We start from the raw sequence: 129,122 nt of genomic DNA, 5'->3' as shown, positions 1-129,122 counted from the left end.
ATAACACATGTCACACTGTAGTCTTTAACATAATGTTGTGGATCCTATCATGTGAATGGTGCTGCAAAGATAGACCAATTCTTTTTATGAGTACCATAAAACATCCATTCGGCAACCCATGCCTCCTTTACGTGCAACATACAGAGAGGGCTATGCCTGTTGCACAATCCATATTGAGAAATTAACTATCTTAATAAAATTATCGATATCATTTAATAAAAAAAAAGAAGAGAATGATGTGTAGAAAAAGTTTGATCCAGTCATTTTATTTGATATTTGTTGTTTTCTTGCAATGTCTGTGTAGTTTGTTTTATCCGCAGGTTTGTCTTTATTTTTACAGGACAGGAAATCAACTTCATGAAATTCAAACAGTTGGACGAATTGGGTCAATCTTATGATTACGGATCTCTTATGCACTACCCTGCCCATGCTTACGCCATTGATAAAAGTAAGCCTACCATTATACCAAAACAAAAAGGGGTTATTATTGGTCAACGAACTCATCTCAGCCCGATCGATATCAAAGAAATTCAGATTTTGTATGGCTGTATACCAAGACCACACTGATTTCCAGAAAAAAACAGAAGTAACCACCCGTAAAATAAAAAATATCCAAAAAATTGCATTCATAATTATTTGCACGATAAATTCCCCTGAACACATGAAATGGAATGAGGTAACGTCCTACTTTTCTGCACCGAAAGAGCTAATGCAGACGGGCATACGCTATGCAGTGTGATATGCGGGAAATTTGTCACGAACAGCGGCGCTACGGTTTACTCTTATATATAATTCCAACTGTTAAGGGTTCTTTTACGTGCAAGTCAACGTGTAAACAGGACTTTGGCTTGTTGTGCAAGACACTCTCTTGTACAACTGCCAATAGGAAACCACACTGGAAAACCCCACGGAACTTTCTCGATCAACACAAACACAAATCCCCGCTCTCCTGGTTAGTGAGCCACCGCCTTACCCACTGAGCCACTGCGGCCCCAATCCTCATATATTAAAATGACATTGTCAGCAATACAAGGATCCAAGATAAGAGCAACACGCCGTGAAAAGTACACCATGCGCATGAACAAAGAAAATCGGTCACTACAGATTAAAAAACCCCAGTGACCTATTTGATGAGTGTGGACACACCAATCTGTAAAGTCTAAGAATGATAAAGCATTTATTACAAAAGATAAAAAAATCGTTGGCGCACGATTGTATTACATTTAAATAAGACCAATTGATGTATAGGGTGACACGCAATTGTCCTTTTTAAATTTGTCTAAGGTTACGTGAGCGTCCCAAACGGCTGTCGTCTTCAGAATTTCACATTTTGGATGGAATGTTCTGGGTGACTGCAAACCTTTCAGATCCAGTAATTGGTGGCCTTCAACATCGAGTTCGAAGGTATAGAAGACTGAAGCTGGACGACGACTTAACGCTTAACGCATGCACTTTGGATCAAAAGGGCTGATATGATTAAAGTGCCGTGGTTTCGATCCAAAGCTTGTACGTAACAAGGAGCAGGATCACCCTTCTCCGGGTCCTCCGGTTTCTTCACACTACTAAAGACCCCTACGCGCTAGCGAATTATTGGAATACATGTAAAAGTGAACCATATGTTAGTCCCGAAATGACCTAGTTTGTGTCGAGTGGAAGTTAAACCCCATTACTCTCTCTCTCTATCATTTCATTCCATTTCCATATCTGCAAGGCAAAGTAGAGTAACAAATGGAGGGTCCACAAAAAGGCATCCACAATACCTTTATTGCTTGTATTTTGGAATTTAAGTCTCCTTGAGATGATACTGAACAATACAAAATGGATGAAAATTAAAAATAATGACGTTCGAATTTATAACTTTGGAAAATATGGAGCAATTGTATCATTTAGTACGAGCAGCTACATGGTAAATAACACAACATGGGAAATCACAAAGTCTTACAGAGATGCCTGAATATTAAAAGATGTACCTTCTGATTCGTCGACAATTGTGATAGAATAAGTAAAAAAATATACTGCATCTTTATTTACTTTTTTGTGTCGCTTTACCGCTTCACAGAAAACGTACAGCAATAAGTGCATAAATGATTTATTTTATAATATTATCAAATCGCGTAAATGGCACATCATTTGGATTCTGATGTGAATTAATCTAATTCCGTAGTTGTTCAAAATAAATATTTAAAAATCCGTATTTAAAATTAACACTTTACGCATTGATATAAGCGTGAATTAATCTAATTCCGTAGTTGTTCAAATTAAATATTTAAAAATCCGTATTTAAAATTAACACTTTACGCATTGATATAAGCGTAAGGTCAAGGGCGTATAAAATTAGGAATAAGACGCGTTCAAGAAAAATATGTTTACGTTCATAAAAAGGCGAAATATTTTAATACTAAACGGAATATGACATAATTGTGTGTATGGTGATGCAAATATCGATATAAATATTCTAGTAAGCGTTGTCAGTTTAACGATTATTCGCATCGCTCGTCTAAAGACATGAAAGTTCAATTTCAAGTTTGAAAAAAATGGCGGAGCCCAAGCACATGGTACCAAGCCCGCGGATATCACCCACTACATGAATGGCAAATTGAAAATCTGAGACTCGACTACTGTACTACATAGACCAGAGTGCCAACTGAGAGATAACAGTTGTACTCAATTTTTATCGTTTTATCTGTAGATGTACGATTTAAAGTGTTATTGGCAGCGAAAAAGTGTATTATAAGGAGTATATATTATTTCGGACTTTTGTATCCAAGGTGTTTGAAAATAATATGTTCAGCCTTGTTGGTGTCGAGACTAGTTTGCAACAAGATGGTGTCACTTTATCTTGTCCTTGACACATGTTCAGAAGATAAGTAATAAACGTGACGTGGCTGCTAAAGTTATATATTGTTATCTATCATTGCCCAATACAATAAAACACATCTGGTTTTGACAGATAGAATGCAATGGGGTTTAGCTTCCTGCTTTTCTACATCGACTGGGCTATTGAAAATGGGCGCACGCCATACAGTGTGCTATGAGGGAAATTTTGCCAGGACAGCGACACTAGGGCTTAGCCTCTTTAATCGAATTCCAGCTCAAGGGTTATTTGCCGTGCTCTGCAATGTATACACGGGACCTTGGTTTTTCCTTCTTTTCGAACGACTAGATGGTTTCCTTGCTCGACTTTCCATCCTGCACTAGTGTCACAGATATCTTCAATATTTTTAAAAGTGTGTATTTGAACAATTCCAGTATAGAAGGGGAGATGGGGTTCAATATACACGCGACAAAAACTATGTCTTTTCGGGACTAACACATTGTTCAGTTTTATTTCAATAACTCCCTTGAGCGTAGGAATCTTTAGATTTGAGGGGAAACCAGAGGAGCTAGAGAAAACCCACGAGGTTGGACTGGTCACTCTACTCATTTTAACGTACAAGCGTGGAATCGAAGCCACGCCACGTGACTCGAAGACAGACCGTGTGATCTAAAGCAGACTAATTAAAGGCTGTGATATTAAAGGACGCGTTAAACCACCCCCACCCCGCCCTATTGAAGAGGGGATCACGTGGCTAAGTGGTAAGACGCTGGCTCGCTAGCCTGGGGTTCGGGTGTTCGATCCCTGCATTGGCCGAGAAAGTTCATCCAGATTTTCCGGCGTGGTTTCCCCTTGTCAGTGGTGCAGGACGGAGGACCTCACAAGGACTGCTGTCTAGTCGTTCGGATGGGACGAAAAACCGAGGCCCCGTGTGCAAATTGACGTGCACGTAAAAGATCCCTTGGCAGTTGGAATTCGATATAAGAGTAGGCCGTAGCGCCGCTGCCCAGCAAAATTTCTCTCATAGCACACTGTATGACGTATGCTCGTCTTCATTAGCCCAGCTTAGGAGCAAAACAGTAGGACGTTAAACCCCATTTCATTTCATTTCATTTCCCTTTTAAAGAAGGCGATACAAACCTACTTATTTCAAAATTGAAATTAGAAAATAATATAAAAGCTGCCCACACCATCAAAAATGGACAAAGATGATTATGATTTATAAAATATATTAATAATTATTAAATGAAAGAAAGATAATAAAAAAGGGATGGTCAGACAGTTGGTAAAATTTAGAATCTAGATGTAGGTAGGGTACAATAGATAAGCTAAGTGGAATCATTATTTGTCGATTATAACGACGATGACAAACATGAAGACATCTTGTTTTTTTCTTTGTCTTCTTGGTTTCGCGTTTTCTGTTCCAGTGGAAAAAATCGAGGTAAGTTCTATTATGTAAAAATTAACAAGGCAACTAACGGGAATCTAATTGAAATGAAAATGGACTCATTTTTCGTGCCATCCGAACGACTATGCGTTGTCCCTAACCAGACTCTCCGTCCCGCGTCAAGGGGAACAAGTGGAAAGATTCCGATGAACCTCTTGGCCAATATGGTCGCCTGTCCAATCTCGTGGGTTTTCCCCGGGTCCTCCGGTTTCCTCCCACTGCTAAGACCCTCTCTCTCTCTAAGACGTTCTTCGGAACAAAAGCCTAAGGCACAGGTCTACCTAAAAGTTATCTTGCTCTGGCACATACAAATTATCTCAGTCGCTCTGCATTTAGTCACAATGAGCGTTTGCTTCTCTAAATCGTTTAAACCTTTGCTAGTTTTTTTGTTTTAATACTATTAATTTTTTGTTTTCAGTCTTTTTATTATGGTCCAAATGGTAAGATATGTTATTCACCTCTTTATTGGTTTGACGGGAATTACACGGAGTCTTTCATTCATGCAATGCTATGCCGGTGATCGTTGGATTAATTAACATTAAATATTAACCATTTAAAAGTGTAAAGATTCGAGTACGCCTTTGTAACAAATATTAAAAACAAAGAAGAAAACTTGTCTTTCCCATACTGTATAATTTTGGCTTTTAAAAACCTTACAATATTGGTCAACTTTCACTCTTTAGTATAATTATTTTAAATCAACCAATTAGCTTCAAATGTTATATAAATTATTATTTAGACATTTATTCACATGACAAGTCCATAATCAACTCTCTAGACAATCGGATGGCCATGATATTTAATGGATTAGAAAAACGCGCGCCATTAATTTAGCGATAGAATGAATAAACGAGACATGTTATTTTTCATTATCTATTTTTGAACTAATAAAGCAAGAACAGTCAGTCCTGTATTTATATCTTAGTTAATGCATATTGAACTAATATTTATTGAACCAAACTTTTGTTTCATTGGCATTTGTCGTAATATGGGAGGGTATTACAATATTTCAACGTAGAAAATTGATTATGTCTACAATATGGCGATCTAAATGTTTTTCTACCAATTTCTATACATTTTAGAATTTAATGAAGATTTCCCTGAAGAAAATCCAGGTGAGTTAATTGGTTTTCTTTAAAAAGAAAATACAAAAAAAAACCCAACAACAAATCAACCAAAATCGTCGTGTCTTGTATCAGCATAGGCGCCTGTAACGTGAAAAATCTCTTTCAAGACCGGCGGTTTAAATTTTAAAGATGTCAGCAAGCAGTTGCAATGCTCACCAATTCTCACTAGTTAGACCGGCGGTTTAAACTTTAAAGATGTCTGCAACCAGTCGCAATGCTCACCAATCCTCACTAGTTAGACTGGCGGTTAAACTTTAAAGATGTTTGAGCGACGCTCTTCAAGATTTTAACTCTTTTGATATGCCACCTACATACTCATAAATATAACGAGATAAAATACTGTTTTATATCTTTTTCAGGACTTTTTGAAGGAGATATTGAATTAAGAGAAGATGAAAACCCACTGGTAATTATTTAAAATCTCACCTTAATTTCATTAAAGCCCCAACCCAGTACAATGAACAGGAATTTCATTTGAAAAAATTCTGGTGAAAATCGATCAACTGTTATTTTAATGATGGCCATTTTAAAAGTATACCGGTTTAACGCCGCCATCTTTATGTATCATAGACAGATTCAGTAATAATGTTTCTGCCATCATTTTTGTACAAGCCAGCCCTTTTGAAGGGCTTTCGTTTTGTAACTGCTGTAATAATAACAGTTTGTACATTATAATGATACATATGTTCGACCTTTGATGGTTTTGTTTTAAAAAAAATGAAACAAGGGGAAATAAATCTGCGATCATTGCCAGACTACGAGTGTGAAGGTAACAATATTATAGGCCTATACTAAAATGAAAACACAAACTTACATGACATAGACGAGAAATTGATACTAGCAACAATTTTACATCTTTTAAGACAAAGAATACCGTTTATGTGAAGTGAAATGATAGAGGTGGGCTCAAGAAAGTGTACTAAGAGCAATAGTTCTCTCACCCCTTTCCCGGCCGCGTTGGATCACCGAAGAACTGCAGTTGCCTATCACGTTCTGCATTCATGCTTACCTTTGGACTTCATGCGCTTGAATTTTATTTTTCATTTCTCCCTCCCACATTGTTATCCATCCATTCCCCAAGGGAATCCATTCCCCCACCATGTACACGGATACAGACCACTCTATGGCCAGCGACTTTTAACACCATACAACCGATAACACCAAGTTTATTTTCGTGTGTGACCGAAAATGACAGGTGTCGACATTTATACTTCTTTTTCTCATACATTTTAAAACACATTGGGCGTTTCTGTACATAATCAGCTTAGATAATATTGTATATTATGCTTATTCTCTTTGAACCTTGGGGCAGTTCCTATTGTTATAGTCGTGCGGATGAGTACATGTAGTCGTACACATTGGCGTGCATATAAAAGAACCCTGTGCGGGCAAAATGTTTCACATAGTACATTGCATGGCGTATGCCCGTCTTCATTAACCCAGTCGGTACAGAAAAGTAGGACGTTAAACCCCATTTAATTTAATTTCAATGCTTCATTAATATACAATAATATTACCCAACTTTCTTGTCGTTGTAGTACGCGGCAGCACATACTTACTTTTTTGGGATAGGGCTTACTCCTTATAAATGTCGGATTTATCTTTAAGCCTCGAAGGCTGAAGGACAGCGCATCAATATTTAGTCGGGGGGAGGGGGGCGGGGGGCTCCGGCCAAAGTGTATAATATTTTTGACAATATCATTGATCAATTTTAAAATACACGTCCATCTTCCTCGTTTGGGTGGGGGTGAGTGAAGTAGTCTAAGTCCCCTCTGCATCTAAATCCGGATTCTACTTTTCCACAGTAACGCCGTAAGATTGATAATCCATTTTACTAATTTGGTGATTTTTGCAGGATAGAAACTCTATAACAGATAAGAGAAGATTATGGCCTAATGGTGTTTTACCTTATCTTATTTCATCTGGTTATTGTAAGTCACCCGTTCTTAGTTTTATTTCTTATAACACGTCTTGGCAAATAATTAAAGATGCATTGTGTAAGAGCTAAATCTGCTTATTGCAGGTGTTTCATTTGGCTTAAAATGTTATATTTATTTAGACATTTATTCACAAGGCAAACCCATAATCTCTCTCGAGATCATCGGGTGGCCAAGATTTCAATGGATTTGAACAAACACAAGATTTAAAAATTTAACGATAAAATGGATACTCAAGACTTTGCCTCGGTTGTCAGTACCGATAATGAACGATCTACGCTACATCCCCCAAACTGTCATAATTTCACTCAGATTTTAAAAAAATTAATGAAATTTTAATGTTCAATACAGTATTTTTTTATTATCTATTTATCCTTTTCAAGTGTTCTTTTATTATATTATTTGCTATAGAACCACAACCCTTATGAATTAAAATCTGACTTTCTGTAATTTTAATTAAACTTAGCTTCTTCTGATCAAGCGTCTATCAGGAATGCTATGAAGACTATAGAAGAGAAAACACGTGTTAATGGGAAAGCTTGTATAACATTTACACCCCGCACCTCTCAACGTCAATATATACAGTTTGTTTCCGGTTCCGGGTAAATACACTTAATTTTACTATTTATTTATCGGACATTTTGTCTTTGATTATCTGATATGATATATTGCGAAAACTACTTGTATTATTGTTACAAAATATTAGGGGTCAGGGGACCAACACCCACGACTGACAAAAACGAAAATGACATAGTTTTTTTTTCAAATAAATAAAATTCATCTTCGCATCCACTGAAAAATATAATGGCCTAAATTCGAGGAGAAAAATGATCCATGAAGGGGTGTGAATAAAGCAAGTTTCATTTTCTCGTCATCTCACGTATTCTTCATCAGGGGATCACGTGGCTAAGTGGGTAAGACGCTGGCTCGCTAGCCTGGAGGTCGGGTGTTTGATCCCTGCATTGGCCGAGAAAGTTCATTAAGATTTTCCGTCTTGGTTTCCCCTTGCCAGTGATGCAGGATGAAAAACCGAGGTCCCGTGTACACATTGGCGTGCACGTAAAAGATCCCTTGGCAGTTGGAATTCGATATAAGAGTAGGCCGTAGCGCCGCTTCCCGGGCAAGATTTCCCTCATAGCACACTGTATGGCGTATGCCCGTCTTCATTAGCCCAGGTTAGGAGCAGAACAGTAGGACGTTAAACCCCATTTCATTCCATTATTCTTCATCACGATGGTGGTCCACGAAAATGTCTTGTAATCAAAGTATTTGTATCACGGTTATTATAATCAATGACTTGAGACCATATGGCAAAATGATTTAATTTAGTTATCCATGTTTCCTCTCTGCGTGAGTTCTTTTTTTGTGTATCTTATATTCCCACTTGTTCAAAATGACTGAGTGGAATAAATTATTCAAAAAGCAAAAATTAGACTAATTAATTGAAACGAATATTAGTGTTTCTGGTAGTCAGCCGAACATAAGCTAACTGTCTGAACGAGATAACATTTATTTATTATATTATTTACAGCGTTATTCATTGTTTACCAATAACGATTACCTATTAGATACACAATTATGACAGGTAGCGGGGGACGGGGGGAGGGGGTACATAGGCTAAGCCTGTTCACAAAACCGATTCAAATATAATATTCTGAATAAAACTACTGTATATACTAGTGGTTGACCCGGCGTAGCACGGGTATAGCCATGGACCGGAAGTAGTATAATTCCAAAACCGGAAGTGGTAGACCATCGCTACCAGGCCTGTGTTTACTTCTCGGGCTGAGCTACTCATATACACCAAATTTTAGCCTCGGGACAGCCCTAGTTTAGCCACCAACACTGAACAGAGAGACAAACATACAAACGACAGTCACAAATATTAGTATAGATAAAATATCATATAGGATTACTCTAACCCAAATCCATATTTAAACCCTCTCCTAAATTATTAAACTAACCCTATCCTACACTTATCCTAACCCACTGTAACCCACCCCTAACCCTACTGTAACCATAATCTCATTGTGCTTAAGATCAACCTATGATATGATATTATATTTGAAGATGTCATACACCAGTTGGTATGGGTTACGGGTCATCATCTGTAACATTGGGAAGAGGTTGTCTTAGAATTGGTACCATCATGCACGAGATTAACCACGCACTTGGAACCTGGCATGAACAGAGTCGACACGACCGTGACAATTATGTTACTATTGATTTTTCTAATATTCAATCAGGTAAGTTGAATATTTTGTTTGCATATAGTGAGAAACACTAAATTTGACATGGCTGAAAAGCGCTGGGTAGATGCACTTGAAGGGATTAAAATAAAAATGCTTGCTACTGCTTGACTAGTATTACTAATAACACAAAGTGTATCACCCGCCATATTGTTTTGACCAGTTAAAGATATTTCGTCTGCTATCATCTCACTAGTTTTAACACTTCCTGTCGTTTTTATTGCAAACGAGGTTTTATTTGATGCGCTAAGCATAATATACTCTTCAAAAAAAAGTAGGGGATATTCAGAAACAATACAAAACTGCGGAAATGCACTGTTGTTTTTATTAGAGGTAACCAGTGTATGTTAATAACAGGCCAATTGGCTACACATTAACATAAACAGTTCATATGGGCGGCTTATCTGACGGCCCCATTTCACTCGCAAAGAGATACACTCTCAAAAGTGAAAATGGACGTTTTTGATTTTTGTCTAAATAATGAGAAATTGCTCCACCAATTTACAGACATTCAGCAATTCGTCGTGGCATACTCCTTATCAACCGTTCAATCACGATTTGGGGCAAACTGACCGGCTCCTCTTGCATTGCCACGGCCAATTCTTTGACGTCGACGAACATGTCTCCTGATTAAAGTAAACGTAACACACTAAAGCAAAGATACGCTAAAGAGTAAATCTTGTGGAAGAACCGATAGGATAGGATAACCCAGCAAGCGGCAGTTTTCATCAACCCTTCCTTAAAGTGTCAAATTTGACAATGAACCCCTCCGACGTGTGTGGCGCTATTGCGTGCCGCACATGCAGCTCATTGCTGCTGTTGGGGTGATAAGTTCTTCATCTGTGAACATACTCTCAAAGCATGTTAAGTGTCCATGACTATTTTATCATTTCACAACCTGCATAGGTATTTGCATTTCAATATCCCCTACTTTGTTTGAAGGGTATAAAATATGACATCTCGTCTGCGATATCACCATCGGTGGAAGCGGGCGCTAGACACTAATAGAAGAAGCTGCCCGTTTCGTTGTGCTACCAAATCAGAGGTGAATGCGAATACCCACTTGTAACACAATAACAAATATTTATAATATAGTATAGGGTAGTATAGTATACGTGTCAATTAGCACAGTGCCCTGGGTAGGTATATTTATGCATCATTAAAGGTTGCTGGGCCTTTTGTCGATCATGTCGCCATGTTTGGTTTGGGGTAAATGCCTTGTTTAAAGTATCAATGGTGTTATTAATTTATTAAAACCGACCACGCCCAGTATTATTATGGTCATCTACAAAATACGTTTCTCAAATACAAAGTTTGAAATCATTTATTCTTAAATTGTTGGAAAATGAAATGAAATGGGTTTAACGTCCTACTGTTATGCTAAATTGGTTAGCTACAAAAAGTGGCGTTATACAAAGATAAACATTTGACATTGTTCAAATATATTGCCAATACCGGGACTTGCTCTGATAGTTTGTCTAAATTAATATGCATATTCAACAATTAGACTGTCTAGAATACAAGTATTGTCCCTTTAAAACAATTAAAAGTGTAACAAATCGTTTCAATTAATTGTTTCAGGACGTGAACACAATTTTGTTAAATACAGCCTGGGAACAATTGATGAATTGGGTGAACCCTACGACTACGAGTCTGTGATGCACTACAGTGCCTATGCTTTTGCCAATAATCGACAAAAGCCTACCATCATTCCTAAACAGAGAGGAGCTGTCATTGGTCAACGTACACATCTTAGTCCTATTGATATCCAGGAAATGCAGATTTTATATGGATGCATACCAAGACCAACTTCTACTGGAGGTATATAATGTCTTATTATTTCTAATCTGTTGTTTAACTACTAGTTTGTCTTATGTCATTTAAGTAATGTTGCGTCATTAGCATTTTCCGTTAAAATATGAAATTCATCATGGCTTAATCCACGCTGATATGCATCAAGATTCATTATTTTATATCCAATTGAGAAAACAAAATCAAAATACCAACGCTAGATAATCTCCAGACATGGATTCAATCTGATTTAAAACTGGTCAATAATTAATGACGGACAACAAAATGGCGACGGGTTTATTATATCGGGAGCACCACGGATCGATGGTATTTCAATTCAAGATATCTTTATAAATATTGAATGGAATTGTCCCATTTTTTGACCGATATTTCTCTACAATATTCAAGCAATTGTCATTCTTCTGTAGTTAATTATGAAAACACCATAGCCATAATTTAGATTTAAATAGACTTTCTAACTCCCTAAAGAACAAATAATCATTATAAACTAATATGCACGTATTTTAATATTTTACTTCAGGTGTTGTAACACAAGCGCCATGTGAGTACTTAAAATCAAATTATATTTCACTAATGAAATCCGAAGCCATTTGTAATTCTAACGGATGACATTTCTTTCCAATGATCTTTGTGGGGTTAGGGTTACATTTAGTTAGGTTTAGCGGTCTTGAGTTGAGTAGATTTTTTTTGTAGCGAACTATGTTCGAGTGAATTACATTGTCTCTTCTTGTCGGTGCCAGAAATGTCATACCAACACGAGCAATGGTTTGAATGGGCGTCAAAGAGCAGTAGTATACAACAGTGGTTTCGTTTAGCTCAAACAATCCCTATCTAATGGATCAAGGTGCAAGTGTTATTACAATTGCCTAATTATAAAATGTATCGAAATGGTGTAACTGGATTTAAATTAAACAAAATAAATACAAAAATAAATGAAAATGAATAAATAAATAAATATACAATTTTAGTTGTTCCCACCAACGGCGCCTGTACATTTGACAAGGGTATGTGCGGCTGGACAAACGAACCCGGAACATTGACCTGGGCTGTTAGAGAAGGAAAAACACCGAGTATAAATACTGGACCGGATACTGATCACTCCGGATCACCTAACGGTAATAATACAGCTACATTTGTATTGAATTTCTATAAGCCCACACTAGTTTGATTTTCTGTTCTTCGGAACAAGTATTTCTTCTTATTGTTTAAAATTAACGTATTTAAGTTTTGACATTTTGAACAAACCATCTGTCACATAATTCATGTGTTTACTTATTTATCAACACCCCGAAGAATAAAAATTCAAACTGGTGTGGCCGAAGCTATGCTTCGAAGGACATGGTGTGCGTTTAAGGTCCTACAGTTCTGAACCACTGGGATAAATAAGAAAAAGTGGACTAAGCTATCCATAATAATTAACATACAAGTACTTGACGAAATCCGGGTGACCAATTCCCCCCCCCCCCCCCCAAATAGTTCTAAATGTGTAAGCCTGTGAGAAAATGCCATATTTTTGTTAGCATCTAGCAATTATATTGTCTGAATGGCATAATAGTGCCAAACCAACCAAAAGCAATATTTTTAGCGACTTGTGGTAGTAAAACCCTTCAGTGTTGCTTTAAATACAAATGATACTATATTGTAAAATGAAATGAAATGGAGTCAACGTTTTATGTTCTCAAAAGATTGGTCCAATGAAGACGGGCATACGCCATAAAGTACGCCAGACACTACGGCCTAGTCTAACAGTCAAGGGTTCTTTTTACGTGCACGCCAATGAGTAAACTGGGCCTAAGGCTTTCGCCCCATCCTACTGCACCACCGACACTGGTGAAGCACGCCGGAAAATCCCGATGAATTTTCTCGGTCAACACAGGGGTCGATCACAGGACGTCCAGGTTAGCGAGCCAACGCATTACTCACCGAGACCGCGGCTCCCGACTATACTGGACATCGCCAACAACCAGCTTTCTTAACCGTCCCCAATACGCTGCCAGTCAATACTGTTTGGACAGTAATACCCACCCATTGTGCTTTAAATACGATGATTAAAGTGAAAGAGTAAAATAAACAAAAACACGTTTTTTTATACTTTCAGGACACTATTTGTATGTAGAAGCTTCCGGACATCCCCAACAATCAGCTTTCATAACCTCTCCCGAATACGGTGCCGGTCAATACTGTTTGGACTTCTATTTTGATATGTATGGTCATGCCATGGGATATTTGAAGGTTTTTGCTAGAACTGGCAATACAAGGCAGCTGGTACATGAAATCAGTGGCGATCAGGGACAAAGATGGTCGAGATATAGAGTTAATATTAATGTTCCCTCTGGTTCATTCAGGGTTTGTATTATAATACTCACGTATTGATATATTTAATTAAGAATACCTTGAGCACATTCTGGACTAGAACGTTCTGGGTATATTCCAATGAAGAACGCTTTGTTGGCATATCGCAGTGGACTTTTCGGAATATTCCAGAAAAGAACTACTGGTGATATTTGAGAGAAAAGTGCTTTGGTCACATTCGAGAGAAAAACGCTTTGGGCATATTACAGAGAAGAACGCTCTGTGCATATTAAAAAGATCTTGTGGGAATATTCAAGGGAAAAATTTCTCGAGCTTATATTTTAGCCAGTAATTCGTTAGAGCACAAACGAAGAATGCTTAGACTATTCTGGCGAAGAACGATAACGCCAATATTTTAGCAAAAATTCGAGTTTGGCTGTGACTTAAAAATTGTAAATGTTTGAGATTCGCTAATGTTTACTAGAAACTGATTCCAAATCCGTTTTATTTCAGATTGAATTGGAAGGTCATGTTGGTACATCATATACCAGCGATATAGCCATCGATGACATAGTCTTTCACCAAGGAAAATGCTAATTGTATCAATCTGTAGTATTAATTTATGTAAAAAAATTCCCTAATTTTTCCTTCCGTTGTTTTTAATTTATTCCAGTCTTTATTATCCTGGATCATGCTGATCAGTAGTAAATGATCACTTAGCCGCCATTATCACTGATATAGATGATACCGGCCTAGTTAACTAACTTTTTGTCTTCGGTAAATTAAATCCAAAAACATTTTTTAAAATTGTTAAGAAGTACATGTAACTAAATGACACTAAGCTAGTCTCAAAGTAAAGTGTTCAGACTTTAATTACATTGTAAGACCATGTAAATTGACTCACATTTCTACTAAATGAGATGTTGAATAAGCTCTTAAAGATAAGATCTCCAGTCGCTTCTCATATTTTTGTGTTGTTGACGGTCTTCCGTTTTGTTTACATTGGCGACACTACGGGATATCCCTGATCATGTTCCAAATGACTGTGATTAAAGCAACACAACTCATTGATATTTATAAAGGGCATTCTATTCAACTAATGGTGGTGGTGGCGGGTGGGGAGGGGGCTACATTAATATCATTAAAAAGTAAACACAATTAAACTGTCAAACAGTTCAAACTGGTAATGGGTTTTAAACTTAATATTAATCAGGGGCCTGTTTCACGAAATTTTAACTAAGATAAAATCCAAATTTTAGTAATTTGATTGGATAATATTAGATTGATTTTAGTGCTTAGCCAATCAAAATTAAAGTATCTACTAAAATTTGGATTTTATCTTTAGTTAAGATTTCGAGAAACAGGGCCAAGTACTAGACAATAGCTGTTTGAAATTAGGTAAATCAAGCTTGGGCATTCTGAATTGATATTGGTTACGGTGTTTTCACAATTACAAGTTAAAGACAACACAGGAAAATCCACCCAAGACCATCCCAGGTAATAACTCAAGTAAAACCTTTTAAAAATGTTAAAGTACGTAGTTTGCTTGTCAAACTTATAGTACATTTCATTAATTACACACCTAATGTCTCATAACTGCACCGCATATCATACAAGTTTAAACATACATTATACAAGAGCTAAATCTGCCTATTGCAGGTCTGTCTTTAGGCCTGAAATGTTATATAAACTATTAATTAGATATTTATTAACAAAATAAGACCATTATCAACTCTCGATGGCATCGGATACTCGAGATTTTAACTAGATTAGAACGATTCGCCATTCTAAAATTTAATTTAAAAATGAGAAAGCGAGGCTAAGTCTCGAATATACCAGTGACCTGCTTACCACAATGCACACGTTTTGTCAAAACTACAAACAGTGATAACTTGGCTCAGAATGAAGTAATTTGAATGAAATTTTCAATATTTTCATCTTTTATTATCTACTTTTGAGTTATTATAGCAAAAATGGACAGCTCTGTACGTAAATCTTACATACCATACCTTTAAATTATAGTGCTACGGCGTAATTGTCGCGCCAGTTTTTGTGTGCAGATAATACAATGAACCTGGTAGACTATTGGTTGAAACCTAGTTTACGCATGGAAATTACAATGTACAAATAAAATAAAATGAAACCGAGTTTAACGTCCTACTGTTCTGCTCCAACTGGGCTAATAAAGACGGAAACACGCCATACAGTGTGCTATGAGGGAAATGGTGCCCGGGCAACACAAAAGGATGTTCTTTAAGATTTGTTTATGGTTCGTATTAAGACCACTTTTCTATAGCCAAGTCGAAGCAGAAAAGTCGGGCGTTAAACCTCATTTCGTCCTGTAAGGCCTTATTTATAGTTTGTACTATAATATTCTACAATTCACTGTGTTTTCGTGTTAAAGATACATTTTAAAGCGGTAGGCTTTTAAATATGTTCACAATAATGCTCATACTGCTAGTAATAGGATATACTCTATATTGAAGAACGCCGTTGAGATATCAAACGCTTCCTGTCGCAGCCGGAAATTGCATTATTCGGTTGGTGGCAAATAATTGTGCATGTAATCAACCATTAATAAATTCAGGTTTCTAAAAGTCATTTATGAAAACAGCCTCCAGATTAGAATGCTGGAATTATTTGAGGTAAATTACTATTTGTCGTATCGAGTCATTTACGATCCAATTATGTTTTACAACGCAGATCGCAATCAAAATTATCTAGGGACAAAACCATGATGTTACGGTGCAGATTGTATTGCCAAATGAAATGAAAGACAAAAAGAAATGAAATAATCACGTTGTGAAACAGAAATTATTTTATTATTAAGACATATTGGAGCCCATGTCCTTCTTTTTTTCGATACCCTTATTACAGCAAGTGTCCCGTGATTACATTAAAGGAAATGAAATGAAATGGGGTTTAACGTCCTACTGTTCTGCTCCGAACTGGGCTAATGGAGACGGGTTACATTAAAGGACCTAAGTCTCCAGCTCAATATTATCAATAAATTCGATATCATAAACACAAATTCAATATCAGTGCATTTCAATCAGTATTGGTGTTGTTTTCTTACCGCGAAAATACTGGATCCTCGATAACCAATATTTAAGACACGGTGCCATTTGTAATGAACAAAACAAAAAATATCCTACAAACCAACATGGAAGTAATTAGTAATGGTATTCACAAACAACAAAATAATAATTATATACAAATGTTTAGAATGGACTAAGCAGGCGTAAACTACTGACTGTTCACGTATTTCACCGGAACTAATATTGATTAGAAACTTGCAGGTGAATCACGTTATATGCATTCATATTGCATTAGTATGTGCTTTTAGACCAATTTTCGTATTTTATGGTTTCTAAGAGCTAACTACATTAAATATCAATCAACTCTAGAAAAAACACCGCGATTTTCAAGAGAAATGCATCAGTCACGAGATGTTATTGATTTAAAACATCATAACATCAATCAAACTACACACGTGATTTTATGTTTGAAATCAAAACAATGACAACGTTTGAATGTAATCATTTCCTGCTGAATTATTACACAGACTAAGATTGGTTCCATTACGGTTAGTGATTAAAAATATATTTAAATGTATTTCTTTATGATGATTTTTACTCCACTATATTGGCACATATGTTGTATTATATATGGACTAGGAACCCGACGGAACCTGTTGTTAAGACGGAGAGTTGGATGGCCGAATGGTTAGCACGTGCGCGCTGTATCATAAGGCCTGTGGTTTCGAATCCCCGGTTGTACGTGACAAGGAATAGGGTCGCCTGTTCAACCTCGTGGGTTTTCTCCGGCTCCCCCGGTTTCCCCCCACTGCTAAAGACCCCTACGCGCAATTGAATTGCTGAAATGAAATTAAACCATATGTTAGTCCCGAAATGATCTAGTGTGTATCGAGTGGATGTTAAAATCCATTTCTCTCTCTTAGGTAAGACGTTCTTCGGAACAAAAGCCTAAGGCTCCGCAATTTCAAGTACGATCGACAATAAACCTTGGCATGGTTGTTCCTTGGACAATTGCGCATCGTTATTCCAAAATGGTCGCGGTGCCGTGCTGCTTGGTTTCTTATGATATGACATCATTCCAGTCGCGATGACGTAATGTTTATCTCCAATAATGGTAGGCGAATTGCTACGGTGTATAAACTTGTTGAAATGTCGTGAAAAGGGTTGAGTTGACGTTGGTTTGTTTACCAATTTACTAAGATTCACGGACCAGAACTTTTTAAAAATAAAGACGGATCAAGGAGGAGTGTGTGTGTGTGTGTGTGTGTGTGTGTGTGTGTGTGTTGGGGGGGGGGCAGTTTAGGATAAATACACGTGATCTGTACTTGACTATTGTGGATACCGGGACAAACAACGGCAAAAGGCGCAGACATAACAATCTGGGCCCTGTTTCTCGAAATCTTAACTAACGATAAAATCCAAATGTTGGTAGATACTTCAATTTTGATTGGCTAAGCACTAAAATCAATGTAATATTATCCAATCAACTTACTAAAATTTGGGTTTTATCTTAGGTCCCAGATACATAATATTCTTGAACTGTTTCACCTTCAAGGCAATTTAATTAATATTGCAGTATGAACCATAATAATGTATAAGCTACTGTTCGAGTTAATTATTGCACATAACACAGTACAACACAGACTGATTAACAGTTAAAATCAATGATTAGGTATTGATTATAAATAACTAAATCAAACATATCAGATGCATCAGTAAATATAGCTTATTAAGCCAAGAATAAAATCTTTGTTTATGGTTACTTAGCCCCCAACAATCCCCAGGCACTTGAAGGGATTAAAATAAAACATTTTACTACTGCTTGACTATATATTACAGTATTAACAAAGTGTATCACTCGCCACATTGTTTTGACTCGTTGACGACATTTCATCTTCTATCATCTCACAATACTCACTAGTTCTAACACTGACCGTCGTTTTTATTACCAGCGAGACTTTATTTGATAATTACAACTTCTGATGTAAATAAATTAAATTTGTCATTTTACAGCGTTATTAATTACAAATCAAACTTTAAACGCGATCACTTGGCGATTAGAAACTTCGTCGGACCTGAAGTTACACGAAATGAGGTCAATGACGTTGCGTTGGGGAAGCACTTATTTTTGATTGTCAAAGCGTGTTACTAAAAATGAATTATGAATCTCAGAATGACAGCTGAATACTCTCATTGGTATGTAACATACTTAGGATAATTTAATTGATCAAAAATAAAATGGCTTTAACATATATAAAGGAGATATCTATAATTGAACAATTCTATTTCTGTTCCTTGCATAGGCGTTTGAGCGGGGCGGGAGGGGGGGGGGCAGATTTCTCGGGCAGACAGGTTAAGTGATAAAAAAAAATAATATATAATATTTTTGGGGAAAAATATAATTTTGCCCTCCCCACCCTTATTAGATTGCAACTCATATTATTTCTTAAAGAATGAATAACATCTTTTTTATTTCTGAATACTGATACCATACAATGGTATAGACTTCCAGTCCATTCTTTTGTTTGTTATGTCTATGTCAGATGATAACAGACAAAATGTCGCCAAGGAGTCAAAACAATATGGCGGGTGATACACTTTGTTAATACTGTAATATATAGTCAAGCAGTAGTAAGAAGTTTTATTTTAATCCCTTCAAGTGCCTGTGCAACAATCAGGTCGGTAAATCTGGGGGGTTTTTTTTTGGGGGGGGGGGGGTTGGTGGGTTTAGTATTATCAAGTACCTTGCAATTCTGGCTTAATTAATAAGTAAGGTTCTTGTCAATAATACAGAGTGCCCGGGCAATGAGAAAAAAAAGTTTAGGGTCGGCGATTTTGGCTTCCACAGATTTTATATTATTATGTGATAGAATCTGTTACATATGCAAGACATAATCTTAACCTATAGAGCTTTGCTATGGTTGATCCGCAACCACGATTCTAAGATTCCGGACGTGACGCAAAAATGAGAAATCAGTTGTAACTGATTGCAAAGAGAACACGATAGCTTAGCTACGAAAACGTAGCTAAAAACGTTGAGATATACTGATGTGCTTGTTTTTAGCTACGATTGGGTGCCTTTTGTTCCAAGTGGCAAAATTAGTTTCTTTATTAATGCATGTAACATCTTAAAAATAAGACAATTTTATACTATTATGACTAATTAAACTTACAGGGGCCTATGTAGTGACACAACAATCGCTTAACTCCAAATATTCGCGTTTAAATTAACGAAGCGTTGTTTTTATCGGACATACACTGTCTCCCGTTTAAAAATGGCGTTCCTAGTAACGGCTTAACGCCTCGATTTTAAATATGATGTTTTATACCCGTTTCAGATAGGATTGTATGCTTAATTGTAGTTGGATGTCGCAGAAATGTTATAAATAACAATAATCAATCGTTGTTTTTATGAAAAATATTGTCAATTTTGCTTACTGAGGCCCGATGTGATTTGCGTTGGGCTTTGCTACGTGGAACTATATGGCACCATCTCTTGTCTCGAAACACGAAGGGTTGAGAGATGAGGTTTGTTGTCTAACGATAGCTATACAGTCAATTTTCAGGTCTCTGGTAATTCCTTTGAAGACGAAGTGTTTTATATGAGATTGTAGTGTAATGCATATTCATAAGACAAACTGATTGCCACAAGGTCATCGCCGTTTCTTGATGAATTGTGTGGTTACATTTTAAACGATATTTTATTCAGAAACAAGCTCCGAAGGTCATAGTAAGGGAACTATGTCTCTCGGTAACTCAGATTACAAATCTCAATTCGACATTTGGCGATCTTAAATTTCAAATACATATCCCATCCAATATATTATAAGAGAAATGGGTGTTTAACGTTCACTCGACACAAACTAGGTCATTTCGGGACTAATATAATATGGTTTAATTTTATTTTAATTATTCGCTAGTGTGCAGGGGTCTTTAGTAGTGGAAGGAAACTGGGGGATCCGGAGAAAACCCACGAGGTTGGACAGGCGATCCTAATCCTTGTCACATTCAAGCGTGGAATCGAAACCACGCCATTTGATTCAATGACAGACCCTGTGATTTCACACACACTCGTTAAACCACCCTTTAAATGGGAAATAGTAGGCGTTCCTAATACACCCACGCGCATGCGAATTATAGAAATAAAAACGAACCATGTATTAGTCCCGAAACGACCTAGTTATATCAAGTGGACGTTAAACCCATTTCCCCCTCCCTCCCCACTTTAACACGTGTTAACATATTCTTAAATGTAAGCAATTAGTGATGATGTCGATATAATTGGTTTAATGTGTATTCTGTTAATATCATCAAATATTTCAACTGACGAACTCGTTAGTTATTATAATAAGCAACTCACATCAGTAATTAAGGTGGCATAACTCCAGAATATGAATATTATAATCAACTTTGTTTTTCTTATTTCCGGTAGCCATAAAATAATTAATTAAGAAGCGTAATTAACGCTTTCTTGTAAACATTCCTTAAAGTTGTAATAGTTCTTCACGTTAGAAAATTCATTTTCTGGTGGATGACTGTAATTAAAATAACACTTGAGTGTCTTGGGATCACTATCTACAAATCTTCAGCATGCTTTTAAATGATTTAATGCGAATGTTCTCTGTCAAACATCCAAATTGTTTAAACGTTTAAATTCAGAGAGATGTTACTTCCGGTATTGCATGAGCTGCAGCTACACGTTGGTCTTAAAGTAAGTGACGTCTGTTATGAAATGACTTAACAATGTTTAGACTAATTCCATTTTGTTTATTAATATTTGTTTATTTTGGTGTCAATGTGTCAAATGTCAAATATTTAACTGAGGTTTTCATACCCAGATTGATAAAACATTACAGTGGCAGTTAAAGGTGCATTATGTAAGAATTAGATTAAGTCTGGACGTTCGTGCTATAATGGTTCAAAAATATATAATGAAAAATGAATATATTGAACATTTCAGTCAAATTAATTTATTCTGCGTGAATTTATGAGTGTTTGAAGTTAGACAATATAATCCGATTGTCAAATACCACTGCTACGATAAACAAAATCTATTTTATCGATAAATTATTAAATGCCGAGAGGGTTTTATTCCATTTAAAATTACAGCCATCCGATTGACTAGAGGGCTAATTATGTTAATGAATGTCTAAATAATAATTTATATATCATTTTTGAAGCTAGAAAAAAGACATTGAATAGGCAGATTTAGCTCTTACATAATGCATCTTTAAATATAAGACACACAAGTTAGTTAGTCAAAAACAACGTTGCTATTTCAAGGAGTATCGTCGCACTCGGAATGAAACTTGCGTTTTTATCTGACAAATTCCTTTGTCTTTGTTCATCACATATTTTACGAAGTAAGCGAAACAATTTCATGTATGGATCTTTAGTAAACACGTTTTAGCTTCGTTTCAGAAACTATTTCCGTATAAAAAAGAGTCTGGTTTATTTCGCTGTACATAGAAAAATAATTTATGACCTGTTGCAGAGTATATATATTTTCATTTTGTCTGTGTAAGTGTGAAATTACTTTGGCGTGAAAAGAAAGGTAATTGTTGTTTAACGACCAATCACCACTAATTTATAATTATTTCAATAATTCGCTTCCGCCTATTGGCCAAGCAAAGGGGTGAAACCAGGGAATCCGGTAAAAATCCATGAAGTTAGGCAGGTAATCCTACTTCTTGTCCCGTGCAAGTTTTGGCCTTATTATTTAAAGGCCACATCTTTCGCATTACATTTTCATTAGACAAACCTTTGCGCCGGCGAAAACGCGCGGGGAAACGCGTACATGGAAAACGGGCCTTAAAAATTGCGATTTTGGCTATGGTACTCTTAGGTGTCGACAGGACGTTAACCCTATTCCATTCCTTTCCATCCCAGTACTTTAGATCATAAAGTCTGTGATTGAGTCAAGTGGCGTGTTTCGATTAGCCGTTTGTACGTGACAATGATCAGGATCGCCTGTCCAACCTGGAGGTTTTTCTACGGGTTATCCGGTTTATTCAACTGCTAACGACCTCTACACGCAAGCGAATTACTGAAATAAAATTGAACCATATGTTGGTTCCGAAATGACCTAGTTTGTGTCGACTGGACGTTAAACACCATTTCGCTATCTCCCTTTTCGTGGTCGTAGTTGTCATTTTGATGTGTTGTAACATGCTGTATTAAAATTTTATTGATTTATAAAATATTATGCATCCGCTGGGATGCGAACAAACTATCAACCATTGTAGTAATCTGCTTTGTTCTGAATCGCAAAGGGTTAAGGCGTCTATTGATTTACATGAATAAAACATGTTTATAATTTACAAAAAATGTGTTATTTTATCTAGGAGCTATATTATATTAAAGCCATGGTAAACTGTTTATGTCATATTAAAGCCACGGTAAACCTTTTTGATAAATGTGTCAATGTAATCGGTAGCACGATTAACCCAATAACACCCAAATCTACCCAAATCCACCCTTATTTCAATTGATATCACAATAATTTGTATCTAAATTTGAAAATATGCCGTTCTTTAGGTGAAATCGTACCGTTTTTGTTTCAAAAATGCCCCTCAAAATGCGATAAGAAACAGTATCATACTCACCGAATCCCCCGCGGTGCGTCACACGAAGTTGTTAGCGACAAAGGAGATCAAGTATAATTAATAGTATAAATAAAGGAACATAACACTTATACTTAGATTGCGAATTTTCCTTTTCGATATCTTTACAAGTAAATATCAATTCAAAATAAGAAGAGGGAAGATTTAAGAAGCTCTGTACTTCAAGCTACTCCGGGGGATCACGCTGTCTCGCTAGTCTGGAGGTCGGGTGTTCGATCCCTGCATTGGCCGAGAAAGTTCATCCAGATTTTCTGGCGTGGTTTCCCTTTGTCAGTGATGCAGGACTGGGGGCCTGACAAGGACAGCTGTCTAGTCGTTCGGATGAGACGAAAAACCGAGGTCCCGTATACATATTGGCAGTTGGAATTCGCTATAACAGTAGGCTGTTGCGCCGCTGCCCGGGCAAAATTTCCCTCATAGCACACTGTATGGCGTATGTCCGTCTTCATTAGCCTAGTTTGTGAGCAGAACAGTAGAACGTTAAACCCCATTTCATTTCATTTCATTTCAAGCTACACCGTGTACTCAGCGATCTTAAAGGTGTGCATGTAACCCTGGTACTTCAATATATGAAATGAAATTGGTATAACTGCCTACGTTTTTGTAGAAGCTGGGTTAATGAAGAAAATTACCCGGATAACGGCTCCATGGTCTACTCTTATTTCGAGTTTCAAAATTTCAAATTTACATCAACAAAAATTAATATTGAACTCGTTCGCCCTTTAATTCTTGAACGAAAACTGATATTGATTTTAATTATTTACATTTTATATTGTTCAGTTATACCTGTAAAAAATCTGATATACACAATGGAAACTGTATGTCTGAGTTTGCATGGAATAGCACTTCTAGAATACATTATCAATTTAGATGTTCTAGGAGCTGTTTTTTAATGATGTCAGTGCCAATTGTTATGTTGAGATCCGTATCTATAGTCATTGTGCTGTGTTGTATTTCAGAAACCAAGTCTACAGTCAATGTAACAACAGTATAACAACTGCCATGCTGTTCGCGCTTAGTCATAAATAATAATTATTTGTTACTTGTTCTCATCGCTTGTCTTTTCTCCAGGGAACGTTTAGTTGATATAACTGGAACAGAATAGAACTAGACTCCCGTAGGTAACAATATCTTCGAGTCAAATACATCATGGATGATAACGGTATCAACCAAGGACTTATACAGATACTAAGAAATGAATGTCTTGCTCGTGGATGTGGTGGCATCAAGGGTTTGGGGATAATGTTCCGCCATCTCGATAATGATTATTCCAAGAGGATTACATTTGACGAATTTAAAGATGGAATCGATATATTTGGAATGCGATTATCGAATGCTTATCTGTTCCGGTTATTTAGAGTTTTGGACAAGGACAATAGCGGTGGTATAGATTTTTGCGAGTTCATGGATAAATTACGACCGGATATTCCCGACTGCCGATTAGAGGTTATTGAGGAAGCTTTCAACAGTCTAGATGTCAACAATGATGGCATATTAAACATTGACGACTTAAAAGGTAGGTACATTAGTCGTTCTGGAACTTTTTAATACTGTTCTGCACCGACTCGGCTATAGTGAAGAAAGGAATACGCAATACAATATGCTGTGAGGGGAATTTCGCCCGGACAGTGGCACTCTTATTTCGAATTCGAACTGTCAAGGGTTCTTTTAAGTGCACGCCATTGTGTACATGGGACCTCGGGTATTCGTATAGGGTGACTCCCCGAAAAAACAGAACCCATAAAACTTTTATTAAATCCTACAAATTTGCTGGACTTAAACACCAGTCTGTGTACGGCCATTCCCGTGGCTTTGCATAAAAGTCATGTTCTTTCCAAAATATACTCCAAGTGGCCTCCGAGGCATTGGAGGCAAACTTGCACAAAGTTGTACAAAATTGTTCTGCTTTGGGGATTTCCATGATTTTTGCCGTGATTGCTGTGTGTTGTTCTGGTACACATTATCCTTGGGATAACCAGGGAAATCCCCAAACAGGAATGTGTTCGAGTAATTAACAATTTTGCGCGACGTATGCAAGTTTGCCCCCAACGCATATTTTGGAAAGAACATGACTTTTATTCAAAGCCACCAAGTTAACTGAAACTTTGGCGAATGATCGTACACAGCCTGATGTTAAGTCCAGCAAATTTCATTAAATTTGCCGGACCTTTGTATGATTTAATACAAAATTTATGGGTTCTGTTTTTTGGGTCACCCTGTACCACCCAGGGTTAATTTTATGCGAAATCGAATCGTTATTTTGCGTGTGATGTAAACTAGGTGAAACATTTCCCAAGTATAAATAAAGACTTACTGCAATCCATAGAAGTGTGCATATATAGTTCAATTACTAAATAAATGTCACTGAAACCATGTCCGACAATCGCGTTTAACTAAAGTATAGTGGAAATCAACTCCATGTGTATTACTTGGAGTCAATCATTAACCAGGCGTCAGTGGTGCAGGACGGAGGGTCTGACAAGGACAGCTGTGTAGTCGTTCGGATGGGACGAAAAGACGGGGTCCCATGTACACATTGGCGTGCACGTAAAAGATCCTTTGGCAGTCGGGATTCGATATAGCACACTTTATGGCGTATGCCCGTCATCGATAGCCCCGTCGGATCAGAACCCCATTTCATTTTAGGGGGGATGGATGGCCGAATGGTTAGCACGTGAGTGCTGTATCATAAGGCCTGTCATTGAGTCAACTGGCGTGGTTTCGAATCCCCGGTTGTACGTGACAAGGAGTAGGGTCGCCTGTCCAACCTCGTGGGTTTTCTCCGGGTCCTCCAGTTTCCCACTGCCAAAGACCCCTACGCGCAAGCGAATTATTGAAATAAAATTAAACCATATGTTAGTCCCGAAATGACCTAGTTTGTGTCGAGTGGACGTTAAACCCCATTTTTCTCTCTCTCTCATTTCATTTTATTTCATATACCAGGCGAAACATCCCCAAGTAATAAAGAATTTCTACAATCCATATATAAGTGTGTGCCATGTGCATCTAAATGTCACTGAAACACTATCTTGGTTGAATATATAATAACTTAGAAGAAATTCGACTTCGTGTGTATTACTCGCTTGAATCATATCAAATATCTCATTATATTCTGTCGTCGCCTGTAAATAGACCCATGTGTAATATGTACTGACAATTGAAATGAAATTGGGTTTAACGTCCTACTGTTCTGCTCCGAACTGGGCTAATGAAGACGGGCAAACGCCATACAGTGTGCTATGAGGGAAATTTTGACCGGACAACGGCACTATAGCCTACTCTTAAATCGAATTCCAACTGTCAAGAGATCTTTTATGTGCACTTCAATGTGTACACGGGACCTCGGTTTTTCGTGCCATCCGAATAACTATACAGATGTTATTGTCAGGCCCTCCGTCCTGCATCACTGATAACGGGGAACCACGCCGGAAAATCCGGATGAACTTGCTCGGCCAATGCAGGGATCGAACACCCGACCTCCAGGCTAGCGAGCCAGCGTCTTACCCACTTAGCCACCGTGATCCCCCAATATGTACTGGCAGTTGCCTGTTTGATCTATATAGCAATGAAATGGGATTTAACGCCCGACTTTTCTGAAGTGTGCTATGAGGGACATTTTGCCAGGTCAAGTTTTTCTTTAATTGCACGCCAACGTGTATTCCTTGTTTTTGCGTAACACCGAACGTCTGGACACTTCCTTGCAAGGCCCTCCGTCTTTTGCACCACTGACCTGGGGGAACTAGTATAGGTCGGAAATTCCGGAGTAACTTTCTTGGTTAAAGCCTTGATCGACAACGGGATCGAACCCTGATATTTAGTTGACACAATTCTATTGAATGCAATTATCTATTTTCGACATATTTTGCTTGAAAAAAAAATATACTAAACTTACACGCTCTGTCTACAATTGGACACTAAGATAGTTGACCGACATTTTAATTCCTAAATCGACGATTTTAGTCGAAAACTCTACGTATACTTGGATAGTTTAGTCTTTGTGTGTATGGCAGATATGAGCCGAGTAGAAAATAGTATACTAATGTTTGGATAATTATGGCGGCCATTGAGGACAGAGATCTATTCTCGAAGTAGATAGTTATCTTAGACCAGAAAACTAGTAGATACGTCTCTCACTGATCAACATTAATTCTATTAGTTACTAAGAATGCATGTGTGATAACTTCTAGCACGACGGTTTCTGTCACTCGCTTGTCGAATTAGTTTGTAATTTCCATTTTATGTGAATCGATTGTGTTTGTCTTTCATCATCTCTACACTTAATTTTATGTTCTGGCGACATGGCAGTTTTAATCATTCGGCCCATTACTCCTTGTTACATGTGTTGTAACATTGTTGTCCTTGTTGCTGTAAATCTAGTAGAAAAAAATGAAAGTAAAATGTGTTGTATTGATCAGAGTCCGTAGAACTATCGATTTTAGGGTTTTGTTATTAAACTGAAAATGGCGTTATTCAACATTAGATCGTTAGGTAGTAAATAAAAGTTTGTTTACATTTGTACAAATTTCATTAAGGCTTGCTTTATCTGTTGATCGAGTACTTAAATGAAATGAAATGAAATGAGGTTTAACGTCCTACTGTTCTGCTCCGAACTGGGCTAATGAAGACAGGCATACGCCATACAGTGTGCTATGAGAGAAATTTTGGACGGACAGCGCCACTACGGCCTACTCTTATATCAATTTCCAACTGTCAAGGGATCTTTTACGTGCATGTCAATGTGTACACGGGACCTCGGTTTTTCGTCCCATCCGAACCACTACACAACTGTACTTGTCAGGCCCTCCGTCCTGCATCACTGACAAGGGGGAACCACGCCGAAAAATATGGATGAACTTTCTCGGCCAATGCAGGCTAGCGAGCCAGCGTCTTACCCACTTAGCCCCCGTGACCCCCGAGTACTTAAAGGGGCTAACATCTCTAACTCAATATTATCCATAAAATTCGGAATTTAAAATATTGGTCCAATTCAATGAATATGTCAAAGTGATTTTAATATCCAATATTTAAGACATAATGATTTCTGGCGACATTTGTAATGAACAAAAGAAAAATTTATTTTAAATGACAATGCAGAAGTAATAAAATATAGTAATGACTGATTCACAAACGATAAATCCATAATAAAAAAAAACCCGTGTTTAATAGACTAGCAGACAACAATGACTGCCATTCAATTTGGACTGTTCAGGTATTTTACCGAATATGATTGATCAGAAATGAGAATAATTGTTTTTTTAAAAATCGAATATGAATCACTTTATGTAAATGCATATTGCATTAATATGCGCTTTTAGAACCATGTTCGTCTAATTGACGGTTTCAAAGAATCTAAAAATGTTTGTTAACAATACCTCCGGTTGCCTCCAACTGCTAAAGACCCCTATGCGCAAGCGAATTATGTAAATAAAATTGAACCATATGTTAGTCCCGAAATGACCTAGTTTGTGTCGAGTGGACGTTAAACCCTATTTCTCTCTCTCTCTCTCTCTGTTTTGTTAACAATACTCTGAAGGGCATTGTGTTTAGTATAGTAATAATAAGTACTAGGACAAATTGCTTCAGATTTCTTAAGCAATGAAATGGAATGGGGTTTAACGTCCTACTGTTCTGCCCCGACATGGCTAATGTCGACAGGCTTGCGCCATACAATCTGCTATGAGGGAAATGTTGCCGGGATAGCGGCGCTATGGCCTACTTTTATATCAAATTCCAACTACCATTGAGATCTTTTACGTGCACGCCAATGTGTATACGACAATGAAGGGCAAAGGTTATTTATAGTCTTTATCTCCCTTTCCCTATTTGCCCATTTTGCCTGGCGTTTTTCGTTGACATTTTCGAAAATAAAGGTTTGAATATACATTTTCTGTCAGGTTTTGGTGAATATTCATGATTTTAAGGCGGAAGGATAAGAGGTTGGTTACGTTGAAATATAGGGCGTACAGTAGCATGTTTATTTGTATGCTGCTTCCAGTTTGTATATCTCAAGATTTCCATTGTGAACCCCATATACATGCTTTTGAGCAAGAGTAGGACATATGTTGCTCTATCTGTAGTAGAAAGCGTTCAACACCATGAAAATTTGGGGAACATTTAGAGCCAGAATTAACATTACAGTCAGTGAGGAAGTGAATGGTTTACTGGTCGTATCAATTTGAGTCAATTCGTGGTCTTAAAAGAGTTGGTTCCCTTTATTTATTTGACAAGATTCCAATACCACTTCACACTTATTTAGTACATGTATCTCTTGATTTCTATCTTACAAAATTCACCATATATTTGGCGGACGTGCCATTAAACAACACTTATCTCTTTCCATCTCTTGATTTCATTTCAATAACTAGAAGGAATATGTAAATAAGGAGGGTCTTAATGCCCGAATCCAAACTTTTTCCAGTTCGTAGATAAATCGTGGACGGTTCTTGAAGTTCGTAAGTTGTTTTTGAAACAAAACCTTTCTATGGGTTACGAATGCCACGAAGCGCCCCGAATCGTTTCCGATTCGTAGATAAATCGTAGACTGTTCTTAAAATGAAATGAAATAAAATGGGGTTTAACGCTCTACTGTTCTGCCGAACTGGGCTAATGAAGACGGGCAGACACCATACAGTGTGCTATGAGGGAACTTTTACGTCAAGCCAATGTGTACACGGGATCTCGGTTTTTCGTCCCATCCGAACGACTAGACAGCTGTCTAGTGGGAACCACGCCGGAAAATCTGGATGAACGTTCTTGAAGTTCGTGAGATATTATTATTTGTTTCTTGCACATTCGTATTGTTCGTAGCTCGAAAGTTTTTGGTCATGAAAATTTCGGAATTCGTAGATGTATCGTAAACCCGTCGTAGCTCTTTCGTATCGTCCGTAACACTTTCCTATTGGATTCTTTGCCGAAAAGTGCCAAATACTGTAAACTTTTCGTAGCTTTATTGGCATCATTCGTGTAGAGCGTAGTGTAACCGACTTCGGCATATTCGTAAGCAATTCGGCGTATCCGTAACTCATTCGTAATCGTTTCAATTTGTATAGGTGATTCTTTTATTTCAGACCTTTTTCGTTAACCTACTTTGACAAATCAGGCATATTTTTCATCTGATTACCAATGAATTATCGTAACTCTTTCGTAAACTATTCGTAATTGCCTTGTAGCTTCTCCAGATTCTCTACGATCTTTTTGATGTTTTGACCGAATCGCCACGAATTTCAATTTGCCATTTTTCGGGGCGATTCGTAGCATTAGTAGACCACGTAAAAGCCGAGCATAAGAGATGTATTCAAATTGAAATAAACTGTTAGATGCGTGTTAACACAGAAAGTCTATTTTTTAATAATGTATATTTCGTGTTGTGCTCTCTCTAAACATCCTGGGTAAATAACCCTCTCACAGGCGTTGAATTATATTCCCTGGACCGGTTGCTCAAAACTAAGTTATTATAACGATACTAAACTCTAACAGGTCGTTATCTTGCCCCTGTGTCTTAATCGAAGTATTAGAAGCCTTTTGTCAACGTTTAGAACCGGGTTTATAATTTTTTTGCGGTCGAGAAGCATATTAATAGAACACAGTTTTGTGGGAAACAATCGCTTGTTAAGCACGACGTTTCGGCAACTACCCTCTTATCGTTACCTAGTTTTATTCCCCTACTCCCCCCCTCTCTCTCTCTCTCTCTCTCTAAAAATATGTTCTTTAGCGTTATAATATTTAAAATGTTACATGTTTACTGCTATTGTATTGCTTTCCAGGGTTTAAATTTAGTCTAGTGCTTTTATGATCAAGTTGATACATTTTCTACTTCCAATGAACAATGGTCATTGTAAAAATGTCTATAGGTCTACTTGATCCAATTCCATAAACAAAACCATACAATAATTTTCAATAAATATACAAATCTTAGTTGCTGTGTTTGGTTATGTTTCCATGGCTACCAAATAAACATTTGTGAGATCTTATGCTTAATTTATGCTCCAGTTGTTTTTGTCTGGTTTTGAAAAGGAATCTGATGTTATTGCGTTAGATGACAAGCGATCCGTCAGACTGGTTAATGAGTTAATGGATTCACCAAATGCCGTAGCTGACAGCACAAACAGTACACCACCTACAATTGATTTCTGAAAAGGTCCAGATACAAGGGAAGTAATCAGCTACCTAAGGTGTATTTTAAATTATGGGAATTGTATTATATTTCCACTTGAATAAGTTTTAAACTCTATTTTTCTATTGGGTAATTTAATCATTCGATATTCGTTTATTGGCATCTACTCACGATTATCGATTATTTGGTTATTCTGGGCATATTTGTTTTTGTTATTGAATAACAAAAGGGTTTACAAGGAATGGTTTGATATTCATAAGGTGTACAAACTGGAACGATATCGATTTTGTAAACGCAAGACTTACTTGAATCGGCGGTATGCATTTGAAAATGACAATATGACAGATTAGCCTGCTGTTAGAAATCTCAATATCCGTGAGACCATTAATAAAGATCAGTTAACAGGTATATACTTCTAGATATCTCCTGGTGTTTTATCGGAGAAGTACTAATAAACAGGCTTTAGATATATTGATAAATGATTTCTGGAAGACGGCTTAAAGACTTAGATCATCTATCAGATATCTGGTTCACAAAGGTACTATAACTAGAGTAGTGTAGCGTGACATTTATTAACACCGTACATTTAGTTCTGTTCTAAATCGGGAACTGTAAGTAGAAAAAAGGTTAGAACAACAGGACGATTCACTTGGCAATCGGTTTCTGATATTTATAGCAAGGGAGGAACTGAATAGAAAACGAATTTGCCACCTATATGATGTATGCCTCACACAAAATGGAGGCTCGTAGAGAGACGTTGATATCGGCGATCAGGGAGCAGTGCTTACACAGAGGATGTGGTGGGATAAAAAATCTATCAACCGTCTTCCGGCGTATGGATCTGGATTATTCCAAGAAGTTATGTTTTAAGGAATTAACTAAAGGCATGAAGTCCTACGGAATGGACGTTAGTGATGAAGATTTAAAAGTTGTTTTCAACACCTTGGATAAGGATAGGAGTGGATATATTGATTTTGCAGAGTTCATGCAGCACCTCCGACCTACGATGTCCAATAGTCGAGTTCAAGTCATCAATGAAGCTTTTGATAAGCTGGATGTCAACAAGGATGGCGAACTGAAAGTAGACGACTTGCAGGGTATGTATATGATGCGTATTATTAAGGGAAATCACCCAACCGCACAACTTGCAGGGTATGTACATGAGGCGCATTAACAAGGGAAATCCCCTATCCTAAAAATTGCATGGCATGTACATGGCGCGCATTAATAAGGGAAACCCCCTATCCTCAAAAATTGCATGGCATGTACATGACGCGCATTAATAGGGGAAATCCCTAATCCTCAAAAATTGCAGTGTATGTCCATGACGCGCATTAATAAGGACAGGCTTTTTGTTTGAAATGTATTAGTTGGATGCACCTTCCCAGTGCCGGATTTAGATAACGATTGCCCTAGGTTATTCCACCGGTGAGGCTCCCCCAAACGCCCCTCGCTCACGACTTGCTGGGTATGTATATGAAGGATATATTTAGGACAGCCCTTCCGTTTGAAATATATTAGTTGGATGCACCTTCCCAGTCCCGGATTTAATTTAAGGGATCCTATAGGGTATTACACTTCCGTCCCCCACCCCCACCCCCCCCCAAAAAAAAAAAAATCCCCACCCAACAACTAGAGGAAGATGAAACACAAATGAGCAAAGCCAAGGATGATTAAATGGACGTTTAACGAGATAGATAAAAATGGGGTTTAACGCCCACTCAACACAAACTAGGTCATTTCGGGACTATTTCAATGGTCTTTAGCATTGGGAGGAAACTGGAGGACCTGGAGAAAACCCACGAGGTTGAGCAGGCAGTCACTTGAATCAATGACAGACCTTTTGATCCAACGCGCACGCGTTAACCATTCGCACCCGCCCACACACACACCAACGTTTAAGACTACAGTACGTGTAGGAAAATAATTATTACAGAGTCAATAATATGATATATACCTTGGTACACTGCACCTTCCCCGGTGGCTGAGTGGGTAAGACGCTAGCTCGCTAGCCTGGAGGTCGCGTGTTCGGTTCCGCGTGGTTTCATCTTGTCAGTGGTTCAGGACGGAGGGCCTGATAAGGACAGCTGTCTAGTCGTTCGGTGGGACGAAAAACCAAGGACCCGTGTATACATTGGCGTGCACGTTAAAGATCCCTTGGCAGTTGGAATTCGATATCAGCACACTGTATGGCGTATGCCCGTCTTCATTAGCCCAGTCGGAGCATAACTGTAGGACGTTAAACCCCATTTCATTTCATTTTATTTCACTTCCCCATAGGCATATAAGAATATAAAGTCATAGGTTTCCGGTATGATGGACACGGCACAATAAAGTTTGTCATGTTGCGTGATTGATTTAATATTTATTAGAAGTTTATTTGTTGATGCACCATCCCCTAAGGCAAAATTATGGTAATAGGAATATATAGGTATAATAGACACGGTACAATAAAGATTGTCAATAATAGACTTATGGATGAAATCATGTTGCGTTAATGATTTTAAATATTTATTAGAATTTTTTTTGTTGGATACACCTTCCCCAAAGGCAATATTATGGTCATAGGAATATGTAGGTTTCCAGTATGATAGATACAGCACAATAACATTTGTCAGTTGGACTTCAAAAGACAGTCGTAATTGATTAAAAGCATGCTACGTTCATGATTTAATATTTATAAGCAATGCGATGACGAGATAGCGATGGTATTGACTATATATGATGATCTATACTGATAAAAACTGTAGAGTATTGTTAACACTGAGAGCCTGATAATTCACTTTATTATCGCTTGTTTGATCTTTCATTGAATTATTGAGTAGTTTAGCTGTTCGTTTTAATAAACTATTGAGTACTTTGTGTGGTCTCTTTTTATTGAATTATTGAGTACATATTTTGAGAGATTTTTAAATTCATTATTTACGTTTAAGGTATAGCACTAAACTCCAACACAAAACCCCTAAAAAAACTAATGGTTTATTTTACATGTGGGACGACATTTCGATAAGTGTTCCCTTATCGTTTTAAAGTAGAAAATAATAAACCATGTATGTTTTTTTTTATCGTTTTATGGGTGATGCATATGTGTTTACACCGATCTGACTCTTGGCACACTTTTCAAGGTGACATTACAATGTACGAAACAGCGAAACAGCGCTGTGTTATATAGCTTAAGCTGGTAGCATAAAACTTGACATATTTCATTTTATTTGACGAGAGAAACTCACGACACTGTTATTATATATTTATAAATAAATACAGAGATATGTTTGATATTATTGATTAATACTGTATTCACCTTACCACTGAATATAGAGCACACTGCTAAATATTTAAAGATACGTTATGGGAGATTAGATAAAAAGCTGGCAGTTCTCACTATAATAGTTAAAAATTCGATAATGTAAAGGGAATTTGCTGAAAATTTCAGTCAAATTGATCCACTCTGAACCGAGATTTTAGCGATTGAATTTTCGGCCTAGCCTCGATCGTCATTACTAAATCATAATCCAGTAAACATCGCAGGCTAGCGTTGACATCCAGGGTTGATTATGGTCTGGATAAGTTAATGTCTAATTAATAATTTAGATAACATTTCAGGCCTAAAGAAAGACCTGCAATAGGCATATTTAAATCTTGCATAATGTATGTTTAATAATGAGATTTAAAACACTATAAAACGAATACCAAAATGAATTAAACTAAATTATTATTGCTATTAATACACGCAAACAAAACCGATAAGACTAACCCGCGGACGAGACAGACTACACAGACATTGCAATAAATAAACAACAAATTGTCAAGTCCAGAGCGCAGAGCGGAGGGTCTGGCAAAGGCAGTGTCTAGTCATTCGAATGGGACGACAAACCCTTGATAGTTGTAATTTGAAATAAGAGTACGCCGTAGTGCCGCTGTCTGGGCAAAGTTTCTCTCATAGCTCTACTCCCTGAGCCCACTCGGTGCAGACAAGTAGGACGTTAAACCCCGTTTCATTTCATTTTGTGTCCACAGTAGAAACTAAAATAATAGATTGTAATCCAAGAAAAATGTGAGAGGGGTCGAATCTTTTAACGCGTGTTGCTTAGATTATAGTACCTGTCATTGTATCAAATGGCGTGGTTTCGATTGCCCGCTTGTACGTGACAAGGAGTAGGGTATCCCTGCCAACCCCGTGGGTTTCTTCGAGACTACGGATTTCCACCCACTGCTAATAGACCCCTAATCGCAAATGAATTATTGTGATAACATTGAACCAAATGTTCGTCTCGAAATGACTTATTTCATGTATACGCCCCCCACCCCACCACACACACACAGACACACTCTCGCTCTCTCTCTCTATCTCGCACAAAGGAAAATCAACAATTCTAGTCTAATCACCGGCACTTGAAGGGATTAAAATAAAATTTCTTACTACTGCTTGACTATATATTAAAATAAAATTTCTTACTACTGCTTGACTATATATTATATACTATAATATATAGTCAAGCAGTAGTAAGAAATTTTATTTTAATCCCTTCAAGTGCCTGTGAGTCTAATATACGCGTATAACGACATATGCTTCTGAGTAACACTTTGGTTGCTATATTGATCTGTTGTTTTAAAGAAAAACACAAATATTTAGTTTGTTTATATTTATATGTTGCTATGGTGATATTATAACGCTAGAAGCAAGTGTTTATCTAATTGTCAGTTTGACATATTCCTGTTTATATTGCTGTTAATGTCAACTGTTTTTTATTTACTAGTTATGTGAATAACGTTTGTTAAAATAGCTGATGAAACAAAATACGCCACCATATGATAGAAATCAAAGTTAAGAGCTATTTTTTGTAATAAGGATTAACTAATTATTTTAACGCCAGGTGTTTTTCGTATATCTCGTTCTAAAAAAACCCCTCAAGTCTGTTGTAATATTAAGTTCATTTAAATCCAACCCCGAATTCTATCTTTAATACTGAATTTATCATATAACGTCCTACTGTTCTGCTCCAACTAGGCTAATGAAGACGGGCATACGCCATACAGTGAGGGAAATTTTGCCCGGACAGCGGTACTACAACCTACTCTCATATCGAATTGCAACTGCTAGGGGATCTTGAATGTGCACGCCAATGTCCACCTTTCTGGGTATCTTTAAAGGGTAATAATATTGGTTAAACACGTTCCGAGACCATTGCTACGATAGATGCGTAACGAAGATTTAAAGAAACGGAAGTGACGAAAGCAAAAGGAAACACGAATTATCCTTCTATAACTGACTGAAGTAACGAACGATAACAGATAATTCCTTCGAAGACTGAAAGTTGTTTGATGATATAAACCAGATTTTCAATGAAGAATGTAAACCAGTAGAATTATATATATATTGTTTTAATCCCAGAAACGTCTAGACAATTTAGAAAACCATTCTGATGAGTGGAGACTAACTATTAACCCTTTCACTGCGTATACCCGGTAGTACCGGGTATTATAAAATGTCGGTAAAATGCCCGTACCCGGTATTACCGTGTACTCAGTAAAGCCCTCGCTAAAATTAGTACCGTAACTGCGAGTGCCATCTATTGTATTTTCTATACACTAGAACATATTTCCACGTGTTTCAAAGCAGCAAACCGTAAAATGGCGGAGTGCATTGTGACAACGTAGACGATGCACTCTCGACGAAGTCGTGAATGACGTCTTGCTGACCAACATGTGGACAATTTCGAGGCGGGTGATACACATAATTCGTTTCCAGTTACTTGATAATGATAGTCGTCAGGACAGTGATTGGTATTATGAAGTGTGTGATTTTTTGCGCGACGTTCCGCCCATGGCTAGCTATGTCTCCCGTGCATGATGAACAAGCCCAATGTGAACACGATAGCCCTGTGTCTGCAGTAGATTCTGACAATAATTCTGATGTTGATAATAATGCTGGCCTGCTGGATCGTAAAATACGTAGGTAATTCCTGATTCCCGAACGTGTAGATCTATTGACTGACTATATTGATAATGATATGGGACTTGGGGATGAAAGTGAAAGTGAAAGTAAAAACAAGGTATTGCAATCCGCACGTGGTCATGGCAGCGGGAGACGTGATGCGCGTGTTCGCGGCGGCATTGCTCATGGCTGCTATTGATATTTTTGTTCATTTTATATATCTTTATCAAAATCCAGTAAAAAAAACAATATCTTTTAAGTATTTCATGGAGAAAAATTCGTTTTCGTGTTAGCTTTAGTGTGAAATGAGAAATCCAAAATGGCCGCCATGACGTCACGTGACTACATTATTATGCAAATTTCCAAAATTCTATTTTTTCCTCTTAGCCCAACCTCATGCCCATCCCAACAGACAAAAAGATTTTTCATAAAAGCTTCCATAAGTACTGCTTGGCATTCAGTTCCAACCTCCCTTTTTTCCTCAAAAAAGGGTCTAGCACAGGCAGTGGATTTACGTCTAGCATTGAAAGGGTTAAGTATAAATTAAACAAAAACTATGTGTCTAACACTTACCAAGATAACAGATAACGCCCATATTTTTATATAATATAATATTTAGAAAACGTCAATGAATTAAATTATCTTGGAAGAATTATGTCAGACTCTGGCTCCTGTTTAGCCGCTATAATGGATAACTTGACACAAAAAGGAAGTAAGGCATTTTTATACGCCCACATTTTCACGTGGGCGTACTATGCCGTCGCCCCTGTTTGTGGACACTCTACAGGTCATAATTTTTATCCGATTTTGACGAAACTTGAAATATAAGTCTATCTTCCAAAGATCTCGGTCCCTTTCGATATTGGCATGTATCAGAGCATAACTTTATGGATATATGGCCCCTGATTGTTTGAAAAATAATGTTTTTAGCTTGTGGACACTCTAGAGGTCGCAATTTTCATTTGAAACTTCAAATGCATGATCTTGGTTCCTTTCGATATTTGCGCATATCGGATCTAACTTCCTGAATTATGTCTCCTGATTGTACGAAAAATCGCGTTTTTAGCTTGTGGTCCCTCTAGAGGTCACAATTTTAATCCGATCATCGTTACACCAAACTGATGGTTAAGTTCGAATTTCGTGAAAATCAGACCAAAACTACCGGAAAAATGGCCGCCATTCGTACTCTAATAGTGTAAAAATATGGTATATCAAGGTTGTGGGCCCTCTAGAGGTCACAATTTTAATCCGATTTTGATACAACTTGAAATACATCTCCATTAATACAAGTAGTCTATATATAATTGCTCTACACATTTGTTACTGTACTTGCTTGAAAACGTTGAGAGAATACTCTTCGAAACGTCGCCCAAATAAATCAGTAATTGTTCTTCCATAAGTATGTGTTATAGTTTATAACTTGAAATACACTTTTATAACCCAAAGATCTTGGTTCCTTTTGATATAATTCGCGCATATCGGATCGTCACTTCCTAAATTACGGCCTTTGAGTGTATGAAAAATTGCGTTTTAAGCTTGTGGTCCCTCTAGAGGTCTCAATTATTATCTGATTAAAAAAAAACGTTTGAATATATCACTGTTACATCGTAATGTTGATTGAGTTCGAATTTTCAGAAAATCGGACGAAAACTGCCAGACAAAATGGCCGCCCCTCTACGCAAATAGTGTAAACATCTGGTATATCAAGGTTGTGGACCCTCAAGAGGTCACAATGTTGATCCGATTTTGATGAAGCTTGAAATACCTGTTTATAACCCGCAGATCTTAGTTCCTTTCGATATTTGCGCATATCGGACCATATCTTTCTGGATTATACAAAAAATCACATTATTTTTTTAGCTTGTTCTCTGTCCATCTCTTGCAAAATGTGGGCGTATCTTGCATGGCAACGGCTTGTTTATGGTTAACACATTATCAAAAATAAATCCAGATCTGTATCTTGTAAAGAAACTTTTCATCTCCCACATTCGCTCGATCATTACATATAATTCGGATCATGGTTTATGGATATGGACGGGAAACAACAGAAAGCAGATGTACTTTAAAAGACAAATATTCCTATGTAGACTCAACAATGATAGAAGAATTAAATATTAAAATGTGCAAATGTGCCTTAGAAACAAACAGAAAAGTAGCTATATATATAGCTGTACGCGCAGAAACGGGCTGCACGCCAATTTAAAGCTTTATTAAAAGTTTAGCACTAAAATAAATATGAAGGAATTAAAAAATACTACCTACTTCAAACTTAACAAATGAAAATATGCGTGCAGAAGGGCAATCTGATTAAAATACAGATCTATATTTCGTTTCGTTTTTTATATACTTTCGATAGCCTACACAACATGAAGATCTGACAAGTTGTACTCGAAGGTCGTGCCAGGGGCCGTACGGACGGATTTTGGGCCTATGACGTAAAACATTGATTAATCAATCAGCTTTGACGTTTCTAGTGGTTTACCCACAGTTCCGTGAATGGCATGCCATTTCATTGGCTTAACCTTCACTTCAATCAAAAAGCCAGTAATATAACAACTCTTCCAGATCCCAATGTAGTAAAAACAAGTAAAACGAAATTTTGAACTATAAAAAACGAAACGAAATAGGATCTGTGTTTTAATCAGATTGACAGAAGGGAGATACCGTTGGTTTTCATTTATTACAAATGGCGAAAATACAAAATCCAATATAGACTTAAAACATACTATTATAATGTATTGTCCCAAAAAATAAATAATAATGAAAGTCTAGATGGAGCGTCTTTAAATAAGCTAAGAACATATGCAAAGATAAAAAAAATGATATAAATAATGAAAATTATTTAGAGATGATAAAAAAATCGAAAACACAGAAAAGCAATAACAAATCTAAAAATAACCGCACATAAATTGAAAATTGAAACGGGGGAAATTTATAAAATCACAGGTTAAAAATCGTTTAAGTAATGTATGCCAGGAGGTAGACGACGAAATTTAGATTAATTTTATTCCATGAACCAGTCATTATAATCTCGCTTAACTTTGAGATATCTCCCATAAGTCACTTAACGTAAAGTGGATTTTTTTGAATACCACTAAAAGACTAAACACTACTTTAAGGGAAAATATGATACTTAACATTGCCTTTGAATACCACTTACCCTTAACTTACAGGAATAATTAAGTGAAATCTATAGTACTTATATGACTATCTTAGACGTAAGATATCCTTGGAATACGGCCCCTGGCATTGAAATAATCAGTTTATCCATATTATACCAGATATTGTTGTTAACTTTCCAGACATTTTGAATCAGACGTGATTAATGTTTTATATGTGTTCATTATTAGACTGATATAAAATGGAAATGGTGCCATTACAAAAAAAATTTCACTAGATGACGTTGAATGACGCGTTTGTTGTTGTTATATTTCGCGAAATACAGGAAACCGTTGGACGTGGATTTTACGAGACGGCAACGTGTATATGGTCAAAGTCATCGTTAATGAATAATAAAACGCTAATAAAAATGGAAAGAGTCGAAGTTGACTTACTAGTTCGGGTTACAGGCTTGCTGTACAAGAATGGTAGTTTATAAAGACATAATACTGAATGTGATCATGATTATTGGAAATCTGTTTTGCCATTTGTATTATGGTTACCTCCCTTTAATCGAGCTTGTTAGTTTAATAATAATAATAATAATAATAATATTTATTTCCTATAATACGCATCGCATCCTAAAAAAAAACAACCTCAATGCGTAATACAAAAGCATTTAACAGGACATAAAAAAAACTAAAAACATCGCTAGTGTAAATGAATCATTCAGTTTAGTGCTGTCGGAAAAGTTGTGTTTTGGGGTGTGTTTTGAAGGAGTCGAAGGAGGAAGCATTGTGACTAGAAATAGGGAGAGGGTTCCACAGTCGAGAGGCAGCATTAACGAAGGCACACTTGCCATAAGCCACATGGAGGAACGGTCGCGCTGGTTCAACAAGAAGGATCTCCACGGGTACACCTCTGTGGAACTCTGTGTTACAAGATCAGAAAGATAGGGTGATGCCTGCAGGTGATTGAGATTTAACAGTTAACGTGATAATTTTGAATTCAGTGCCCCTGTGCACAGGTAAATGTGCCCATTCTTACGAGAGCGCGTTATGAGTAGTGCGGCAGAGTTTTGGATAGATGGGAATCGTTTTTTTTTTAGAAAGCTAGGATAGTAATCACCTGGTGTGATGAAAGCGTAAACAAGCGATTCGGTAGAAGTGCGGTCTAAAATGTTGCGAATACGACCAATAATTATAGAGCGCGAAAAACGCTGACTGGCATACCTTAGTAACGTGATTAGATAAAAGACCATTCTCACACGAATATCATCAACACGTTGTTTAGTTACAACCACATTTTTATATCGGCATGTAATAAAAAATCCAAAGATTGGTGTCATATTAATTAGCCCTGTCTCCGCAGAAAAACAGGACGTTAAACCCCATTTAATTTCTTTTCCTCGCTGGGGATATCACATAGAAGTTAACCGCGATGAATAGCGTTTTGCAATAACGTGGTATAACAGTTCAGAAGGTTAATTGTATTTGTGAAAACCAGCTCAATTTCGTCAAGGTTGCTGGGATGTAGGTTAGGTTTAAGAATTTGGGGGAGAGGTTAGGTCTACACATGAGCACTGATCTAGGATGATGAAAATATAGTTCTTGATATTTCCTAGTTTTCATAAAAATACATAAGACCCATATATTAAATTTATATACAAAGTTGATTTCGCTGTTTTGGGTGCTGGTGGTGCTGACGGCCTTTCTTAGGTGGCGCTTGTAGGTTTCTGGTAATTTTGTTTCTGAAGGAAAATGAATAAATTTGAGGCTCTCGGGCGAGAGCCACATTAGTGTGTTTCCTACTAAGGATTGACTTTCTAAAAATGTTTTTGTTCCACTATCCCCGGGTTAGGGCTAGAGATTCTTATATCTAGTTGATTTAAGTTACTAAGGGTTAGGGCCAGGGTTTGATATATTATTGGCTCTGCTTTAGGGTAAGGACTGGTCTTATTTATTCTAATTTACAGTGCACTAAGATGTCGTTCAGATTTTTATTTTTAGAATATCCAATTATAAGTTTCTATGTGAAGATTTTCGGGTGATTTTCCGAGAGGTCAGTGTGGTGTTTTCTGATGACTTTGGATGCACTTGCTGCTGTTGCAATAAATGGGACTACAAAAGGGGCTATTGCGCTAGCCGTCTGAACATTCAAACCTAGTGGGGGGGGGGGCTGTTGTTTTCAATTTGTCAATGCTGAATTTTTTCTTTTGTTAGCCTAAACGTTTTAATGTCTTCTGGAGTTTACAAATTCGCTCTTAGTTTTTTCGATTGGTGTGACAATGAGGTCAGAAATGTCATGATTTGGTTGGTTGAAATGATTTGAGACCGTTTGTCTTTTTTGGTAATTATGTCTGATCGGTGACCGTTAATTCTTCCCTAAGTGCGTGTACGTATTGTTTGTCACAATGTCTGCGTGAAATTAGATAAATTAGGTTTGAACTGTTACATGAAAGTTGGTCTAATATTGGGAATTGTGTGTCAGATGTTTTGTTATGGAAGTGGCCGGATATGTTTATGATTTTGCATGTTTGACATCTGGGGTGGCCACAAAGTTTGGTTTTAACTGCTGATTACATATTGTTTGTTTCTTTGATGGCAAGTTCAGCTTGAATAGTGTTTTTTATACGTCAGAGATAGCGTTTAGAGTATCCCCTTTGTCTTAGCTTGCTAAATACCAGCGTGCATACCAGCTCAAAGTCGGACTTCTGAGTACATAATACCATTAAAATCCAAAATGTCAAAGCTGGATTAAGACCAGTAATTCTTTACCCATTAACGCGAAAATTAAATCATGGAATTTCTTGGGCTGTAATATTTTTTGAAGGGAATTGATCGTTTCGATTATATTATGTTTCTACGCTTCGTCAAACTAATCGATAGTCGATAGGGTGTGACGTAATTTTCGTATCTGATTTCCAATGTTTACCTCCTGATCCTTCCTCCTTAAAATCATGACTATTCATCAAAACCTGTAAATGTAAATTCAGACCCTTTTCTTCCATTCCAGACCATAAAAAATGCCATTCAAAAGGGAGAGTGGGCGTGGATGGGAGGAAAATGCTATTAATGGACATACTATACATATTATGAAATCTGAGAAAACAATTACTAGTCTTAGCCCCTTTGTGTGGTAAAACCGTTTTAGCCTCGTCATTAGAAGGAAGTAAAACCCCATTCATTTCAATAAAAAAAAACCTTAATAAACATTAATATATTGAGTACACTTTACCGAGCATTAAGATGAATACAAAACCATCCGTTACGTGGATTGCCACAGCACCGTATCTCACAGCGGACTATGTTAACCGAGAAGCTTTAACACATTAAAGCTTCTTGATATTAATAATGCATTATGTAATAGCTTAATCTGACTGTTACATGGTTTTATTTTGGTTTCAAATGATGTATAAATTATTATTTAGATATTTGTTAACATGACAAGCCGATAATCAAGTCCCTGGGCCATCGGATGGCGCAGATGTAAACAGATTAAAATACGATCGCCATTCAATGATTTAATTTAAAAATGGAGAAGCGAAGCTGAGTCTCGATTAACAAGCGACGTTGCTGTGATAATGAAATTTTAAACAGTGATAACGTCGCCCGGGATTAAGTAATATGAATGAAATTTTCAATAAATTAATTTAAATTATCTATTTTGAAACTATTATAGCAAGAACGACCATCCCTTTATCTAAATCTCACATAATTCATCTTTAACAGACATTGTTAAAGCGGAAGATTTATTAGATTCTTATTGATACGTACGTATGCATTGTTTCATTAGAGACTTTTGGCAAGCGGATTTTTCCCATCCGTATCCCGTATCCGTATCGTATACGTGATACGTTGCGTCAATGTAGTTTTAGAGTTTTGGCAGATTTTAGCAATTTTTGGTTTAACTGATGTATCATTTCAGAAAGTTTAGCCCGTAGATCAACCAGTATGCAGACAGACGGGAAAAATATGAACATTCCGAGAAAAACCCATCAAAAATAATGATTAAATTTCAGTCGTTATCACTGTTAAAATCACATCAAATATACACCTTTGTGTACTAGGATACACATAGATTCATAAAAACGCTATGATGCAACATTTCAGCGTCTAAAAGTAGCAAAAAAGACGGTAAAAAGACGACAGTGTTATACGGACCATTTCCGTATGAAAGCCGTTCCATACGTGCTGCCGTATCCGTGTGCCGTATCACGTATGAGAAATACACAGACATTGATGACGTCACACGCAAAATCCATACGGATACGCGATACGGACTAGGAAATTACGCTTGCCAAAAGTCTCTATTATTTGTTACCAACGCGTTTGTTAGATTCTTGTGAAATTAACGGAAAAACAGAAATAGTTTAATGTAAATATTTAATGGTATTGAAGTTTGCGTATATAATGCCTTCTTGTTCACATGCGGTTTTAAGTCAGTTACGTATTGGAGGATACAATCATTTGTATTAACCGGGAAATTTCAGTATGGTTATAACCTAGAAGGCATGAGAGGGCGGACAAAAATCGGACTGTTTAGAATCACGAGTCATGATTGCTCAGTGATCAAGGGGCTGGCGCACTAGCCAGGAAATCCTAAGTTGGAGAACATTCCTTATGGTTATCCTCATATCAAGGGTACATGACGGGGGTGGCATAGCAAGGAACAGCGTCAAATCGTTCTGATGGGATAAAAAAAAGGTCCCGTATACACATAAAAGAACCGTTCACAGACTGAATTCGGCGAAGAATATGTACCCCATTTCATTTCTGTTTAGACTCTTACAACATTAAAAACAAAGAGATTATTTTCTCTCCATAGACAATCATTCTAGAATTCACTGGAAATTGAGGTTCATTATTTCTGCATCCGATCTGACATTTTAAAGCTGCTATTGACTGGCATTTTTTAATCAAGTGAAGCACAATATCCGTTATTGTAAAATTGATATGTTGACAACCATATTTGTGACGTGGAAATCCCATGACCTTTTAAGTATTTTTTTAAAAAAAAACTACTAGTAGATACGGATTGGGGAAGTGTTAAATAAATTCATCTTTTCAGAAAAAACTCATCACAAGACAGGGGACAAAAAGATCCATTCGGAAAAGGGCCAAGATTGCACCCAATCTAATTAAAATATAGATCTATATTTCGTTTCGTTTTTTTATACTTTCGATGGCCTACACTAAAGACAAGTAAAATCGAAATTTTGAACTATAAAAACGAAACGAAATTGGATCTGTGTTTTAATCAGATTAGATGGCACCTGTAGCCGTGGGTCTGTACAGTTAGGTATAATCGCATCTAAGTAGAGGGAGCCACGGTGGCTCAGTGAGTAAGGCACGAGCTCGCTAACAAATTCATCTTTTCAGAAAATACTCATCACAAGACAGTGGACCAAAAGATCAATTCGGAAAAGGGTCAAGAATGCACCTGTAGCCGTAGGTCCGTACAGTTAGGAATAATTGCATCTGCGTAGAGGGAGTCATGATGGCTGAGTGAGTAAGGCACGATCTCGATAACAAATTCATCTTTTCAGAAAATACTCATCACAAGACAGTGGACGAAAAGATCCATTCGGAAAAGGGTCAAGAATGCACCTGTAGCCGTGAGTCCGTACAGTTAGGAATAATTGCATCTGCGGAGAGGGAGCCACGGAGGCTCAGTGAGTAAGGCACGAGCTCGCTAACAAATTCATCTTTTCAGAAAATACTCATCACAAGACAGTGGACCAAAAAATCAATTCGGAAAAGGGTCAAGAATGCACCTGTAGCCTTGAGTCCGTACAGTTAGGAATAATTGCATCTGCGTAGAGGGAGTCATGATGGCTCAGTGAGTAAGGCACGAGCTCGCTAAGCAGGAGGTCTCGGGTTCGGTGGTCGAGAGAGTTCCCAGCCGTAGGTCCGTACAGTTAGGAATATTTGTATCCGTTTGGAGGGATCCGCGGTGATACGTTGAAGAACTCTTGACAGATGGAATTCGATGTGAGAGTAAGCTGGGCACAGTGTCCCCCATAGCGCACTGTATCGATTTTGCACGTCTTCATTAGTCCAGTCAATGCAGAGAAGTAGGACGTTGACCCTAATTTCAGTTCATCCGTGTGGTATTATGTGGTAGACAGAATTAGGTGGTGACTTTTAGATACCGGGAGCAGATATACTCACAATGCCGGAAGTTGATTGGCCCAATCTGTTGATCCCAGGGCCATTTTTATTGTTGTCTCGTCAAGTTGTCACCTTTCGATACCGGAAGCAGATATACACAATATACACAATGCCGAAGGTTGATTAGCTCAATTTGTTCTGTAAATGATTTTTATTTATTAAATGTCGGAATCAATGATCGTCCCTGATAACAAACGACTGATTCGCCTGACGTAGCCAGATTGTCATAATTCCCCTTTGGTCACCAATGCAAAAGACACATGAAACATTTCCATCATGATGTGTTTGAAAGCTGTCATGTTAGTCTATTAAATTATAGTAATGACCAATATATATTCCTTGTATATTATCAGCATTATATTGGGTATGATTGCTTTTTTTAAATTAAAAGTTACACATTTTTCCCAACAGGAATAACAATTATCACTGTAAAACTCTTGTTGTTATGACAATAGTATGACCTAACCAACTATTAATCTTCCCCACAATAAAAAAACCCATGGCAAATTAGACAAACGCCTTGTTGAAATCGTAAATTTGATCATTATTGTGATGTGGAATAAAATATATTCGCTGTCAACTATTCGATTGAGTGAGATGTCATTCTGTTAAAGCTAAAATACATTCTATTGATGTCAAGGGTCAATTTTCCTTCTTCTCATTTCAAATTCGCATAATCGATTTTACCATCTGTATTTAACATTTATTAGAGTATCTAACATCCTCCCCTTAACTCTTTAACATCCTGCCCTTCATAGAAAATATAATACAAAAGATATAACGTACCACAGCAATTTAAAAAAGAGAGGGAAAGATATACAAAATCCATTAAAAAGATTAAATAGGTATAAATGCGAGTCATAAAACAGAAGGTTTGAATACCTGGATATTACATGCATTTAAACATACATTATGCAAGAGCTAAATCTGTCTATTGCAGGTCTTTCTTTAGGCCTGAAATGTTATCTAAATTAATAATTAAACATTAATTAACCTATCCAGACCATAATCAACTCTAGATGGTTATACAAGCCTGCGATCTTTAGTCGATTATGAGCCGATTTACTGCATAACTTTCCTTCACGATTTAACGATTAAATGGGTAATCGAGACTATGCTGTTTATCGTACTGACTTTAGTAATGATGATCGAGGCTAGGCGGAAATTTCAACCGCTTAGTTCTCGGTTCATAGTGGATCAATTTGAATGAAATTTGCAGCAAATTGCCTTTACATTATCTAGGTTTTAATATATATTATAGTGAGAACTGCCAACTCTTTATCGAATCTCCCATAGTGTATCTTTAATATACAATATATACATGCTTATAATATGGAGATACACAGAATGCATATAATAAGAGCTTAAGAAGAGATGTCAAATAAAAAGAAACAAATCAAATAGCTAAAGATAAGGTATTTGAAGTAGATTTAAGCTAAAGAAGATTTTTTTCCTGAAAAGATTCAAGTTATTTAAGTTTTTTAAGGGAACACAATTTATATGGGAAACAGTGACTGGTTTTGTCCTAAAAGCATGGGGTTTCAACAAGCATCCTCTTATGTTTATCAAGCACAGTACCATTTATTAAGACAATGTTATAAGTCAAGAAATGTCATGGATTTACATTATATTTATGTCTCCGGAAAAGTACTACCTGTCAGGAATAAAACAAAACGAAAGTCACATCTGATTTTCATTAAAGTTCTAGCTTGTGTCTATTAGACTCTACCTGTGAGGAATAAAACAAAACGAAAGTCACGTTTGATTTACATTGAAGTTAATGGGGAGATAATTACTTGTTTTGATCCAGCTCGAGACGACCTAAATGCAATTTTTAGTCTCCGTCGAATAACAGTTATTTAGATACTGTCAAAATTGTGTCCTTGTTGACGTAAAAAAAAATGAAATGAAATGGGGTTGAAGGTCTGCTCCGACTGGACTTTATAAAGACGGCCATACGTCATTACGCCATACGGTGTGCTATGCGGGAAATTTTGCCCGGTCCAATAACGCCATACGCCATGCGATGAGAGAGTGGGAGAAAGAGAGAGGGGGTCATTTCGGGACTAACATGTGGTTCAATTTTATTTAAATAATTCGCTTGTGCGTAGGGGAGGAAATCAGTATGCTATGAGGGAAATTGTGTCCGGACAGTTGCGCTACGGCCTATTCGTTTTTCGAATTCCAACTGTCAAGGGTTCTTTTACGTTCACGCCAACGTGTAAATGTCGTGCTTCATTGACAATGGGGGGGGGGGGCACACCAGAACATCCCGAGGAACTTTCTAGGCCAACACATGGAATGAACCCGAGACCTCCCAGTTAACGTGCCAGCGTTTTACTCACTGAGCCACTGCGGCTCCTGTAATAATAAGACCTTTACGTAGATCTATATTTGTTTGGTGAAACACGACAGGAGTAATAAACTGTCTAGTACATCTTTTTATAAGATATCAATAAAAAACTATATGATATATCTTTTATATAACACGATTAATATATATGTATATATATTATATGACATGAATAAGAAACTATCTATTATAAATTTTTTATTAGCTTTCTTCCAGGTTTATAGATTTTCTGTATGTTATTTACATTAGTTACAAGCTGTTTATGTAGATATTATGGCTATCAATATTAAATCTACAAGGTGCCCGCTATTGTTATTCATGGCCACGGGAAAGCTATAAGCAATAACACCATAAAAATACCTATATTGATACATATATTGTTTAATATACAGGATTGAATTACATGAAATTAAATGAATTTTAACGTCCTAGTGTTCTATGCTGACTAAGACATGTTATTACCGTAAACATACTCAAATATCGCAAATTGGGCACGCAGAAAAGGGTATGTTCACTTTGCATCAAACAGTATTCAAACCAGCTTTGGTGGCAAAATGTTCTTTATTTCACAGAATCAAGGGATGAATAAACTACTAGACTGTAAAATTTCGTAAGCATCCTATGTTGCATTGTATTCAGGACGACTATTTCACACAAAATCGTATTTTATATCCAAGTGGACCTTCCATTTAAACATCTATCTGTATAATAAGTTTATGAAAATACGCATTTAAACAATATTATCAACCACCTGTAGCACTTTACACTCGAACTAAAAATAAATTGTTTATTGGAATTTTCGATTAAACGGAAACGTTCTTGTTGCTGTAAAATACTCGATCAAAATACCAAGTGTTAATTTATATGATAATTTAAGGCCTACCTTGTAATACAAAAATTTGTAACACGTTTTAACACCATATCTTTCGGCATGAAATGACAATAAATTGTTTATTAGATAAAACGGAAACACATCTTTTTTTCTATTTTGTGCCTGTAAAATAAAATACGATTTATCATTTTATATAGCGTATTTCTACTGATGATTAATTAAGTAATGCAGAAATTTGCAACACGTTTTAACATCCTATCTTTCCCCTTCCTTTTTAGGGGTCCCGAAACTTGTTAATATTCATGAATTTACGTCGTTTTTGATGAACTGCTAAGGTTGCCGCAAGTTAAATGTGTGCAGAAGCTAGAAACTCCAAGATATACTCTATAAAGCACAATTTAAAGTCAGTTTTTTCTAAAGAAATTTTGCGTCGGTTCGGAGAGAACCCCACCGGACCCCCGCCTTTACGGAGCAAGCATCAGTCCGCCCCTGGGGTATCATTAGTTGCATTTTTGCCTATTGTCTAGTGTCCATTGCTGATGAAAAACAGTATTGTTGTTGTGGCAATCACAAGAACTTGTAAAATGAATAACAGACAATCTTATCCAAAATTACTTTTTGAACCCTACATTGAATTCAGTAACTCTGAACACTTTATTTTTGAAGGAATATCCAAAAGAACAAAAATCAATTATTTAAATGCCATCTAGAAGCACGGTTAACTATTCATAACAAAACACATAATAGAGAAGTAGTTATATCCATATATATATCTTGTGTTGTGTTTTGCTAAGAACAAAAATCGCCATATTGGATTCTATTTTCATTGTCGTTTTAAATTTACCCCGTCTGGGCTATTCATAATTAGTTTTTTGGATAGAAATTGAACTCTGCAACCTCAAACCCCTTAGCTTATGGGCTATAAGACATATTACAAGTCATATCTAACGGAAGTAAAAAAATAATGACGATTAATTAAAATTCCGACGTTTGGGATTTCATTATGGTGGCCATTTTGCATTTCTGCCATCATGGATTCTTGAATTTTAATTTTGAGATCAGAATTGAACCTAGCGACACGGGAACCCATATAAATGACATGCAATAGGAAATAATGTCGATTAGGCCTAACTTAAAATTCGCCATTTTGGATTCCATTTTGGCTGCCATCTTTAAATAGCTGGCATGAAAAATACATTTTTTAAGGTTTTTTTTCCCAATTCGTTATTTCAGCACATTTCGCCTCTATCACCATAATTTTTGTTTGAGGAATTTAAAAAAAAAGAGTTATTCTCCAACCAGTAAAACACACTGAAACCGAGATAACGCTCTCCGAAACTTGTTAAAGACCGCCACATTCAATTGGGTATGGGTTTTCGTGAAATGTTAATAAAAGTTTAATAATAAATATATTTTTTACTTTAGTTCGCATAGACAGCGTTATTCTGACCTTTATTTCATAGACATTGACAGAAAACTATAGAAGGTAGAATAAAATTGAAATAACGTCGGTGGCCATCTTTGATGACGTCATAGGGAATAACCTACTTGGTGAGTGTCCACCCAAGTCCAAAATACTGATTAAGTCAACTACTAAACATTTCTTCAAAAACATTCTCCCTACTCAAACTTTCCTACGGAACCATAGTCAGATCCAGGACTAACTGAGCTAATGAAGACGGGCATGGGGCATACTCTGTCCTATGAGGGAAATTTTTCCCGGACAGCAGCACTATGGCCTACTTTTATATCGAATTCCAACCGTCGAGGTTTCTTTTACGTGCACGCCAATGTGTACACGAGACCTCGTTTTATCGTCTATTCCGAAAAACTATACATTTTCCCTTGCCAGACACCCCCCCCCCCCGGCCCCTCCCCGTCCTGCACCATTGACAAAGAGGAACCACGCCAGTAAAATCCAATGAACTTTACATTTCTGTGTGTCTGATCTTACCCTTATAATACCTTTATTATTTAGCAATAACCTCGTGTTTGTGAATTATGACTTCAAACGAATAATCCAATGGGCAACATTTTTGGACCAGGAACCCTCTTGCGCTATTCATCTTGGTGTTCTTGGGCGGGGCGCATTTCGCAAAAAGCCAAAAAGTACCAATTTCAGTTCGATAGACATAAAAGTTGACGTTCTTGTTCCTTGAACGATTCCAAGATGGCAGCGATGACTTCACGCTCGGTTTTTGGTCCATCACTATCGACCTTGACCTGGAGTAGTCGGAGAAACCCCACAAGGCTAAGTTAAATCGACAACTATTTCAGGATTGAGAGTACCTAAATCCCTTTATCTTAGTTCTGCAAATTCCAATCACCCAGACCAAAGCTTATGGATTAAACATCTCGACACTAAATGATTTCTAATGGATACATGTATACCGCATTCTACATCTTAGGTAGTTCATACAGAATAATGCTTTAAAATGTTTACAATTGCTGCGACGTGTTAAAACGTCTTCGACGTTAAACCATATTCTAATAAAAAGTGTAAAAACCCATTAGTTTAAAGTCTTTTCCGATAATTATTAGTGTACGAAGGGATATTAACATTTTTATCTCATCAGTCTGCAGCCTTGGAAGCGATATGACATAGTTAATCATCCTTTGTCTGCTAATGTACAACCATTAGTTTAAGTTGTTGATGGAACTCCAACGGGACTAAACGTAAGCTTAGTTAAATATACACTGGCTAGGAATGTGATAAACTTAATTCGACTCGTTTTAAAATTAAAGTCTTGATAGTCACAATAGTCCGGTGGCTCAAGGGGGCGGGATCGCCATATGAGAGAAGAAATTAGGAGGTCAAGTTTTTCTAGAGCAGTTGTTGCTGTTTTGTTTGGTGTGGGGTTCAGGGGAGGGAATGGGCTGTAGATAGGCGGGACGTGTGATAATGTTAATATAAATGATGGTCATTTTTAGCGATGTGAAGTTAGCTTGTGGAATTAGTAATATAAGGGAATAAGCCGGGATGGGTTTTGTATGAGCGTATTGATCTATAACACTTCAAAATCTTAGGAAATAGATTCTAACAAGCTGTCTTTCTACCTAAATAACGAGCTGTTTTATATTGGCGAATAACGAATAACGAACAACCAACTAGTTCGTTGTTCATTATTCACCAGATATGGAATTAGTAATATAATAAAAGCGCTTTTATGGGGAATACGCCGGGAATTTGTTTTTGTATGAGCCTAATTTGTGTATAACACTTCAAAGTCTTGGGAAATAGATTCTAAGCTGTCTTTCTACCTGAATAACGAGCACTTTCATATTGGCGAATAACGAACTAGTTTGTTTTTCATTATTCGCCAGTTATGGAATTAGTAATATAATAAAGGCATTTTTGTAGGGAATATCCTCGGGGTGTTTTTTTATGAGCCTAATTGGTTTATAAAACTTCAAAGTCTTGGGAAATAGATTCCAACAAGCTGTCTTTCTGCCTGAATAACGAGTCGTTTCATATAGGCGAATAACGAATAACAGACTAGTTTGTTATTCGTTATTCACAAGATATTGAATTCGTAATATAATAAAGGCGCGCTTTTTGGGGGACAAAAACCAAATGGTTCGAAATTGGTCTTAATGATAATCTTATAGATTACATTTCCATTAGACCGATATTTTCACCGACGAAAACACGCACGGAAACACTGCGAAAACGGGCCTTACTCAATACAAATAATGTGAAAGCGCGTAATATATGTTTCTATATTTGGTTCCTGTTTTTATATGGAACCTATTTATACCAGGCGATAATTGGTTTGTCTTGCTAGTTCATTTAAAGCGCTGTCTTTATGAAACACTTAATTAGAAAGCATTTAACAACCCTTTCAAATATTATGTCAAGGGAGCCACGGTGACTAAGTGAGTAAGACGCCGGCTCGCTAGCCTGGAGGTCGCGGGTTCGATCCCTGCATTAACCGAGAAAGTTCATCGGGATTTTCCGGTGTGGTTTCCACTTGTCAGTGGTGCAGGATCGAGGGCATGACACGGGAAGCTGTCTAGTCGTTCGGGCGGGACGAAAACCCAGGTACCGTGTACACATTGGCGTGAACGTAAAAGATCCCTTGGCAGTTGGAATTCGATATCAGAGTAGGCCGTAGCGCCGCTGTCTGGGCACAATTTCCCTCATAGCACACTGTTTGGCGTATGCTGGTAGTTATTATCCCGGTCGAAGCAGAACAGTAGGACGTTAAACCCCTACAGTAAGTAAGGTCCTGGTACATTAACCAGGGGCTCCCGTGTTTGATCCCGGCATGGGCTGGCACAGTATCTAGTTTCCAGTTGGAATTCGAAGGCAAGGTGCCTCTCATTACACACTGCACAGCGCACGTACATCTTTATTATCCCGGTCGGTGTAGTACAGTAGGACCTTAACACTTATTTAATGTCTATTATTTATTTCATTCTTAACTATACAATTATGATTTGTAAAGATAACAAATAGCCCATTTAAGCTTATCTATAATAATGGTCTAACTTATATGGCTAATTTTATGGTATAAAGGGTTAATTAGTGTTTCGTGTATCAATGTCTTTTGCTTTACTACATATTTACGTTAATAACTATTATATTCTGCTTGACCGCATGTATAAATAAATCGGCGGGTAAAATGATCGCGGATAATGAACTTGTGATTGAGGTCGAACATATAATGTTTTATATAATCTCCATAACGTTTATATTTAACAACCCCCTTGGCATGCACGTAAAATAACCCTTGACATTTGGAATTCGAAATACACACTTTATGGTGTAAACCCTCTTCATTTTCCTGCTTGGTACTAAAAATTAGGACGTCAATCCGCGTGTCATTTCATTTCGTCAATAAAAATTTATGACGTATGAATTGAAAAAAAAAAAAATCAATCAAACCTCAAAACCAAAAAAGGTTTGATCACTAATAGTATAATGTGACAAAATATGATGTAAATAAAATAAAATATGTTGACGTCAAGTGTCAGAAAACATGGCGTAAATCACAACTAGATTTTGGGTGTGTCATGGAATATTATATGAATGTTTAAATACGATTGACAGAAAAGTAGAAGGGCTCAAAATATACAGGTGTTTGAAAAATGTAATGAAGATGATCATTCAATCTTTTCTCCAGGTAAAAAATACGGTAGCGATCCTGGAGAGACTAACGCCAACAAAACAGTTTCTTATCAATAAAGTTTTTATTTTTATTGAGAGAGAGAGAGAGAGAGAGAGAGAGAGAATTGGGGATTAACGCCCACTCGACACAAACTAGGTTATTTCGGGACTAACACATTAGCAGTCTTTAGCAGTGGGAGGAAACCGGAAGACCCGGAGAAAACACCCACTCCTTGTGACGTACAAACAGGGAATCGTAACCACGCCAGTTGACTCAATAATACATCTAGGGCAGCAAACTGTTTGTTGTTTACGCCATTAGTATGCTATGTTGAGCCGCGATAATATGAGAAAACTAGACATCCTGTTTTTAATGTCTGGAATAGATCTAGTGGTAATTACAATATCCGTGTTTTCTGATTGTTTACATAATTGTGTGAAAAGAAATGGCGTTTAACACCCTAATATTCTGCACCAACCGTGCTAATTCGCTTGCGCGTAGGGGTCTTTAGCAGTGGGAGGAAACCGGAGGACCCGGAGAAAACCCACGAGGTTGGACAGGCGACTCTACTCCTTGTCACGTACAACCGGGAATTCGCAACCACGCCAGTTGACTCAATCACAGGCCTTATGATACAGAGCGCACGTGCTAACCATTCGGCCATCCCCCCCACCCCCGGATTTGTGATGTGGTGTGTATATCTAGTTTATTTTCGTATCTTTTAGGACACGCAGTTATCGTTAGCTTTAGTGATTTGTGGTGAAACGTCTCTTACTATTTATTATGTTGAAGGGTAGGGAGTTATAGTTGGCTTTATTATGTTTAACATACCCAGATATAGTTAACTTTTAGTATGTTCTAGCATACCTAGTTATGGTTAGCTTTATTATGGTGTATTGTAACAAATGGTATAATTAGCTTTAGTATATTTTAGCACGCGCAGTTAGAGTTAGCATTAGTATGTTTTAGCACTCGCGGTTATAGTTAGATTTAGTATGTTTTAGCATAAACAGTTATAGTTAGCTTTAGTATGTTATAGCACACACAGTTATAGTTAGATTTAGTATGTTTTAGCACACGTAGTTATAGTTAGCTGCAGTATGTTTTAGTCACGCGGTTGCAGTTAGCTGCAGTATGTTTAGCAAACACATCTTTAATATGTTTTAGCACTCGCAGTTATGATTAGATTTAGTTTTGGTTAGCTTTAGTATGTTTTAGCACACGGAGTTATAGTTAGCTACAGTATACTCAGTTATAGTTAGCTTTACATAACACGCGTAGTTATACATGTACTTAGCTTTAGAAAGGTTTTAGCACATGCAGTTATAGAGAATGAACTGTTTACGATGCAATTATAGCGAATGAAATTGTTTACGATGCAATTATAGCGAATTAAATTCTTTACGAAGCAATTATAGCAAATGAAATTGTTTACTATGCAATTATAGCGAATGAAATTGTTTACAATCCTCTGGCAATTAAACAAACCTTGTGATTTTAATCTATATAAAGTCTACCTATACAATAACATTAAAAAAGCATTATTTTATCTCTCCTCATCATTCATTATACAATTCTTATCGCTTACTCAAAAAGAATATCTTACACAATAATAGGTTAGAGAAAAAATGTACACCATTAATTATTCACTTTATATTGAACGAGTGAACCGGAATTTCACCAACGTCTTTAACAGCAATTAAGTCACGCTATATCCATTTGAAGACCCCGCCTTGCAAGATATCTTTGTTCTCTTAAGAGTTAAATGACGTCTTAAAAGCAAATGTCGCTTAATGTTGCTCTACTTAATAGAATAGTTATGTTTACGTAATGGATAGCAAAGACGGATGAGAATTAGAAGGGCAAATCACTAATTTCCAGCGAGTATTTGATGGCGAGTATAAATATAATCCAGAGTTTGTCTGTTATCATAGCAATGTTACGTGACAATCGAGACTATCTTGTTAAAACCTCACTGACAAGGGGGGGGGGGAGGCGGCGGGGCACGCGGGAAAATACCGAGTAACTGCTGTAGAAGTTAAACTCAGTATTTTCCATAATACTTGAAATTTAAAACACGATTCAGAATTCAATATTCGTCCATTTCAATCGTCGATATTAAAGTTGTTATCTTGACGTGAAAATATCGTATGCTAATATCCAATATCTAAGACACCATGAATGTTTTTAAATCAGTACTCGAGGTGTGTATTCTATGAATATAGTCACCATTTGTAATGAACAAAGAAAACATATCCTACATACATGTATTTCATTATTGATATCATTAATATAAAAGGGGGTTGGAAGGCCGAATAGTTAACGCGTGCGCGTTGGGTCGTAATTATGTTATTGAGTCAATTGGCTTGGTTTCGATTCCCCTCTTGACAAGGAGTGGGGTCCTCCGGTTTCCTCCCACTGCTAAAGACAACTACGTGCAAGCGAATTGTTAATATAAAATTGAACCATGTGTTAGTCCCGAAATGATCTAGTTTGTGTCGTGTGGGCATTAAACCCTATGTCTCTCTCTCTTGCCCTATAGGTTATTTTCCCTATTTGAACACACAGTTCTGGTTAGCAAGTTTTTATTTTCATAAACAATATTTTAATTCATTTGAAAATAGATTTGGGAACAGGCTAGGCCTATGTTGACACCCCACCCCCATCCCTAGTATATTAATAACCCACGGTTACATTACTATATATTAAAGTATAAACCGTGAGTACTATAAGACGTTACTGATCTGAACTGGTCTTAACCTTTCTACGTGTTTAATTAATAAAATACCTTCTGTTGATAATCAAGATTAATTAGTTAACACAATGGAGTCCATGAATTATTGATCATCACTCATGACGGACACTTGGCATCATTACTCAATGATTGACATCCTAAGTGTGTAGCTAGATGTAAAATCATACGTATTAGATAATAATTATTTTGTTATTAGTTATATAAATATCATAAAATATTAATTGTGTGAAACGAGGTATATTTTGGACATTTCAATTACAGATCATAACTCAATGATTGACATCCTTTCTGTATAGCGAGGTGTAAAAACAAACATATAATATACTAATTCTTTTGTAATTAGTTATAGATATATCATAAATTATTCGTTGTAAAATACGGGGAATATTCTAGCGAGGTGTAAAAATCAAATATATTGTATAGATTACAGATAGTAATTCTTTTGTAATTAGTTATCAAAATAACATAAATTATTCTTTGTATCAGTCGTCTTCATTAAACTAGTCGGCGGAGAACAATAGGATGTTAAACCCCATTTCATTTCATTATATTAGTTACGGGGACTATTCTCGCACTTCACGGGAATTTAATACCAATTCACTTTAGCAATAAAGAATTTCGAGTATGAAAGATGCCTTTCCCTGAATAAGCTGTGTGATTTGATGATATATTTGAGTACATTATTAGCTTGTATTTATCGTTAGTCGCTGTCCATTTACCATACATATCGACCCCTAAGTAAATTCTTGGATCATCCTCTACCAATTTCTTGTGTATCGTTTAATCGCAGAGTTTACTGGACATTTAAAGATACAGTATGGAAGATTCGATAAAGAGTTGGCAGTTCTCGCTATAATAGTTAAAAAACTAGATAATGTAAAGGCAATTTGCTGAAAATTTCATCCAAATTGATCCACTATGGACAGAGAACTAAACGATTGAAATTTACGCCTAGCCTCGATCAGCATTACTAAAGTCAGTACGATAAACAGCAGTCTAGATTATCCATTTAATCGTTAAATCGTGAAGAAAAGTTATGCAATAAATCGGCTCATAATCCACTAAAGATCGTAGGCTAGCGATGCCATCTAGAGTTAATTATGGTCTGGATAGGTTAATTAATGCCTAATTAATAATTTAGATAACATTTCAGGCCTAAAGAAAGACCTGCAATAGACAGATTTAGCTCTTGCATAATGTATGTTTAATCATGGACCTTATAATATTATAAGGTCCATGGTTTAATTCTCTCAACTCTCAACACATGGGAAGCCCTCCTTACGTCACTCGAAGAGAAGGGCTCCGTTTTAGGAATACCCTTATATGTTTGTCTTGTTCACAACCCAGGGGTGTTTTTTCAGGGAATCCAGTATTTTTGTAGTAAGACTGGGTGTCTGAACTTTCCACATATACCAAAATTGCCATATGTTCATTGGAAATAACTACCCGATAGATAATTGCATCTTTTAAGAAACAAGAAATGTTTCTTTCTTTTTCCCCGTAATTAAGACGTACACAAAGGACCTCAGTTTTTCGTCCCATCCCAACGACTGGACGCTGTTCCTTACCGCCCCACCCTCGTCCTGCACCACTGACAAGGGAAGCCACGGCGGAGACATCCCGAAGGGGAACTTTCTCGGCAAACACCGGTAGCGAAACCGGGTCTCCTGGTTACTACGTTCAAATGTCTTCCGTGTCTTTCCGCCAATTTTCTAGCTAATTATTTTTCCAGAAGATTTGGATTTTTTTTTATAGTTTGCCTCAGATCAGACACATCCTGACTTTAACTGCTCCCATTATTTAATTTGGCTAATTCATAGAATACAAAAAGTTGTCGCTTGGGAATTTAATAGGTATATAATGTTTCTCTCGAAAACTAAGCTTTTCAATAAAGACATGACTGAAAATCCCCCCGGAGTCCAGGTTCCATCAGGAGAGAAGATCTTCAATTGTACACCATTAGCGCTATTGAGTTGAAATACTAGCCCAAAGCTGCCAATAGAAAATAGATTTTAAAGATTGATTTTATTTTAGTCTTGTATTGGGTATATATGTTTTTTTTCGTTATCATTAGCTGTTTCCGGGATTATTAATTAGTTGTCTATTGCTATCCAGTCTTTCCAATTGTCCATATTTCGATCGTTTAAAGGGGCTAATATTTGAAATTAAAACACGAATTAAAATTCAATATTGGTCCATTTCAATTAATATTTCATTACGGTAGCCTACACAAACAAACAAAGATAAACGTATCCTACAAGTAATCAGTAATGGCTGATCCACAAACGACAAGATAATAATAAAAAAAAAACCCGCGTAGAATTGACTAAGCAGGTGTAAACGGCTGTCGTTCAATTTGGACTGTTAAAATGAAAAATGAATATAAATCACTTTATACACATTCATATTACATTAATATCTGCTTTTAGACCCAATTTCGCATACTTTAAGGTTCCAAATAATAGACCCACACGCCCTTTAACGTTTTGAATATAAATATTTATCTGATATTTTAGGTCAATAGATCAAACTTTATCATGAACCATATACATGTACGTAGCACACCAGAGAAAACGTTATCCCTTATGGATGGATATGAGAACGCCCAATTAACCTCCATTGACCAGTTTCAGGATGTGGTTAAAAGATTTAACCTGGCTGTATAAAGTCAAGGTTACATGCGATCGTTTGACCACTTTCCATCCAAGCTGGAGACTACAGGAATCAATAGATGATATGTAGCCATTTGTCTTCTTCTGTAAACAAAAACCCAGAGGTTAACTGAAAATGTTAGGAACTGTGGAAGATTATATTTAGGCCACACCACTTGATAAGTAAATAGCCACTTATATTACCCGAAAGATGGTTTGTTTAAAATTTCAAAACAGAAAAAAATGGAACTAAAAGCTTTGTAAATTAGTCTTTTTCCAGAAGAAATACGAAACTAAATATTAACAGGTGTTCCAGAAGAACAGAAAATCAAATTTGTGTGGCCTTAGTAACATTGATTATAGCAATTCTGCTGTGTAATACTTGGTGAGACGCAGACTATTTTCTAATGATTTTCTGTCGATGGTGATTATTTAACTATAAGTTTGCTGTTATATTGACCATTTTCTAATGGTTTTCTGCCGAAGAGGATTATTTATGGTATTGATATGGTAAAAACAACAACCGTTAGTATTCCTAATCTCAGATTAAAATTAATACCCTTTGGCATGTGTGGTGATCCCACTACGTTCCAGATGTCAAATATTATCCTTAGATTTCAGATGTGCCATATAACGTCACTCGGAAGATTAAATTGAGAACAATTGTTAAACGAGATATTTATTATTTATTCTGTTTTGATTTTACCAAGCTGTGGCTATTTGTTATACCACTTTGTTGGGTGACGTCTTGGCTCAGTGAGTAAGACGCTGATTTGCTAACCAGGACGTCTCGGGTTAATTCCCGGTTTTGGCCGAGAAAATTCCTCGGGATTTCCGGCGGGGTTCCCCCTTGTCAGTGGTGCAGGGCCTGACAAGGATAGTGCTTTATCGTGCAGATGGGGCGAAAATTGGAGGTCCTATGTACACATTGGCGTGCTTGTAAATGAACCCTTAATAGTTGCAATTCGAAATAAATGTAGGCCGTACCACCGCTGTCCGGGCAAAATTTCCCTCAAAGCACACTGTATGGGGTATGCCCGTCTTCATTTTAGCTTACTATATAGGCCAGATATATAGGAATGGCATTATTAGTTTTTGTTCATAAACAATGTTGATGAAAACCTCTATATTACTTTACCAGTTATCACCACTCGGCTTTAATTAATGAACCCACGTAATTTTCTAAAACCGAAAAAAAATTGTGATTCTACTTAGCTGAATAAACACGCGGGCCTTGCACCTCTGTGAACCTTAGGTTTTGGTCTAAATTCCAGCTGACTGATCTGTTATATTTAATTTTCGTTGGCATATCCTCTAAGAATAGCTGAATTAATATACCGTCTAATGGCGATTTGGTGTTGTATAATAGTAACATTATTTTACTTTTAAAGGTATAATAATGCTTTTCTGTGACACAAATAATGTCCTTGTCTCCGCATGTTTGTCTAGTGGGTCTTGATTTTTTTTTTCTTTTAAAAAACAATATTTTCTTTTTCCAAATGGGTGAAAACGGATCAGGAAACAGGCATAACCTCACCCATCTCCTCATACAAGGAATGAGGTGAAAACGGATCAGGGAACAGGCATAGCATATATCTCCCCTCTCCTCATACAAGGAATATAAAACATAATAAACAGATCTGCTATATACATATTATTATAAGATAATGGGGGGGGGGAATCATATAAAGGAAATAAGTTATATACACACTATAACAAATGAAAAAAGAGGAGGTGATATTTTATAAGATCAACAATTGTTGAGGGAATAAAATCAAATATTGAAACGTCTGGTGACATCAAAGTATTTATGTACTATTTTAAAGATGTTATTGGTTGTAGCCCGATTATCCATGTCAAAAAGAAGTGATTTAATTGATTGCTGGTGTAATGGTAAAAGATTTATTGCGTGTGAGATCCATCTGTACTTACTGTTATACAAGAATATATCTACAGTTCAAGATTTGTTTCGTATTTCTTGTTAGGTTATTGACGTCCGTTGTAAAAAAAACCCAAAAAAAAACAATTTCTAGAAAAAAAACCCGACTTGTTTTACGATATTTTGGCCGTTATACTAAATAAAACAAAGATAATCTGAAATTAACCCCATATCCAGGCAATAATACCCGAAATGGACACTACCCAGACAATTTGACTAACAAATTTCCTTAATTGATCAGACCTATATATAAAAAAGCTGTAGACATTTCTACATTAAGTTATTGTTAAGAATTGGCAACCACGTGTATCAGACATTTCATTAACAAATATTCCTGTAAATGCATTCTCTGACAGTTTTACTTACCAGGAAAACATTGTCAGTTACAGATGGCCTTGGGTTCAACAGTTGACATTGTATATCAGATGGTCTTGTCTTCTTATCCTTTGAGGATATTCACTTAAAATAATGATGTGTCATATCAAATAAAATGGGGTTTAACGTCCTACATCGACTGGGTTAATGAATATACAAGTCAGAATTCTAATTGTATTCCAGAGAATTGTGACCTGTATATTCCAGTTCAATTACTAAATGCCATTGAAACAATGGGCTAATGAAGACAGCAGCGTGATATGAATCACTTGTAGACTACACTATTGTGAAATGTAATGAAATGACGTTTAACATCCTACTGTTCTGTTCCGAACTGGGCTAATGAAGACGGACATACGTCATACAGTGTGCTATGAGGGAAATTGTGCCCGGGCAGCGGCACTACGGTCTACTCTTATATCGAATTCCAACTGTCAAGGGAGCTTTTACGTGCACCCCAATGTATACATGGGACCTCGGTTTTTTCGTCCTATCCTAACAACTAGACAGCTGTCTTTGTCAGGCCCTTCGTCCTGCATCACTAACAAGGGGGAACCACGCCCGGAAAATCTGGATGAAATGTCTCGGCCAATGCAGTGATCGAACATCCGCGAAAATTTATTGGTAGGCCGGGACATTATCTAGCTTTGGTATTTTGATTTGATTTTGTTTTCTTAATTTAATGTTAAATAATCAATCTGAGTACATATTGTTAGAGTGGATTAAGCCGTGAGAAATTTGATATTTTAGCGAAAAATACAAATGACAGATCATTACTTTAAAGCCATTAATAACACAGAGGGCAGTAGAATATCAGTATTACTACCGTATCATTAAAAGATAACAGAACAACGCTTTAATCAGATTGACAACATTTAGATTAATGTGTTGTTAAGATGTATTATCATTCTAGGCGCAATTTCACGTAAATAAACTGATAGCTTTCGATTAAGTGAGAGCATAGGTTCATTGGAGTCTCTGATTTTCCTTTGAGCGATTTTAAATCCCTTGCGAACTACGACATCATGGAAGTTGAATCCACGTTCAATATGGACCAGTATCTACAAATATATGATGTTTCTATACATTCAGAATCCCCCGAAGACGATATTGATGGGTCTCCTTTGAATCCATGCTGGGCTGCTATCTACTGCCGATATTCGTGGAAGAAGAGCCCCGGGGAAGAATGATCTAAGTCACTTTTTCAATGAACCCCAGTTAATGGCGCCATCTGGTAGCAAATTGTATAAGCTTTCTGTAGAACAATCAATTTCAGGAAAAACGATCGGAGTCACATCGAACTAAGGCCCTTCTGAAATGGCCTTCCGGACAAATAACAGCAGTCCATCGTATTTATTTACCCTCATTTGGCTGAAAAGTGAAATCAGTTGTTAAACATCATTTTGAAGTTGTAATTAAACCCACTCGTTGTTCTGTTCGCGTCAAGCATTCTCGTCCAAAAGTCTGTTTTGCCTTTTATGCGAAAAGAAAAAAATGTGACTTAGATCGTTCTTCCCTTGGACTATTCACATACTGTCTGAGAAATGCAAATTTCTATTTGCCACTTTAACGTAGCCCGTAAGGATTGTAATTGTAAAATATTTAATTTTGTCCACGGCCTTCTCCTGTGTCTCTTAAGAATTATCCCATTATTTTTCTTGTAAAATGTTTCTTCACAGAATTTAAATACATTGTTATGGAAAACTTCAATGATGTTAACTAGAAAACCTCACACAAACAAATTATACTTTACAAAAGAATCGATATTTTACGACTCTTTATTCCAATATATGTTAAATATTCCATTTTTGTAAAACATGGCTTAAAAGAAAAGTCTTATCCTGTTTCTCTTAAGGAAAACCCCATTTTTTCTCGTAAAATGTTTCTTCACAGAATTTAAATACATTGTTATGGAAAACTCCAATTATTTTAACAGGAAAACCTCACACAAAACAAATTATATTTTCAAAAAGATCGACATTCCTTATTATTTCTGAAATTCATATTTTTATGACAAATCGTTTATGGGTGGGGGGACATGACGTATTGCAGAAACACCCGACTTTATCATTGTATTATTTTAGGGTCAGTGGGTGCGTTGTCGAATAGTTAAACGGGTGTTTAATATTATAAACTGCAAGGGGATCACGGTGGCTAAGTGGGTAGGACGCTGGCTCGCTAGTCTGGTGGTCGGGTGTTCGATCCCCGCATTGGCCGAGAAAGTTCATCCAGATTTTCCGGCGTGGTTCCCCCTTGTCAGTGATGCAGGACGGGGGGCCTGACAAGTACAAAATTTCCCTCATAGCACACTGTATGGCGTATGTCCGTCTTCATTAGCCCAGTTCGGAGCAGAACAGTAGAACGTTAAACCCCATTTCATTTATTAACTGCAAAGTGTGCACCTATGATATCAGTCTGTTACACAGTGGTAGTGCCTAAGTCTTCAGCACATATTTACTGCGGATTAGTTTTGGTATTGACATTGTTACAATTGTCTGGAAATAAATTACACGTACTTGTCACTGACAATATTTACCGTGAATTTATTAGTAGATGTTACAGCTGTCTGGAATAAAGTTACTTGCATTTATTAAACTTTTATACATATGTCTAAAAATAAGTTACTTGTCACCAACAATGTTTTCCTTCCATTTTGACATTTAGTTTTAAATTTATACTTTATATTGATAAAAAGAATGACGGAGGCGTAGAAATTCGATTAGGGGTTGATATATCTTGTAGACCTTAATTTAAACAAACATAACACTATTTTAGTGTATGGCTTGTTTCACTGCGTCGTTTCAACACGATTTTACAGTTCTGTATCAAGCATATATCAGAAAAAATAAATAAAATTAAATTTAAAATCTTCGAGCGTCATTTGAGGGATTTGAATCCCTCAGAAAATACAATATTATGAAAGTTGGGTCTTTAAAAGGAATATCAGTCCAGATATGGTCCAGTTACAACACTATTAAAGCTATATTTTGTCGGGGGGGGGGGGGTCGCGTGGGTAAGTGGGTAAGACGCTGGATAGTTAGCCTGGAGGTCGGGTGTTCGATCCCTGCATTAGCCGAGAAAGTTCATCCAGATTTTCCGGCGTGGTTCCCCCTTGTCAGGGATGCAGGACGGAGGGTCTGACAAGGACAGCTGTCTAGTCCTTCGGATGAGACGAAAAACCGAGGTCCCGTGTATACATTGGAATGCACGTAAAAGATCCCTTGGCAGTTGGAATTCGATATAAGAGTAGGCGATAGTGCCGCTGCCCGGGCAAAATTTCCCTCATAGCACACTGTATCTTCATTAGCCCAGCATTGGAGCAGAACAATAGGACGTTAAACCTCATTTCATTTCATTTTATATGTTGTCGAAATTCTAGCCGGTTTATCGTCCTAATTGATGATGTGTTGTGTTAATAGCGCATATGAGCAGACTACCGTCATCGAGACCCGTCGCATCTGTTTCATTATTCAGAGCATAGTTTGCGGAGGTGTGGGGTGAGGGGGGGGGGGGTATTGAAAAATGACTTTAACCTCTTATTCTGTATTCAATATAAACTTTTATACATTGTTCAAGCACCAAAAATGGTTTGAATCCTATCGATTACGAGAGCCGCGGTGAGTCGTGAAGTAAGACGTTAGCTCGCTAGTCTGGAGTTGTCGTGTTCGATCTCGATGTTGGCAGTGAAAGTTCATTGGGATTTTCTGGTGTGTTTGCCCCTTGATGGGGGTGTCGGCCGGGGAGCCCGACACGGATAGTGTCTAATCGTTCGGATGTGCACGTAAAAGAACTCGAAGCACACTGCATGGAATTGTGAGACGTTTAGGGAAGCTCAATTTTTCAAGAATATCGAAGACATACTTTTTTTAATAAAATAATTTCATTCAAATTCTATAATTTATTTGTTTTTAAAGAATTTCTGTATTTGTTTAATTCAACAATATTTTGGCGACTAAATAACCTTTCGCAGTTGCCAAGGGAATTGTTAAACGTTGAGGACAGCCCGATTTTTCATCACCAACAAGAATATCGAAGACATATTGCCGTCTTTTTCAAATAAGACAATTTGCCTATTATTAACAATACGACTGTTTATAAGACGGTTGTGTATATTTCCCGTGTTCTACACTCCATGTGTCATTGACGTCAAAATAAACATTGATTTTAAAATCAATTAAATGTCATTTTAATTATCAGTATACCGTCATTGACGACAACTACAAACTATACTTCTGGCGACAAATATAATTTTTTTTGATCATACGTCACGTTTAAGTATTTATATTTCACCAAAACTATGGGATAATTATATCCAAGTCGAAAAAAAGGCCCGGGGATCTTTGATTAAAGTTTGCAACAGACGTCATGGCGTCTTATTAGTAATAGGTTAATTCTTGTATAAATGACGCCTGCAATTATTAATTACTTTGAACAAGGTGATATGGGCAGATTAATGGCCGTTGTTCGTGATTATAAGCCGTTATTCTGATACAAACGGGGAACAAAAGACTTCTGGTCCATGCTGATCAATTTCTCAATTAATGTCTAGCAAATAGGCGCTAAAAGACAGCAGTACAAAAGTAATACCGATACACCGTAACTGCCTGATTTGATCATCGATTAAGTTTACGCTAAGCATGCTATTGGCTGACACAGATGATCAGTGAGGAGTCTATGATCAGATACGCCCTGTGAATCACGACTATATATACACGTTCCACGCGTCTTGTGTTTACTATGAAACTCAGTGATCAGTGAACGAAGTAAGAATACTAGTGACGTTACTCTTATCTTAACTTCTTAAAGGCGAGTTCTTAAACCAGCTCTTGACTACAATGGGCGACGTGTTAGACGCTCGGAGAAGGGCTTTGGTGGACCAAATTCGACAACAGTGTTTAAAAAAGGGATGCGGGGGTATAAAGCAACTGTCGACAATGTTTCGTAGAATGGACTATGATTTTTCTAAGTGTATTTGCTATCGAGAGTTAAATATGGGTGTGAAAGCTTACGGACTAAATATATCAGATGAGGACCTTCATTTGGTGTTCGACTTATTAGACAGGGATAAAAATGGTTCTATTGACTTCTGTGAATTTATGCAGCACCTCCGACCACCTATGACGGAACAAAGAATTCGAGTGATAAACGAAGCCTTTGATAAACTTGATGTGGATAAAAATGGTCAAATTGAAGTGGATGATCTCAGAGGTGAAATATTTATCCTTTTTTTATTTAAGTAAAACAAAAATTAATTGGTTAGTATTATAGGAATATTAATAATAATAAATCGATTTCTTATTCATGAAAATTTGATCGAGAGTTAAGATATAACCAGATTGGCAACAGCTGACGATGACATATGTGTTGACTTGCTAGTGTTTATAAATAATATGATGAGTTAATTTTAGAACCAGGCCATAGGAAAGGGAATGTAGTCGGCACATCGTTAAAGGGCCCCATACACGTCTTTTTGATTTTGCTTACGTCGGCATGGCCAGTATTCGTGCCGTAGAGACCCCGATCCGATCCCTGATGTCCTGGTCATGGAGAGGTGGGGGATGGGGGCAAATAGTATATACAATTATACATCTTAACGAAACATTATCGTTGCTTGTACGTGTTGGAGGCCCTACCGGAAACACTCCAATGTACGTGTTGCATTGCCTACCCGGAAAACCCTAATGTACATGTACACGTAGTGCATGGCCTACTCGAAACACCCCAATGTACACATGGTGCTTGACCTACCCGAAACCTCCAAATGTACTTGGTGTATGGCCTACCCGAAACACCCCAATGTACAAGTAGTGCATGGCCTGCTCGAAACACCCCAATGTACACACGGCGCATGGCCTACCCGAAACACCCCAATGTACATGGTGCATGGCCTACCCGAAACACCCCAATGTACAAGTAGTGCATGGCCTACTCGAAACACCCTAATGTACACATGGTGCATGACCTACCCGAAAACCCCCAATGTACACGGTACATAGCCTACTCGAAACAGCTCCAATGTAAAGTATTCTTTAAACTCACAGACATGAATAATTTCAACAAAATCATTAACCACAATAACAAAACGATCATTTTTAATGGATTTTTAGGTAGGTACAGAAAACAAAAATCTGTAATCCAATATTGTGTAGGTTATGAAACTTACAACACTCTACAGTTTAAAAGAACTATCGGTATAATTAAGGTTTTTAAAACTTCAATGGAATTGTAAATGTCATGTTTTAAATAGTTTATGAGAGTTGGAATGGTTTAAAGACGGTTGTCTAGAAACGTCTATTGGTAGTCGATGTATTTAATTACTACCATCTGTTTTTCAGCTTGACAATAACAAATGAAAGTGAATTGTCAGTCTGTAGATAGGATATAGGTATATCGTGTATATCACATGAAAACGTGTTGAGGTATATCTATCTACCTATATGATATAGACTCAATGTACATCTGTCGTTTCAATGTTTACAATTAGCACGGATAGCAAAACATTTGCATTCATAAAACGATTTTAAGCGTTTTACATGTATTTATAGAAATAAGTAAGCTGTAGGGTTAACTCCATTTAGTTATGAAATGTCTGTCTTTACTAGTCCAGTAGGTTCAGAAATCTAGGATGCTAATCCCCATTTCATTCGGTTATGAAATTCACTTATAGGGCCAAATGAATAATTAGTTTGGCACTAACCTATGATGAATTTCTGATTCCATTTACCAAATTTTTAAATATACGTTTGCTTTCATAAAACGATTTAAGCGTTTTACATGTATTTATAGAAATAAGTAAGCTAGAGGGTTAACTCCATTTAGTTGTGGAATGTCTGTCTTTACCAGCCCAGTAGGTGCAAAATCTAGGATGTTAAACCCCATTTCATTCGGTTATGAGATTCTCTGAATTGTTTACAATTAGTATGGATAGAAAACAATTTGCTTTCATAAAACGATTTAAAGCGTTTTAACATATATTTATAGAAATAAGTAAGGATTAACTCCGTTTAGTTATGGAATGTCTGTCTTTACCATCCCATTAGGTGCAAATCCCATTTCATTCGGTTATGAGATTATCTTACAGGGCCAAATGAATATTTAGTTTGGCACTAACGTATGATGAATGTCTGATTCCATTTACCAAATTTTTAATATACGTATAATATTATAATATACAGTAGGAAGGCGGGAAGAAGAAGTATCACCTCATGTCCACCTTTTTAATTTCTGTGTGTTCGATCCCAATTTGTGTCTAGTCTTTCGGATGGGACGAAAAACAGATGCCATGCAAACGTTAGCTTGCACGCTAAAAGCACTCGGCAGTTGGAAGTCGAAATAAAAATAGGCCATAGCACCGCTGTCGAGGCAATATTTCCCTCGTAGAACACTGCATGGCGTCTGTCCGTCTTCATTATCCCGGTGGGTGCAAAAAAGTGGGACGTTACACCACGTTTTAATTGTTCCTAAATCTGTCAGGGGTAAGGTAACCGAGTAGTCATCGACGCAAGTGTTGGGGGCTTGATCCCATGATTTTACTTGTCAGGGTGTAGGATTTCCAGCCAAAATTCTTGAGTTTTGTCAAGGTTATCAAGTTTTCCCCAATCGATAAATAAATAAAAACCACATGTTAGCCCTGAAAGAAGGTGCAGATCACAAACCTAACTTCGTCAGGCTCGAAACAAGCTAATGTGTGTTAAGAGAAAGTTAAGACTCTACCGCCTTCTTGATAAAAATATTTAATGGCTACATGCTTTAATTAAACAACGTATTGGACCAAAGCTTTGATACCTTGATCCAAATAACGACTGTTTTAATTAACATTATAAAGTTAAAGATACATTATGTAAGATTTAAAAAAAGAGCTGGTCGTTCACAAATAGATAATGCAAAATGAATATATTGAAACTTTCATTAAAATTACTTTATTCTGAGCCAAGATGTGTGCACTGATTGTTATCACTGTACTAATAGTTCGAAGCTGAATCTCGCTTCACCATTTTTAGATTAAATCATTAAATGATTGAACCGTTCTAATCTACTTAAAATCGGACCTATCCGATGTCATCGAGACTTGATTATGGTCTTGCCAGTTAATAAATGTCTAATTAACAGTTTATATAACATTTCAGACCTACAGAAAAACCTGTAATAGACAGATTTAGCTTGTGCACAATATATGTTTAATAGGTGTAATAGATAGTGTTCAACAGTTTATTTCACAATCATGAGTTCCGGGTGATAACAGACACGGCGCTAATTTTCATTGTCGAAAACCCTATATTTTGGGAAGTATTTCTCCAACGGAAATGTTTTTTTTAGTCTTTGTGTGTATGAAAGATGTAAAACGGATTAGAATCACGTAACAAAATAGTATACTAATTTTTGAATATGGTGGCCATTCATGACAGAAATCTATTCTCGTATAAAAAAAAGTTCTCTTTGCGCAGAATTAATAATGAACATAGGTGCAATATAGTATTCTATAGTTTATTATTCAATTAGAATATACCATTACGAAGGTCCAACCTCGTGGTTTTTCCTCCGGGTCCCCCGGTTTCCTCCAACTGCTAAAGACCCTATGCGCAAGCGAATTACTGAAATAAAGTTGAACCATATGTTAGTCTCTGAAATGACCTAGTTTGTGCCGAGTGGAGGTTACACACACACTCTCTCTCTCCTCCCCTCTCTCTCTCCCTCTCTTAGCTATTATAGCGAGAACAGCCAACTCTTTATCTAATCTCCCATAATGCCCCTTTAAAGTAATCATGCTCCATTCGCATTTTTGACTAAAATATCAAATTTTTCTTAGTGCTTAATCCACGCTAATATGTACTCACACTGAATATTTAACATAATCAAAATATACAAATTTCGATTAAAGCATACCCTTCACGACTTGAATAATGTCCATATTTATCGTTCTATAGCGTCACTTGCTTTAAACTAATGGTTCTCAACCTTTTTTGTGTCAATGACACACCTTGAAAACATAGCGGCACACCTGTATAAAGATTTGAATTTTGCAAAATATAAACATGACAAGTCATAGATTGCATACAATCGTATGTGTCATAGACACATGGAATTACTCAAACTAGATAAAGAAAAACACAGCTATGAACTTACTTTATTGCAGTGCTTCGAATTGCATCAGTCAAATAGCTAGCTTCTTTAGTGAGAAATTTTCATACACACTATTCAAAATTTCGCGGCATACTTAAGAAGATCTCGCACACTTGTTAAGAATCACTGCTTTAAACTAACGTTATTTTGGTAATCAACCAATTTAAGAATTTGATTTTTCAAACTTTGTATATGAGAAATGGGAAGGTCTGTAAGAGATTCAACAAGTTTGTAGATGACCATAATTCAATATGGTTTAATTCCAAGCAAAGGATCAGAAAAGTAGGCCGTTAAACTTCATCCCACCCTTCGTTCATTCATTCATTCATTCATTCATTCATTCCATCCTTCATCCCGCCCTTCATACATTCATTCGTTTATTCAAATGAAGGACAGAGTTGTTTTTTTTTACATGGAATGATATCCCACGCTTGATTTATAATGTTAAATATCACTATCGATAGAGTACACGCTTGGTTTACATAGCTTCATTTTATTCCGAGTCACCTGTCACTGAAATAATCTCCATAGTCGAAAGGTGACTGTTTGTGCTAGCGAAAATTTGAAAAAGCTGGACGGTGTTTCATTTATTCTTCATTTCTTATACTAAAATCAGTCCAGGGGGCTTCAATTTTGTTGGCCTGTCACAAAATGGCAAAAAATAGTGCCATTTCATTCCACTGCTGAAGACTTGCATATAAGTAAGTTACACAAGCAATTTTGTTTGTTTGTTCGCTACAGGAAACCAAATGGTTGAATTTATCTATTTTAATATGACTTCACAATAAATAGTTTTTTTTAGAAGAAATTTAATGGTGCTATTTACAGCATTTGACAGTTAATGATTAGTGACAATTTTGTCGGGCATGACGAAATGTCCGAGAAAGAAAATTGCTTGATGAGTAAAGTAAAGAAGGCGAGTCTAAAATAACTTCATAATAACCACTTTTTGTTACATTTAATTGATGCAGTATTTTAAATGATGAAATAGACACTTAATGATTATTGCGTTATTATTGATCTTACTACAAGTGGAGATAATCTCAAGCCAAGCAATACCGTGAAACACAGCAAGTTGATTGAATATCGATGTAAGGTAGAAATTTAGATCTAAAGATAAATTGTTTTGGCGATGCCTGACTAATTCCCGATATTCAATACTGTACGTAGTTGTATAGGTATTTTATTGAATATATAAATAGAGCTGACGAATCTTTCTAGAATAATAGTTCTTGTTATTGCCGAGGGTTGAGTCTGCCGAATGGTTGAACGCATGCGCTTTAGATGATACGATCCGTCATTGAGTCATGTGGCGTGGTTTCGATTCCCACTTGATCGCAAAGTAGAAGAAAACTTGTGACTTTCCTGAATGTGGGTAGGATTAGAATCTTATTCTGTCAGTCCACTATTTTTGGAAAAATTGGTGAATTAAAAACTACAAGACACCCACCCGGGCCTTCGCGCCTTGTGGCCCCGACCCATCCTCGTCACCGTCAGGGTATCCGGGTCCCGGCAGGTAATCGGGGCCTAGTCGAGGCATATAGAACGCTACAATGGTGAACGCGCTATGCCTCTAGGTAGGCAGACTTTCATGCGATGATAAAAAAACGAAACTGAAAGCCAAACATTTACCTTCGTTTTTTTAAACGCTAAAAACTTCGATATTTTTGCCAATTGCGAACCCTTTTCCGACCAATGACAGCGTGATTCGTCACGAATATCTCCGGGCGAAACTTGTTTTTTAGGCATTTAAAAGAATAAACGAATAGTTTATGTGATGGTATTAATATTTTGGCGTCTGATGGTCACGGTTTTTGTTTTTACATTTGTAAGCTTGTTAAAATTTCCTGTCAAAATCGTGTAAATTGGATTATTATTACACCAGTAAAATTAAAACGTAGTACATGTATTTGGTATGTAATATGTTGTTGTGTGAAATCTAAGTTTCTGTGTTTTAACAGTTACTTCTGATATATGCTAAAATGACATCAGAGACCACGTATCTTTCAAAAATGTTCGAGCCGAGTTATTTGTCCCACGGCCCTGCATCCGGTTTCCACCCACTGCTAAAGACTCTACGCGTAGGCGAATTATTGAAATAAAATTGAACCATATGAGCCATCTCTCTCTCTCTCTCTCTCTCTCTCTCTCTCTCTCTCCTTGTTATTGTTATTGAGAACTTCTGATCACTATTACGTCTGTTATTATTACACCATCTGTGTGGCGTATTAATCTTCTAGAAATACAATATGTCGTGTCATCATTCAAACATCTCATAAGGTGAAATGGTCGAATCAATGAATAATATATGATGTAGCTGATCTGTCATCACCGATGTAATAAATACATGAATAATAATTATATTACCTCATCTGTCATACAAACAAAACATGCTGATAACAAAAATAACACTATGCCTTGTTAATAATTCAGTCTCTAATAATAAATCTAACAATTCAAGATATAAAATGATGTAAAAATTTGTTATGCATCCTGGCAATTTTTATAAGATTCGAATTGATGGGCTCTGAGTGCAATGGGGGCCTGTTACCGACGGAGTGGGGGGATAGGGGTGTTTTGTGCATTCCCCCTCCGGTTGGTTAGAATTATGTTCTTGTTTTTTCGGTAGTACGTTGAATAGTCCATATAATCTTGTCTTAAAAGTCGATATTTTAAAAAAAATGAGGTCCTGCTATATACACCAACATAGATCTTACGTTCTACGTTTCAAAGCATATACAGTTAAACACACACGCAACCTCTAAATCTGCCTATTGCAGGTTTTTCTTTAGGCCTGATATGTTATCTAAATTATTAATTAGACATTAATTCATTTATCCAGACCATAATCAACCCTCGATGTCAACGCTAGCCTGCGATGTTTAGTGAATTGGAATACATGTTTTGAAAAATAATTAAATCAAGAAATGGATAATCGAGACTTTATTTTTTATCGTATAGACTTTAGTAATGATGATCGAGGCTAGCCCAAAATTTAAAGCCTAATATATTGGTTCAGACTAGAGCAATTTGACTGAAAGTTTCAACATATTCAATTTACGTTATTTATCTTTTAACTATTATAGCGAGAACAGCCAACTCTTTATCTTATCCCCGTCTTCATTGGCCCAGTTGAGAGCAGAACAGTAGGACGTTAAACCCGATTTCATTTCATTTCTTTATCTAATCTCCCATAACGCCCCTTTAAAGTAACGATGCTTTATTCGCATTTTTCGCTAAAATATCAGATTTTTCTTAGGGCTTAATCCACGCTAATATATACTCACAATGATAACTTAACATTAAAATTTAATTAAAACAACAAAATCAAAATACCAACTCTAGATAATCTCCCGGTTTGGATTTAATTGGATTTAAAAAAAAGGCCCATCGATTATGTTCGTCGCCTTTTTAGTTTTTACATAACGAGCAGCGTAGATCGAAGTCGTTTCAATATAACAGAACTTTGTAAATACTTAACGGAACTGAACCATGTTGTGACTGATATTACTATTAGAGATTCACCTATCACAATATTGTAGTTTATTGGGATTACTATTGTGCTAAAATGACACAATGAGACTTTAAAAGGTATTAAAGTGTGTAGGTTAATAACGCAACCTGTCTGTGCTAATATCAGTTCAAGTATTGATGAGTGTCTTGCACATGGCATTGAAGACTTATTCCTCCAGAATAATAAATGCCACTTTTGTAGTAGCTATACATTTTCGATGAATCTATTTTCCCATAGTGCTATTTTATTTTACATTAAGGCATGCTCACACCAATGATGGATTTTCGACACGTTTTTGACTCCGACCAATAATAATCTTTGCGAACTGGTAAATTACACTGCTCGATAGATTTTTCCTGACATTTCGTAGGATATATGTGGGCAACATACAGACAATCCATCCCATACAATCATTGCTCGAGTAAAGATTGGTATAATATGCTGTGTGTTTGTTTGATTGACATATTTTTTCCGATGAGAAAAATCATAATAATGCTATTAATGACCATGTCAGTGAATTTTGTTTTCGTGATATAATAACTGAATTATTCGAAGTGCTTCGTGATCGTTATCGCGTGGTTTTGATTGATGGACCTGTTCTTACGGCGTCCTATGAAAGTTTTAAACTGTTTAAAACTCTTGTGCCACATAGTGCGATTGTTCTCTTTCATAAAGCTGTCGTACTTATCCGTAGTAACCGTATGGCATTCGTGACGTTTTATGGATATTCGTGAATTTCCGAGAGTAACCGTCCACCCTTCGCTAGTACGAATAGGTCGTGCAAGGTCGCATTCGATCGTAACATGTTCGTAACTACATTAGAATCTTACGAGGTCGCACCAGTTCACGGGGAATCCAAACTAGTGCTTTACACATTCGTAATGAACAGTATAAGGGTCGTGTACTGTACCTGTATTAAGAGAATTCAATTAGCCCCAGTCACAACATTGCGACGTTTGTGAACTAATGCCCACAATGACACTTAATTGATTTCAAACATCCCAATTGTGTGACAGGGGCTTAATGTACGTGTCTGTAAATCGTATTACTATTCGATGCTATTTATTTATCAATTTTTCTTTCATCCGTTTTATCACGAAACAGATTTTTTATCATTGATAAAAACATATGGTACCGATGCAATTCTATTTGTTTAATAGACATGGTACCATGATTTGATGTTGCTTTCGGAAAACTTTGGTCCTTTTGGAAATCATTAAATATTTAATTCACGTAGGTGTATTAAAAAAGATGAAAGGCGAAGTCAATTTTGTAAAATTATTTTCTAGTTCATACAAAAATCTAGTTCTTATTGCCTCGTCTACTCTAGCCTAGTCGGTGCAGAAAAGTAGCTCGGTAAACCCCATCCGTTTCATTTCAGTTCTTATTCTGCTGTACTTTCTAGTCTCCAGGATAGAAATTAAAATGTTAATTCCAGCAAGTCATAGATTTAGGTTTGTTTCTGCTACTACTAGCTGGGGATTACAATAGGCTTCTATCTAGGTCGAGCAGTTTAATATTCTCCCAAATTTCCGGTTTGTTTTCATCTACTGTTAGCTGCGGATTAAAGCCAGCTTCCACCTAGAGTTCCATAACTATTTCCCGGCACTATTAGCTGAGGATTACCGCCCACTTCCACCCACATTGATACCGCAGAAACTAGAGGTTTTTGTTTTTAACTCAATATCAATTTTTAAAGAAGAAGCTATTTTATTTGGTCTAAGAAGTTGTGGCACTTCAAATACAACCCTTGTCTGACGTCAGTAGTTTTCAATCTGACCCCTTAGCACAAATGTACGTAACATAATTCTCTGTATCCTAAATACACCGCCCTTTTCACTTTTATCACGATATAATTTCTATTAAAGAGACATATATATGTCTAACCAGGTAATTGAACTTATATAATTATAGTGTAATCTTCGTATCTTGTATCTGATTGGTATTCATTATTTTCAGATATATTGTTTATATACTTTTTCATGCCAAATAACAGTATTTATATATACATCGAACATATTTATTTAAAAAGGCTCAATACCACTCTTGTTGTAACTTAATAATATTTCCCAATCTTTTTTTTGGTCAACAAATTGTACTATTTTACAATATTCCAATTAATTGATGATACAAATTTCATCTTAACTCACTTATTTAAAAAATTGGAAAAATTCAACTAAATGATTTGAAAAGCCTGACGTAAAGCTTTTCCAATGCGACTTGGATTTTAAAATATTTTGAACCCTCTGGACAAGTAAAATAGGATTTAATGGATAATTTACACAACAGGTTGGACACTAACACATCTGGTACTTAGAATAAGGCTATTTTTTTCTGGAGCTGTCAAGCCAGCAAGAGTGTTATTGTCCCTTTAAAAAGACATTAAATACCCCTGTGTACTCTTCAGAACTTACTCAATTCCAAGTAACATTGAAACGATTCGATTTTCAGTATATAGTAAACCCCGTGTTAACAGCCATTTTGCTTTTCTGAAAGTTCGTTCAGCCAGATGCTATATTAGAGTACTCTGTTATACATTAATAGTTAAATGTACTGTCAGGAAAATTAGTAAGTAAATAGACGGAATGGTTAACATATGTGATTTTAATTCTGAGCTACTCACCAACTGTTTTATCAACAATAACCAATAATTAGAAGATTAATCAATAATTAAAACCTCCCAAGAAAAACTATAAATAGCATTCGCTTCGACTGAATGTGTTCTTCGTTTTATATATCCCGGACTTTCTCCTTTCGATGAGATTTACCTTGGGCATTCCCCTGCATAGATACTATGTCTTACCAAAATCAAACTGGATCAAGCCTATCCCCCATGACTTCCTCTAGTAAGTTTCTCTGGAAACACTTGTTTACAATATCGGGGGGTTGGATGGCCGAATGGTTAGCACGTGCGTGCTGTATCATAAAGCCTGTCATTGAGTCAACTGGCGTGGTTTCGAATCCCCGGTTGTACGTGACAAGGAGTAGGGTCGCCTGTCCAACCTCGTGGGTTTTCTCCGGGTCCTCCGCTTTCCTCCCACTGCTTAAGACCCCTACGCGCATGCGAATTATTGAAATAAAATTAAACCATATGTTAGTCCCGAAATGATCTAGTTTGTGTCGAGTGGACGTTAAACCCCATTTCTCTCTCTCTCTCTGTTTAAAATATCACCCATGATTGAAGTGGGCGTAAAACTCTAGTAACTAACTAATCACAAACCGAAGGTGTTTGTCTGCGATATCACTGACGATGGAGGTGGGCGTAAAACTCTAGGAACGAACTAACGAACGGAAGGTGATATCACAGACAAGTCTTGTTGTCATTTTTATTATCTTAGCGTACGCGCAAGGGCCTTTCCCAGGAGAGGAAACCAGAGTACCCGGGGTAAACTCACGAGGTTGAGAAGGCGCTCCTATCGTCAAGTTTCATATGCTCACACCATGGATCGAAATTAAAGCCGAAAGTCAGAGGTCACCTTGGGTTAAACGCGACACTCTAGACCACTAGCCCCCCCCCCCCCTTCAATAAATAGCATTATTGTTTTGTGGTGTTAAATGACGTACAGGTTGGTTTGGACGTAAAAGAATCGTTGACGGTTTGAATTCTAAATAAGAGTAGGTCGCAGCGCCTCTGTCCGGGCAATATTTCCATTATGGCACACTGCATGGCGTATGCCGTCATCATTACCCTAGTTGGTTCATTTCATTTCGTTAAATGATGTTGTATCTCAAGTCACGATTTCACATTTAGAGGTGACAAGTCTTTAACTCAGTATCATCCACAGATTTCCGACATTACAAACACGACTTATCGGTCAATTTAAATCAATATTGGGGTTGTTATCTTACCGAGAAAAGATGGGCTTCTGATATCCAATATTTAAGACAAAATGAACAGTTTAAAATTGGCACACAAATCACGTGCCAGAATGTTTTCGAGTGTCATTTATAATGAAGCGACTGACGATGTGTGAGGCTAAGCACCCAGCAGGAGAATACCATCAGTGTAGACGCCAACAATTGTCATTTAATTTGGACTCTTGGCGTATTTCGCTAAAAACGGAAACGATTGAATGTAAATCAACTTATATACATTCACATTACATTATTATATGCGTTGCGACACATTTGTGTCCATTTCTATGTACCAAAGAATACAGATTTAGGTCCTTTAACCAAGCGGATGGAGGCTACGGATTTCATTACTAATCTCCTTCCATACCCACAATTTGCTGGCTTAGCCTCTCTAACAATATTGGTTCCTCTGGCAAGTTTCCCTCGAAACATTTGTCTGCGATGTTACCCACAGAGAAGGCGGACGTTAAGCTCTACGAACGAACGAAATGTTGTGGTAAATGAACCTTACATTCGAGATAAATCAAAATTTGAATCTGAAAATGCTGCAGAGATTATAGTCTTTCCCTTGCCACTCGTAGCGTCATCATAGACGTAATATAATGCTATAATGTAATAATGCATGAGACATCTGAAATCCGTCACGTTGTGCCTCTCATTTGGACTTATTGATGAAGCAAACCGTTTTCTAATAAACTTGGCTGGCGGGATTTAGGTCCTCTTTAAGCAAAGCTTGAAAAGCCCACAATAGATATCCTTATGTCCTTCATACGGGATTATATAGGATTTTAGCCTCTTTATTTATTATCCTGTATTAACGATCACATGTATAATAAATATATATTTATGATATGAAACGGTCAATGTCATTGACAGCCGTTAAATAACTGCACGGTAGACATCCAGACTACCTCCTTAACTTCTACTTGAAGTGTGGGATAATACAGTTTGCTGACACGATGAAGAATGGATTTTATATTTTGCGTGAAGTGACTGAAAAAATCAATGAATTATCTATAGTTGTTTTATAGTAATATAATCGATACCCATTGCTATTTTATGAATATTATTCACGCTAGATGATAATGTATATGTCTATTATTCAAACCGGAAATCATTATAATGATTTTAGTATGGCAAAATGAACAATTGAATATATTAGTCATTTGTTAGATTAAAATTTACCCAAGTGAAACTTAAAATAATACTTAAACTGCCATGGAATGACATATTCCATTATGTTTATATTACGTCCGTTGAATGGTCGTTCTTGCTACAATAATTCAAAAATAGACAGTGAAAATGAATATTGTGAAAATTTTAATCAAAATACTTCATTTGGGGCGAAGTTTTAACAATGAGTAATCTAAATAGTCTCAATTGTCAAGCACCATTACCACGATAAATAACGAAGTCTCGATTTTCAGTCCATTTTAATGTTTAATGAAGAAATTGCAGCAGACATTGTCTAATCTACCCAATAATTAAACCATCTGAGTGTCTAGAGAATTGATTACGAGTTTGTCATGGCAATGTGAATACATGTCTTAATAATTATTCGTAAAACATTTAATGATAGAAAAAAGGGCCTGCTAAAGGCAGAGTTAGCTCTCACATTATGTGACCAATTCAACTGGCGGCCGTGACAAAATGGAAACAGACGAAAGTAATGTAAATATTGGAAACAAGTGGCTATGATATCGTTTTGTGGAAGTATTTATGCAAATGAAAACGACTAGATTGAAGAAAAAACATATCTGAGTGAAACGACAGAGGTTTGATTGCCTGACATTACGAATTGTTGAAAAAAAACGAGCCGAAGCGAGAGCAGGTAAAATCGAGTCTTCAACAGGCATTGCATTCCTGTTCTTTTTGTATTGTATATTGTCTGGTTGGACATGGTGTATGCATATATATATACGGATAGAAGGTCAGATTCCTGTGGTAATATTGACGACGTCACTTTAATGTTATACTATTCCTCTCACCGACATATTTGTTTGTAATTCTGTTCAAGGCTTCGTCTCCTTTTCTTTGTCCCGTCTTCAAACTCGTGTATCATTGATACACACTCCAGTGTCTATAACAACTGTTGGCAAGCTTTTAGACATTCTTAAGAAATGTCTCATTAAGTAATACTCCAAGGACACAGTTTTCATTCAACTGTCTTGGAATTTATACACAGCGTCTATGTTCATTAATCAAAGAAGTGTGTCATAATTCCTGTCAGTTAGGAACATCATGTGGATCCCTAAGGTGCTGTTTGATCGCCTTTAAAGTTATAAGGGGATCACGGTGGCAAAGTGGGTAAGACGCTGGCTCGTTAGCCCGGAAGTCGGGTGTTTGATCCCTTCACTGGGCGAGAAAGTTCATCCAGATTTTGCGGCGTGGTTTCCCCTTTTCAGTGATGCAGGACGGAGGGGCTGATAAGAACAGCTGTCTAGTCGTTCGGATGGGACGAAAAACGGAGGTCCCATGTACACATTGGCGTGCACGTAAAAAATTCCTTGACAGTTGGAATTCGATATAAGAGTAGGCAGCTGTCCGGGCAAAAGTTCCAGCGTGTATATGTTCATGACATGAAGACGCGATAATTTCTATCCAAGTTATTGTCCTTGATGACTTTTTAAAAATCTTGTTGAGCCTCTACTGGCTCGTGTTATTGTCCGATTGATTTGAAATGTATATACCATATGTATGTTAATGAGACGAAGAAGCCTATTACTCTTTGTTAAATCAAGCACCCAAGGTCATCATCTGATTACCGGTCCATGTTTTGGATAATAAACTGTACAACTCAAAGAACTAGAAAGTTTAATTATTTCTTATAATTACGTGATGAGTTTGTACTCTCAATCAGTTTTTCGTGCAAATGCCCCCATTAACTGCAAAAAAATATATATACAGGCGCCAGCCTTTGTCGATTGCTCGTGCTGTAGCGACTGTGTTCGTTTGTTTCGTTGCCTGGAAAAAATCTGTTTGTGTGATGTAGTAAATGTGTTCTTCGGGCAGTATTAAATCCGTATATGTCGTTTTTATATGTCCTAGATATTATATAAATTAAATTAACGGTGCGTCATTGGCGTTTTTCGCTAAAATATAATTTTCTTTACGGCGTATTGTACTCAGATTGATTATTTAACATTTAATTAAGAAAAAATGAAATGAAATGAAATGGGGTTTAATGTCCTACTGTTTGCTACGAACTGGGCTAATGAAGACGGGCATACGCCATAGAGTGTGCTATGAAGGAAATTTTGCCCAGACAGCGGCACTGTGGCCTACTCTTATATCGAATTCCAACTGTCAAGGGATATTTTACGTGCACGCCAAAGTGTACACGGGACCTGAATACAAACGCTATATAATCTCCCAGCTAGGATGCAAACCGATATATATATACGATTAAATTTTCGTGGACATCAAAATTGCGACTTGCTTATTAAATAGTGAAGAGCATAGTTAAATGAAATTTTAATTAATCATATCTTTGTAAATACTGAACGGAATTATACCATTGTTAGACTGATATTAAGACGTTTCTTTCATGTAGCTATCCAAATAACACTATAACCAAAAATAACATAAAAAAAAAAGGCTCGTTACTGAAAATTTAAAAAAAAAAGGTGTGATATTTAACGAAGCTAGGGGAGAGTAGAAACCGCGAAATTATTGACAGTTATTCGATATTTGCGAACAGTTTAATGAATTATAAATTAAATTAGTAATAATGAAGGGGCTGTTCGATTGTTCAATTAAATCTAGATTATTTATCGATTTTTTTCCCCCGTACATGACCTTTTGATTAGAGAACATGTAGTATTTACCATACAAGTAATTAATGAAACAGATAAAAACTAAGATCTTCAGGCAATGGCAATGATGTAAATCCATTTTCTACTGTCAATAAAACAAAGAAACGATTAAATGGGGTGACCGTCCTATTGTTCAGAACCGACCGGTCAATGAAGACGGACATACGCCAAGCTGTATGCAATGAGGGGCATTTTGCCTGGACAGCGGCGTAACGGCCTACTCTTATGTTGAATTACAACTATCAAGGGTTCTTTTACGTGCAGGTCAACTAGTGCACGGTACCTCATTTTCCACTAGGCACTATCCCTTGCCAGACAGCCCGTCCTGCTCCACTGACAAAGGGAAAAGGCACTGGAAAAAAGTAGGCTCGACAACAACAAAGAGAGAGAGAGAGAGAGAGAGAGAGAGAGAGATTCCTTTGTTTTCATACATTATTTATGATATACGTTAGTGCGATACTTCGATGTACAAAGACAAATATACAATGAATATTAAACAATGTGGTGAACTCAGTACAACATGTAAATAAATCCATTGTCGTTCAACTAAGCCCAAGAATGTACCGTGAAAGAAATCCATAAAATTAGATCATACGGTGCTTGTCCAGAAGGTGGGTCGGGACCCTTCCCTGCTCGCGCAGAGCATATTTTATTTCTCGTACAGTCATGGAAATAACGTCGAATAACGCCGATTTGACCTAATTCTCAACCCCGGGTGCTATTTGTAGACCGGTTGGGGAGGCTCTTAGCATGTATGCGCCTAAATGAGCAGAAATGTGGTTAAATCTATTTGATAAGGCCAACTTCAAATTTTGTCAAAGGTCATGAAATGTAAACAGAGCTAGCGCTAATACCTAACACTGGAACTAGTCCAACTCTCAGCTACAATCTCGCCAACAATCACGTGCCCTAACCTTATTTACATCTCAGGGACCTTGACGAAAATTGAGTTGGCCTTACAAATAGACTTATCCAAGAAATATTGTCAAACAGCTTCTGATTTGATCAAATTCTCGGTTAATCTCCCAAACTTCACGCCAAACTTGACGTGATCTCCACCCCAGACCCCCTCCTGTTAAAAGTCCTGAATACGCCCCCGTATAAACAGTTATAATAAGCCTGCCATAGAACATTCAACAAAGGCCGACCTTGGAAGTGTGTTAACAATTCCCCAAGGCGATATTGAAAACAAACAATTCACCACAGAAGTCAAAAAGACCACAATACTAATTGAAGTTAGGCTATTCACACGTTCGAGTGGGCGAGGCTAAACTGAAAGAATCAGTCTTGGACATGACATGACAATAAACATAGACTTGCTTCAAAACATATTTGTTTTGTCTGCGGTATCATCCCCAGGTAGAAACGGGGTCCACCCGTTGACCTACGTCTAAGAACGGACCGCACTACACGTACACAAAACCGATAAGACAAACCTGCGGACAAGACACAGACTTCACTGACTATACAAGCGATGACATCAAATATCAAATCAAGGGAATGAATCCGGGAGTCACCCATAAGCGCCCACAACGCATACAGTCCCGGATAATAATCCAGGCTTCCCTCAAAATGAAAAGAAATATTGATACACAAGAAAGACGTAATACGACCGAAACCATTATGTTGCTGTGACTACCAGTGGTAATGTATTTTGAAAACTAACCCCACTGACCTTTTGTTGTTTTCATACAATGCAACTCCGAATAAATAACATAAAATTGCTTTTATGATATATTTGGTACAAATGCGATTTAGGCGGGGAACGGGTCGAGGTAGGAGTCCTCTATCCCACCCACTCACCCACGCAGTAATCAGAGGTTTTTTTTGTGGCAAAAGTGTTATTTTCGATCAATTTTCTTCGACATATATCATACACAAGGAGCCACGGTGGCGCAGTGAGTAAGGCACTGGCTTACTACGCGAGGGGTCCGGGGTTCGAACCCAGTATTGGCCGACAAAGCCCCCCCCCCCCGGCGTCTGTGTGTATTGATAATTTATTTTATTATAAAATGTTGGTCCTGTCCCTTTAAAATAAACAGAAGATAGACATGAGTGTGGAAGTGACATGTTTGAAAGATGGTGACATTTGTAAACAGTTCTCCTACGATGCTGTCTGTTACGTATACGACAGCTCTCTATAATATTAATGATCAACATAAATCACTTATAATTTTGATATTAGACCGTCATAACAAATACATTAAAATCAGACTGACATTACGTGGAACAATCAAAGTGTTCTGAAGTTTGTGACGTCATCACAGGGAAATGACATAATGGCTTCTCTGTATGGCTGATTTAAGCCAACAGGTGCGACCTAACAATGATCACACGACCTTTTCAAATAGTATATGGTAGATTAATTTCTGCCATTTTAAATAATCAATACGAAGTATTTGAGTGTAATATACCTTTCAAACGCTCATTTTTAAACCAGTTCAAAATCGCCGGGGGTTTTAAGACAGGGTCGTGTTGCGTTCACAAGCACTAAGCAGTTTAATTATTCTGATCTCTTTCGGTCGGAGGTTAGAGTTAACCCCGCATGGGTATCTTCATATTCTTTATTCAGTTCTCGCAGGCTTTCGATAACACTGGCACTGCGTACTTGTTGGAAAATGAAATGAAATGAAATAAAATTAACTATTGTTCTGTTCCGACTGGGCTAATGAATATGGGCATACGCCATGCAGTGTTCTATGGGGGAAATATTACCAGGACAGCGGCACCGCTACAGCCTACTCTACATCGAAATCCAATTGCCAAGGGATATTTTACGTGCACGCCAATGTATACACGGTGTTTCGCCAGGCCTTCCATCCTGCACCACTGACAAGAGAAAAGCACTCTGGAAAATCCGGATGAAATTTCTTGGCCAACACCGGACGCGAACCCGCGACCTCCAGGCCTCGAGTTCACAAAGCATTCTCAGACTTAAGTTAAGAATTTACTCGAAATTGTTCGCCTTATTTTAACTACAATATAGCCATGTATAGAGCCTTTGTTTTAATGTATTAAATACACCAATAAGAAACTATGTGCAAGTTTTGTGTTTCTGCCTCTGGATCAAAGATATTTCCCATAAACAGTGATTGGAAGTTAAGTAAATTCTTAACTTAAGTCTGAGAATGCTTTGTGAACTTAGGGCCAGGCTAGCAAGCCAGCGCCTTATTTACTTAGCCACCGTGGCTCCATATATGAAGAAAGACATGAATTGTGATTAAACGTAGGTTATAATAAAGACGCTCTAATAAAGACGGGTATATACACCATTCAGTGTGCTATGAATGAACTATTGGCTGGACAGAGGAACTATGGTCTTCTCTTATTTGTATTTACAACATGATAGGGGTCTTTAACGTACCGCGGTAATATTCACGGGACCTCGATTTTCCGTTCCATACGAAACAGCAGAAGGCCTTCCTTTTTGGACCCCTTGTTCACCGCAGAAATCGACATGAGGTAGAAAAAAGAAAAAAATCTCGCTCATACATTTACACTATTTTAAACCTGTCCACTACAAAGGTCAGTCAGTAAAAAAAAAAAAAAATTAATTATACAATCTCATTACAATAATCGGCTGCGTGGCCTGCGCGTTAGATCACAAGGTCTGTCATTAAGTCAAGTTGTATTTTTTCGACTCTCCGCTTGTACGTGACAAGGAATATGGTCGCCTGTCCAACGTCGTGGGTTTTCTTCTTCCCACTTCTAAAGACACCTACGCGCAATCGAATTATTGAAATAACGTTGAACTATATGTTAGTCCCGATATTACCCAGTTTGTGTCGAGTGGACGTTAAACCCCATTTTTCAATGTTATAATTATTATATTATTTTTTTTTATTTTTTTAAATATAGATATTATGTCTATGTATACTGCAGAACAGTAGGCCGTTAAACCCCATTTCATTTTACTTTTATGTATACAGATGACGACTAAACAATAAATAAACCGCTCTTCGATTTAGAGATTTTTTCATCCCGGATAGATTCAGTCAGCCAATTTATGATTCAGACACGATCTATGCTGTTTTATCATTTAACTTATGATGTGCAAGCATGCCTTTTATTTCTCATGTTTGATCAGTGTCAACTTTGTTGGCTATATCATTTTTTTATCCTTATGGTTGCCTTGGTAACGCATCCTGGCCAGAGCATATGCTGCTTAATTTAAAAAGAGTTGACATTTATTTGCTATGTTCTTATCTGTTGCTAAGTTACGGGATTTATTTCCGGTAATATATGTTTTAATTCTATGTCAAATACTAAAAGTCACGTTTTTGTACTTTCAGTGGTCTATGCAGGAAATGTGAAGCGACACCCAAAATATATTTCCGGAGAATGGACGGAAGAGGAAGCCTTAAGGAACTTCTTGGATAGCTTAGATACGCCTGGTTGCCCGGATGGAAAGGTCACAAGACAAGAATTTTTGAATTACTACGCGGGTGTCAGCGCCACGATCGATGATGATTGTTACTTTGACCTTATGATGAGATCGTGCTATGGCCTACGCCCGCGTGGTTCATCACTGAAATAAAACCGGGAGATTTATAATCAACGAGAACAAAAAAAATAAACTTGATCAAAAACTGAATTAACAACACAATATCAAAATAGGTTTTATATTTTTATTTAAGAAATCATGTATAATGGATTAATTTAACCCACAATGTTGTACATTCCCACAAAATGGTCAATAATATAATAACATCGTTTTTGTGTCCTATAAAAAAACGACCATGATCGATTTGACCTTTAAGCAGAACGTGATATTGTTTTATATCTGCCATCGATTTTTTTTTTATAAATTCATGTTCTTTATGTCAAGTTTCTATCTATCTTACCCTGATTAAGTAAACTTCAATTTATTAAGAATCTGTCAGGATTCTTCGCTGATATAATTACTCCATTTCATTTATCCACTTTTAACAATACCCCATTGAAGCTCCTTGAAATCGGAAGTTTCTCGTAAATCAAATTAAGAGCTAAAATGCAAATTGTCCGTCAGTAGATGGATAAATAAAAGATATCAAGTGTCATTCGACTTTTAATTTCCCTCCTGGCACACTGCACAACATATGTCTGTATTCAATAGTCCGGACGTCGAATTACGAGTTAGACGTTCAATCCCCCATTGAATTCTATTTATACATGAAAGATAATGGCTACGTTTCTTACTGTTACGTTCAAATACTGAGAATGAACTACGATCGCAGCTTTACGTTGAAACGTTGTGTCGTTGGATTATTTATTGAGAGCTAATGGCTTTTCATTTTTATTTTAACAATGATATCCCGCTCAATAATTTTGAGAGCATAATTTTGTCATTTAAGAATGTGGTGGATTATAGAGCCTGCGCAAAATGCAATTTTATCGGCTATCTACTTAATGTCATATAAATCATAAATCGTTGACGTAGGCGTCTGTAGTCCATTATCAAAATCAGATTTTTTTCTTAAATACTTACAAATAAAAGTGGAGAAAATGATAGGAAATTAATATGTTAGTTAAAGCATGGATTGTATTATAAGGTCCATGGTTAAAGGGGGTCCTTCCAGTAATTATTGACAACAGATTGTTGTTATCTGGCTAGATTTGCAATATTTCAAGTTAAATTGTGTGTAGGGCGGGTACTAGTGTTTTAACATATAGAACTTTTTATTTAAATAAAAGGAGCATTATGTAAGATTTCGATAATTTTGACAAGATGGTCTCAATTGTCAAGTACCATTGCTACGATAATAAATTAAGTCGCGATTATCTTTATTATCGTTAATCCGAAGATCTAGATATATGATTATGGGCTTGACATGTAAAAAAATGTCTAAATAATAATTTATATAATTTTTGAAGCTAGAAAAAAAATCGCCATGCAATAGGCAGATTTAACACTTACATAATGCATCTTTAACACTTTGTTTTCTTTTATCACTTGTAATAATTGTAATATGTAAAGATACATTATGGGAGATTAGATAAAGAGCTGGCAGTTTCCACTATAATAGTTAAAATCTAGATAATCTAAAGGGAATTTGCTGAAAATTTTAGTGAAATTGATCCACTCTGCACCGAGAATTTAGCGATTGAATTTTGGGCCTAACCTCGATCATCATTACTAAAGTCGGTACGATAAAATACATAGTCTCGATTATCCATTTCTTGATTTACTCATGAATGGACGTAGAGCAGCAGATTGGATCCTAATCCAGTAAATATCGCAGGCTAGCGATGACATCGAGAGTTGATTATGGTCTGGATAAATTAATTAATATCTAATTAATAATTTAGATAACATTTCAGGCCCAAAGAAAGACCTCCAATAGGCAGATTTAGCTCTTGCATAATGTATGTTTAAAGATATTAAAATGAAAATCGCCATTTAAGCACCGAAGGATAAATTAAATTAAATGGTTTTATTTTAGAGTGACAATTTGGTGCCTTTATTATGAATTAATAGGCAACTTAATGGAAATAAAATAATGATATTTTGTTTCCAGACAAATTATAACGTTCCAGAAGATTCGTTGATTTAAACTGTATAATAATTGTATATTTTAATTTGAATCTTTATATGTGTTTAACATGATTAGCTTTATAAAATTAAATACTTAAATCATAATTGTGTATGTTCATTATCATACGTTTATTTCAAACGTTTGTCAAATTCCTCAATTTGCCGTAATTAATATAATGATATATTATTACTAAACGATTTTTAATATAAGGTTTTCTATGGCTTAATTTATATCGATTTTCTGATCAAAGTTGGGAGCCGCGGTGACTCAGTGATTAAGACGATTGCTCGCTAAGCAGGGGGTCTCGGGTTCGCTCTCGGTGTTAGCCGAGAAAGTTCCTCGAGATTTTCCGGCGTGGTTTTTCCTTGTCTGTGGTGCGGGACGGGGGCCTGGCAAGGGCAGTGTCTGGATTTACGGATGATTCGAAAATCCTAGGTGCTGTATACACGTAGGCAGTTGGAATTCGATATTATAGCAGGTCGTAGTGCCGCTATCCGGGAGAAATTTCCCTCATAACTTATCACACTTTATTGCGTACACCTGTCTTCGTTAGATCATTCGGTCCAGACATGTAGGACGTTAAATCCAATTTCATTTCAAAGTTGACCGAACTTAAGATTAGTGTGTACTGTAGATAAGCGGGACAATGTTTCATTCCCAGAAACATATTATAGTAACCCATTGTAGTATGCATCTTTCCCGACTTGAACATACTACTAGAGCTTGTCCATTTTAAGCAGAGTCACGGTGATGATATTAAAATCTACACTTTAAAAGTTTTATTTTGGTCAAAATGAAACTATAAGCCTTGAGTGGCATTTACTGATTGAGCACATTAAAAACACAAAACAATTTTTATGGAAAACAATTACTGGTTTATACACATTTAGCACGGCGTTTCGACAAGTATTCTCTTATCTTTATCATTTGTACTTGATAACGATAAGAGAATAGTTGTCGAAACGTCGTGCTACCAGTGATTGTTTCCATATAAATTGTGATTTGTTACGTCATTGAAGATCTACTACCTAGGTGTCTCGTTTCATAGTCTATTGTAATGCGCTTGAACACCGATGACAATCTTGCCATTAGTCAAGTTCACGTGCTATTATACTAATGTAACATTTTGCATTGATAGGATATAGAATCTAGTAACCCTTTAGGGTTGATGATATTAATGATACTCTATTTTATCTTAGCCATATTTCTATTTTCTAACTCTGGCAACAGATAGCATCAGTTTTGATGAAGAAAATATGTATAATCATCTCAATTTGATTTAATGCAATAGAGCAAGGATGGCCAACCTCCGGAGCATGCGCCAAATGTTGCGCATTGGATGATTAGATGTGTCGCATTGCATTCCTGTGGCAATAAAGTAAAGGCAGTAAGCCTACACACATATTATTTTTAGCCATCTTATTCATTCGTGCACACTCTTTTAGTGAATATTTTCTTCTTTCACTTTAATCCATTTTCAATTTAAAAAATGATTCATGAAAGATGAATTTTTGTTCATTGAAGTAGACGGGAATTTTTATCCTGCATTCATATTTAACATGCTACCAATGGCATACATATTCGGCAAACCTCGGTAAGCTCCGGTACCCTACATCTAGCCTCGGCTGTATGACGGTAAGTGATAAGTAGCTACTCCCATGCAATTGTGATGCGGATGGCGCTTTACTATTAAGAAGACTTGCCGCTTTTAGAAAGAAGTTCTCAAAATGGCGCCGTTCGAAGACATTCGGCAAACCTCGACAGACTCCGGTACTCTTCCTAGCTTAAATTTATTCCAATACATAACAAACAACATACAGTTTCTTGAGATAAAAGACTCTTCACATGTGTCTTCGTGGGTGCCGCCAATTTTAATCTAATGGGCGCCGCCATTTTTTATCCGGGATCATGAAAATAGTTCCAATAAAGCAGAAGTCGTCAGTACTGGAGTTACCGAGGGGTGCCGAATGACCTTAGTTATTCATAGCATAGACGCTTGTCAAGCCCTCCGTACTACAAAACATACTCACTAATCCGATAGGTCCAAACTGGAACTTCCTGTGAACTGTACAAACTTGTCTGGTTACGTCATATTATAGCCAGAATTTATTATGCGTGCTCATCGCATCTAGGAGCGACAACTCTCTACACAACACACCATGCGTCATGCTACACATGCACGTGGAACTACGACTTAAATTGTTAATTTTATACCCCTTTGACACTCAACCTGCGATTACCCGCAACCATGTTAATTGTGCGACATAGGGCGTTCTTGGCGCGCCCGTGACAGCATAGGAGTCACCCCATAAGCCGGCTGGTTCGCGACTAACAGACTGATAGTAAAAATGGAGACCCAATAGCATGACTGGTTGCGCTACGAGTCGTAACCCGTTGCAACCAGTCATGCGACTAATGCAAATAGTCGGGCATGTACGACTATTGTGTTTTGCATTTATAGCACCCAGATTTTTGATGGTAAACAGAATTTTTAAAGTTATCGAAAACATTGTCTACGACTGAAGTCGATCGTTCAACGAACTAAGACTATATGGCTTTCCTACGATTTCAGTGTGTCTGTGGCACAAAATAAGTGAGTAAAGTTAAAGTGTGATTCTCGATTATATTTTGGAAAATAAAACTGCTTAATTTTATGTTAAAAGCTCTTAAAATACTTTACTTTATAGGGCCGAACAACTAACTCAATATACGTAATACGTTTTCAATCAACTTAAACCACGCGAGTCTTCATCTGGAAATGGAGATGTCCCAAGTTGTAATATACGGTGTCTGGATAAACCCAGACTTTTATTTTATAAAAATAACGTGTAGGTGACATTTAACTTTCCTTTTTAAGTACATCACGTTTGTCATGCACTGTATAGACCTAAGGGAACGGCAATAGATTATTAGGTCACTCAACGAAAAAATTGACCCGAAATCTGGATAAGTGTTTTGACGTTCACGTTATATGGTAAATACACCATTCCTCTGGATTTTAGCGTTTAAATTTCATACATATATGGACTTTCATTTCTGAGACTCTGTTAGAAACGGGATGGTCCCTTTAAACACCAGTTTCATGCATCGGTTCTTTGTACTGTAATTTGATGAAGATTTTAAGTAGTTTCCCAGAACACCAAAGGAGGAGACCCAGCTTTACCTAAAGAAGTTCGTTTACATATTTAAATCAGACGCCAAATTGTGCAGGACTAGACTTTTTCTAGTCTAAAATCAGGACTGCAAATTGGAAACGAAATATAGATTTAATTGTAATTGGATTGTTCTAGAACGATTCGAGTAATGCCAAGACATTGGCCAGATCGGTGTACAAGATAAATAAGAATCTTTTAATTCCGTATGGTGATGTTAGTTAATTAATTATTCCCAACAGTTTCAGAAAATTTACATATCCGCCGTCAAACCAGATACACTAATTATACCGAGTTTATAAAGTTGACCCACTCACTGATTTAAGAAGTCGATGTTCAAAATAAAAAAAAAACGCGTAAAACTCATACAACTGCAATGAGAGAGAGAGAGGGGGGGCAGAGAGGGGGGGGGACAAGTGGGGTTTATGTGGTAGCAAATCAGTGAGGTTGGGCAGAATCTTACTGTTATTGAGGTAATTTACCATGCTGACACAAGATAACCTTGTGACCTGTCTATGCAAAAGGTGATGCGCATCCATTTTGGATATACATAACCTGCACTTCTGCTGGTTATGCGTATTCACTCACCTGTAGCCGTTTTAAGTGATGTAAAAAAATGCTACTACAGCGAAAAGATGCCCTCTTTGACCCCCTGGCAGGTGGGTCCTCAACCATGGAGTTCATCCCTGCCCATCCCTGGGCTTCTCGTACCTTACTCGTATAGATTGTCCGACCAGACGATCAATGACGCATCGTCGGAAGAGGAATCTAGGTCTCTTAGCGTTCGAGAAGAGTCGTGTATACGAAATATCTGGCAGCACACCCGGTTAAGCCTTTGATGAACTATATAGTATAATACTGTTTGAGTTATATAAAACTTTGTAGGGGCGATGTGAGAGTTAAAAACCCCAAAATATAATAAAGATGATGTATACAGAACACACTATAGGTTATGTTCTGATATCTATCTGTTCTATATTTTGTACTGCCTTGTCCAATGGCCCACTGCCATGTTCGCTAGAGAAAGATTTTCTGGGCTGGAACAAAACGCGTTTGCGGCCGTCCAATTTTCACTGCCCCTCTGCAGCCAGCAAGCTGTCTACGGGCCTGCGCATTCAGTGTGACGTGTTTAAATTTGAATTCAATCCGAATAAGCTGTAAAGTGACGCACCGCTTTTAATCCGAAAGAAACCGTCTCCGGAATTCGCATTGAATGCGTGTGCAGTGTGAACGCAGCTTATGATATGCCTGGGAAATAGAAGTAAAGTAATATTTATCAGAAACCAATCTATGGCCACGGATCATTGAACATGATGTAGTAGTAACGAATCTCGTGACATCAATATCTTTCTATAAAGTTATTGTTAATATATAGGTCATTGAGTAAGTAAGGAAATCCTATTATTCTGCACCGACTGGGCTAATGAACACGGGTGTACGCCATACAGTTCCTGGACGCTACGGACTACTCATATATCGAATTTCTCCTCATATGTGCATACCAATGTGTACACGGGACCTCGGTTTTTCATCCCATCCGAACCACTATGTCTCTTGCAAAACTGACAAGGGGCAACCACGCCGGAAATGGTGATGGACTTTATTGGCCAACACCAGTATCGAACACGGTTGGTTCCTCCAGGTTAACGAGTCAGCGTCTTACTCACTGAGACACCACGACATCCATTTCAGTAAGAGAGAAAGAGAGAGAGAGAGAGAGAGAGAGAGAGAGAGAGAGAGAGAGAGAGAGAAAGAGAGAGAAATGGGGTTTAACGTCCACTCGACACAAACTAGGTCATTTCGGGACTAACATATGGTGCTAACCATTCGGCCATCCAACCCCCCCATTTCAGTAAGAGAACGTGTATTTATCTTACCTGTATGCACTGATTTCAATTTGATTAACATATCTACTTTACAGAAACATGGTTTCTTTTCAGAAATAAAATAAAATACATAAATAAAATGCCAAATGATCTATGTTTTAGAAACCGTGGTGGAGCAGTATGTAGGACGCGGACTGTAACAAGGGGGTCTCGGGGTTAGGTAACCGTGTTGGCCGAAGCAGTTTATCGTACTCTTTTTAGAACATCTGATACCGTTTTCATTGGAGAATTCACACAGCTATCTCACTATTTTTTCATTCAGTGCATCATGACATATAGTTTGATCAATAATGTTCTGATCTGTAGGAGGAATTGAAACTTTTTGATTCGCAAAGCAGCTGTAACATTTCTGAAATTCTTCATTTTAATTCAGTTTGGATTATTTTGCAATCTGGTTAAAACACAGATCCTATTTCGTTTCGATTTTATAGTTCGACATTTCGTTTTACTTGTCTTTACTACACTTGGATCTGGAAGAGTTGTTATTTAACTCGTGTTCTGAGTGGTGTCAGGGATGAGCCAATGAAACGGTCTGTCACGGTGAGCTTTAGGCGTGCTTTGCAAGGAACTGTGGGTAATCCACAAGTAACATCAATGCTGATCGGTTGATCAAATGTCTGACATCATAGGTCGTGACCTATCGCTATAACTTATCAGATCTTCATGTAGTGTAGGCCATCGAAAGTATAAAAAAACGAAACGAAATATAGATCTGTATTTTAATCAGATTGGATTATTTTGTTTACAACAAATCGTCGACATTTTATCGCAAAATCAAATTCACTGACGTCAGACAAATTAGCCTTATCTTAACGGAGATCTAAGTTTAAAGGGTCAAAGTAAATGCCAAGAAATGAGGAAAAAAATCCAACAAATGTTTTATTATCGGACTAATATAAAACCAAATAATTCCTCAATACAATTTTGTTGCAATAAAATCATTCACACACAATAGTCTGATTAGACTCTCGTGGGATTTTTACAAAAATATTTGTTTAGGAGCAATTTTATAGTTTGCTCACCATCAATAGAAAATGAGTGAATCTTGTTATTAATAATAACCCAATCGATCGGTGACAAGATAAATCTTAAATCTGGAGAAACTTTACAGATGGAGATACAATGATCGTTAAGTTATCACCATTCCCCATCTATCGACTCGTGTATTTTTCCAGTGGCTGAAAATGACGAATGTCAAAAGTACAAGGCTAACATTTCGTGAAAGAACATGTACAAGAAGCCGATCTTAATCGAAAAAGATTTCTACAGGGATTCGAAACCCCCAAAGGTTATCGAATAGTGAATAATATTATCGATTGCTGATATAGAATTTCACATGTTTTTCTTTAAGGTTGCAATCTTTCGTGATACGATGCATCTGTGTCTCCGGTATTAATTAAATCGTCAATATTGCAATGGAACGATGGTCTATGAAGCACGCGTATGAGATATAAGGCACTTGAAAGCGATATTTTATAACAAACGTGCATGCTTGTGGTCGAGGTAATGGTGAATAATTAATTAGTTACGCGGGCACTGATAAATAACCGGTCAGTTTCGATTCGTTTTAGATGGTTCAAATTTCGTACATCTTTCCTTATTTCACGAATGAGGGGTGGGGTGAGTTAAAGCGATTCCAGGTAAATTTTACCTGGTCGTTACAATCCCTTGCATACACTACAACGTGATCTGACACGGCCTGTCATTGAGGTGAGTGGTGTGCTTTCGACCCCAGTCTTGTTAGTGGCGTTGATTTGGGTCCCCTGCCTAATGTGGTGGGTTTTCGCTGGGTCATCCAGTTTCATGGCACGCCTAAAAACCCATACTCGCATGTAACTCCTGAAATGGTCTGATTTGTCTTGGGTGGTCGTTAAACAAAATTTATTTAAATCTCTCTTTTGCTATGTCAGATTGGCTAAACATGCACGTCATACTCAAAAACAACTGAAAACGTGCTTTTCACTTTGGTTAAAATCATAGACATAGAATGTGAAAAACAGTTACGATCATCCCTGTTTCATCCTTTTTCAAATCATGATATAAGAAATCATGAATACCCTAGAATATAGAGTATGTTGACCCCCAAAGTGCTCGTTTCCGGATAAATATGTGCTTTTCAATAATATACTTCGGTTTAAATCATAGACATAAAATAGGAAAATGATTAACTTCTTTTTCTTTTCTGAACTCTCATCTCTTTCTTTCATATATCATGTCTTCATCAGTTCAGTCGAAGCAGAACCCCTTTTATGTTCATTTCTTTATATCCTACGCGTTTTCTTCATATATTGTTTGTGACGAGATTTTAACGATGCATTAGCTATAAATGTTCTATAAAATGATCATCACAGCTGATAGAAGATCATACTAATTATTTTTTTTCTGATTTCTAAACGATATTCCTAGACAGGGGTGAATAGAACAAAGACCGTAAAAAGTCGCTCTATTATTCTTGTAATTTCCGTTATCTCTACTGCACAAACGTGTTTTTAATAGATATTTACGTGACTAGCTCACTTTTTCATGTTTCATTTTATGCTTATTAAAGCGGCATTAGCTAAGATTAGCTAAGAGTCGGCAGTTCTCGCTATAATAGTTACGAAATAGATAATGACAAGAGAATATTTTGAAACTTTTAGTCAAATTACTTCACGCGGGGCCAAGGAATCGGCGATATAATTATAGACTAGTCTCAATTACATTTTCATTAAGACCGTTGTTACGATAATAAACAAAGTCTCGATTATCCATTTTTACGGTAACTGCACCCAGGACAAAACGTATTTGTGTCCACTAAATATCGCAGGCATCGGGGATTGTAGATAGTCTTGGTAATTTAATTAACGTATCACAAGATCAACAACCTCCTCCCCCCCGCCTCGGCCCACCACACTAAAGCTTACGAGTCTACGTTGAACACATTTCTAATTTTCAAAGTTATTTATTTAAAGATACATTAAGTAAGAGCTAAATCCGCCTATTGCAGTCTTTATTGTGGCTTTAAATGTTAAATAAATTATTATTTAAACATTTATTAACATGACAAGCCCATAATCCACTTTGAAATCCATCGGATGGCCTCGATTTTAAGTAGATTAGAAAGCTTCGGTCATTTAATGATTTAAATAACCAGTACTGTTGTTACGATAAACAACCAATGCCACATATTGTCAAAACAGTGATAACTTCGCAAGTTTTCAATATATTCATTTTGCAGTATCTAATTTTGAACTATTATAACAGAAACGGACAGCTCTTGATCTAAATCTTAGATAATGCATCTTCAAGCAACTATATTCATTATCTCTCGTTAGTTACAACATAAACGCGGGAACCTGTTCAGACTCTGGTACCCTATATCTAATCTCGGCTGTATGACGAATTCTGGCATCGGAACTGAACAGTCAAGTTCCCGGATTCAAAATGGAGGCGGCCATGATGACGCTTGTGAAGAGTGTTTTATCCCAAGAAGGTCTTTTTCTTATGTACTTTCAAGTTTATCCGAATTTCTTTAAACAAAAGACAACTTTGCAATAAAAACTCTACACACTCTTCGAACGACACAATTTTGAGAACTTCTTTCTAAAAGCTTTTCCTAATAAGTAAACTGGTAGCCGCATCCTTCACAACTGCATGGGTGTAGCTACATATCACTTATCATACAGGGTACCGGAGTCTGCCGGAGCTTGCCGAGTGGTTAATCTGGGTGAATGTATTTTGAATATGGTGGCCATTTAGGGAAGAGATAGTCAATTGTTCTCTGTGTGCCGAATGACTTATTTATTTAAGCAGCCATATCTATGATCCCTTGATGGTTACAGTATAAAAGATGAGAACCAGTTCATTTAAGGTAATTTAAGTGAATCTCTCTCTCTCTCTCTCTCTTTTGTTTTGAAGGTTACTGTGCGAAAATATATTACAAGGTTGAAATGGTTGTGATGGTATAAATGCGACCTATTAGCCAACTGTATAATCATCAACGTTCAATCAGTGTCTATTTCAGTTCAAATTAAGTCTGGAGATCATCGGAGTTTAATGACGTACAAAAGACAGTGTGTCGGTTACTCGGATATGAGACAAACCGACCGAACCGACAGATTAGATATTACGTCATTATCCTTTCAACTGTCTAACATTTCCCATGGTGTAATTCATTTTTTGTTGTCACGTAATAATTTTGGAAATCGTATTACGAACATTTAATTCTGTCTAACCTGGTTTAAAATGTCGTGCCATAGTTAATGTCGCTGCAGGTGTTGTTCTGGATTTTTCGGCGCGGTTGGGCAGTTGGAATTCGATATAAGAGTGGGCTGTAGCGCTGCTGTCGGGGCAAAATGTCCATCATAGCACAATGTATTTTATATTTTACGGTGTCTATTACAATGTTGAATCGATTTCCCAGCAAATTTCATCTCAAGGTTAATGCAATTAGACAATTAAGACGAATTGAAAATGACTCCTTCGCCTGTCTGTGCAATAATGGCCCCTGTGTGTAATGCTATTGTACTTTTGTTATTTCAACATGATTCGTGCAATTTGTACTTAACGATTTTTGGAAAAAAACTAATTTTCTTAGCTTAGTTTATAATACGCATGCTGAACTTGGCTATTGTCGTTTAATTGGTTTCAAATGTTATATACATGTACATTATCATTTAGACATTTATTCACATGACAAGCCTATAGATTATTGGATGGCTTAGATATTGGGTCGATGTCCTCCATATATCTGCGTTAATCGCTCATATTGTCGGATACTTCGATACAAGGACTGACAACCAAGACTTCGTTAATTTTATGGCAATGGTACTTGACACTCGAGAATATGAACTAATAAATCGCGCATGGTGTATTTTTAATTTCAACAGATATAATCTTCGGTGCCAATGGTTCTGACTCTGTATATGATATCATGGCGGCGGTCGGTCGTTTTATTATACTTACAGGACTAGAGAGGGGTTTTGGAAGTGTTCCCTACTTCCATACAGGACATAACAAGACATTTATATTGTAGCATTGAATGCAATTGATAGAAACAAGACCTATAGAATGAATGACAGAGACAGGGTTAAAACCAAAAAGGCCTACAATCAATGGTATAGATTTAATATAATCAATTTTAGTACAATCAACGGTAAATTTAATAGAATCAATGGTAAATTTAGTACAATCAATAGCATTTTGGTAATCTTATTAAAACATCTTGGTTCAAATACTTTTCAAAACCGATCAACCCTATAACGTAAGCTTTGGTCATCCTTATACCCGTGATACTCAGGGATATTTGAAATGTATTTGCTTGGTTTTGGGTAATATTGGGGACCAAGGTCTGGCCTAACCTGCTTTTGATACGCCCATAATATTGTAATTGTTGTTAGTCCACAGTTGTCACATCTTCCATCTCACGAAGAATCCTGTTGATTTTCTATGATTTTTGAAAATTACTGTCGACGTTATCCCCCGTGAGGTAGTCTCGGCCAGCCAGTACCCCGAGTCCTCAACGAACGGATGGTCTGAGTCAGTTGTTTACGTTTGAAGAAATGTGACTGAATAATCAACCACATAAATAAAATAACATTCGATCATGCACAGGCAATGGTATGTCGTAGTACTGTATTTTGGGGATTGGCTTATTCCAGAACTAATGAAGCTAACTCAGATAAATTGTTAAAATTGTAATTATAATAAAACAGTGTCCAAAACTGGCTAACGGTCACAATAACGAAATGGGCATCGCAAGGGCGAGTTGGTCACCAGACTAAACTATTAGAAATATACAAGCTTAGGATTAAAATAATTATATAATATTTGATCAGAAATGTTAAATTGCACAACACGTGTTTAAATACAGGTGATGATAGGGACATAGAAAGAACACGTGTTAAGTATAATTACGTGATATATAATTACATTAAAGATGCCTTCCCATGTACAAACTAGGTGATTTGGATAAAAAACATGTTCAAACTAATCAATCTATCACGAGTTTGCTTCAAATCCCTAAAAAAATTGTATTCGCGAGGAAATACCCTATTCGCGAGGAAATACCCCAAGTTATAAAAAAATAGTTAAAGAAATCATGATTGTCACGTGACTTGGCGTTCGCGGAAACTAGCCAAGCCAAGGAAGTATTCATTGCATAGAAGAGACGATGTTGTCTTTGATCGCTGTCCATTTAGCATAAATATGGAAGCCTACTTAAATTCGGGATTATCATCTGTCCACATCTTTTTTTCCGCATTTTAGTCTCATAATGTGTTGTACGTTCAAGCCTCTCACCCTTTCCATGTCATTAGAGCAAAAATGCCTAATAGTCGGGCTGACAATTAGTGACGCCCTCTCATTTTTGTCCTGCGCTTCCGGCGTGGATTCTCTTGTCAGTGGTGCAGGAAGGGTGATCTGACACGGACAGCGGTCTAGTCGTTCGGATGGGTCGAAAACCGATTTCCCGTGTATACTTTGGCGTGCACGTAAAAGATCCATTGGCAGTAGGACATTAAACTCCATTTCATTTCATTTTTTTGTCTTGTGCGCGCTCCATGTGTGTTTTTCGGGAAATCCAGTATTTCTCTGGTAAGATTAGGTCTCTCTACTTTCCATATATACAGTTAAAATACTTGAAAGATTACAAAGATATCGATTTGGATATTAATTGGCAATTGCTACTTTAACTAAAATAAAATAATAATAAAAAATATATACAAATATACCAGTTCTCTAGCGAAAGAGATTGTTTGAAATTTGTGACAGCGTTCACTAAACCCTTAAAAAACACTAAATTATTTATACGATGCGTAAATTGCCATTTAAATTGTCTATTGGTCTCAAAATCTGCAACACCCACGTTAAATTAGAAAAAATGGCGCAATTAATGAATTAAGAACTTTAAGAACATTTTCGGAAGATCATCATCTTTGAATTGCACGGCCATAAATTACCAGCGTTTGATATTCATATGGTTAATCAAGAACTTATCATCTTCACAATTTTTAAAAAGAGAAAAGTTGCACTAATCAGCCGTGGGGTCATTATACTGTGAAGTCAATCTCGAATTCCAGGTACTAAAGTCAATTTCAAATTCCAGGCACTGAAGAACATGTAGTAGTGGTTTTAAAAATTGTTTCAATGGCATTTAGTAATTGAACTTGAATATGTGACAGTCAATGTCTACAATCAGGCAATGTGTACAATGCCTGAAATATACTAGTCAATGTGTACATTGCCGGGTTAGGGTTAGGGCTAGGGTAAGGGTTGGGGTGGGGGTTAGTTAGGGTTAGGGTTACAAAGGCATTTTACACATTGCCTGATTATAGACATTGACTGTAACAAATATACAGGTCACAATTCTATGGAATGCAATTACTGCTTATGCGACATTATCAAGCCTAGTCGCAACGTCGCTCAGTAATAAGCAGTAATCGTATTCCATAGAATTGTGACCTGTATATAGTAGTAGGTTGTAGGTAGTAGTAGTAGTAATTTAACGTCCAAGCGACACAAACTAGGTGATTTCGGTACTAACATATGGTTCAATTATATTTCAATAGTTCGCTTGCGCGTAACGGTCTAGGGCAGTAGGAAGAAAACAGAGGACCCGGAGAAACTCCACGAGGTTGGACAGGCGACGCTACTCATTTTCACGTACAAGCGGGGAATCGAACCCACGCCACTTGACTCAATGATAGACCTTTTGTTTTCACGTGCATGCGTTAAACCTCTAGACCCCACCCCCTCCACCTCCCGTATGATTAACGAAACTGATAACTAAGCTTACTAAGAGCTTGCTTTGTGGTTGCTTTGATGTCCTTCCGTGGGGGGGGGGGGGGGTAAGCCTACCTATTTCGTGTGGTCACGCCACTGGTTCTGTCCATTGTCTGGATAATCTTAGTTAATAATAATAAAAGCTTACACAAACTAATTCAATCGCTAGCAGGATTCAGACTACTACGGAAATCAACCCAGTATATTACCGGCAGTAGCGATTACAGTTATTGACCCGTATTAGTAGAAAGGCACCTAGAGTTATCGGATACCAATGCATGATGGTTCATTCGTTGTTGAAAGAAACATTAATAGTTACCTTTCTACATCTAGCTGATTAGGAAAATAGATGACATTCAATTAATCGACGACTCAGACAAAGTACAATTAGGCAGTTGGACATAACATCGTTTTCTAGAACCGATATCGATCTTTGTCCTGGCAGATCAGACATTTTAAATAATGACTGAATGGGATATTTTCACTGTAATTAAGATGATTGATACAAGTGAAATGGGGTTTAACGTCCTTCTGTTCTGCTCCGACTGGGCTACTGAAGACGGCATACACCATACAGTGTGCTATAAGAGAAATTTTCCACGGACAGCGGAGTTACGGCCTACTTTTATATCAACTGCCAAAGGATCTTTGACGCCCTCCGCTTTGCACCACTGACAAGGGGGAACCACATCGGAAACACCCAATGATCACCCGCGACCTCAAGGCTAGCGAGCCAACCTCTTACTCACTTAGCCAACATGGCTCCCAGATTGATACAAAGATAGGAGATTTGGTGAAGTTTTGCGCGTGCGTGTTAGAGCATAAGGACTGTCATTGAGTGGCGTGGTTTTGATTCCCTGTTTGCACGTGACTGCGAGTAGTGTCACCTGTCCATCCTCACGGATTTTCTCTGGATCCTCTGGTGCCCTCCCTCAGCTAAAGACCCCTAATTCTTGAAATAAAATTAAACCATATGTTGAACACCATTTCTATCTCTTAGGTTATTGTGAAATGATATTTTCCAATATTATTTTTTTTCGATGTGAATGTGAAAATCCATTTTTTATTTTTCTTAAAGAAATGGTATCATAGTATCTATCAATATATATTTGGTCACCTTGGACTGTAAGAATGCATAATTGATCTAAATAGCTTGTTATTACACTCACATTAAACGCTAAAATTGATCATGTTAATGGCCCTTAATGAAAAATATCAATATACCCTATAAATTTTGTAATTTTAGACCATTTACGTAAAACAAAACCCACCTTAGAACAGCAACACAAAGCATAAAATAATATTTTACCTTGGCAAGTAAGAAAGTACAAACGTCTAGTAATCGCATGCAGCGTATTGACATTGTCAAAGTAATAGCCTTGCATCGTGAACACTAATACAGAGAAATATTAACCAGCGGCTGCCAGGCAGGATACGCCAACATTTTGCAAGAGATAGACAGAGAACAAGCTAAAAACAAACGGGATTTTTTGTACAATCAGGGGCAATAATCCAGAAAGTTATGGTCTGAAATGTGCAAATATCAAGAGACTGAGACCTTTGAGATATAAAGAAAGATATGATTTAAGTTTCATCAGAATCGGACAAAAATTGTGACCCCCTAGAGGTTTGACAACCTTCGTATCGCATACTTTTACACAATTTGCGAACAAAGAGCGGCCATTTTATTGGGCAGTTTCATTTCGATTTTCCCGAAATTCGAATTCAACCTTCATTCTGGTGGAATGGTGAAATATTTAAAATCGGAAAAAAAATTGTGATCTCTAGATAATCCGCAAGCTAAAAATGCCATTTTTCGAACAATCAGGGGCCATAATCCAGGAAGTTAAGAACGGGTATCCGCGATTATCAAAAGAATCCATGATCTTAGTGTGTAATGGTGATATTATATTACACTATTTGAGTACTAGGTGAGGCCATTTTGCCTTGGTGTAATGGTGATCTATTTGAACGTTTTTTTTAAATCGGATAAAAATTATGACCTCTATAGGGTCCACGAGCTAAAAACGCGATTTTTCGTACAATCAGGGTCCATAATTCAGGAAGTTACGGTCAGATATGCGCGAATATCGAAAGCAACCGAGATCTTTGGGTTATAAACATACATTTCAAGTTTCATCACAATAGGATTAAAATTGTGACCTCTATAGGGTCTACAACCTTGATATACCATATTTTTACGCTATTTGAGAACGAACGGCGTCAATTTTGTCTGTCAGTTTTGGGCCGATTTTCACGAAATTCGAACTCAGTCGGCCTTAGCATGTAACGGATATATAATAGTACGGTTTTTTAAATCGGCTAAAAATTATGACCTCTATAGGGTCCACAAGCTAAAACGCGATTTTTCGTACTATCAGGGGCCATAATTCAGGAAGTTACGGTCCGATATGCGCAAATATCGAAAGTAACCGAGATCTTTGGGTTATAAACTTACATTTCAAGTTCCATCAAAATAGGATTAAAACTGTGACCTCTATAGGGTCCACAAGCTAAAAACGTGATTTTTCGTACAAACAGGGGCCATAATCCATGAATTTTCGATCCGATACATGCCAATATCGAAAGCAACCGAGATATTTTGGAGATAAACTATATTTCAAGTTTCGTAAAAATCGGATAAGAATTGTGACCTGTAGAGTTTCCACAAACAAATTGTGGACGGACGGACAGGGACGACGACAATATACGTCCACATGAAAATGTGGGCGTATAAAAATGCATTATGCATTATGTTGCTATAATAGTTCAAGAATAGATAATAAAAAATAAATATATTGAAAAATTCAATCAAATTACTTTATTCTGGGCAAGTTATGCCACTTTGAAGATGTAGCGAAGCAGCTGTACTTGACAACTGAGACTAAGTCTCGATTATCAATTCTATCGTTACATTTCTAAATCTCGTGGGTGTTCAAATCCATTTCAATCTCGGCCAGTTTAATATAGGCTATATCGAATTCCAACTGTCAAAGGATCTTTTACGTGCACGCCAATGTGTACATGAGACCTCGGTTTTTCCTCCGAACGACTATATGTTGTCCCTTGCCAGGCCCTCGGCCCTGCACCACTGACATGGAGGAACCACTCCGGAAAATCCCGATGAACTATTGCGACCAACTCACTGAGGCTCCCCGGTATTGTCCGGGTTCAACTCCGCGATTGCATACCCCTAGAATCAAGCATACGACCCAGTGGTTAGAAATGGGGGACGGGAAGACATTTTAAATATGTGAAAACAGATGAAATAAATAAATTAAGTTGGACAGCTTGTAGTATAAATTAACATCGATAATATCAAATCTAAAATAAAAAAAAAGATAATTTAATTTCGCTCTATGATTAAATGCCTCACTGAAATTGAAGGCCCCACTGTAAAAAAATATCTGTTTTAAAATCCCTACTTTTGGTTATTTGAATGAAATTATCCGTATTATCACAGAAATAAATAACTCGTATTTTTACCATAAAATCTGTTGCTTTAGTTGCATTTCTGTATTTGGACAGAAACGTCTGTATTTTTACACACTTTTCAGTATATGAGATGATAGAAACTGTTCGGTTAACGCATGCGCGTCGCAAACTTAACTTATGGCGGCGAATGTTCGAATGTGCGCTGAGGAGGCAGAATAAAGAGAGAGAGAGAGAGAGAGAGAGAGAGAGAGAGATGGGGTTTAACGTCCACTCGACACAAACTAGGTCATTTCGGGACTAACATATGGTTTAATTTTCTTTCAATAATTCGCTTGCGCGTAGGGGTCTTTAGCAGTGGGAGGAAACCGGAGGACCCGGAGAAAACCCACGAGGTTGGAGAGGCGACCCTACTCCTTGTCACGTACAACCGGGGATTCGAAACCACGCCAGTCGACTCAATAACAGACTTTATGATACAGCACGCGCACGCTAACCATTCAGCCATCCAACCCCCCGCAGAATAAAGAACAGAGGGAAATCAACAATAAGATGTTAAGGTAAGTCTTCCTAATAATATTAATGTGTAAAGGAAGATATGCAGCATAGGTAGATACTGGGCATGTTATTCGATTTAAACACATATCCTCTGTACTTTTTTATGTTTAGAATCTATGATCAATACACGTAGTGGCCATGCAAATGTATGTTGTATTGTGAATTTGAAATCGACCATTTAAACAATATTAAAGTGTAAAAAACGCAATGGTTTAGAGAATATGATGCTGGATTATTAACCATTAGCCAAGAGAGTTACCCGTGCTTATTTTGCAACTTGTCCTTCCTTGTCAATGGTGCAGGTTGGAATTTGTTCAGATGGGACTAACAACAGGGACCTGTGTGCCATTGACCGTACATGTTAAAGAACCTTAAGCCCTAAACTGTTATCCCCGCTGCCTTGGCAAGTTGTCGCCGAGAGGATATTCCGTGGCATATGCAGGAAAGTTAACACCTTTGGATTTCATGTCCTGTATGTTCTTAATCATTTTATTTCAGGTTTGTTTTGAAGGTAACAAAATTTGCCAGAAGATAGAAAGTAGTAAATCTGGCCTTCAGAAATCACAAAATTTGAAGCTATTCAATTTCCTTGTAATTTCTGTTCATTTTTAATATTTTTGTACATTTATGACTGAAAAATTACATTTACAGAAAATAAATTATTTTTTACAATGATTTTGTTTTATATTTAACCAAAATAACTATGTTTAAAGAAAAGAAAATCTTCTGGCAGAAGCCCTATTTTAACAGGGAATAATTCTGTAAAGCGACAGAAAAAGTTCTAGCAGTTGGTTTACCAGATTTTTTCTCTGTATATTATCCGTTAAAAAAAAAAAGAATAAAAGTAACAGAAAAAATAATTCTGGTAAACCAGCTGCCAGAATTTTTTCTGGTTTCTAACAGAATTATTTGTTACAGTGCACGGTCCACGCCCGCTTTGCCCACTCTCTGCCTGTCACAGAAATATACTGATAAATATCATTATCTACAATATTATCTTTAGATAGACCCAAGAAAGGGATTAATGGTGTTGATAGGAAATTCATTATTTAATGAGGCTTACCGAGGCCATTGATCCAGAATCTATAACCAATTATCCATGAGCAAGTAACACACCCGAGATAGCCTAATCTCGACTGCAATTATTAGATAATGAACTTGCCACAATACCTAAAGGCCTTCAATTCGATTTCCGAACTTGATGTATATAATATATCAATTACTTTCTACTTATTCTCTCTAAAGAAATGATATTTTCTCTTTTTATAATATAATATAATATAATTAAGTTTACATCCTGATCACGGAAGAATGGAAAACTAATTTGGCCTCGAGAGAAATCAGATAGAGAAATTCGTTATCTAATATAGAATGGTCTAATGAAGGACATATTACTTCTGATGTATCTCTGGAATACATCAATCATTTTTATTAAAGAAAAGTTCGGCATGTCTGGATATGATATAAACATTTCAAATACACCACACTCAGAGTATAAAGAGAGTGGCCTATGGGTGGCCTAGTAGAATGTTGTACCTCGAGCTTTATCTGGCTTGCGGTCATGGTTTCGAACCTTGGTGTGAGCTAAATGGCTTGAAGCTTGAAGATGGGGGGGGGGGGGCTGGGGTCTCACCTCGTGAGTTTACTCCAGGTACGCAGGAAAGACACCTGCGTATGCGTTGAAAATACTAAATGTAGGACCGCTTGTCTGCGATGTCTCAGTTGAGATTGTGTAACAAAATGGCTTCTTTGTCTAATCTTAGTAGTGCTATGCAATTACATATTCTTACACAGTTCCCTCCCCTGACCCACTATATCTTATATCGATCTATCATTCCGTTCGTTTTCACTGATTTTATATTTGTTGTGTTCTAATTAATTGATCAATTAAATTTATAGAATCTGTATGTATGTCTCGGACCACACCCATTCTTGATAAAATTAGGTCGTGGTATTCTGGTACATCTTAATGATAGTCTGGCGGAGTATCATTGGTTGTTTAAATTACAAGAACTATCCTAGAACCTGTAAAATAAAATTGTTTAGCCGTAATTTAAAATACAATAGTTTAAGAGATCTTAATAAGTAGTGCACCAATATTAATCCAGTCAGGGGTCGTTTCTATATGGTGCAATAGTGTTGTAGATACGGGAAACATAGAAAAGAAATTGTTTCTGAAGCGATGTTGACGAGCAATACCAGCATTCACTATGGTGGTGATTATTATTATGAATGAAGATATTGGATACGGTCATTATTATCTGAAGACAGCCACCAATCGAATGACGAGCATTGACTGAAGACAGCCAGCAATGACGAGAGCAATGACTGAAGACAGCCATCAATGACGAGCGTTGACTGAAGACAGCCATCATTGACTGAAGACGATTATCTGAAGACAGCCATCAATGACGAGCATTCACTGAAAACCGCCACCAATAACAAGCATTCACTATCGTCATCGGTAACAAATATTCACTAAATACATCAATGGCGAAGGAGGTTGGATGTCCCCAGGCTTCCTCGCACTGCTAACGAACCCTACGTTGTTGTGGGTGAGGTACGTGGCATGACAAGGACCACAGAATACCTCATCTGAATTCATGTTGTAAAACTTACATATTATTCATACAGCTGACGAATTAACGCCGTATAAAAAAAATCCGATACGTTGAGCTGTTTTGTAGGTGAAATTTAACCACACGGCGATCGATTTCACCCATTTCAAATGAACTGATTTATTTTCAGTTTCCAATTTTTATTTCTGGGACGATCGATGAAAGAAATGATATAACAGGTTCGTTAGAGAGATACATAACATTATTATTTTTTGTTGTTGATTTTTCAGAAAAAGTAAAATAGCCTTCATTATTACTGGGCGAGTTTCAGTTATAGAATGATAATTTCCAGTATTAATTTTTTAATGTGAAAGTGATGCGTCGTCTTTATAAAAATAGAGAGGATTATTATAGCAAAAAATATACTGAGAAGTTTATTCATGTCAAATGAACTGATTTATTTTTCCGAATTATATTTCTATTTTTTTTTCTCCAACGATCGATCCATGACATAGATGATATAACGTCTTCATTAGAGAGACAGAGAGGTCTATAGGTTACATCATTACATAATAACCTATCATTAATTAGTTAATTAAATAAAATATTACCTGTACACAGGGATATTATATTATAATAATAATGGATTATGTTACATTCATTAATTTTATAAATTGGTTACCTTACGAGACAAAAATCAATAATCATGCTTATATAATCCAGGTAATTCAGGTCTGGTAACTCATGGTTATGTAGTCAGGAATTCAGGTAACTCATAAACAAAGACCTTTGATAATTATCTCCAGGTAAGAGAGAGAGAAATGGGGTTTAACGTCCACTCGATACAAACTTGGTCATGTCGGGACTAACATATGGTTCAATTTTATTTCAATAATTCGCTTGCGCATAGGGGTCTCCGTCTTCATTAGCCCAGTATAGGAGCAGAAAAGTAGGACGTTAAACCCCATTTCATTTTTTGCATAGGGGTCTTTAGCAGTGGGAGGACCCGGAAAACTCCCACGAGGTTTGAAAGGCAACCCTACTCCTTGTCACGTACACCCGGGGAATCGACACCGCGCCAGTTGACTCAATGAATCTCCAGGCAAAGCCTGACCCTCAATATCAAACTGATCAGCAGTAAAATTAATATGCTCTTGACCGTCAATATCACTGAGAGGGGTGACACCGGGGCGAGTTAATTAGCTCGCAATATTAATTTTTTTTCTTCCGCAAATTAAATTCTAAAACTAATTTTTTTAAATTACATGAAAAATAAATAAAGGCGTTTAAGGTATATCTGGATAAAAATATTTCCTATTAAGTGTAAATGGGTACATAAAATAATACGCGGGGGCATATAATTAGTAAAAGGTGCCAGTTCTGCCCGGACCAGTAGTTAGTATTTTTACGTCTTGTGAAAACAACGCACGTGTTTACCTCTCAGATCTTTTAGAAATTTATACACCTGGTCGAACGTTACGTACACCAGATAAACTAAGCTCAAAACAGTTTATCTTGTCTCTTATGGTCAGCGCTCTTTTAGTTTTCAAGCCGCATTACCACTGTGAAACAGAATGTCTCAGTATAACCAGGAATAATTAGTAAGTAATGGTTATGTAATAAATTATTGCTGTATAATAACTGCTATAACACAGTAATTTTATAATATATAATAAAAATGGGGGGTCGTGTGGCCGAATGGTTTCGATTCCCCGCTTGTACGTGACAAGGAGTGGTGTCGCCTGTCCAACCTAGTGGGCTTTCTACGGGTCCCCCGGTTTCCTCCAACAACTAAAGAATCCTACGCGCAAGCGAATTATTGAAATAAAATTGAACCATATGTTAGTCCTGAAATGATCTAGTTTGTGTCGAGTGGACCTTAAACCCAATTTCTCTCTCTCTTTCTCTATAATAAAAATTAAATCTGATTAAAACACAGATCCTATTTCGTTTCGTTTTTTATAGTTCAAATTGTCGCTTTACGTGTCTTCACAACACTAGGATCTGGAAAAGTTGTTACACAATAGGCGTTCTAGTTGATGCGAGGAATTAGCCAATGAAACGGTCTGTCACGGCGAGTTTTTGTCGTGCTCTTCACGGAACAGTGGGCAAACCCCTAGAAACGTCAACGCGGATTCATTAATCAATGTCTGGCTTGATAGTGTCAAAAGCCTCTCGTATGACCAATGACGCGATCTCTCTGTATTTTAATCAGATTGATAAAAATTAAGCACAACGGGAATGAACAAGGCTAATAAAGACGAGCATACGCCATGCAGTGTGAAATGACGGGAATATTACCTGAGTTCTTTTACGTGCACGCCAAAGTGTACCAGGGACAAAATAAAACTATCCAATTGGATTCAATCGTCTTAAATTGTTGTCCATCAATAGATTTGGTGCTGGCTCTTGATCACACCCAGGCCATTTATAGATATGCAGTCCTGACCATATAGATATATCGTCTGCAGAATGTTGACAAATGTTCAATTCATCATACCTTTGGAAATACAGAGCGGAATTTTCGCATTGATATACCTTTTCAGAGATTCAACGTCCACCAATCCCTTAAATCATGGCCAAAGATATTTATTATATTACTTGAATCGTGAGACAAGCTTTAAAAAACTCACTGATGGAACTATTTTTTTTATCTTAAATCGATCAGTGATTGAACAGGCTTAATACAGTTAAAATTATTTCGAAGGATTAAGCGGAAGTGAGTTTGTTTACTAATTTTAGTTTTGTTTTGGACTTAAAATGTCGACTGATGACATGAACAAAAAATCTCAACAATCTGTCTAGACATATATTCACTCCGTAAAACAAATTAACACGTTATTTGTTTGCCTAAATCAGACAGGTGTCGATTTATAATCACATAAACCTCGACCAAGACATCCTCCTAAATAACCGCAGTAGTTTACTTTCTTTCTTTTTCCTCTGGCTAAATATGTCTATTGCAGGTCTTTTTTCTACAATTGTCATCTTTACATGAAAAGTACATAATCAACTCTCTAGATCACCGGATGACCGTGCTTTGGAATATATTAAAAACAATTGGCATTTAATAGTTTAATGTTATACTGAATAATCGAGACTTTGTTTATTATCCCAGAAATGGTCTTTGGCAATTGAGACTATATTGTCAAAAACTTAGAGAACGCTAGATCGGAGACGGTCCTGCACATATGATTGCATATGTGGATTGTGTGTTAGGACCTGCAGATATCGTCAGTCTCGATATGTAAACAGGGCTAGCGCTGACCCTAACCCTAACTCTGGGCCAACCTTAACCTTAACCCAAACTCACATATGTGCAGGACCGTCTCCGATCTAGCGTTCTGCCGAAAACTTCAGTAGTATGTTAAACCTATTCAAAATTCATTACAATGTTACAAGGGAGACAACTACTGCTCTTTGGAATCGCATCGCACTTCCTGTCATCAATCATTTGAATACTGTATTTAGGCTATGTCTTAATAGATCATTCTATGGATTCTATTTTAATTTCACCCACAAAGATCCAAATATTATGTCATGATTTTCTCATAAAAATCTGGTACAGTTGATTACAAATGTTTTTAATAAGCGCGGTCAATGTATACAACTGTTTATGACATCAATTATTACCATATCATTCCAGTCTACATTCTTTCCAGGCGGTCTGAACCCTTAATTCGAAATAAGAATAGGCGTATGCCCGTCTTCATTAGCCCAGTCGGTGCAGAACAGCAGAACGTTAAACCCCATTTTATTTCCACGTTAGGGAAGTTAGCCGAGTTAAATCGCTACCAGAATTTACCTAAGACCAACACCGCTTAGAATTAGGCATTCCGAAAAGTGCATAAACATGAAGATAACGGTGGTTAGAAAATGCTTCAACGTAAATTATAACGCATATACAGAAATGATAGAGCCGTCGCTGTTTGTCTGACGCCTAGGTCGATAGTCCATAGTTCTTCGTTAAGATTTATATTCGTCTGATTTGAAGGAACTGAAATGAAATGAAATGAAACGGGGATGAAGATCCTACCTTTCTGCGCCACCCTCGTTAATGAAAACAAGCATACGCTATTAAGTGTGCTATGAGGGAAATTTTGTTTGCTACACCCTGCTCTTTATTTTGAATTCCAGTTCTATTACGTGGACGCCAACGTTTTTCGTCCCTCGTCCTATCCGCCAACCTCGTGGGTTTTCTTCGGGTCCTCCCACTGCTAAAGACCCCCATGCGCAAGCGAATTATTGAAATACAATTAAACCATGTTAGTCCCGAAATGAATGGCCTAGTCTGTGTCGAGTGGACGTTAAACCCATCCCTCTCTTTATCTCTCTCGTCCTATCCAAAAAGCTAGGCCTGATTTGAGATAAGGTAAACTACAATAAAACATTGAAGTCCGAACATCACTCCTTACACCTCCAACCTACCGAGAAAAACTTTCAGTAGAAGCCACAATTATTATAAGTACCATGGTCTGACTCTAAACAGAACTCCTTAAACCCCCCAAAGAGTGAGTTTAACGTCCACCCGACACAACAACTAGGTCGTTTCGGGACTAACATACGGTACAAGTTTATTTTAATAATTCGCTTGCGCGTAGACATCTTTAGCAGTGGGATGAAACAAGAGGACCCGCAAATAACCTACGAGGTTGGACGGGCTACCCTACTCCTAGTAACTTACAAACTGAGGATGGGACCAAGCCATTTGACTCAAGGGCAGACTTTATGATCTAAAGCGCACGCATGGAAATATTTTAGCCTAGCTTAAGTAGTATGCATGTGGCTCCAAAATGAAAATAAACGGGAAAGAAATTAATGTACTGATCAACGTTTGACAAATGAATATTGGCGTTTTGAAATATAGAGCAACAGCCGTGTACCTAATTGAGTTTATCACTACAGATGATAATAAAGAATTACATACTAGTAATAAAGCGGCCCTCATAGCACACAGTATGGCGTATGTCCGTCTTCATCAGCCCCGTCGGAGGAGATCATTATTCTATTTAATTCCAATTCAGTAATACAGATGAACATAGTCAAATTACTAGGACGTCACTGCCATGCGCTCTGGACATTCAAAATGAAAATTGAAATGGTGTTTAATGGCACGTCAGTACTAACCAGGTTATATTGCGTCAAATTGACATTTAAAGACATGTCTTATTGTCTTATAAAACATCATACGTATTGCAATAAACCTTGTGCCTTATATTTTTAAAAACGTATTATTTTCGTTACAGGGAGTACTTATTCTTGAAATTAAACGTGTCATTTGCCTAATGGTATTGTCTTAATATGTTCTGTCTATCTTAAATACCACATTATTAGCCAGGCCAGTTGTACTATTCCAATTACAAGCTAACCTTTCGTGTAATTTCAAAATTAGGACAATATACGAGGACTGGCTGAAAAGTTCTAAGCCTATCTCAAAGATATGAACAAAGTCGACGGTTTCCATTTATGTTTCTACATAGTCCCCTTCGGCGTGTACACACTTTTGCCAACGATGTTGTAAGGCCTGGATATGCCGGTCAAGAAGAAAGAGTTTTTTCATCTACTCTAAAAAAATCGTTCACAGTTAACATGTCTTCATAATACTAGGAAAATGAGGACCGGCTAATCCCCAGGTATCCATGGTTATAAATCCGGCCAAACAAATTTCAGGATCTGCTTCAAAACGACGCAGTTTGTCACGGGACGTCAGGAATCTGACACGTTACTTATCAACAGCCAAGAACTTTAGCACCTATCCTGCATAAGCTCGTTGGCGATAATGTGCTCAAACCCTCTCATGAGAGATGCAATGTGTCGAGTTGCCAATCGTCGATCAGCCATTACCAAGTTTTCTTGAATGGTTGCTGTTGATTGCCTTCCAGGGCGGCTCTCTCCGTCCACCTCCTTACTGTGGAAACTATGTCGGCATCTATCTGTGTTGGGACTAGACCTTTCAGTTACAGGTACTAATTGACTGCCCTACAGGCAATTCTGGCCATTTCTGGTGATTTCAGGGGTAGGTTCACAAGATGGTCTGGTACGAAGACAATAATAACACTAAAGTTGCAGTTCTTATGTCTATGATCCATTTTATGATTGTACTTGTTGGTGGCAAAAGTTTGTTTCAAGCCAATTGATCTATCATTTTCAGGCTTAGAACTTTTTAGCCAGCCCTCCTTTTCGTACAATCTGGGGCCATAACCCAGGAAGTTACGATCCGATATGCGCAATTCTCAACAGAAACCAAGATCGTTGGATTATAATCGTACATTTTACGTTTAATCAAAATTGGATATAAATAGTGACTTCTACTTCGCTAGCAAGGGGTTACGATTTGCTTCTATTCACCTTTGGCAGATCTCGAATACATTTTGAGGATTCGCGGTTTAGGATTTCATGGGTTACAGATATCACTAGCTGTATCCAATCAGAAGATGTTTACGCAGATCACACACGAGATGGGAGAACTCCCGCTTGACCTCAGGCGAGAGGAACTGTCACTCAAGTACTGGGGTAAACTACAAATGCTAAAAGAAAAATGTCCGACATATAAGTGCCTCCAACAATTCAAACGTATAGGCTTTAGGAAAAAGACTCGTCCCATGAGATTCGGGCAAATGTCAAACGATATCTTAAATAAGCACAGTTTAAAAGGAACAATCATAGAAAAAAAAACTTGTCCCGTCTCTCCACTCTGGCAACTAAGCGTTCCCACGCACCTAATTAACGTCACAAACAAACCCGCCAATCCCATAGAGGCTAGAACACTAGCATTAGAACTAATAGACACCAAATGGGAAGATTATCGAAAAAAAATACACAAGGAACAACAGGGTACGACATATAGCCAAGGAAGGGTTGTCACTAAACGATCTAGAAAATTTAGAATACAGCAGTCAGGAATTCACAAGCAAAGCTAAAGACAAAATTTAAAATGTATGGAAAACCCGTCTAAAACAAGAAAATACTCATCGCTATCAACTAGATTGCAATCTTGTAGACAAGGTTTACATCAATCATCCCTCAATTAAAATATGCAAACTCATCACGAGGCTTAAAAACAATAAACGTAATTAAAGACTTCACCTTTACACCAATTAAATGCCCGTGTGGACAAATTGCAACCACGTCACACCTGCTAATCAACTGTAATCAATTAAACAGAGAACGTCAATCCGTGATTAAGAATCTAGCAGAGAGGGGAAAAATTCTCTGTTTCAAATCTCTCCTTTCTCCACAACCTGACGATAGATACTGGACATCTTAGCTTGTCTGGGATTTTATTGAGAATACAGGCATGACCAAATACATTAAATTAATCAATTAAAACAGTAGGGCGGAGCGTAAAAATGTCCCCTAGAGGGAAACGTAAACCGCCCTACACTACGAATAAAACTCTGATAAAATTAATAAATAAAATTGTACCCAGTCGGGCTGAGCGAAAAAACGTCCCCTAGAGGGAATCGCCACCCGTCCTACACCACAAATAAAACTCTTAACTAATAAATCAGGGTGTTAACGTAACACACCCTGACACTCAACGAAATAATTATTTTTTATTATCCCTTCTCGACTAAATAAGTATTGATCGTAGATCATATTAAGCCACCATACATGTATTTTTGTACTTTATTATCTCCGAATAAATATTAACTGTATATTATATCAATTTACCATTAATATAATTTTTGAGTATACTTTCTCCTATTCCATTTATTATTTATTTATAATTCATTTAGCAATTTCTTTTCTTTTCTTCCGCTTATTATTCTTATTATCAGTTTATAAGGACCCCCACCCCACCCCCGAAGCCTTACTAGACGAAATAAAAACAAAAATCACCGTAAGACCAGATACTCTTTTTTCTTTAGCTTTCTTTTTCAGGTGCTGGATTCTTCCTTCAGAGAACCAACAATAAAAGGAATGAAAAGCAGAAACAAAGATGAAACAACGCCACCATACCGGACAACAAACCCAAATGGAAGGAAGAATGGACCAAGACTCACACTCACACTATTGTGTTCTTGAATGTGTCCAATTTAACAGCGAATTTATTATTATTATGTAACATACTAAGAACCTAACTACATTTTTTGGGCACCAACCACCACTGCCCCCCCCCCCCCCCCAGTCAAAAATTTCCCCGTACGCCTATGGCCCCAAGGAAGAGTTGCACCTCCCTGCCATTCTACCGGACAGAACGACCAGACCAATACAAATGACCCAATAAGTATATATATGTACATAATATGTTTAAATGTTCGTCCACATTGTCTGTTTTGTCAAGATGTCCTTGTATACATGTCTGTCCAAATGTTCGTCCATGTTCATGTCTGTTTTGTCAAAAATTCGTCTGTTTGTAAACGTCTACTGGCACTTTTCTATTCTTTGCACATGTTATTTCATGTCTCTTGCTGTTATCTATTGTCCTCTGTACATATATATAAAAGCCTAATTATCCTTTTTTTCAATAATCACATTCTCAATTATTGCACCTTGTTTACATAACATGTTATTGTCTGCGATATCACCTCGGTGGAAGCGGACGTAAAATACAACTAACAAACAACAACAACTCAGATCACATGTATGTCGATGAAATGTAAACACATATGGCAGTGGACACAGTCTTGTCGCCTCTGCCACGAAATATTGCCAAAACGACATAGAAGAACCATTTTCGGAGATACTTTTGGAGTCGGTCAACAACTATGTGAAGTGTTGGGTTATATTCCCCAAATTCAAGACGGGATTAGTACAATTATATAGATACGTTGGCGGTTTTTGTTTCACAAAGCTGAACAAATTATCGAAAATTGACTATGACATTTTGCACAGAGTAGAAGCCCTGAGAGATGAAACTATGCTATTATAAAAACACTTCGGTCCAAATATTTATCAAAATTTCAATCCTCATGCCATAATAAAATTCCTCCTCTGGATGTAGAGAGCCCACAACCTTGATATACCATCTTTTTACACTGTTTGCGTTCGAGGAGCGGCCATTTTTTCTGGCAGTTTGGGACTGAGTTTCACGAAATTCGAACTCAACCGGAATATAATTGTAACCTCCATAGGGTCCACAAGCTAAAAAACGTGAGTTTCCATACAATCAGGGGCCATAATTCAGGAACTTACGGTGCAATATCGACAGGAACCAAGATCTTTAGGTTATAAACTTACATTTCAAATTTCACAACAAAATCAGATATAAATTGTGACCTTTATAGGATCCACAAGCTAAAAACGCGATTTTCGGACAATCAAGGGCCATAATCCATGAAGTTACGGTCCGATTCATGCCAATATCGTAAGGAACCGAGATCTTAGGGAGATAAACCTGTCAGCAATTCAGACACGTACAGCAGGTGCCTGTACATTCAGGCCGACAGAGCAAAAAAAGTGGTAATCAAGCTGTTTTCTCCAGACGAAGTCAGGGTAATATAATAATAGATCTCTGGACCATCCCTTTCTGCCAAATTTAATTTTTTGCAATGTTTTGTGTCCGCCCCCGTTTTCTGAGCCAACAATGCAGTGCAGATCTGTCCCCCCATAAAAAAAGAAGATTGTCTGCATCTGCCACTGCTCTCCTCACCATACATTACAATAGATTATTAATCGCTTACAAAATTACAAAACCACATTCAATCAACAGACATTTTTTGTCAAAATGTGCATCTGATGCATCAAAACTGGTATAGTTTAATGTTATTATACATGTACAATCGTAAACCATGGCAAGCGAAGATGGAGTGTCCACTACCTCGGTATTACACACTTTTACACTATTTGCATACAAGGAGCGGCTATTTTGTTCGGCAGTTTCTGTCAGCATTTTACAAAAGTCAAACTCAACCTTCATTGATGTGTAACGGCGATATAATCCAGGAAGTTTTTTCGGATATGCGCGCGTATTTAAAGGAAAGTTGCGTCAAAATCAGATAAGAATTGTGACCTGTAGAGTGGCCACAAATGTACTGTGGACGGACGTCCGGACAGACATGGGCGACGACAATATACGTCCACATGAAAATTTGAGCGTATAATGAGTCAAGTGGGGTGGTTTCGATTTCACTTTGCACGTGACAAGGAGTAGGGTCTCCTATTCAAACTCGTGGGTTCCCGCGGGTCCCACTACGCGCAAGCGAATTAGGAAATGAAACTGATACGTTTTAGTCCCGAAATGACTTAGGTTCTGACGTTAAACCCAGTTTTTTTTTTATCTCGGAATACGAAAGCTGTAACACAGCCATGGGACATAACTCCATAAGGATTAACACAAACGAGACCCTGTTTTTTTCACTATAACTTCTCTCATAAACGTTTCGTGCATTTACCCCGCAACCAAGCTGGATATAACGATTTATCTTGGCATACAAAACATACAATGTCAGTCTATACTTAACTCCGCTTGAGAACAAACACGAAACCAGCTGACCGACATTTTAAATCCGACATCGACGATTTTAGTCGAAAACACTAAGTATACTTCGATAATTTTAAGAAGTATTTATTATGCTTCCATTTAATAAAATTTTAATGTTTATTTAGTCTTTTTGTGTGCGAAAGATGTAAAACCGATTAGGACTGCAAAATAGTACACTAGATTTTGAACATGGTTCTTTGTGTGCAGAATAACAATTTGGCTGAAGTTTTCATTTTAAAGTAGCCAAGTCTCTAACTCAATATCTTCCAAAACCTTCGACATTGAAAACACGAATTAGTTGTCAATTTCAATCAACATTGGTGCTGTGATCTTACCGGGAAAAGATAGGCTTTTGATATCCAATATTTAAGACAAAATAAACATTTTACAATTGGTACAATGCGTTTCAGCGCAATTTGTAACAAGCGACTCGCAGAACGAGGTTAGACATATTCCACAAGTCATATGTGGAGAGCATGCGCAATAAATACTATCGGTGTAGACTGGAATAACCAGACGCTAGAGACTGCCATTCGATTGAGACTTTTGGCGTATTTCGCCTTACATAACTGCTTTGAAATTAGAGTAAAAACGGAAACGATTGAATGTAAATCAGTTTATTTACATTCCTATTACATTATTATATACCTTGCCACCCATTTGTGTCAATTTGTAGGTCCCAAATATTAGCGATTTAGCTCCTTTAAACTGTTATCAACAATTGTTCTTAAGAATCATTAACGGGCGCGGACATAAAACAGCCTCGAAAAATGATGTTTAAATTCAGAACGGGGATTTGGGGGACCGAATGGTTTAAAGCATCCGCTTTATATAATAAGATCTGTCAGTGACAGATATATAACTATTCAAAACAGAAAGGGGGTTTGGTGGCCGAATGGTTAAAGCGTGTGCGTTGGATCAGAAGGTCTGTCATCGAGTCAAGTAGTGTGGTTTCAAATTTCCGCTTGTACGTTACAAGGAGTTGGGTCGCCTGTCGAAACTCCTTGCTTTTCCCCGGGTCCTCTAGTTTCCACGTCTCTTAAAGACACCTACCTAAAATTGAACCCTATGTTAATCCCCGGTTGTACGTGGCAAGGAGTAGGGTCGCCTGTCTAACCTCGTGGGTTTTCTCCGGGTCCTCCGGTTTCCTCCCACTGCTAAAGACCCCTACGCGCAAGCGAATTATGTAAATAAAATTAAACCATATGTTAGTCCCGAAATGACCTAGTTTGTGTCGAGTAGACGTTAAACCCCATTTCTCTTTCTCTCTCTCTGAACCCTATGTTAATCCCGAAATTTCAAAGTTTGTGTAGAGTAGAATTAAACTTCTTTTCTCTCTCTTTCTTTCTCAAAACATAATTTCTATAAATGAATACATTTATTAAAATTGTTTGCGACGCAAATAATAAAAGATTGGTTAAACCTGTAACTATGTCGAATACGTAATGACGTCAAGAAGTCCCACCGTGGTCGTTCTAAAATGCAATCACCGCAATATGGCTAAAAGCCCTTAGAAATATACCATAAATATAGATGTGTCCAGTACAGCAAAAATATCCAAAGTTCCATTATAGTTTTCTTGGAAGCTTTTATATTGGCTTAATCAAATAGTATATAGTCTAGCCAAGGAGGAAGAAGAAAAACAAAAAGACAAAGACATTAAATGAAATAAAAAGACCATAATTATTTCGACAACAGAGAATATTTATGACCGCAGTATAATGGAATCAAGGTTAAATATAATGTCTCAAGATCATAAATAACCATTATGAAAACGGTAACTTAGCACGCCATATTTATTTGTGTTTGTTATAAAAAATAATAATAACATTAAATGTTTTATATGCATGGATTTGCTTACACTTAGATCAATATGAATCCGTTGCAAACTACATAGTCCAGTCAATTTATGATTTTACTCTCCACAAATTGCAAGAAAACCTTTTATTGGGCATTTTTGCGTTTATTTAGATGTACTTTATAAAATCCCCAAAGTTAACCAAATTTTGCGAACCGGAAAGCGCTAAAACCCAAGATGGCCGAGAGTTGACTAATCAATGTACAAGAAAACCCTAAACTGTTGGTCTAAGAAGAGCCTATAAATGTATTATGAATATATAAATTAATAATTTTGGTGTCATTCTTTCATTTGAAGATATATCCTGTGGTGTTCACTGGTTCCTTAAAGTGTGGGGGGGGGATCACGTGAGTAAGACGCTGGCTCGCTAGCCTTGGGTCGGGGGTTCGATCCCTGCATTGGCAGAGAAAGTTCATCCAGATTTTCCGGCGTGGTTTCCCCTTGTAAATGATGCAGGACGGAGGGCCTGACAAGGAAAGCTGTCTAGTCGTTCGGATGGGACGAAAAACCGAGGTCCCGTGTACAAATTGGCGTGCACGTAAAAGATCCCTTGGCAGTTGGAATTCGATATAAAAATAAAATAAAACCAAGTACGAACAATCCAAACCATAAGACAGAATTCGAAGGCCTAATTCGATATAAGAGTAGGCCTTAGCGCCGCTGCCCGGTCAAAATTTCTCTTATAGCACACTGTATGGCGTATGCACGTCTTCATTAGTCCAGTTTAGGAGCAAAACATTAGGACGTTAAACCCCATTTCATTTCATTTTCCTTAAAGTGGTAAAATCTGGTAAAATCCAAGATGGCTGTCTGACATTCCCCTAACCAATGTACAAAATAACCCCCTAAACGGTTGGGTTTTGAGACCTTACTAATGTATAATGAACTTTTAATTAATGCTTTAGGGGGTCATTCTTTCATATGAAGACATGCCCAGCGGTGTTAAATGATCCCTTTACTGTTTACGGGGAACCCCTATCCCCCACAATCTGCGACCGAGACTTTACCCTGCATTGCTTCATCATAATATAGCACCTTTAGTATCTGACGTAAGATCATAAATGGAATGCGATTTGGCATATAAACTTCGTTTTACAGTGGGGTTCCCATACGGTAGAATAGTAATAAAAGCCACACTCAAATAGTCTGTGCAGCATATAATGTATTGAACTTTGGCCTTACCAAGGCTCAGAGATTGGGGGGGGGGGGGGCGCCCCATGATACCAAGTAATCGCTCCGTGAAACATATTCCCCTCGGACCCAGCCCCTTAACATTAAGAGCTCAGTATACGTCGCTATTTGAATTATTTTCAAGAACTGCAGCTTAAACATATTCTTCATCATTCTGATAGTGACCTAATAGTCTTTCTAAAGATTCTTTAAATGCCCCCACCGCCTTGATGAAATACATGGACAGGGTGTTAAGTTGATGACGTAGACCTTGTGTTACAGGGATGGTGGGACGTCGAGAAACATTATTACCTTGTTGGATCAGGTTTGTGGCAAGTTAAAATGGTTTTTAAGATGGTTGAGATTTCCTGTAACCGCTTTCTTTCGTAGCTTTAGAGTTGTTGAGTTTCTAGTATAACCAATTTAAATTCGTGAATTTCGAGTAAGGGACGGAATATAACTTACTGTGAATTCCATCTTGCTCCATTGGTAGCTTGTAGTCGTTTTCTCCTTCTAAGATAACAGTTGAATGGAGGGAGAACCTCACAAACCTCAATATTGATTTCAGTTAATTAATAGCTTCTTTAAAACCATCCTTGACTACTAACTGTAAACTATGGGCGTAGCAGGCAATCAAACAGGTCAGAGGAATCATGGGAAGCTGCAATACTATCTTCCACCTCATCGTCTTCAGGTAGAGAAAAGTCAAAAGCTTTGATCATATTATCGGTGATATCTGTGTTTATTTCATCTTCAATAATAAAAAAAAGTTGAAATTATCTCTTCAGCGGAATGTTCTCCTTTAAACCGTTTGCAGACAATCATTACAGTACGTAAATTCCAATCAGAAATATAGTGTCCTGTTATGCCTGAAAAACTCTTCATTGTTCTGTTGGACCGCAAGTCTATAGTGACACACACTATCAACGGATTTCAGAGATTGGATAAGTTTATCTTTAATAGCACTGGCTTTATCAGCTAACAGTTTGACAGTTAGGTGTTTACGGCTAGGTAGTTGGTATCTTGGATCAAGTAATTCAAAAAGCCACTTGGTCTGACTACTATCTTCTATTGACAGTGGCAACAGATTTCCAGCTATAAACATTAACAAGGCATTGGTAATAGTATTTTGGTGTGCATCACTTTGTGAATATTTTGAGGATGGTTTTACAAAGGTTCACCATGTGGATTGGTCTGAACTTGTTTCTCCAACAGCTACCTAGGATGCCTTTCCTATTGTAAGGTTTCTGTGTTTTCTCTAAAAAATATGAAGGTTAGATTTTTAAACAAAATGACACACTGAAGAAGATGAAAGATCAGGCCCCGAGTTCACAAAGCATTCTCAGACTTAAGTTGAGAATTTACTCAACTTTCAATCACTGTTTATGAGAAATATTTTTGATCCAGATACACAAAACTTTGCATATAGTTTCTTATTGATATATCTGATACATTAAAACAACAATATTATTATAAAGGGCTATATTTTAGTTAAAATAAGGCGAACAATTTTGAGTAAATTCTCAACTTAAGTCTGAGAATGCTTTGTGAACTCGGGGCCAGTAATTTCTTAGACAATAGAGTAATTAATCAACACTGATTGGCTCAATCTCTTAGATAGAGAGTAATTAATCACCATTAATTTGCTCAATCTCGTAGACAATAGATCCCTCAGACGAAAAAAAAACCCCAACAAAGTATCCAGTTCCTTCTTCCTCTTCTGAAGCTTTCGTTGAATTTGAGTACATAATTCCCCAGGCTTTAATAAGTAAGATTTCTTACCTTGATATGAGTAATGACGTTTGATGTGATGTTCAAACTTCCAGAAATATTTGATGCACAGCGTTTATATTTAGCCTTGAAATTTCCATCAGTATTGGCAGGTACAACAAAATGAGATAGCACTGGAGTAAGCATTTTGACAATATAATGACTTTGGTTGATGTTGGTTTATTAAAGACTTAACGTCCAATACAGTTATTCTCAACCAGTGTGCCGCGGAATTTTGAACGGCACACTAAGAAAATGCGAAAAACCACATGATCCCAATTGCGTATTCACTGGTGTCTACTTATAAGTTCATAGCTGTGTTTTTCTTTATTTATTTTGAGTCATTCTAGGTGTCTATGACTAGTCTCTGTCTACGGGTGTATGCCGTCTGACTTGCCATGTTTTTATTTTGCAAAATTCAAATATTTTTCATATATATTTAGCAAGGTGTGCCGTTGGCAAAAAAGGTTGAGAACCACTGGTCCAATACATTAATAATATGATATTATGGACAGGTCGATTTAATTATATTATTTACAATTAATGGGTTTAAAATTGGTAAAAATACAAACGTCCGTGTATATCTTAAGTCACCTTTCAATTGGTAAAACACAAAATTAAAGAGTCCTTGTATATCAAAAGGTCAGTTTAAAACACACTTATAAAATCGCTGTCGTGAGAAGAGAAGGGGGATCATCTTCTCCCTTTGTCATAATAAAAAAAACCCAGGTTAAAACAGGAGGTCCAGCCGACTGATGTTTGGTGCCATCAGTACGGATTGAAAAAAAAATACGTGGGGAAAAAGAACCCGCTTGCGTTATGTGGAAAAGAGAAGCGCGCGCAGTACAAACAACATAGCCGGATCCGTGGATTATTTACATATTAAAAACTGTTAGTCCAATAAGGTCCATATGGTTAAAGTTAGTTAAAACGTTCTTTAATACGGTTCATAGCGCCAGAGATTAAAAGTTATAGCTATTCCATTAGGATTTTCCTTGCGCATTACTCTCCCCAGATATAAATTACCGGAAAAGAAAAAGAAGAGCCAGTAGCAACACAGAAAAAATCAATTAAAACAAATTAAAACATTTATTTAAATAATGCATGGCATTAAATTTTAAGACATAAATTAAATTGATTGATATGCATTGTCATTGTTAATAATGGCTATGTAGGTCCCTAATTTATTACTATATTAAATCATACAGTAGGCTGAACCGCCATACTGTCCTACAACAACAGTTCCTTCCTTTGTAACTGGATATGTGGTATTAATGTGCCCACTATAAATAAATATCTCCAAATATCCACCCGATTAGATTTTATTACATACTTCGAGAAGGTATTTGTTGAGTAATAAAACCTTCTAGTAGTTTATCGAGGGCTGGCCGTCCTTACCGCACGGTACAAATAAAACCTTCTAGTAGTTTATCGAGGTTCGGGTGCTTCCGGAATCCAAAATGGCCACTTTTTATAAATGAGAATTTTGGGGATAACTAACCCTAACCCTTTTTAAAAGACTGAACTTGGTTCTAATTTAGTTTTTACTTCTCTTAAAAGGGTTCGGGTTAGGGTTCGGGTTAGTATTCCCCTAAATACTGATTTGTATAAAGCGGCCATTTTGGTATGAGTTCGGGCTTGTTCTGGAATTTGTTGCTTCTAGTGGTGATAATATTTGTACCGTGCGGTAAGGACGGCCAGCCCTCGATAAACCACTAGAAGGTTTTATTACTCAACAAATACCTTCTCGAAGTATGTAATAAAATCTAATCGGGGGAAATATCTTGATAATTACACCACAATATTTATATATTTACCAAGCCATAAATCAGTTTCGTAAACTTATAGTCATTAAATTACCGGCCGTGTTTTACTTAATAAGCTATGACCATTTAACCATCCATAAATAACAGACTGAAAAATGGTTACGAGTGTTGGCCATAACATCCGGGCAGTTTTGAGTTAAAAAAAATAGGTTACATGCTCTTGTTTTGAAATGGGTCTCGCTTGACCAGTGTACCGACCATTCTCCGTCTGATTGACAGGGCGGGATAATCAAGACTACTTTTTTTAAACGAAACATAACAGAAAGCTGGAACAAGAAATTAAATTTAGAAACACGCACGTTAGGCAACTCAACAATTATTTAAAGAACCTTGTAAAATTAAAATGAAACTACCGCTAGTATCATGTTCTTGCCTCACCCGAGTGTTTCAGAGATATTATTTGAACGAAACCAATATTAGCCATTTAGCTCCTTTAGTCTTAGTTTTTACAATGCTGTTAAATTCCTGAACGCTATATTTTAAGTCTTCGGTCTCACAGAGGCTGACTCCTTTGCGAGCCAGATTGTCTGCAAACTCATTGCCTACTTTCCCAACATGGGATGGTATGCATGCAAATTCTACGGTTTATTTTTCATTACTACTCATTACATGACCATTGCAAAAAAAAATGTAATAATTACATTTCATTACAATTGTCCAGCCCTGGGCTGCCTAGGGCGCTCGATTCCACAGTCATCATTCTTCCACTCCTCTACTGTCTTATACTCTCTTATCGCTCTCTGGGGGATCACGTGGGTAAGACTCTAGCTCGCTAGTCTGGAGGTCGGGTGTTCGATCCCTGCATTGGCCGAGAAAGTTCATCCAGTGATGCAGGACGGAGGGCCTGACAAGGAAGCTGTCTAGTTGTTCGGATGGGACGAAAAACCAAGGTCCCGTGTACACATTGGCGTACACGTACAAGATCCCCTGACAGTTGGAATTCGATATAAGAGAAGGCCTTAGTGCCTCTGTCCGGGCAAAATTTCCCTCATAGCACACTGTATGGCGTATGCCCGTCTTCATTAGCCCAGTTCGGAGCAGAACAGTAGGACGTTAAACCCCATTTCATTTCATTTATCGCTATGTGAAATTTTTTAACGCCTACAGCACTCATTCCACCACTCATCTACAGTATTATACAATCTTATCACTATCATATTTACGGTTATAGTGAATTCTCCAATTAGTAGTACCACTAGTGAATGGGTCGCGGGGCGCCAGACCGTAAAAATGTTCTATCAACTCTCACAAAACAGGCAGACTTGACAGGCACGCCTCGAGATTCTGTCCCAGTTCTTATTAACTACCTGATTGGTTAACCTTATACCAGAAATATGCATGGTATTTATGCCTAATTTGGAGATGCTAATTTCCTATGCAAACAAGTTATATTTCCATAATTGTAAAACTAGCTCTGACAACATGTCTGGTAAATTCCACTTATTTATTTTAACGCGCAATTACGCTATCAGTTTGATAATCACGATAGGAAATTTTGTGTTTTTGATAAACAAAACGAAATGGCAGTTCTATAGCCAGTCGCCGTATTTTGTTAACCTATGGGTCATTTTAATATATAAATATATCATCTATTTCCGTAGCATTACATGGTGTCCTATCTAATAAAACTTGTTTACGAGTTTGAAACCAATATTATGCCGGAACCATTTTGTCATTATGAAACTTTTTTTTAAACAACCACGATTCAATAATGTAAAATGAAGTTTTCTCGTTTGTACAGCTTGTGAAACTGCCGTGTCACGCTGAACACAATCGTCAATAAGCATTAATTAACAATTTCATCATTATTTGTCAATTTCATTATAAAAAAAAGCCTATTGCAGGTATTTCTTTATGCCTGAAATGTTATCTAAATTACTAATTAGACAATAATTAACTTATCCAGACCACAATCAGTCCTCGATATTAATTGTGATATCTTGCCGTGAAAATATAGGATACATATCCAATAATGAAGATACAATGAACATTTTAAAATCGGTAAACGAGTCGTGGGTTCGGGCGCCATTTGTAATAAACAAAGGTAAACATATTCTGCAAAAGAATGCAGAATTAATTAGTAATGGCTGATTCACAAACAGCAAAATAGTAATTTAAAAAACGACTGTCGTTCAATTTGGGCAGTTCACACTTTTCACCGAACATAATTGTTTAGAAATTACAATCAATTTTTAAAATTGAATGTAAATCACTTTACATACAATCATATTACATTAATATGTGCTTTTAAACATTCCAAAGAATAGAGCCATACGCCTTTAACAATGTAATCTTAAAATTATCATAACTTAGAATTGACCAATTTCAATGGTGTTGGGCCCAATTTGTTTTCTAATAGACATATCTGGGGTTGTGTACATGTATGTCCTGAACTCGATATTCAACAATTGTGCTGGCATGTTGGGGCTTTAAGAGTTTCTGAGACATAAAAAACAGATTTGTGTCAATTTAAAATGCACCCTTTCCATTACGGATTATCCCACATCAAATTATAAATTTTATAATTAAATTCTTTATTGAAATCAGACTGAGAGTTTTGCATATAATAGAAACTTTAAGCTTTAACGAGATACTGTTGAAACAAAAAATTCTGCCATGCTGACAGAAAACGATAGAGTATTCCATCATTCTACCATTTTTAGTGTCTTAAATATGTGCAAATGATACGTTGAAACAAAAAATTCTGCCATTCTGACAGAAAACGGTGAGTATTTCATCATTCTACCATTTTTATTGTCTTAAATATGCGCAAATGACACGTAAATGTGCCACCATTTCCTTTAAAAAAAGGTTCTAACAATACATTTGTCATGAAAATTCTTTCGCTTCGACACCGACAGAAAAAAAAATTAAACATATATTATGCAAGAGCTAAATCTGTCCATTGCAGATCTTTCTTTAGGCCTGAAATGTTATCTAAATTATTAATTAGACATTAATTAACTTATCCAGACCATAATCAACTCTAGATAGCATCGCTAGCCTGCTATCTTAAGTAGATTGTGAGCCGATTTACTGCATAACTTTCCTTCTCGATTAAACGATTAAATGGATAATCGAGACTATGCTGTTTATCGTACTGACTTTAGTAATGATGTCCGAGGCTAGGCAGAAATTTCATTCGTTTAGTTCTCGGTTCATAGTGGATCAATTTGAATGAAATTTTCAGCAAATTGCCTTTACGTTATCTATATAGTTTTTAACTATTT

General features: G+C 37.0%; 3 protein-coding genes and 1 pseudogene across 4 annotated transcripts in view; 3 read left to right on the top strand and 1 right to left on the bottom strand.

Moving 5' to 3' along the window:
* LOC126811669 (zinc metalloproteinase nas-4) overlaps positions 1–567 on the top strand; it is a 5,820-nt gene extending 5,253 nt beyond the window's left edge. The window contains exon 8 of the mRNA XM_050537483.2: positions 341–567. Within this exon, the coding sequence (XP_050393440.1) occupies positions 341–567 (227 nt within the window). The remainder of the gene's footprint in view (positions 1–340) is intronic.
* Positions 568–7,824: 7,257 nt separating this feature from the next.
* On the top strand, positions 7,825–14,292 carry LOC126811671 (meprin A subunit beta-like). The gene is made up of 7 exons (XM_050537486.1): positions 7,825–7,928; positions 9,397–9,572; positions 11,157–11,396; positions 11,908–11,928; positions 12,356–12,502; positions 13,486–13,733; positions 14,193–14,292. Exons 1-7 carry the CDS (start codon positions 7,825–7,827, stop codon positions 14,274–14,276), a joined length of 1,020 nt encoding a protein of 339 aa, XP_050393443.1. The 3' UTR covers positions 14,277–14,292.
* A 17,094-nt stretch (positions 14,293–31,386) lies between these two features.
* Positions 31,387–89,599, top strand: LOC126811670 (calcyphosin-like protein). 2 transcript variants are annotated; one of them, XR_007675699.2, is made up of 2 exons: positions 31,387–32,550; positions 87,273–87,412. XR_007675699.2 is itself a non-coding variant. In XM_050537484.2 (2 exons), the coding sequence occupies exons 1-2, from the start codon at positions 67,512–67,514 to the stop codon at positions 87,515–87,517; spliced, it is 618 nt and encodes a 205-aa protein (XP_050393441.1). In that variant the 5' UTR covers positions 67,403–67,511; the 3' UTR covers positions 87,518–89,599. The 2 variants fall into 2 exon arrangements, 1 of the variants encoding a protein (XP_050393441.1); XM_050537484.2 differs by lacking the exon at positions 31,387–32,550 and adding an exon at positions 67,403–67,884 and having other exon boundaries at positions 87,273–89,599.
* Positions 89,600–107,675: 18,076 nt separating this feature from the next.
* Positions 107,676–124,213, bottom strand: LOC126812536 (uncharacterized; annotated as a pseudogene).
* Between the last annotated feature and the right edge of the window lie 4,909 nt (positions 124,214–129,122).

The sequence above is a fragment of the Patella vulgata genome, chromosome 2 (assembly GCF_932274485.2).
Source record: "Patella vulgata chromosome 2, xgPatVulg1.2, whole genome shotgun sequence".
NCBI lineage: Eukaryota > Metazoa > Mollusca > Gastropoda > Patellidae > Patella > Patella vulgata.
The sequence above is the reverse complement of the archived record's forward strand: the minus strand, read 5'-3'. Positions and strand labels throughout refer to the sequence as shown.

Excerpts from the sequence above, each read along its gene's own strand:
- LOC126811671 (XM_050537486.1), top strand. The coding sequence starts at position 7,825 with ATGAAGACTATAGAAGAGAAAACACGTGTTAATGGGAAAGCTTGTATA. Across the intron at positions 7,929-9,396 it reads CAGTTTGTTTCCGGTTCCGG|ATGTCATACACCAGTTGGTA; the intron begins GTAAATACACTT and ends TTATATTTGAAG. Across the intron at positions 11,397-11,907 it reads AAGACCAACTTCTACTGGAG|GTGTTGTAACACAAGCGCCA; the intron begins GTATATAATGTC and ends ATTTTACTTCAG.
- LOC126811670 (XM_050537484.2), top strand. The coding sequence starts at position 67,512 with ATGGGCGACGTGTTAGACGCTCGGAGAAGGGCTTTGGTGGACCAAATT. Across the intron at positions 67,885-87,272 it reads TGAAGTGGATGATCTCAGAG|TGGTCTATGCAGGAAATGTG; the intron begins GTGAAATATTTA and ends TTGTACTTTCAG.